This window comes from Ornithorhynchus anatinus, chromosome 7, assembly GCF_004115215.2.
Source record: "Ornithorhynchus anatinus isolate Pmale09 chromosome 7, mOrnAna1.pri.v4, whole genome shotgun sequence".
In the NCBI taxonomy this organism is placed as follows: domain Eukaryota; kingdom Metazoa; phylum Chordata; class Mammalia; order Monotremata; family Ornithorhynchidae; genus Ornithorhynchus; species Ornithorhynchus anatinus.
The window spans coordinates 39,075,526-39,219,704 of record NC_041734.1 but is presented as its reverse complement, the minus strand read 5'-3'; the positions used below and the strand labels follow the sequence as shown (position 1 = coordinate 39,219,704).

The 144,179-nt window shown below is 44.2% G+C and overlaps 3 protein-coding genes and 1 non-coding gene across 5 annotated transcripts; 1 reads left to right on the top strand and 3 right to left on the bottom strand.

Annotated features, from left to right (window-relative positions):
- Nucleotides 1–8,008: 8,008 nt before the first annotated feature.
- On the bottom strand, nt 8,009–8,146 carry LOC114813380. Its single transcript, XR_003761102.1, has one exon. It is a non-coding gene; the product is annotated as a small nucleolar RNA SNORA7 (small nucleolar RNA).
- A 44,230-nt stretch (nt 8,147–52,376) lies between these two features.
- On the top strand, nt 52,377–102,870 carry COL6A2 (collagen type VI alpha 2 chain). 2 transcript variants are annotated; one of them, XM_001514168.6, is made up of 28 exons: nt 52,377–52,609; nt 60,909–61,070; nt 62,958–63,544; nt 64,666–64,686; nt 66,099–66,164; nt 68,352–68,405; nt 68,516–68,560; nt 69,119–69,145; nt 69,353–69,379; nt 69,517–69,561; nt 70,911–70,964; nt 72,750–72,812; nt 73,559–73,621; nt 74,810–74,899; nt 75,547–75,609; nt 76,585–76,647; nt 79,142–79,204; nt 80,184–80,246; nt 80,603–80,653; nt 83,687–83,722; nt 85,699–85,761; nt 87,415–87,477; nt 87,954–87,989; nt 89,060–89,105; nt 90,195–90,347; nt 91,177–91,629; nt 92,708–92,746; nt 101,049–102,870. In XM_001514168.6, the coding sequence occupies exons 2-28, from the start codon at nt 60,920–60,922 to the stop codon at nt 101,654–101,656; spliced, it is 3,093 nt and encodes a 1,030-aa protein (XP_001514218.2). In that variant the 5' UTR covers nt 52,377–52,609; nt 60,909–60,919; the 3' UTR covers nt 101,657–102,870. The 2 variants fall into 2 exon arrangements, with proteins under 2 accessions (XP_001514218.2, XP_007659182.1); XM_007660992.4 differs by lacking the exon at nt 101,049–102,870 and adding an exon at nt 95,561–96,207.
- A 362-nt stretch (nt 102,871–103,232) lies between these two features.
- LOC103167422 (glycine-rich protein A3-like) lies at nt 103,233–113,612 on the bottom strand. Its single transcript, XM_039912651.1, has 4 exons — nt 113,356–113,612; nt 108,404–108,446; nt 105,451–105,797; nt 103,233–103,846 (listed from the first exon to the last, which is right to left on the bottom strand). The coding sequence occupies exons 2-4, from the start codon at nt 108,420–108,422 to the stop codon at nt 103,811–103,813; spliced, it is 402 nt and encodes a 133-aa protein (XP_039768585.1). The 5' UTR covers nt 108,423–108,446; nt 113,356–113,612; the 3' UTR covers nt 103,233–103,810.
- Nucleotides 113,613–119,325: 5,713 nt separating this feature from the next.
- On the bottom strand, nt 119,326–143,745 carry FTCD (formimidoyltransferase cyclodeaminase). Its single transcript, XM_029069541.2, has 14 exons — nt 143,563–143,745; nt 141,766–141,949; nt 135,523–135,651; nt 133,965–134,053; nt 133,439–133,618; nt 132,659–132,796; nt 132,445–132,576; nt 130,599–130,660; nt 129,653–129,782; nt 125,952–126,113; nt 125,423–125,466; nt 125,104–125,242; nt 123,773–123,868; nt 119,326–120,739 (listed from the first exon to the last, which is right to left on the bottom strand). The coding sequence occupies exons 1-14, from the start codon at nt 143,614–143,616 to the stop codon at nt 120,653–120,655; spliced, it is 1,626 nt and encodes a 541-aa protein (XP_028925374.1). The 5' UTR covers nt 143,617–143,745; the 3' UTR covers nt 119,326–120,652.
- Between the last annotated feature and the right edge of the window lie 434 nt (nt 143,746–144,179).

The window sequence follows — 144,179 nt, the reverse complement described above, 5'->3', positions numbered from 1 at the left end:
TCATGCTCGTGCTCTTTCCACTAGGCCATCATGCTTTCCTCCTTATCTATTTGCATTTGGCATCTACCTGTTTTTCCTGACCTCTTAACACTATTGCATATTCATCATTTTTTGTCTGTTTGAAGGCAAGGATAGCATCTTATACTTCTTTTATAGGCTCCCAAAGCACTTATTACAGGATTCTGCACACAGTAGGCAAGTAATAAACAGAGCTGCTGCTGAATTAAAATAGCAAAGTTTTACATTTATTTAAAAATAGTGCTTCAGCTGGCATTTCTTTCACATGTCCACTCTGAAACAAGAAGAATTATGGGAAAGTTTGTTTTTTCAAAAGGAAATTTAAATTAAAAACTCAGTGTATTTAAGAAATTTCCAAAAGTGGTTACCTAAGAAAATGATGGCTAAATTTCTTGGTGTTTCTTTCTAGTAAAGCCTTGATTAAACAAATAAAATAGGTGTAATCCCACTTAATGCTAATTTAAAATGGGATTTAAAGGAAGGATTTGGATCATCTGGCCATCAAACCTTGCTGGGTGGGGGAGAGGAGGAACAAAGTACTTTCTATGAACTTATGTTACACCAGCCGCACCAAACATTGATCAATCAATCATATTTACTGAGTGCTTACTGTGTGAAGTGCACTGTACTAAGCTTTGGGAAGAGTACGATATAACACAGTCAGAAGACATGTTCCCTGTAGCTTAAACACCGTAGCTTAAATGCCTTATCGCCATGATGTCCATTTTGATGGATGAAATGAGTTAGCTTGTAGATCTCTTTTTCAACCGCCATTTCTTTGTCGCTTCAGATAAACCAGAAGCTTGGATAATTAAGGGTTTTATAGGGTTCCAGGAAATGAGTAAGTGAATGTAGTAATCAATCAATCAATGGTTTTTATTGAGTACTTACCCTGCAGAGCGCTGTACGAAGTGCTTAGGAAAGTACAAAGCAATAATATTGGTAGACATGATCTCTGGTCACTGAGCTTACAGTCTAGAAGCTCAGTTTGCGCAGGAAACGTGTCTGCTAATTCTATTGTATTGTAGTCTCTCAAGTGCTTAGTACAGTACTCTGCATAGAGTAAGCACTCAATAAATACCATCTATGATGATGATGATGGTAGGAAGGAGCTGACAGTCTAATGCTTGTAAATGAGTTGTAAATGCTACGGCTTCTCTAATGCTCTTTTTTCCCATATCAACTCCAGGTGACCCAGCTTCAGGGCCTTCGTTTAGGTGCAGTTCACTCCTGACGCTGCTCCTCCCAGTGAACAGGCCCAGGTCTAATCTGCACTGAGCAATTTGTATCAGCCTCAGATGGAGTGTTCTGCTCTGCTCTGCTCTGAATTCTAGAAATGCAGTCTACTTGACAGTGGAGAATGCTCTGGGTTGCTAAAAATGTGCTGAGGAAATAACAGTAAGCTAAAAGCTACGATTCCCGCATGGTTCACAAGCGGCGCTGCCGAGGGGTCAGTGCTGTGCTTGCAAGTGGATTCTGAGGCTGAACTCTGCAGGCTTCCCCAAAGAATCCCAACTGAATGCACACTGACAAGCGGAGATCAATAATAATAATGTTGGTATTTGTTAAGCACTTACTATGTGCAAAGCACTGTTCTAAGCGCTGGGGGGATACAAGGTGATCAGGTTGTTCCACATAGGGCTCACAGTTTTAATCCCCATTTTACAGATGAGGGGACCGAGGCACAGAGAAGTGAAGTGACTTGCCCAAAGTCACACAGCTGGCAAGCGGCAGAGCCGGGATTAGAACCCATGGCCTCTGACTCCCAAGCCCAGGCTCTTTCCACTGAGCAACACTGCTTCCTTGAGTTGCCTGTGCTTACCTCCTAGGCTTGGCGGTGGAAAGGACATGGGTCTGGGTATCAGAAGACATGGGTTCTAATCCCCAATTTGATGTTTGCCTGCTGTGTGCCCTTGGGCAAGTCATTTAACTGATCTGAGCCTCACTTTCCTCATCTGTAAAACGGGGATTCGATGCCTGTTCTCCAGCTCTCTTAGGCTCCGATCCCCCTCCCCAACCCCCGGCTGGGGGACAGGGACTGTGTCTGTTCTGACTGTCTTGCATCCACTCTTGTCGGCTCCTCCACTTGTCTGCTGTGTGACCTTGGGCAAGTCACTTCACTTCTCTGTGCCTCAGTTTCCTCATCCATAAAATGGGGAATAAGATTGTGAGCCTCACATGGGATAGAGACTGTAACCAACCTGATTACCTTGTATCTGCTCCAGTGCTTAGAACAGTGCTTGGCCCATAGAAAGCACTTAACATATGCCACCGTCATCATTATTATCATTATTATTATTACTCTGTGTTCAGTACAGGTCTCGGTTCAGGAAAGGGCTTAACCAATACCACTATTATTATTTTTATTTTGGTGGAGGCAGGGGCAAAGGGGTGGGGTAAACAGGCTTGGTAGAAAGAGAGCTCTAACTAGAATTCATCTGTCCTGCCCAGCTCTCCGGGGTTAGAATGCAGGGTGGTCTGTACAGTTGAAATTATTTTGACCAGACTCACTAGGAACTCACCGCATTTCCAAATATTTAGACGAGGATTTGCCACTGTTCTTTAGAGCAGTATTTCCACTGCGCCCAAATCCCAAGGCCTCAGAGTTCCTAGGGCAGTGCAGAACACTGTGGCCTACTGGAAAGAGCACGGGCCTGGAAGTCAGAAGACCTGGGTTCTAATCCCGGTTCTGCCATTTACTTGTTAGGTGAACTCAGGCAAGCCGTTTAAGTTCTCTACATCACAGTTCCCATGTGGATTCAAAACCTGTTCTCCCTTCTACCTGGACTGTGAGCTCCATGTAGAACTTGTTTGCCTTTTATCTATCCCAGCGCTCATTACAGTGCTTGGCATAGAGTAAGCGCACGGGCCGGGAAATCAAAACGACCTGGGCTCTACTCCTGGTTCTGCCATTTGCCTTCTGTGTGACCCTGGGCAAGTCACTTAGCTTCTTTGTGCCTCGGTTACCTCATCCGTGAAATGGGGATTAAAACTGGGAGTCCCATGTTGAACATGGATTGTGTCCAACCTGATTATCTTTTATCTACCCCAGCAATCAGAGCAGTGCCTGCATACAGTAAGCGCTTAACAAATACCATAAAATACTATTGTTATAAACATTAGAATATGTTATAATGATCATATTAGAACTGCCCACAGCAGGTGGCCCTACGGAGAAGTAGCCCAGCCCGGAAGGTTTCCTAGATGATGCTTCTCAGGCAGGGTGAGAAGTTTTCAGGAATGTTGTCAATGCTCTCCCTTCCTTCCTACTTCACTGGGGTCGGGGATGGGGAAAAGATGGTGGGAGGTGGTTAGTGCTCTGAATGTAGGAACCAGTATAAGGCCTAACTGAGCAGAGAGCAAGATATTCACTCCAACCTGGTTTGCACTGCCCTCCTAAAGTGTCCCATCAAACCAGAAAGGAGCAAGGATTCATTATTAGCAAAAAAGCTTCTTAAAAGAAGTATTGAAAACAATCAAAAGTGTTATGGAGTACTTATTGTGTGCAGAGCAGCATGGCGTGGTGGATAGAGGATGGGTCTGGGAGTCAGAAGGTCATGGGTTCTAATCCCAGCTCTTCTACTTGTCTGCTGTGTGACCTTGGGCAAGTCACTTCACTTCTTTGTGCCTCAGTTTACTCATCTGTAAAATGGGGATTGAGACTGTGAGCCCTACATGGGACAAGGGACCGTATCCAATCCGATTTGCTTGTTTCCACCTCACTATTTAGTACAGTGCCTGGCACATAATAAGCGCTTAAGAAATACCGTAACTATTATGATTATTTTACCAAGAACTTGAAAGAGTATAATAGAGTTAAAAGACATGAACCTTGACCTCAGAAAGCTTACAATATATCAGGGAAGATGGAAACAAAATCATTTCAAAGTAGCGTGGCTCAGTGGAAAGAGCACGGGCTTTGGAGTCAGAGGTCATGAGTTCGAATCCCAGCTCTGCCACTTGTCAGCTGTGTGATTGTGATTCTCTGTGCCTCAGTTACCTCATCTGTAAAATGGGGATTAAGACTGTGAGCCCCACGTGGGACAACCTGATTCCCCTGTGTCTACCCCAGTGCCTAGAACAGTGCTCTGCCCATAGTAAGCGCTTAACAAATACCAACATTATTATTATTATTATGGATAAGAGTAATTTGTTAAGCACTTACTATTTGCCAAGCACTGTATTAAGTGCTGGTGGATACAAGATAATCAGGTCAGTCACAGTCCTTGTCTCACATAGGGCGTGCAGTCTAAGTAGGAGGGAGAATGAGTATTTAATCTTCATTTATAGGTGAGGAAGACAAGTAGATGCTTAACTAATTGGGTATGACATAGGGTTTACAGTAGAGCTACAGGTGATTGGGAATAGACAAGGGGTGTAGTTGGTGGAGAAAGACTCCAATTGTAATTAAGGGTAGATAAACTCCAGAGAAGAGAAAATTAATTGGGGAAGGTTTCTTGGCAATGCCATTTCAGAAGAGTTCGGGAAAATGGGAGAGCTGGGGTGTGGCAGATATGAAGGAGGAAGAGAGAAGGGGCCAAAGGAAGGGATTGAGCAAAGACCCGGTGTGGCAAAGTTGAGATCAAGGCACTCTGAGTAGGTGAGCATGAAAGGAATAAATAAAGAGTGTGAATGGGGTGTTGTGGAAGAAGAAAGTGGATAAAAGGGAGAGAGCTGATAGTCATTTAAAGCTAACGGTCAAGAGTTTCAGCTTGTTGTGGGGAGGAGTGGCTAGTCAGTGCAGTTTTATGAGCGGGAGAAGATGTGTGCAGAACATTTGAGAAAAATGAACCAAGCAAGAGTGAAGTATGGACTGAAGAGGAAAGAGGCTCTTGGCAGAGAGATCAGTGAGGAGGTTGATGCAGAAACACTTACCTCATATGTGAACCTCAATTGTTAAGATGAAAAATGAGACATGATTTTTCAGCTTTCTAAAACCAAACAAGGTAATTGCTCTTAAAGTACTAATAAGAGGTGAGAAAAATGAGCAGCATTCTTAGCTTGCCAGGACTCAGAGTCAGACAAAAGAGGCCTTGCTGGGTAAACTCTAATGGGAAAAGCTTTCAAAGGAAGAATTTCCAAGGAAGAAGTGACATCACAGCAAGGACTGGAATAGAAGGGGAACTCACACTCTACACAAACTTCCATCTTCCCTAAAAGGAGCAGCAATGACCACTTGGTTTTACCTCCTTTTTTTTTTCAGCAGTATTTATGAATTCCCCCCTCACGCTTCAAAGGCCCATCTCCTCCAAGAGGCCTTCCCTGACTAAGCCCTCCTTTCTTCTCCCACTCCCTTCTGTGTCACCCTGACTTGCTCTTTTTATTTATCCTCCCTCCCAGCACCTCAGCACTTATTTTCATAGTTGTAATTTATTTATTTATATTAATGTCTGTCTTCCTCTCTAGACTGGAAGCTCACTGTGGGGCGGAAGTATGTCTGTTTATTGTTATATTGTACTCTGTCAAGTGCTTACTACAGTGTTCTGCACACAGTAAGTGCTCAATAAATACGAATGAATGAATGAATGAATGAATGAGTTAAGCACTTACTATGTGCTAGGCATTTAGGCACAAGATAGGTTGGTTGCAGTGCCTGTCCCACATGGGGCTCACAGTCTTAACCCCCATTTTACAAATGAAGGAACTGAGGCACAGAGAAGTATAGTGACTTGCCTAAGGTCTCACAGCAGATAAGTGGCAGAGTCAGGATTAGAACCCAGGTGCTCTGACTCCCAACCCCATGCTCTTTCCACTAAAAATAATAATAATAATGTTGGTATTTGTTAAGCACTTACTATGTGCAGAGCACTGTTCTAAGAGCTGGGGTATATACAGGGTAATCAGCTTGTCCCACACGAGGCTCACAGTCTTAATCCCCATTTTACAGATAAGGTAACTGAGGCACAGAGAAGTTAAGTGACTTGCCTACAGTCAAGGGACTAGGCAACGCTGCTTCTAATTAACTTCTTATAGGCTGTGCATGAATTTATGGATGGTTGGCAATTCTGGTGAAAAGGTAGTTGAAATTGCTGCTTTGTATTTAGGTCTAAATAAAAATTCACTTTCGTTGTACTTTGAGTTTGAATTTCCGAACGTCTGTATGTTAGCTTTAAATAAATGAATGGATGATCTATACTAGAATGGCTTCTTCCTTTAAATTGAAACTGCTCTGGAGGATGCCAGATCTGAGATTTAGATTTCCTTACTGCGAGTCTTTCATTTAGTCTTCTGTCGAGAGGCCCTTTTAGAGGATTCCTGGAACATGTATTATTGCTGCCTATTTTATTTCCATTGAACAGAACAAGTTTTATAATAAATCATTCAATATTCCACCTCTGATTCAGTCCTGCTCTCTCAGAAAACTAATTCTCATATTTTAGTGTTTTTGCTTAGCAATCTCCTAAGTAACTTGGCTATTGTTTATGACCCTTCAAAATACTTCCATTTAAGGCTAGAGTTTTGTCTTCTCTTTTCTGCAAGCTGTCACACAGATGGAAAAGCTTAAATGCACAGGCAGCATTGTGGAATTTCTCTAGCAGAAGAGCCAAAATCAGAGAATGGAGGGATTGCATTGGAAAGGGCTGGAAATGTATGCTTATTGCAGCCCTGAGAACATCAAAACTCAGAAATGGGGTGATGAGGGTTAGAGTAACAAAATCCTTCTTTTTGACTGATTTGGACTGAACAAGATCTTAAGATTTTGTCTACAGCTGTGTTTATTTTTACTTCAATACAGTAGCAATAGTTCAACTTCAAGGCTCTCCACCAACAGTGACCATCTTACGTTTCTATTCTCTTCACCTACTGCTTCCCAGTTTGTTCTATTAGCTCCTCCTGAGCTACTCTTTCACAGTACCTCTCTCCAGACTGGAGAATCTCCAGATTCTCCCACCTCCCTCCCTTCCCTCACATGTTTCTCCCCAGCCTGGAACTTTCTCTTGTCCTCAATGTGCTGAACCACAGCTCTCCCCGTAGGGAAAACCCCCCTAAAATTCCATATAAAAATATTCACAAGCAGTGGAATCAGGATAAATGAAATTGAATGTTCAATTAAGCATATGTAGCTATATGTACAAAAGGTTGCAGCGTGGCTCAGTGGAAAGAGCACGGGCTTTGGAGTCAGAGGTCATGGGTTCAAATCCCAGCTCCGCCACTTGTCAGCTGTGTGACTTTGGGCAAGTCACTTAACTTCTCGGTGCCTCAGTTACCTCATCTGTAAAATGGGGATGAAGACTGTGAGCCCCACGTGGGACAACCTGATTCCCCTGTGTCTACCCCAGCGCTTAGAACAGTGCTCGGCACATAGTAAGCGCTTAACAAATACCAACATTATTATTAAAAGGCTGGGGATCGGAATAAATAACTAAATACTTAAAGTGTGAGGAGGCTGAAGAGTGAATAGCCACCCCTGTAATGATGTTGGTATTTGTTAAGCGCTTACTACGTGCCAAGCACTGTTCTAAGCGCTGGGGTAGACACAGGGGAATCAGGTTGTCCCACTTGGGGCTCACAGTCTTCATCCCCATTTTACAGATGAGGTAACTGAGGCACCGAGACGTTAAGTGACGCCCACGGTCACACGGCTGACAAGTGGCCGAGCCAGGATTCGAACCCGTGACCTCCGACTCCAAAGCCCGGGCTCTTCCAACTGAGCCACGCTGCTTCTGTAGGTGAATGCTTCACCTCTGCCATTGAAAGTTTTGTTTTAGCTCCACTTTGAAACCCGGGAGAAATGGTGCGAACTGGTGGCAGGCTGATTATGGAGCCAAATCATTCCTTGTCTTATGCTGTCGAGTCGTCTCCGACCCGTGACACATTTTTCCCAGAACGCCCTACTCTCCATCTGCAATCATTCTGGTAGGGTATCCCCTAGAGTTTTCTTGGTAAAAATACAGAAGTGGTTTACCTTTGCCTTCTTCGGGCAAGTAAGCTTGAGTCTCTGCCTTGGTCTCTCTCCCATGCCGCTGCTGCCCAGCACAGGTGAGTTTTGACTTGTTACAGATTGCCTTCCACTTGCTAGCCACTGCCCAAGCTAGGAATGGAATAGGTAGGTCTCTGCTTGACTCTCCCTCCCATAGCCAAGACAGGCAGAGTACTGGAAACTCTCCAGGTGTGATCCTGAGAAGGGCATCTCCCTCCTAGCATAGGAAAAGTCATTAATGTGACTCCATATTGATTCATGTTCACTCAATTTAGGCTTCAGTTGCCCCCTCCCTGTATTCTCTACCCGAAACCAGTTAGTTGCTAGAACTTGTGATTTTTGTGTAGCGTATAAGCTCCTTGTGGGCAGGGATCATGTTTACCATTTTTTTTGAAATGGTATTTGTTGAATACTTACTATGTGTCAGGCACTGTACTAAGCCCTGGAGTAGATGCAAGATAATCACACTGGAAGCAGTGCCTGTCCCACATGAGGCTCCCGGTTTTAATTGCCATTTTACAGATGAGGTAACTGAGGGCCAGAGAAGTGAAGTGACTTGCCCAAGGACACACAGCAGATAAGTGGTGGAGTCGGAATTAGAACCCAGGTCCTTCTGACTCCCAGGCCTGTGCTCTATCCAGTAGACCAAACTGCTTCTCACTGTTATATGGCACTTTCTTAAGTGCTTAGTACAGTGGTCTGCACATGGAAAGAGCTCAATGAATACCACTGATTGATTGTGTCGGCAGTAATAGAGCCAGCCCTTTTGAAAAATTATTACCTCTTTGCCCTTACTCACGTTTGTCCATGTTACCAAACTGACGACTGAGAAATTCTTCCTGGAGCTGATGAGTCACTTAATACTTAACTGTTAGGTCAACACAGAAAAAATTATGAAGGGTTATGGAAATGAAAAATTGAAATAAAATCTATTAGTGTATTAAAAGAAAAAATTGAATATAAGAATGATAATATTTTGACTTTTTAATTTGTCTTTAAATGGCCCACATTTAAATGAAAAGGGCACTGAATGGTCATCCTGGTCGATCATCTGCAAGAGAAAGGCTTTTCATAGTCAAACTCCTCGTAAGGAGGTAGGATAAGCACCAAAGCACTATTCTACATAACTACACATATAACATTCATTTTTAAAACTCCTTGAGACTCCTTCTACCTAATTATATTTGTTTTGCAGTTTCCTGAAAGTTAGTTTGCACTTAGATCTATAACCTTTAAGCACTTTAAGCATTCCCCCCACCCCAACACTGATGTACATATCCAATCAATCCATCACATTTACTGAGCACTTACTGTGTGCAGAGCACTGTACTAAGAACTTGGGAGAGTACGATATAAGAGTTGGTATTCACTTTCGCTGCCCACAACAAGTCTACAGTCTAGACAGAGAGACAGACACTAATATAAATTAAAAAAATACAGATAGGTACATAAGTGCTGTGGGCCTGAGGGAGGGGTGAATATAGGGAGCAAATCATTCATTTTGAAGTCTGCTTCATCTTCTAGCCAGTGAGTGTCTCAGGACAGGGAATATGTCTATCAACTCTGTGGCATCGTACTTTTCCAAGCACTTGGGACAGTAAGTGCTCAGTAAATACCTCTGATGGATTGATTGATTGATTAGGAGGGACTCCCTGCTTTCCCCCTCACCGTCCCCTTCCAGGGAGGGAGGGGCAATCAGGAGAGCTAGCCATGGAAAAAAGCCAGCTTGGCAGCCTACAGAAATTTTCCACAAGTTTGTCACACCAGGTTACCAAGTTACCTTGGAAAATGACTAGATTCAGGTTCACATTTCAGAGGTCCCTTAAAATGGAATATTTTAGTTTGAATCTGAATGGAAGCACTTGTTTCTACCATGTCCACCAGGCAGCCATCAAGACTGTGGGCACTGTTGACCTGCACCACCAGGACTAGTTAAACAAGAATGACTCAGAGATCAAAAAGTTACTGGCAGTAAACCAACCGACGCATCAACACTTTCTAGCTACACAACCCTCCGGCAAAAGAGATGCCGGTCAAAGCCTGCTTAGTGTTACACGGGACAAATGATTAAAGTGTGACAAGCAGTGGGACATTGAGAATGAAGAGAGCCACAAAGAGTGGAATCAGAATAGTGATTGCAAAATTAAACTTTGCCTCATGGCAAACACAATCATTGCTACATTTCAGATACAGAAGAAATCCCCTAATAATGTTGGTATTTGTTAAGCACTTACTATGTGCTGAGCACTGTTCTAAGCACTGGGGTAGATACAAGGGTAATCAGGTTGTCCCACTTGAGGCTCACAGTCTTCATTCCCATTTCACAGATGAGGAAACTGAGGCACAGAGAATTTGTGACTTGCCCACAGTCACACAGCTGCCAAGTGACAGAGCCAGAATTCAAAGCCATGACCTCTGACTCCAAAGCCCGGGCTCTTTCCACTGAGCCATGCTGCTTCTCGACTCACTCACATGTTATAAAAGCTGTTTAGGTACCCTGCTATCATCAATTCACCACACATACTAACCCCAGGGAAGTTCGAAGTCATCAGAATTTCTAGAATTTTGATGGATAGATTGTAGTCCAAGATTACATGGTCTGTCATCTTTTCTTGCCATTTGGTGTTAAAGAAGGCACATAATTTCCTCAAGATGTTGCACATCATTAATGTATAGCGATCCTGGTTCTCCTCTTTCCCTTCTAGCTGATCTTTCTCAGTCTCTTACACCAGGTCTTTTTTCTCTCTCCCAGGTCCTGCTGGTGACTGATGCTCAAGGCTGTATTCTGGGTCCCCTTTTCTTTTCAAGCCCCATTAACTCCCTTGGGAAATTCATCCACATCCACTGCTTCAATTGCCATCTGTATGTGGATGACTCCCAAACTGACCTCGCTAGCCTTATCTCTCTCTAATTCCCTGCAATTTCACATTTCCCCCCGCTTCCAGGAAATCTCTACATGAATGCCTTGCCAGCACCCCAAGCTCAGAATGATCTGAACTCCTCATCTTCCCTCCCAAATCCTCTCCCCTAACCTACTGTCCCAATCACAGTTTCACAACACCACCAACCTCTCCATCCCTCAAGCAGCATGGCTTAGTGGAAATATCATGGTCTTGGGAATCAGAGATCCTGGGCACTAATCCTGGATCTGTCTGCTGGGTGCTATGAGCAAGTCAATTAACTTCTCAGTGCCTCAGTTACTTCATCTATCAAAAGACGATTAAGACTGCGAGCCCCATGAGGGACATGGACTGTGTCTGACCTGATTAGTTTGTATCTATCCCAGTGCTTAGAACAGTGCCTGGCACATGGTAAGCACTTCACAGATACCATTTTAAAAACAGCCCATAACTTTTGCATTATCCTTGACCCCTCCCTATCTTTCAACCCCTTTATTAAGTCTGCCTGTAAATCCTTCTTCCTCCACAACATTTCCCAAATCCTCCCCTACCTTTCCATCCAAATGACCACCATACTGGCCCTGTTTTGGTAATATCTCAGATTAACTACTACATCAGCCTTCTCTTTCCCTCCAGTCTCTCCTTGCTCTAGTCCTTGTGGCAAAGATTCCAGGATATTTGAAGGAAAACCCCATCTAGCTTTGCTTTGCTTTGGATGTGCTGTCTGAGTCATCTTTCTAAAATATCATTCCATATAAGTCTCTCCACTTCTTACAAACCTCCTCTGGTTCCCCATCCCTATCCACATCATACGGAAGCACTTGACCATTGGCCTTAAGACAATCAATTCTCACCCTCCTATTTATCCTCCTTCTTGTCCCACTCCATCCCAGCTTACCCGTTTCCTTCTTCACAAGCCAACCTACCCGCTGGGCCCTGCTCTCATATCTCCCATTTCCAACCTCAAGCTCACACCTTACTTCTTCCCTGCAATTCCCTCCTCCTCATTAAACAATCACAGCTCTTCTCCATCTTCAAAGCCCTTCTGAAATCACAGCTCCTCCAAGAGGCCTTCCCCGATTAATTTCTAATCTCCCCAGTCTACATCCCTTACTTCCACATCCACAGAATGACCCAGAGAAGCAGCATGGTCCAGTGGAAAGCGCACGGGCCTGGGGGTAAGAAGACCTGGGATCTAATCCCAGATCCACCCACAGCTTGCTCTGTGATCTTGGACAAATCATTAACTTATTTGTGGCTCAGTTTCATTGACTGTAAAATGGAGAGTAAATATCTGTTCTCCCTCCTACTTAGACTGTGAGCCTCATGTGAGACAAGGACGTGTCCAACCTGTGTCCAGTCTGATTAACTTATATCTCCCCTAGCACTTAGAACAGTGCTTGGCACAATGTAAGCACTTAACAATTACAATAATAATAATAATCCACATTTCCATGTCACCTGAGCCCTTGGATGCTCACAAACTCCCTGTAACACTGCAGCATCTACTTTTATGAGCTTCCTGAGAAGTTTGGCTGAAATAAAAGCCTGCTTTGTCAGACTACCATTTCCTAGGCAACTAAATAGACAACTACATTAATAGCTACAAGAACTGCAACAAAGAGGCAGTTTGCCTTTACATTTCCCAATAGTGCTTGTTAATGTACATTTCTTGGGAAATTATGGGGAATTTTGCAATAACTGCTGAAAGTTTTAGATGCAGTCTTATTCTTTTGATTGTTCTGTTCTTGCTTATTTAGTAATATGTTTAGTAACAGCAAGAGTTGCCTCCCGTGTCTCTCTATTGAATATAGGATTCCCAAGGGCAGGGATTGCTACTTTTGTTCCTTGTGTAGGGTCCACAAATGTTTACCACAAAAGCATACAAAACGCTTGTCCTTGGTGTTGACTGACGAAGGAGATATGCAGTTGGAATAAATTTTTGAAGTCAAGAAGCTATTTGGAAGCTGACAGCTTCCAAATGGTCGATGTGCCATATTTTTAATGAGTGCTTTTAGGGAATAAAATAAAATGTTATTGCTGCTCCATTATGCTGAAGCATGAGAGAGATTATGTTTTTATTAGACTTTCATTAGGAGGCCACCATAATCAGCTATCCAGCTCTTTGTGGACAGGGACTGTGTCTTTACTGTTATACTGTACTCTCCCAAGTGCTTAGTACAGTGTTCTGCCCACAGTAAGTGTTCAATAAATACAATTCACTCACTGACTAAAAAGTCAAAAAAGGACAATTTTTTACTTTCCTCACTATGAGTGGGATTTCATACAATCTAGGAAAAGAAGACATTGATAAGAAAGAGACAAAAATAGTGTGGGCTCCTCAATCTTCCAGAATAACTCATTCATTCATAACTGAGTGCTTACTGGGTACAGAGCACTGTACTAAATGCTTGGGAGAGTACAAGATAACAGAGTTGGCAAACACATTCCCTGTCCACAATGAATTTACAATCTAGAAGGGGAGACAGATACTAATATAAATAAATAAATTACAGATATGTACATAGTGCTGTGGGGCTGAGGGAGGGGTTAATGAAGAGTGCAAATCTAAGTGCAAGGGTGATAGAGAAGGGAGTGGGAGGAGAGAAAATGAGGTCTTAGTTGAGGATGGTCTCTTGGAGGAGATATGTTTTTAATAAGGGTTTGAAGGTGGGGAGAGTGATTGTCTGCCAGTTATGAAGAGGGAGGGATTTCATTCCACAGAAACCGCCCTTTCGAAGGTCACCAGTGATCTCCTTCTTGCCAAATCCAACAAGGTCACCGGTGATCTCCTTGCCAAATCCAACAGCCTCTACTCCATCCTAATCGTCCTCAACCCCTCAGCTGCCTTCGACACTGTAGATCACCCCCTTCTCCTGGAAACATTACCCAACCTTGGCTTCACTGACACTGTCCTCTTCTGGTTCTACTCATCTCTCTGGCCATTTGTTCTCAGTCTCCTTCGCGGGCTCCTCCTCTGCCTCCCACCCCCTAACTGTGGGGATCCCTCAAGGTTTCAGTCCGGGTGGCTCCGTGGAAAGAGCCCGGGCTTGGGAGTCAGGGGTCATGGGTTCGAATCCCAGTTCTGCCACTTGTCAGCTGTGTGACTGTGGGCAAGTCACTTCACTTCTCTGTGCCTCAGTTATCTCATCTGTAAAATGGGGATTAAGTGTGAGCCTCACGTGGAACAACCTGATTACCCTGTATCTACTCTAGCGCTTAGGACAGTGCTCTGAACATGGCAAGCGCTTAACAAATACCAACATTATTATTATTCTATTCTCCATCGACACCCACTCCCTCGGAGAACTCATTCACTCTCATGGCTTCAACTACCACCTCCCCATAGATGATACTCAAATCTACATCTCCAACCCTGATCTCTCTCCCTCTCTACAGTCTCACATTTCCTCCTTCCTTCAAGACTTCCCTACTTGGTTGACCTCCCGTTACCTCAAGCTTAACATGTCCAAAAGAGAACTCCTTATCATCCCACCCAAACTCTGTCTTCCCTCTGACTTTCCCTTCACTAGAGAAGTCACCACCATCCTTCCTGTCTCACAAGCCTGTAACCTTGGTGTTATCCTTGATCCTTCTCTCAATCACCAGTATTCAAACCATCAGTAAATGCTGCCAGTCCCACCTTCACAACATCACTAAAATCCACCCTTTCCTCTTCATCCAAACTGCTACCCATTAATACAGTCACTCATCCTATCCCACCTGGATTACTGTATCAGTCTCCTTGCTAACCTCCCAGTCTCCTGTCTCTCCCCACTCTGGTATTTACTTCACTCTGCTGCCCGGATCATTTTTCCTCAAAAACATTCAGGCCATGTTTCCCCACTCCTCAAAAAACTCCAGTGGTTGCCCATCCACCTCTGCATCCAAGAAAATGTCCTCTCCATTGGCTTTAAAGCCCTCCATCACCTTGTCCCCTCATAACTCACCTTGCTACTCTCCTACTATTACCCAGCCCACACACTTCACTCCTCCAATGCTAACCTTCTCTCTGGGCCTCGATGTCCTCTCTCTCACCGCTGACCTCTCACTTATATCCTGCCTATGGCCTGGAATGCTTCACTCCTCAAATCTGACAGACAATTACCATCCCCACTTCAAAGCCTTATGAAGTCACATCTCCTCCAAGAGGCCTTCCCTAAGCCCCCCATTCCTCTTCTCCCATTTCCTTCTGCATTGCTCTGACTTGCTCCCTTTGTTCATCCCCTGTTCCAGCCCTGCAGCACTTATGTACTTAGCTGTACTTTATATCAATGTCGTTCTTCCCACCTCTAGACTGAAAGCTCCATGTGAGCAGGGAATGTAATTGTTGCATTATGCTATCCCAAGCACTTAATACAATCCTCTGAACACATTAAATGTTCGGTAAATCCGATTGAATGAATGAATGAATGAATGTGTGTCAGAGATGGGCAGCGACTTAGACAAGATCAAGGTACAATGAATAGATTGGAATTAGAGGATTGAAGTGTGCTGGCTGGTTTGTAGTATGAAATCAGGAAATCAGGAGGGGCAAGGGGATTGAATGCTTTAAAGCCTATAACAAGGAGTTTCTGTTAGGTGTGGAAGTGAATGGGCAACCACTGAAGGTTATTTATGCATATGAATATTTATGTCAGTGTAATGAATATTAATATCACTAGCACTAGCATGACCTAGTAGATAGAGCATGGGCCTAGGAGTCAGAAGGACCTGGGTTCTAATTCTGGCTCCACCACTTGTCTGCTGTGTGACCCTGGGCAAGAGATTTAGCTTCTCTGTGCCTCAGTTATCTCAAATGTAAAATGAGGATTAAGACTGTGAGCCCCGTGTGGGACGGGGACTGTGTCCAACCTGACTGGCTTGTATTTACAACAGTGGTTGACACATAGTAAGTGTTTAACAAATACGATCGTCATTATTATCATTTGTTTCTCTAATATTTTTATGTATTCCTTTTGGGCTTAATTTTGTCATTAAGTTGAATCTATGTTTTCCCTTGTATTTTCATTGAATGTGCAATCTGTGCCAGCCTATCTCCCCCAATAGATTAAAAGTTTCTTGAGGGCAATGACCATGTATATCTTCTATTTTTATTGTATAATCTTAATCACGTCATACAGTGTTCTGCACACAGCATGATAATGAGGAGGAGGAGAAGGAAGTTGAGAGGAGATGCTCCACCTATCTCAGTTTTTCCTTTTTTTTACCGATAACCTGAATCATCCTGGCTCTGCCACTTGTCTGCTGAATGACCTTGAGCATGTCACTTAACTTCTCTGTTCCTCAGTTTTCTCCTATGTAAAATGGGGATTAGATACCTGCTCCCTCACTTACTTAGACTGCGAGCCCCATGTGGAACAGGGTCTCTATCTGACCTGATTTTCTTGCATCTACTCCAGCACTTAGTGCAGTGTGTAGTATATGGTAAACACTCAACAGATACAATCGTCACCATCATCATCATGATGTAACTGTTACAGGAAAGATTTAGCTACTCCAGTGGGAGAGGAAGAAGAAAGGGACGACCCCAGAACCAGCCTTTTAGAACCCACATAGGCTTGGGGCAGGGAAAACAATGGAAACATATGGCCTGGCTTTCTATGCTTCTTGGTGGCTGATAGAATGGGATTCACGAGCAGGGAGAGAGAGGTCACTGCCTCCAGACCTCTTCTGTTCCTGGGAAAAAGAGTGAAGGGTGTCTAATAGGTCCATTTCCCTTTGGGATTTGGGCCACACAGAGGGTTGTCAAGCACTCTTTGAAGTCAATAGAAATTCCAAGCTTGGGTGTTTCCTCAGAGCAAGAAGACAGAAAAGAACAACAGGCAAGAACATTTAACAGAAAATAAGTAGGTTACTGGCACTGAAAAACATGAAACAGCTTTTACTGTATAATTCTGAATAAATGACTGAGAAACAGCATGGCCTAGCGGAAAGAGCCTGGCCCTGAAAATCAGAGGAACTGGGATCTTACCTCAGCTCTGTCGCTTGCCTACTGTGTGACCTTGGGCAAGTCAATTCACTTCTCTTTTACCTCAGTTACCTCATCTGTAAATGGGGATTGAGACTGTGAGCCCCGTACAGGACAGTACACTGTATCCAACCCGATTGGCATGTATCTTCCCCAGTGCTTAACACAGTGCATGGCATAAAGTGATTAACAAACACCATTTTCAAAAAAGCTGATGCTAGCTAAGCAAAAGGGATGTCAGAATTGCAGGACTTCAACCCCCTTAAGAATTTATATTTTAAATCAGCAAAAATGGCAGATTGCAATTCCCCTCCTCATTAAAATTAAGATTGAATGGCCTATCTCATGGGGTGGGGTGGGGGGGATCAAGGCCAAAGGACACTTTCTCAGCTTTCAGTGGAAAATCTGTCAAGTGGTCCTATAAGCCCCTCTTCTTAGGCAAGTAAGGGATTCCCTTTGAGCATTGAGCTCCTAGGGAATTTCCTGTGGTTATTTGCTCTCATTTATACTGTGATTCCCATGTGCTACATGGACTGTATCCAACCTGATTATCTCGTATGTACCCCAGCACTGAGTAGAGTGCTTGGCACGTAGCAAATGCTTAACAAATACCATAATTAATTAATTAAGGTAGCCTCAAACAATTCAAGCCAAAGGCAGTAAAGGCCTCCTAAGCAGGAAATAACCAAAGTAATCAACTCATCAAAATGAAATCTTTTATGGCCTAAGATGAAGATCTTATTTTTCAGCGAAAAATATTTCTCCTGGGAGCAAGAAAGAGTCGTCTATGAGATTTTCTCAAACATTCCCGGGGAAGTTTAAGCACAGCCTGCTGAATGGCCTGGGTTGTCTGAATCACAACTCACTTTTTGTTATGGATTCTGAAATTGAGAGGGACATCTTTGCTGGTGTAATTGCTGTTGTTCTTTAACAATTGTATTCAAGCAATCAATTAATCATATTTGTTGAGTGCTTACTGTATACAGAGCACTATACAAAGCACTTGGAAAAGTACAGTGTAACAGAGTTGGTAGCCACATTCCCTGCCCACAACAAGCTTATAGTCTAAAAGGATATTCGAGAATAGGGGTCCAGCTGCAATGCAAGATTAAGTGTTATAAATCATCGGTGCTCAAAGTCAAAGAATTGTTCTTCACTTAGTTGCATCCATGAGTATGAGTGATTTTAAGAAAAAATCTCTTGCAAACTCTCATCCTGGCCATGAAGAGATAGTAGTGTTTTGTTTTTTTTCTGGTCCTTTGACATTCAGGTGACCACTGCTCTAGTTAGAAGAGAAAAAGTGTGTCCTAATCCCAGCAGGTCATGTGATTGATTTGTTTTGGCCATAGTGGTGATGGTTTATGCCAAACCTTCTACACTCTCTCACTCAGTCCCCTGGGTCCTCGGGATCCACTGTTTGAAATGGCTGATAGAGAGAAGAGGTGTAGTCTGCGCACTTAGATTTCCCTGTGCAGCCTCTAGTTGTAGAAGTCGAAGATGGAGGCATCCTGAAATGATCTGAACATTTTAGGGTGCTTCACAAGTGACTTTGTAGGCCTTGGCACCACAGTGGGGAATCAATGCTGTGGAGCACCAAAGTGTATCAATAGAGCTATAACTGGGAAATCTGGTATGGGAAGTCCAAATGCAGCCGAGCGTTTGAGTCTCAGAATGTCACCTTTGCTTTAGACCGGAGATGCTTTAACAGAGAGAGAGAAAGCAATGAGGATTTTCAAATGAACGTTGTTTGAGAAAGGAAATCCTAATGCTTGCCAAATAATTCACCTCCCAGGGGACAGAATGGCTCTGTAAAGTAAGATGATTTATTTTTAACACCAGCTGTCGTATGTGTGTCTGGTGGTGCCCATTGCTTTTTAAGGATAACAATGCCAGCCGGGGGCAACTACAATCCTTTTCTCCACCTTCTCACTCTCCAGGAAAAAGGTCTGAAGACTCCAGAATGAACTGGTTGCAATGTTATTGCTTAAAATTAATTTAAACCCTCCTATATCCAGTTTGGATGAGCCCACACACACTTCTGTAGGTTACAGCCCTCTCTCTTCCCATACTCATTCAGCCTTCCTGATGTCTACTGCAACAATTAAGGTCTCTTCTCAGTTATTTATAGTCTCTGAGTCAATGTGAAACAGTGATTCCCTGTGCATTTATGGTTTTATTTAACCACTGTGCCTCGGAGGATATTATTCATTCAATAAGCTAAATGTTAACAATTAAAACACTGTATTTCTTCTATGAGGCTAGCCAGAAAGTTTTTTTCAAGTGTTGGCATTACTTTTGGCAGCCAGACTGAGAATGGTAACACCCACATGGAAAAAGCAACTTGTCCTTTTATTTCTTTCTGTGGGAGATGTGGGTGGTGTTGTGTTTGAGGGGTGAGGGGAGGCTGGGAGGAGGGTGGCAGGGTACAGAGTTTGAGAAGAGTGTGTGAATGCTTCTATGTATTGGGAGTGGCTCCATTTTGAAATGAACACAGAGTTAATCATGACCACGAAGTTAACCAAGTTTTCCCCCTTTTCTGTGTGTACAGGCACTGTCAAAGTCAGTTTAGATTTTGGGAAAACTTAACTTTAAGCTTCTTTCCCCTCTTGTTTCTCTGGTGACAGCTAAAGCAAACAAACACAGCTGGGTCACCTGGCTCCAACTACATTTCACCAGCAGGCTCTAAAAGCAGGAAAGCATGATTATTTCAACTCAGAGACCAAGTCTATTCCAGCTTAACCCTTTCACCGTCACTTCGCGTCCATGCCACAGGCAAGAAAATTTCAGTAGTCCCCGCGGCAACTGGAGGGTGTTCCTGACTCTTGTTTCCCTGGCTTTCCTTTGACCTCCTGAGCCTGCTTCCCTCATTCGAGAAAATGAGTGAATTGAGTGACATTTGACTACTTAAAAGCAGCAGTAGATATAGTCCCTGAATGCTTCCTTTCAGGGTCTAGTTAAAGTCTCTTTTCTAGCGACTCCTCCTCTTGTTTTGAGTTGTGATGGGTTTATTCTTCAAGTGTGAGTAATCGAAGTTTCCTTTGGGGTAGAGAACATTTTGAGAGAAGTAGCCTACCTAAGGTGACCAGTTGTCCAGAAATGGGCAGAACAGTCATGTTTTTGAGGTTCCGTCCCACCCCATGACTGGCTAAAGGCTGGACCTGTTAGGGTTTTATTTTTGGCTGGGGAGATGGGAGAGGATGCCTCAGCTAAGGTGGCAATACTAATGGCAGGAGTTGCTGTTGCCATCGATGAAGGGGTGGGGGTAGGGTAGGGACGGGGTAGGGACATCACCACCATCTCCGATCTGGCCCTTCTGGGCCATTGATAGGAATTTCCACAGGGACCGGAAGCATGTCCCAAGACAGTCCAGTTCTTATGAGAACAGGCAGCCATGGTTGTCTCTGTCCCCCTCCGCTGTTGCTGCCATGGCCGCAGCAGTCAGAGTCCTTCCGGAGTTAGGACTGGACTGACTCTGAAGGAGAGAGGGCAAATTTCCCTTCCTCCTATTCCCATCTCTCCCCTTCTCCCCCCTTCTCTCTCCCATATTCTTTTTTCCCCTCATATTCTTTGATCCCCTCTCTACATTCCCTTTGTCCTTCTCCATTTCCCCAATTTCTTCTCTCCTTTCCCCAGTCTCTCCTCTATCCTCAGCAGGCGCTTGCAGTGTGCTGCGTTCCTGCCCACCTTCTCACTGGTTACACTCTGTACCTCAGTGGGAAAATAACCAGAAAGAATATGAGTGATGCCGAGCAAGAATAATCAATTTCTGTGCCCAGGTTCTCAGTCCTGAAACCTCAGGTCTAAGTCTTGTCTGTCATTCTTAATCAGAGATTCCATAAACCTCACCATCATCCTCACCATCATCACCATGTCTACCTCTCCCTTTCTCCGTTTCCTTCTCTCCCCTTCTTTCTATCCCAACCTCCAAGAGTCCCGGCCTACATCCTATTGAAGAGTACCAGTTTTAAACTAGCAGGTAAAATACTCCTGTCTGAAAATGTCCACACTTCCCAGAAGAGAAACCCAGCTGCACTGGATCTCAACCAAACATGCTTTTCTGAAGAAAACAGTTTTCAAATTCCTGATATTCCCACGAGTCTTTGAAAAAGCATCATTTTAGGCACAGCAATAATCAAACTTCTCAAAATCTGGTTTTTTTTAAAATGAATGCTGAAAAACAAATTATTCATCAATAAATCATATTTATTGAGCACTTACCATGTGCAGAGCGTTGTATTAAGGGCTTGGGAGAGTAGAATAGTAGGTACATTCAATCACTGACCACAAGGAGCTTACAATAATCAAAAATATTGGCTAAGTGTGAATTTCAGAATGGTCCCTGACAGTTAATATTAATCATCTTTTCCCAAAGTCACCCTATGAGACTTCGACTTTCACTCAGATTCTCAGATCGGCTTTTTGAATGTCCACAAGACTTTGTATCTTTAAAGAAAGATTTAGGAGATAGCTATGTGTTCCCAGGAAAACAATTCCATTTTAAAAATTAGTTTATGCATTGCAAAATAATTCCTATGAAAATTTGAAAATCCCTTTTTTTAAGGTTTCTGACATATAGACATATGGGTAGATGTGCCCCTCCAAGTCTCAAGAAGTATTTTGAGGACAACATGACCCCCAGACTCCTAATGTGGGGACCGGAAAGAGACATATCGACCCCTCTATTTCCTGGGAATGCCATATGAGTGTCGCCTGACTGGTTTTCCACTTCCTAGATTTGGGGGATAGTCACAGTCAGGCCTGGGAGATGAGGGGGCGGTTATGGATGGGTCTACACAAACTGAAACAAACCCTCTCATCCCATTTTTCAAACATCATTTATTTTTTAAAGCATTCCATTTTCAAGGACTTGTCTCCAAGATAAAGAGACTCTAGCATCCTAATTTTGTAACACTGATTTGATTTTAGTCATTTTCCCCAGGACCTCAAGAAATCAAGGGTCAGGATGAAGGTTGGAGTTAGGGGAAAACAAACAAGTTGATGTAAACAACCCAGATGGCTCTCTCATCTCGTTATGACTTTTTTTTTTATTTGTAACTCTGGTCACTCTCTGGCTGACCTGTCTAAACAGTGCCATCCCATGATCCTCAAAGACAAGACTATGGAGAGAAGGTGAGAAGATTTGCCGTCTCCCAAGCATTATGCATGGACACTGAGATTCCAGAGATTAATTTTGGAAAAGCAATTTCACCTTCTGAAAACTTAATTTACTTTACTAGGGAAATGGGAGAAACCAAAGGCTGAACAAGAAATATGATGAGAACAAGTTATAACCAGCTATTGGGAGTTTGGCTCCCAATTCCCGATACAACAGCAAAAGGGGGGAGAAAAGATTAAACAGTAGTTTAGTGATGAAAACATCACTATATGTGGCACATAAAGGAAGAACATAATACTTTTCCAGAGGTTCTGGATTTGATCCCAATTTATGGCAAATATGTCTATGGGAAAATGTACCAATTATCCATTCATAATACAGTCTTGTTTTCAGGTACACACAGCCTCATGCAACTTGGGGTTTACCCCCGATTGATTTCTGTACCAAGAGTGTAAGAAGCTATCATTATCATTGTATTTATTAAGCATTTACCATATGGCAAATACTCTACTAAGCACTGGGGTAGATACAAGTTAATCGGGTCAGACACAGTCCCTATCCTACATAGGGCTTCACCGTCTAAATAGCAGGGAAACAGATGTTGAACCCCCATTTTACAGATGAGGAAACTGAGGTACAGAGAAATTAAGAGACACTATGATCTAGGGGAATGAATGCAGGTCTAGGAGTCAGAGGACTTGAGTTCTAATCCTTCCTCTGCCACTTGCCTGCTATGTAACTCTGGGCAGGTCACTTGGCTTCTCTGTGCTTCAGTTTTCTCATTGGTAAAATGGGGATTACATACCTGTCCTTCCTCTAAATTAGGCTGTCAGCCCCATGTGGAACAGGCATGTGTCCGCTGACCTAATAATCTTGTATCCATACTTGCGCGTAGTATGGTACTCAGCAAATAGGGCTTAACAAATAACACAACCAGTTGGGGTGGGAGTAGGAATGGGAGTAATAGTGAGTAAAGTAAGGTATGTGGAAGAGGCTGGAAAGCATAGCAACACCACAAGCACAAAACCATTTCATCCTAGGCTGAAGTTACTTAAGCCAATGCGTGGATCGATCAGATTTTACTAGCACAGACTCAAGATGTAGGAAGAACAGTTCTTAATTCTTCCATTACATTATACCTGGACCACATAATGAAAACACACATTATAGTAAAACTTACACTCTGCTTGTTTATTCATTTATTTATTCTTATTTAATTTCCCATTTGCTGTCACCCTTAATAAACTAAATTGGGGGAGGACAGCTACTTAATCCCTAATTTAAAGAGGAGGAAACTGAAACACAGAGAAGTTGTGAGTATTTTTATTTTATAATACAATTTGTGTTTGCCTGTCTCTCCCATTAGATAGTAAAATCCTTGAGTCACAACAGTGGGTCACTTTGCCTATTTTACTGCCATTGAAATAAAAGTCACTTACTCTACTGTGGACTCTCTCTGACTCGATGTACATACATTTATGTAGCTATTTCGGTTTTCTAGAATTGATTTAGTACACTATTCTGGGTAACATAATATAATAGGGTATTTGACCTGCAACAATTCTCCATTTATAACACTGCTTGTATGAGATAATTGGTTCCGACTAACAACATTTTTACTTAAGAAATAGTTTCCGGAATCAATTGGGCCGTAAGTCTGTATTCGAGAAGCTTGGATGTGCCTTCTGTGATTGATTTGGGGCTCAGCCCTATTGGAGCTTGGACATTATTCCATCTTTATAAAATTTTAGTTTGGGATGAATAATCCCAAAGGGCCTCCACATTAAGAGGAAAATCTGTTAGCTATTCCCCCAGGAAAATGTTTCCAGAAGTGGATACTCTGTTCTTATTCCATGAGCATTCTTTCCCTGGAATGGATTCAGTGCCCCAGAATTTTTACTGTAGGCGTGAATGCAGAAGTAGAATTCGACTTGGCAAGTTTGTGAGTCTATATACATTGATTTTAGTGTGCTCTCTCTGAGCATCTCCCACCCTCCTCTCCCCACCCTGCCCACCCCACCCTATGATTCATATAGGAAATTAGGTTCATTTCACTTCATATATTTACCTCCAGTCAGGTTTTAAATAGAGCTTTAAAAAGACTGGCATATATTTATGTGCTATGTCATCATTTTTCCTTCCGAACTATGTCACTCTATGACTTGTTTTATTTTTTTTTTTTACTTTATTCAGGAGGGTTCTGATATTTTCTCCAAATTTCTATTTCAATGAGATCTGTATTTCTTTGAATGTTGACTTGTTGGTATTTAGTTTGAGGAGAATTGGTCTAACTCTAAAATAGTGAGAAGAAGCCTATAATACTCAACTGTTGGTCTGAATGGGGCCTGCCGCAAGTAGACTTGCCATATATGGAGTCAGGATCAGAGCACCAAGCAAAACTGGACTCCCTGATGAAAGATGGCTCATGGCAGTGGGTCCTAGATACCAGATATATCAACATCTGGAGAGATTTTTCTATTTTTGGATGAAGTGCCACAGGTGTACACTTCACAATCAAACAATCTTCCATCTTTAAATCTCCAAACCTGCCCAGAGGCACTAGTGAGAATCTAATGACCCAAAGCCTACCTCTGCAATAAAATAATTATGTTTACAATCCTCAGTGCATATGGCTCGACCACTACTGATATCAGTGAAGGGAAAGAAATCAGTAATACTGGTCGCAGCATTTATTGGGCACTCACTGGGTAAAATGCACTGCATGGAGCGCTTTGAAAATATTAAAGTAGTGACACAAGGAACTTATAATATAAGGGGGAAGCTAAACAATGAATGCTTACAAGTCGAGTTAAAAAATTAATCATTGACGGTACCACTGAATAAACGTATATGCATAACTACATGCTAGGAAAAGTCCAAGGAAAACATGGAAGAGACAGACCAGCAGCTCGACGGATAGAAACCATAACAGTGATAATGGAAGAGCCATTAGCAAGATTATGGATTATGGCAGAAGATTAGGTGCTCTGGAGAAAATATATCCATAAAGTTTCTTTGAATCAAAAATGACCTAACGGCATTTGATACATACGAGTACCTATACATGAATATGGGTATAGATAAGTACTAGAGGTGGGTTATATTATGTGAGATGCTGGGAATTAACTGAGGAAAGAAATGGGATTTCAGGAGGGCTCTGAATATCAGGAAGGTTGTGACCTGGTTTTGGAAGGGAGGGAGTCCCAAGCTAGGAAAACAGCATGGACAAGGGGACCAAAGCAGGAGAGTCTAGTTCATTCATTCAGTAGTATTTATTGAGCGCTTACTATGTGCAGAGCACTGTACTAAGCGCTTGGGATGAACAAGTCGGCAACAGATAGAGACAGTCCCTGCCGTCTGACGGGCTTACAGTCTAATCGGGGGAGACGGACAGACGAGAACGATGGCAATAAACAGCGTCGAGGGGAAGAACATCTCGTAAAAAAAAATGGCAACTAAATAGAATCGAGGCGATGTACAATTCATTAACAAAATAAATAGGGTAACGAAAATATATACAGTCGAGCGGACGAGTACGGTGCTGTGGGGATGGGAAGGGAGAGGTGGAGGAGCAGAGGGAAAAGGGGAAAATGAGGCTTTAGCTGCGGAGAGGTAAAGGGGGGATGGCAGAGGGAGTAGAGGGGGAAGAGGAGCTCAGTCTGGGAACGCCTCTCGGAGGAGGTGATTTTTAAGTAGGGTTTTGAAGAGGGAAAGAGAATCAGTTTGGCGGAGGTGAGGAGGGAGGGCGTTCCGGGACCGCGGGAGGACGTGACCCGGGGGTCAACGGCGGGATAGGCGAGACCGAGGGACGGTGAGGAGGTGGGCGGCAGAGGAGCGGAGCGTGCGGGGTGGGCGGTGGAAAGAGAGAAGGGAGGAGAGGTAGGAAGGGGCAAGGTGACGGAGAGCCTCGAAGCCTAGAGTGAGGAGTTTTTGTTTGGAGCGGAGGTCGATGGGCAACCACTGGAATTGTTTAAGAAGGGGAGTGACATGCCCAGATCGTTTCTGCAGGAAGATGAGCCGGGCAGCGGAGTGAAGAATAGACCGGAGCGGGGCGAGAGAGGAGGAAGGGAGGTCAGAGAGAAGGCCGACACAGTAGTCTAGCCGGAATATAACGAGAGCCCGTAATAGTAAGGTAGCCGTTTGGGTGGAGAGGAAAGGGCGGAGCTTGGCGATATTGTAGAGGTGAAACCGGCAGGTCTTGGTAACGGATAGGATGTGTGGGGTGAACGAGAGGGACGAGTCAAGGATGACACCGAGATCGCGGGCCCGAGAGACGGGAAGGATGGTCGTGCCATCCACGGTGATAGAGAAGTCTGGGAGAGGACCGGGTTTGGGAGGGAAGATGAGGAGCTCAGTCTTGCTCATGTTGAGTTTTAGGTGGCGGGCAACAGAGTTAGGTTAGTGTGAGAGGGAAAAAAACCAGGAAATAACAGGGGAAGAGAGCGGGTACCTAAGGTGGGATGAGTTGGTGTAGAAAGGGAAAATGACTATCAACTCTGTTGTATTGTGCTCTCCCATGGGCTTAATTCAGTGCTTCTCACAGAGTAAGTACTCAATAAATACCATTAATTGATATCCATTTTTCCTATATGTAATTTATTCAAGTGCCTCACTACCCTTCTAGACTGAAAGCTCCCTTTTCAAAAAATGTTAATGGCATTTGTTAAGCACTTTACTATGTATCAAGCACTGTCCTAAGCACTGGGGCAGATAAAAGTTAATCAAGCTGGATACAGTCCCTGCCCCACCTGGGGCTCACAGTCTAAGTAGGAGAGAGAACAGGTATTGAATTTCCATTTTGCAGTTGAGAAAACTGAGGCACAGAGAAGTTAAATAAATTTCCCAAGGTCACACAGCAGGCAAAATGCAGAGCTGGGATTAGAACCCAGGTTCTCTGGCTCCCAGACGCTGCCCATTAGGCCACACACTGTACTCTCCCAAAGACCTAATACAGTCTCTGCTTACCATGAGCATCCAAAAAATACCATCAACTGACTGAGTTCACAAGTGATCAGGAGTTGCAGAAATACTGAAGTGGCAGTTGCAGGTTATAACCCTGGGAGAAAAATAAATTTGGAAAGGCCTCTTGTTCCTGATGGCTTTGAAAATCAACCACTGATTGGTTTTCATTGAATGCTTACTGTGTGCAGAGCAGTATACGAAGGACTGGGGAAAGTACATTACCATAGAGGTGATATAGGCAATCCTTGCCCACAAGGAGCTTACAGTCTACAGGAAGATGTGGAGATTTATGGTCTGTAAGATTTGCAGAGGGACAAATTTCCAGGCAGAGGAGGGCATGGACAATGGGGTGATGATGGGAGTTATGAGAACAAGGCACGGGGAGTAGATTAGCTTGGGAATAGCAAAGAATGCTCCAAGGGTTATAATTAGCCTCCTCACTGATTTCCCGGGTACCAGTCTCACCCCTTTCCTATCTAAATTTCACACTGGTACTCGGGAAATCAGTGAGGAGGCTGAAGCGATACTCAAGCTGGGATTATTTCCTCATGAATACAGTGAAAATCACGAAGGGTAAAATGACTTAAATTAAATGCTTAGTGTTGAATGTAAGCTTCTTGAGGGCAGGGAACGTGTCTTCCAACTTTGTTATATTGCACTTTCCCAAGCGCTTAGTACGGTTCTCTGCAATCAGTAAGCATGCAATAAATATGATGGATTGATTGACTGAATTAATCAATTTGCAGTCATAAGGTCTCCAGAAGATTGTTTTGCCACTAACCTCCTCTGACTCCCTAAAATTGGTATCTCTTTCTTCAGTCACAGAAAACTTAGAAAACATTTCAAAGATGTGACATTTACTCACAAATCATATAATACTCTCCCGATACATTTTATGTGACATGTTTAACCAGACCTCATTTTGGGTAGCTTAAGTAAGTCAAATTCCTTAGTTATGGTTATTGTGCCATTTATTAATATCTGGGCAGCTGCCCCACAGTACCAAACCAGGAACTTCTAGAATCCATCTGGCAGTCAATTAGCATAGCCATTCTTCAAATGGGAAGTTTGCTTCCTTGGCAAAATACAGTTTGGCTTCAACCACTGAAATTTCTTTCCCAAACCTGGCCCTCTCAACAAGTATTTATAATGGTGGTATTCAGCAGTTCCCTGACAACCATGAAGAGCTTTCATCAACAAAAGCTACCGTAAATACCTTCAAGAACAAGAATTGTGCTCACTGTCCTTTACCTGAAAGAGACTTTCCTACTCCTGGGCAGTAATACTTCAAATCATTTTTCTTTGGTCTAAATAATTTGGATATCTGAGCTCTCATTATATTACTCAATTCAGTACCTGTGACCTATATTTAGAACATTAGGTATTGTGGATGTTTGTTTTTTTTAATAGTCTCTGTTGAACACTTTACAGTGTGTCAGGCACTGTACCAAACACTAGAGTACTTAGAAGCTAATCAGGTTGGATACTTTCCGATATAGTATGTGCCGCTCACAGTCTTAATCCCCATTATTCAGATGAGGTAACTGGGCCACAGAAAAGTTAAGTAATTTGCTCAAGGTCACACAGTAGGTAAATGACGGAGCCAGGAGTAGAACCCAGGTTCTCTGACTCCCGGGCCCATACTCTTTCCACTACGCCACACTGCCCCTCATTACTTACATCCAGATGCTTTGGAGCACAGATTTGGGGACCCTTTTCAAAGAAAGCCCAGGTCTCTCCTTTCAAGGGATGGAGGAGAGACATGACTGAGATAAAAACCTTTACATGGACAACATTTTTTTTAGCAGAGAGCAGAGCCAGAGTAAGCATCTATGACCAATTGGCTGGATGTTATGAAGGGCCTCATTTGGGTCTCCAGGACTATTAGAAAGGTGCTCTGAGGACCACGATGTGACAGCACAGCTGACCACATCTTAAAGGGCGCAACGTTTTAGAAGTATCGTTAATTCTACCCCTTCAACCCTCCCCCAACCCACTCTTAAGGGGGAAGGTCAGGGGATCTTTGAGCTGCGATGGGAAAGGCACCATTCATTCATTCAATAGTATTTATTGAGCGCTTACTATGTGCAGAGCACTGTACTAAGCGCTTGGAAACTACGATTCGGCCACAGATAGAGACAATCTCTGCCCATTGATGGGCTTACAGTCTAATCGGGGGAGACAGACAGACAAAAACAATAGCAATAAATAGAATCAAGGTTTTCAACCCCGCAGCATCTTTCCCATAAAAATTATCTGTGAAATAGTTTGTGTCTGTGGACTTCAACAGTTTCACAAAACTCAAATAGCTAGCCCTCCAACCCAAATAATTAACAACTTCTCAACTAGAGCCACAAGCAGGTCAACTTTCTCAGACCAAAATTCAATCAATCCATCAATCAATGGTATTTATCGAGGGCTTATTGTGTGCAGAGCATTGTACTGAGCACTTGGGAGAGTTAATAATCCATCAAATATTCAGTTAATCAATCATATTTTTTGAGCACTTACTGTGTCCAGAACACTTTACTAAGTACTTAGGAAAGTGCCATGCAACAGAGCTAGTAGATGCATTCCTGGCACAAAATGACCTTACAGACTAGAGGCGGAAGTAGAAATTAATATAAATAAATAAATTATGGATATGTACATAAACGCTGTGGGGTTGAGGATGGGGTGAATACCAAGTGCCCAAAAGGTACAGATACAAGTGCAAGGGTGAATCAAAAGAGAAAGGGAGTCAGGGAAAAGATATTAATCTGGGAAGGCCTCTTGGAGGAGTTGTGACCTTAATAAAGGCTTTGAAGGTGGGGAGAGTGCTGCTGGAGATGATCCCTGTCTACAAGGAGTTTACAGACTAGATGGAGAGGCAGACATTAAAATAAAATACAGATAGGGGAAATGGCAGAGTATAAGGATAAGTGCTCCAAAGCTGAGGATGGAGTGAATATCAAATGATTAAGGGGTCCAGATCCAAGTGCATAAGTGACACCCAAGGGGGGGGGGGTGAATAGAGGAAAAGAGAGCTTGGTCAGGGAAGGCCTCTTTGAAAAGATCTGAATATTTGAGGGTTTTGAAGGTGGGGAGAGCAGTGGTCTGTCAGATATAATGGGAGAGGGAGTTCCAAGCCCGAAGTTCAAGAATTCCAGAAGCAGATTGGATGAATCTTGAGGCCACTCTTTGGCCGATATCACTGAAATGGAAAGCTCACTAGCATAGTTTGCTATTTCTTAGTGGGGGGTTTTCCATTCTTTGGGTCCATTTCACAGGACAGCATATGGGGTTGTCCTAAATCTGGTCAAAACTTGGTTATCTTGGGATTTGTGAAGAAGACAAACAGCCTAGCCCAGTGGAGAAAGCATGGGCCTGGGAGTTAGAAGGACATAGGCTCTAAATCCAACTCCACCATCTGTGTGTTGTGTGAACTGGGGAAAGTTACTTAACTTCTCTGGGCCTCAGTTACCTCATTTGAAAATGGGGATGAAGACTGTGAGACTGATGTGGGACATGGACTGTGTTCAAACTGATTGGCGTCTATCTATGCCTGGCACATAGTAAGTGTTTAACAAATACCATTTAAAAAAAAAAGGTCTCAGACCCTGGTGATTTACCAGCAATATCATTAGTTCCAGATATTGTGTTTACCACCTCTCTTGCATTATACTCTTCCAAGTGCTTAGTTCAGTGTTCTGCCCACAGTAGGTGCTCAATAAATGCCATTGATTCCCACATTTTATTACATATATATATACCCAAATGTTTGCAAAAAGAGGTCAGTTTTTTCTTCCTTGTGAGGCAGTTGGATTTCATTCTGATCTGTGAAAGAGGATCTGAAAGACTCATGAAATTACACAGTTGTTAGGAAGCAGCACGGCCTAAGGGAACGAGCTTGGATTTGGGAATCAGAGGACCTGGGTTCTAATACTAGTTCCACTATGTACCTGCTGTGTGACACTGGACAAGTCACTTAACTTACCTATGCCTTAGTTTCCTCAACTGCAAAATGAGGATTCAATTCCTGCTCTCTCTGCTATTGTGAACTCCATATGCCACCTGATTCTTTTCTATCTACCCCAGCACTTAGTACAATATTCGGCTTATAGTAAGCACTTCACAAATACTATTTATCATCATTATTATAATTATTATTATTATTGTCATTTGGAGTAGGCTTGTTCCACTGAGATCAAGTTCTTACCTTGACAGTGTTTCAGTAGTTGAGGCTTCATCTCCAATCTTTCCAGAACATTCGTGAGAGTGCTTTGGTGTATCTAGGGTGGAGATGTGTGGGTCCGGGTGGAGTTGGGGAAGGAGTTGTTTTGAAAAGCAAGGGAAACCCAGGGATGTTTCACTCAGTTCAGCTTCTTGAGTTCTTGTTCCATTCACTTGCCTTTTTTCCTCTTTGCTTTGGCTCAAACTCACAGCAACTATTGGGCCAAACTCAACACTGACCACCCCTTAGGAACTCAAAAAAGAGGGTGAGAAGAAAGAAAAATCCCAAATCATGGTGATTGATGCCCACAGGTTCAAAGTGGCCATTCACTGCTTTCCCAGCCCAGTTTTCTATCACTAGTGCTTTGTGATGTAATCGGGACCTACTATATCTTGCCTGCTCCAGATACGTTCTCCCTGGCACTAGGTTGCAATGTCGTCTTAGTGTGATTTTCACCGCTGACCCTCCAGGGTCAGAGTGAGTTTTTCAGGTCAAACAGTAGTCTTTAAAACTGGGACAGATTTAAGGCAAAGCCGCTCTCATAATGTCAGGAGCATCTCTTTACATCTCACTCTGGTGTTGCAATTCTGATATTTTGCTTCATGGATCTGCTGCCAGGAAAGGCCACCTGAACTTTCTTAAGTTTATGTGATCACTCGTGTCCCAAAATCACTCATGAATTGTTTTGCCTCCAAGTCCTGAAGTAGTTGATAATAATAATTATGGTATTTGTTAAGCACTTCTATGTGCCAGGCACTGTACTAAATGCTGGGGTAGATACAAGCAAATCAGTTTGGACACAGTCCCTATGCCAAGGTCACACAGCAAAGTGGCAGAGCTGGGATTAGAACCAATGACCTTCTGACTTCCTGGCCCGTGTTCTATCCACTATGCCAGTTGATCCATTTAGAATGTGGGTATTAGATAAGGAGTGGGTATTTTAGGACTAAAACCCATCTTGAAATGCTTACTTCTGTGTCCAGTCTCCAAATCTAATTCAGATACCAACGGTGCATTTAGTGAGTCAGAGCCGGAGGTCCGTTCAAGCCTAGCGTTCTCTCACCAATAATGCAACAGGATGTCTGGAAGAAAAGCACGAAGGTTGCCCTCCAAGACATCCTTTCTTACGTTTAGGGAGGCATCATCCTCTCTGTCTTAAGTCCTCATCACAACCAAATCAGGTTATTCTCCTGGAGCTTACTGTGGGTGAAGAATGCGTTTGTCATACTGTCCCAAGTGCTTAGTACAGTGCTCTGCACACAGTAATCACTCAGTAAATGTGATTGACTGGCTGATTTGAATCTCAGCAAATCTCAAAAAAGTGAATCTCAGAAGACAGAGACCAGGAAGGTTATGTGACTTTTAGCAAAGCTGGGTTCCTAGGGAATAATCGATCAATTAATGATACTTATTGAGTGCTTACTGCAGGTAGAGCACAGTGTTAAGTGCTTGGGAAAGTGGCATAGCGGATAGACACGGGCCTGGGAATCAGAAGATCATGGGTTCTAATCTCAGCTCCGCCACTTGTCCGCTGTATGACCTTGGGCTAGTCACTTGAGTTTTCTGTGCCTCAGTCACCTCATCTGTAGAATGGGGATTGAGGCTGGGAGCCCTGTGTGGGACAGTGTCCTGTGTCCAACATGATTATCTTGTATCTACCCCAACGCTTGTTACAGTGCCTGGCAAATAGTAAGCACTTAACAAACACTGCAATTATTATTATTATGACTAGAAGTAGCCAAATTTCCACCTGTGGCATCTCCTACCTCTCTCTGAACAGCCACAGATGTCAATTAGCCACCCTCCACCTGCTACAGTCCCTCAGGAGATCCAGAAACTCTGGGAGTCATGCAGAAGAAGCTAATTGCGTCCCTGGATATGAAACAGCAGTCACTCCGCTACCATTCGGTCCAGATGAGCCCTGTGGACTTTAGGGCCGAATCCATCCAGGAGGCTGTATTTTGGCCAGCCTTGGACCAAATGTTCCAGGGGTTATTTCCAGACAGTCCAGGATCACAACCTTATGGGGATTTAATCATTATAATCCATCTGAGGCAGCCGGCTATTTCTTTTGGGGCCTCAGCATCCTCACTAACCCCCAAACTGGTGGAAGAAATGCGCTGAGTCCACTCGGGGTCCTTAATTTCAAACGGCGTCTCTCATACCCGCCTTCCCTCAAGTTCTTGTACCCAGATGGATACTTGATTTGCCAGGTGTCCGTGGAATTGCTATTCATTCATTCATTCATTCAATAGTATTTATTGAGCGCTTACTCTGTGCAGAGCACCGTACTAAGTGCTTGGAATGTACAATGGACTCGACAGCATAAGACAAGACAAGATGTAGCTGCAAATGGGTCATTATTCAATGGTATTTGATATGTGATTACTTATGTCTCAGGCAACATACTAAGTGCTAGGGTAGATACAAAGAAGCAGTGTGGCTCAGTGGAAAGAGCACGGGCTTGGGAGTCAGAGGTCATGGGTTCAAATCCCGGCTCTGCCACTTGTCAGCTATGTGGCTTTGGGCAAGTCACTTCACTTCTCTGTGCGTCAGTTACCTCCTCTGTAAAATGGGGATTAAAACAGTGAGCCCCACGTGGGACAACCTGATCATCCTGTATCTACCCCAGCACTTAGAACAGTGCTCTGCACATAGTAAGCGCTTAACAAATACCAACATTATTATTATACAAGCTAATCGGTCTGGACGTAGTCCCTGTCCCACACAGGGCTCACTTTCTGAATCTCCATTTTACAGGTGAGGGATCTGAGGCACAGAGAAGTTCATTCATTCATTCATTCATTCAATAGTATTTATTGAGCGCTTACTATGTGCAGAACACTGTACTAAGCACTTGGAATGTACACATCGGTAACAGATACAGTCCCTGCCCTCTGACGGGTTTACGGTCTAATCCGGGGAGACGGACAGACAAGAACAATAGCAATAAATAGAATCGAGGGGATGAACATCTCATTAAAACAATAGCAAATAAATACAATCAAGGCGATGTACATTTCATTAACAAGTTAAATAACTTGCCCAAGGTCATACAGCAAACGTGTGCCAGAGCCAAGATTAGAACCCACGTCCTTTTGACCCCCAGGCCCATGCTCTATCCATTAGGTCACACTGCTTCTTGAGGGCCATTGACTCCACAACCCAGAGGCAGCAGAAAGATTCCACTTCTGCTCTCACGTTTCAGTAGGTCGAGGTTGACAAAGAGTTCAGTACCAAAATATGTGATACAAGCCAGGGGAACTCCCTCCAGTTCAGCTCAAATCACCATGGAAATATTTCTCTCCTGGCAGGCTGGTCTTAGGGCAGGATCTTATCAGCTGAATTGTTTATGTAATGCCTTTGTCTTCCTTCTGAGAGGAAGCTGATTCATCCAGCTGCCCCTCAACAGGCAAGGCTGCTAACAGAGATCTCCTCACTAGCAGGCAGAGGTCAGGCCAGCTCCCTGACTGCTTCCCAACTCTTCGTTGGAATCCATTCCTTCTAGCTGCCTCCAGATAGAAGAACAATCTGCCTAATAGTTACAGTGATCCCTCTCCCTGAACTCCCCTTCTTCCCCCTGAAAAGCAGCATGGCATAGTGGATAGAGCACGGGCCTGGGAGAAGGTCATGCGTTCTAATTCCAGCTCCGCCACTTGTCTGCTGTGTGACCTTGGGCCGGTCACTTTACTCCTCTGGGCCTCAGTTCCCTCCTCTGTAAAATAGGGATTGAGACGGTGAGTCCCACGTGGAACAGGGACTGTGTCCAATCTGACTTGCTTGTATCTACTCCAGTGCTTAGTACGGTGCCTGGCACATAGCGAGCACTTAACAAATACCATAATTATTATTATTATTTCTCAGTCATCCTGACCAATTAACTTTAGGGGTTAGCAGTCATATCTCCTCATTTCTACCATTACATGTGTCTTCACTATGTGCTTTGGAACGAAGACTTATTATGAAATTAGGGAATGTTTGTTCACTAACGCACACCTATTTGAATAGAATATGATGTTGAAAGAGATGGTTATATCTACTTGTGCATCGCCAGTCGAGGTGCAGGCATTATAATGTGAGTTTTCCTTAGCGTAGGGTTGGTCGAGAATGTAACCACCACATTTTAGAACTGGGGATTGAATGTAATTTGACATCCTCAAAACACTTGATTGGAGCTCTCATCTGAAGAAAATAAAGTACCTGCTCTTTATATATCCTCTCACTCTTTTTGTTTTCCTTTCCTCTCTCCCTTTTTTCTAGGGTTTTTCCTATTTCCTCCATTCACTTCTTCTAGCCAAGAATTTGCCTATCTCTTTCTTTGTCTGTCTCCTTTACTTAAGTGTGTATGTACCCATGGATTTGTCTGTTTTTCTATGTGTGCTTGTGGCTCTGAGGATGTGGCAGCTATATTCTTTTTTTTGTGTTAACAAGTCTTTGTGTGTGTGTGTGAAAGAGACAGAGACAGAGAGAGAGAGAAAGGTTGTTTCTGTGGTTCCTTAAACGTGCGTGCTTGTTAGGATAAGTGTGTTCATTACTATACGTGGGGGAAAACTATGTCTAGTGTGTATGTTGTGAGGGAGAGAAAGGTTGGAGACTAATAAAGTTTATGTGATACATGGCTTAGCTACAATCCATTTTCTATCACTGGTGGTTGCTCCTTTAGGTTTTTTTCATTCTTGGGGCTGGACTGAATGGACAATTTAGAAAAAAGGGCTTCAAAAAAATCTGAAAAAATAAACAGATACGATTTTCAAATTCACTCATTTCAACTACTACTGGAAGCATTGTGATAAGCCTTAGGGAACTAAGAGTTGCAATTCAGAACAAAGAACTTGATAGTCACTGGCCAGAAGTAGTAAAATCATTCCTTCTAGACTTTGAGTCAGTTGTTGCGTAGGGATTGTCTCTATCTGTTGCCAAATTGTACTTTCCAGGTGCTTAGTACAGTGCTCTGCAAACAGTAAGCACTAAATAAATAGGATTGAATAAGTGAATCAGTGAACCCTCTGCTGTTTTCCTTAACCACTAAGAATTGCACTAAAGGCAGTCTTTAGCTAAATAGAGGACCTTATGCCAAAATGACTTTAGAATAAGCAACAAAGTGAAATAGAGCTCTTTGGGTTTCCTTGGCAACCATCCTCTGAAACTGACCTATTTTGTTCAGGGAGTAGTTTAGAATAACTGGCTCTGTCTGAGTTTCATTCATGAACTAGACTCAGAGCTGATGTCGGGGAATGAGTGTATCATGTGTTTGTACCCAAATCAGTGATTACAGTGACTAACTTAGAGTTCCTGTAGAAGGAAGATCTTGAACAGCTTCTTTTGGGACCAATATCCCATGTGGATATTTTTCCCAGCTAGGCACAAGACTTCCATGGACTACTTGTCCAAACAGTGTTTAATCTACTAGCCCTCTTTTTGGAGCCCATGTGCATTCCCTCCACAGATGATGGTTTGGGGGGTTTTTTTGCCCTAACCACAGTCATTTCCATGATTTGGCTCTGTTCTCATAGTATAAACAGTTCAGTGGGAGGTGTAGGTGTGAGTCAGCTCAAACAGCTCCATGGATACAGCCAAAGTGGACTGCGCTGGATTGAAAAGCACTCCATGTTCCTTTGAAGTTTGGCATCTGGGTTACCTTGGTAACAGTTCCTGCTGTCAGGAGTTCTCCCTGCCTCGTGGCAGGAATTTAATGATGTACCAAAAGGAACCAGATACTTCTCCCTTCTCTACCACAATTTCAAAGGAAAATGAAACCGGAAATTCATTCCCAAGTTTTCCTCCTTCATCGATATTTAAAATGAGAACCTGAATCAAGCAGGTTTTGTGAAAATATGCCGCTTCTCTTCTAACCACAAGAAATTTATTATTCCACAATACAATCTGAACAGCAAAACCACCCAGGCAGTAAAGTAGCCAGTCATAATGTAGATTTGAGAAGACCAGAAATACAATCATTTGATGAGGCTAATTCATCAAAGTCTCACCAAGGACCCGTAAAGGACTCATGTCCCTAAAGAAGGATATCCACCATTTTCCCAAGGTTTGATTTTTCTTCTCTCCTATATTCAGATTTCTTTCCAGTTTGATTGTGCATTAACCAGTCTCCCGAATCCCACCATTATGGTTTTTCTCTGGGGCATGTACTGTGTCAATGACTCAACTGGACTCCCTCAAGTGTTTCATGTAGTGCTTTCCACAGAGTTAGTGCTCAATAAATATCACTGATGGATCCTAAAGTTTCACTACAGAGAAATCTTCTGGTAAATTACTGCTGCCCAGAGCACCAGAGATCTTACAATTCCTGCCGGCTGACGCCAAGGAGACTTTTTCTTTTTGATACCCGTCCTTACCCTTAAGACCTGGGGGCGAGTCTGAGTGGGATCTCCCCAAAGTCACATGTGTGAGAGCAAAGGTTTAAAAGAGAACAGTTAAGTGGGGACTGTGGGTGACAGCAGAGCAGCAGGGAGATTTGGGGTGTCGAGGCCAGTACATCCTTCTGATGTTTAAGTGACCCTTCTCTTATTTTCATTCATTCATTCACTCGTATTTGCTGAGCGCTCACTGTGTGCTAAGTACTGTACTAAGCGCTTGGGAGAGTCTTGTCTTATGCCGAGTCGTTTCCGACCCATAGCGACACCACGGACACATCTCTCCCAGAACGCCCCACTCTCCGTCTGCAATCGTTCTGCTAGCATATTCATTCATTCAATAGTATTTATTGAGTGCTTACTATGTGCAGAGCACTGTGCTAAGCTCTTGGAATGTACAATTCGGCAAGCCCATCGACGGGTTTACAGTCTAATCGGGGGAGACAGACAAAAGCAATAGCAATAAATAGAATCAAAGGGATGTACATCTCATGAACAAAATAAATAGGGTAATAAAAATATATACAAATGAGCGGACTAGCACAGTGCTGAGGGGAGGGGAAAGGAGGGGGGAGGAGCAGAGGGAAAGGGGGGGAAAAGGAGGCTTAGCTGAGGGGAGGTGAAGGGGGGTTAGAGGGGCAGCAGAGGGAGCAGAGGGAAAAGGGGAAGCTCAGTGTGGGAAGGCCTCTTGGAGGAGGTGAGCTCTCAGTAGGGCTTTCAAGAGGGGAAGAGAGTTAGTGTGGCGGAGGTGATGAGGCAGGGCATTCATATGTGTAGAGTTTTCTTGGTAAAAATACCGAAGTGGTTTTCCGTTGCCGCCTTCCATACAGTGAACTTGAGTCTCTGCCCTCGACTCTCTCCCATGCCGTTGCCCAGCACAGGGGTGTTTTGACTCATAGCCGATGGCCTTCCACTCGCTAGCCACTGGCCAAGCCAGGATAGGAATGGATATGCCTCTGCTTGACTCTCCCTCCCATAGCCGAGACTGGTGGAGTACCGAAAACACTCCAGGTGCAACCCTGAGAGGGGCCTGGGAGAGCACAATATAAAAATAAACGGACACATTCCCTGCCCACAGTGAGCGTACGGTCTAGATGGGGAGATAGAAAATATAAATAAGCAAATAACAGATACGTAGGTAAGTGCTGTGGGGCTTTGCTTTCCCTTTTTCTCCCCTTAACACAGCCCAGTTGCTTCCTGTTATCATCAGTCACAGACCTGATCTGTGCTGTGTATATTTGTGTTGCTTAATTTTTTTAACAGTTTTTAAGCGTTTACTATGTGCCAGGTACGGTTCTAAGAACTGGAGTTCATACAAGGTAATCAGATTGGAGACAGTCCCCGTGTCACATAGGGCTCACGGCCTTAATCCCCATTTTACAGATGAGATAACTGAGGCACAGAGAAGTAAAGTGGTTTACCCGAGGTCACACAGCAGACACGTGGCATATATATTCACTTTGTGTTTTGGATCAGTGCTGTTAGGGAATAAGGGGATGTTCTTCCAGTAATACAACTCTGTTCGGCTAGAACACGACGAGATGTCAGAAGAAACAGTGTGAGTTACTCAGTGGCTTTCCTCAAAGACAGCCTTCTACACGGTGTGCATACTTAACACGGAGATGGTCAGGAATGTAACCCCCATTATGGGAGAACTGAGGGTAATTGTAAAAGTTAACGTCGGCCATCCAAGTCAGATTCTCGCAGGCCCACGGAACGGACAAACTCCTTAAATGCCAGACCACCGGGTAGGGTTCCCAGGCACAGGACATGTGGACATTGGTCTTCCATGGAATGTGACGGCATAAATTGTGTCAACAGAGGCAGACGTAGAGGGAATTGGGAGGGCGGGGGGACTGGAGACCATGGGCTGGGACTCCTTGCCCCCCCCCAGTAGAGGGTGAATTATCCCAACGACTTTCCTGACACGGACAGGAATTTTACTGAATGGAGATCCCGATTCTTTCCAACTTCATTTAGACCTGTTTGCTTTCATCCCACCTAGTCACCGTGCCCTGTGTGAAGATTTGTCATCTGCACCAAATCGAATAGATCGGACGGTCTGCGTTAAGGGTAGCTCACCCTATTTAGCAAGAACCACACCGAAGCAGACAGAGAGAACTGCCTGTTCCCCCTTTCTCCTGCTGGGCCTGAGCTGAGGCCCCTGCAGAACTGAAAAGGACCATGCAGTCCCACCCAGGCAGTGCTAATTCATAACACATTTAATAATAATAATAATAATGGTGTTTGTTAAGCGCTTACTATGTGCAGAGCACTGTTCTAAGCGCTGGGGTAGACACATCAGGTTGTCCTACATGGGGCTCACAGTCTTAATCCCCATTTTACAGATGAGGTAACTGAGGCACAGAGAAGTTAAGTGACTTGCCCACAGTCATACAGTTGACAAGTGGCAGAGCTGGGAATCGAACTCATGACCTCTGACTCCAAAGCCCATGCTCTTTCCACTGAGTCACGCTGCTTCTCTAACACATTTCCCCTCCTCGACTCCGGTTTAGTCAACCTATGCCCTTTGTGCAGCGTTTCCCAGTGGAAAGAGCAGCGGCCAGGGAGGCAGAAGGTCATGGGTTCTAATCCAGGCTCTGCCACTTGTCTGCTCTGTGTGACCTTGGGCAAGTCTCTTCACTTCTCTGTGCCTCGGTTACTTCATCTGTAAAACGGGGATTAAGATTGTGGACAGGGACGGTGTCCAACCTGATTACCTTGTGTCCACCCCAGTGTTTAGAACAGTGCCTGGCCCATAGTAAGTGCTTAACAAATACCATAATTTTCATTATTATTATTATTATTGTTGGGTTTCCCCTTCCCACTCTGAGACAGCACCAAAACCACTTTCTCCTAATGGCATTTGATCAGGTAATTTTCTCTTTCATCATGCTTTTTAAAAACTCAATTATCAATCTCCAAACCATGTTTCTCATGCAGATGGTCAATTTATGGGAAGTTTAAACAGATAAACTGTCTCTTCAATCGTTTACTCAAGATCCATTATCCAATCTGCCTGCTTTATTTGCTGATGTGTTTTTTGATTTGTTTTGTTTGATGGTATTTGTTAAGTACTTATGGGTCCAACGACCCTTCTCACGATCACACCTGAAGAGTTTCCAGACCTCTACCAGTTTCGATACGGGAAGGAGAGTCAAATCCATTCCATCCCTACCTTGGCCAGTGGCTAGCGAGGGGAAGGCCATCTGCTACAAGGCAAGACTCACCTGTGCTGGGCACCAGCGGCGTGGGAGAGAGTCCTGGGCGGAGACTCAAGTTCACTGCTCGGAAGACGGCAATGGAAAATCACTTCCGTATTTGTACCAAGAAAACTACGCATATGCTAGCAGAATGATTGCAGTTGGAGGTGGGCATATGAGGAGAGATGTGTCCAAGGAGTCGTTATGGGGCGGAGACGACTCGGCAGCAAAAGAATAGACAAAGATGGGTCAGACAAAGCACTGGGGTAGGTACGAGTTAATTAGGTCCAACACAATCCAAGGAGAATAAGGGGGAGAAGGAGAAGAAGGTGAAGAAGGAGAAGAAGGTGAAAGAAGAGTATTCATTCCATCATTCATTCCTATTTTTTGAGCGCTTACTGTGGGCAGAACACTGTAATAAGCTCTTGGGAAAGTACAATATAACAATAGACACATTCCCTGCCCACAACAAGCTTACAGTCTAGAGGGGGAGACATATATTAATACATTAATATAAATAAATACGTGCAGTGGGGCTGGGAGGTGGGATTGAATGAAGGGAGCAAATCAGCGCGCTGCAAAAGGGAGAGGGAGAAGAGGAAAGGAGGGTTTAATCAGGGAAGACCTCTTGTTAAGTGGCTACTATGTGCCAAACGCTGTATTAAGCACTGGAATAGATGCAAGATAATCAGATTGGATAAAGTCTCTGTCCCAGTCTGCATATAGTAGTTCCCGGATGACTATTGCTACAACTTTTGAAGATAATTATAATTTGCTGACCAGGAAGAGTTTCCCCGTGGTTCAGAAGCATGTTCGAACTCCAGCTTCCTGGATGAATATAGGGAAAAGACCGATAAAGAATAGGCTGAGCAGGATTTGACCTACTACACGGCACTGCTTCACTCCAACAATAATGGCAATAAGGGCAGACAGGATTTTGTCAAAACTGACTTGACTGTTTACGCTATCATGAAGTACGATTTCCGTGAGTTTTCTCGGTATAGTTGTATTGTTAGAATCCTGATCCGTTGACAGTGTCAAATGCAAACTGAATGAAAACAGCCTAGAAGTTTTGTCATTCTCAAAAATCATTCTTTATAAAGAAGAAAGGATGCTTCATTGATTTTGGCTCAGTTTTAGAAAGAAAATGTTTGTAAATGACAATGTATATTTTGCCTCTTCCTGAGTAAACAAAACTATCAGCTAATTAGCTCAGCTACACTAAGGCTCCAAAAATTCCAAATACTGCGACGTCACATTTGTTTTCTCCTCTCTGTATCTAAGAGAAAGTGAATTTCCCCCATAATAAAAGTTGTCACAAACATATTCACTCCAAATAAACTTTGCCATTTTACTGGAACTGTTCAATCGGGGCACACTTCTATGACCAAACCAATTCTCTAATTCATAAAAAGCTACTCGGATAGAAAGAGAGAAAGCAACGATCAGAAGAAAAGCAAAAACATGTCATCCCTACTCCATTATTTAGGTCCTTCAGCCCTTGATACCGTAAATATTTGCCTTTCAGAAGATGCTAAAAGTATAACAATTGCTCAGAGTTTTCCACAGATTCCATTTCCATGACTTAAATTCTACCCTCACCTCTCTTCCTCTGTGCATGAGGCTTTTGTGCCTTTAGCAAGTTCTGCAACCCCATGCAAGACTATCTGACTCATTGAGTGAAATAATGGATTAGGGACTCAGAGGGTTAGACGGCTCTAATTCGAATTGTCTTGAATTGTCGAATTGTCGTTTAGACTGTGAGCTTGTTATTGGGCAGGGATTGTCTCTACCCGTTGCCGAATTGTACATTCCAAGCGTTTAGTACAGTGCTCTGCACATAGTAAGCGCTCGATAAATGCTATTGAATAAATGAATGAATGAATGAAATGCTTAGCTATTTCTTCATCTATAAAATGAGTGTGATCACAGTGAGCTGCTGAGAACTCTACCTGATAAAAATCTGTAGCCAGAAACCCTCACGACCCCTCTCCTTGCTCCCTAACTACATCTGATGCCGTTGATATTCAGGTACTGGTCTGGATGTCAGCAAGCGACATCCGTTTTGCAAATAGAACTGAATAAATTGCGAAGGTCCCCTGCAGACCCTTTCCTCCCAGCAGAAGGCCGCTCTCTGCCAGAAGTCCCGAAGACCAAGAGATAATAATAGTGTTGGTATTTGTTAAGCGCTTACTATGTGCAGAGCACTGTTCTAAGCGCTGGGGTAGACACGGGGGAATCAGGTTGTCCCACGTGGGGCTCACAGTCTTAATCCCCATTTTACAGATGAGGTAACTAAGGCACATAGAAGTGAAGTGACTTGCCCACAGTCACACAGCTGACAAGTGGCGGAGCCGGGATTCGAACCTATGACCTCTGACTCCAAAGCCAGTGCTCTTTCCACTGAGCCACGCTGCTTCTCCAGGATCCCAGCTCCCAGACTCGATGTGCTGACTCCAGCGAGCAAGACTCCAGTGGCAAGAGGGCTCCCTTCTACACTGTGTCCGTCTCCTGATCTAGATTATAAACTCACTGTGGGCAGGGAACTTGTCTACCAACTCGTTTGGTTTTTTTTAATGATATTTGTTCAGCATTTACTATGTGCCAGGGACCATACTAAGCCCTGGGGGTAGATACAAGCTAATCAGGTTGGACACAGCCCATGTTCCACATAGGCCTCACGGTCTTAACCCCCATTTTACAGATGAGGTAACTAAGGCCCAGAGAAATGAAGGGACCTGCCCGAGGTGACACAGAAGGCAGGTGGCAGAATGGGGACTAGAACCCAAGTCTTTGTGATTCCCAGGCCCGCGCTCTATCCAGAGGCCACACTGCTCCTCAGAGTATTATACTGTCCCGGCTCGGCCACTTGTCTGCTGTGTGACCTTGGTCAGTCACTTCACTTCTCTGGGCCTCAATTACCTCATCTGTAAAATGGGGATTGAGACAGTGAGCCCCACGTGGGACAGGGACTGTGTCCAACCCACTCTGCTCGTATCCAACCCAGCGCTTAGTACGGTACCTGGCACATAGTTAAGCCCTGAACAAATACCGTAATCATTATTAGTATAATAAGGGAAGCAGCGTGGCTCAGTGGAAAGAGCCCGGGCTTCGGAGTCAGAGGTCATGGGTTCGACTCCCGGCTCTGCCACTTGTCAGCTGTGTGACTGTGGGCATCACTTCACTTCTCTGTGCCTCAGTTCCCTCATCTGTAAAATGGGGATTAACCGTGAGCCTCACGTGGGATGACCTGATGACCCTGTATCTACCCCAGCGCTTAGAACAGTGCTCTGCACATAGTAAGCGCTTAACAAATACCAACATTATTAACATTATTATTAGTAGTAGTAGTACAGTGCTGGACACAGAATAAGCATGCAACAAACACCACTGATTGATTGGAAAGAGCAAGACCCCCATCCCTCACTGGGGCTCACGATTTATCATCTGCGGTTCAAGAGAGGGCCACCTAAAGGGCATGACGACGTTGGTCTCTTCCTCCTCTGTCCACATTATGCACTCGTGGATTCCGTATGCTTGGCGAGTCTTTCTCGCTATTTGAAAATCGTCATCTTTACCACTGCATCTATCTGGTAGCTGGGTAGGGCATGTCAGGGAAGGCCTCAGGTCAGTTCCCAGGTGGTCAGCTCCCAGAAGGTCAGCTCCACCTTCTACCCAATAGGGTGCCTAGTCAATTTCCCACTGGCACCAGTAAGTCTCTCCCAGTATAGCACCGAGGTCTTCTCTGCTCTTAACACACAATCCTATCATTATACTGGGGAGCTGGCTCCCCTAGAAATGGGGATCTCCCCTAACAGGAGCTTCTCTACATCAACGCTTTCCTTCCCTAACAAAAGTGACTAGAACCTCTCCAATGGGATACAAACATACGACAAGAAGGACAAAGAATCAATTTCACTGGGTCTGAAAATAAGTTCAGTGTAGTGCCAGGAGGAAAACACAAGCTATGAAGCCTCAAAACCAGAGCAAGCAGCTGTGACCACATGAGTTCATTAAGGACTTGGCTCGTATGTTCAAGCGATACACCAAAGGAAAATCCTGGATAAAAGTAAACAGGAAACAACACGATATAGGGTGCATAAAACAATGTAACTGGCCCGTTTTGATGTGTAACCGAACTGCTTGCCAGATGTCTCATGCTGCTTCATCGGTGATAGTGGCTGTCAGTCATCCCAAGATCCTTATCGCTAGGAATTTATTTCTTTGAAAGGCTGTCCCAGGCAATGTAGTTTCCAAAACTCCTGAGGCCCCATCAGCCAAGAGCCCCCCAACCTATACCATGTCTCCTTTTCAATTTCCAAGAACACTTGAGAGCTTCTGCTGGTGGTTACTCTGTAGGTGGCCATCTCTTTTTTTAAATGGTATTTGTTAAGCACTTAATATGTGTCACTAAGCGCCGGGGTAGATAGAAGTTAATTAGCTTGGACAGTCCTTGTCCCACAGGGGTCTCCCAGTCTAAGAAGGAAGAACAGGAGAACTGAGGCACAGAGACGTTAAATGCCTTGCCCAAGGCCACACAGGAACCATTTGGAAGAGCGGGGTTTAGAACCCAGGTTCTTTGACTCCCGGGCCTACCCTCTTTCCTGTAGGCCATCCTTCTAATGGTCCCAAGGCAGAGGACACCTGATCCAAAACCATCATCATCTTCACAAACACTTCAGCTTTTACACTTCTCCATATTTGACTTGTAGCACTGAATCAATCAATCAATCAGTGGGATTCACTGAATGTGTACTCTGTGCAGAGCACTGTTCTGCGTGCTTGGGAGATTGCCATTGTTCTTGTCTGTCCATCTCCCCCGATTAGACTGTAAGCCCATCAAAGGGCAGGGACTGTCTCTATCTGTTACCGATCTGTACATTCCAAGCGCTTAGCAGGGAAGGAAACAGGGAAGGGAGGAAGGGAGGAAGGGAGGGAGGGAGGGAGGGAAGGAGGGAGGGAGGAAGGAAGGAAGTCGCTCAAGGCCACACAGCAGACAAGTGGCAGAGCCAGAATTAGAACCCAATATAGCGTCCTCCTACATAGACTAGGAGCACCAAGTAATAATAATAATAATGTTGGTATTTGTTAAGTGCTTACTATGTGCCGAGCACTGTTCAAAGCGCCGGGGCAGATATAGGGTCATCAGGTTGTCCTACGTGAGGCTCACAGTCTTAATCCCCATTTTACAGATGAGGTCACTGAGGCACAGAGAAGCAAAGTGACTTGCCCACAGTCACACAGTTGACAAGTGGCAGAGCCGGGATTCGAACCAAGCCCGGGCTCTTTCCACTGAGCCACGCTGCCAAGTGGAAGAAGGACTGTGTCTAACCTAATTAATTTGTATATCTACCCCGGCACTTAGAAAGTGCTGGTGAGCGCTTAACAAATACCTTAAAAAAAGAAATAGCACCGCTCGAACCACTGATTCATTTCCACTGAAGGGTGGAGGGGAAAGAGTGGCTCGGCTCTAGCTCCAGGCTGTTCCATCTCCTTCCTCCTGTCTCCACTGTTTCTCCCTGTCTTCATCAAGGGCTCCTTGATAGTGACAGAACCGTGATCGATAGGCCTCCACCACCAGCAGTGTTTGCTCTCCACGGCAGGCAGGATGGGCGTTTTCTGTCAGGGCTTTTTAACCGGTTCCTCCAGAACGGCCCCAGGCTTCGTCTGGTATAAGACTCCATAATGGGCCCCTCGGCCCCCATGGATGGGTAACTCCAGTTTTATTCATCTGTTCGTTTTCTTCATCCCTCTGTTCACTAGAATGATTTATTAATAATCCAGTAGTCATCATACCCGCCATGGATGCTATTTCGAAAATCAAAACCTAAATGCTACGTTTTAAGAAGCAACGTGGCTCAGTGGAAAGAGCCCGGGCTTGGGAGTTGGAGGTCGTGGGTTCTAATCCCGGCTCCGCCACTTGTCAGCTGTGTGACTGTGGGCAAGTCACTTCACTTCTCTGTGCCTCAGTTACCTCATCTGTAAAATAGGGATGAAGACTGTGAGCCCCACGTGGGACAACCTGAACACCTTGTATTCTCCCCAGCGCTTAGAACAGTGCTTTGCACATAGTAAGCACTTAACAAATGCCATCATCATCATCAAACGCTACTTCACTTTCCAGAATGGACTTTTGTAATCCAAGAACAGCGTGAGGCAAATATAAATGTGATTTGGTAGTATCAGGAAGGAATAAGAACCCATCCCTACTTTCACCATCGACATATGAACTCTTGAAGTTCTCATTCATTTTCGTTTGTTGATATTGGATTCATCATTGCTTTCATTTCTCTCAATAAGCATAGCGTAGTGGATAGAGCCTGGAAGTCAGGAGGTCATGGGTTCTAATCCCAGCTCTGCCACTTATCTGTTGTGTGACCTTGGGCAAGTCACTTAACTTCTCTGTGCCTCAGTTCCCTCATCTGTAAAATGGGGATTGAGACTGTGAATCCCACATGGGGGAGGGACTGTGTCCAACACGATTTGCTTGTATCCACCCCAGTGTTTAGTACAGTGCCTGGCACATAGTTAAGCACTTAAAAATCATAATTATTACTATTATTATTATTATTATTAAGAGGATAAAATTGTTGAGGATACATCTTAGGTGAGGGGGATTTCAGGAATGCTTTGAAGCTGGCAATAGTTGTGATCCCAAATCAATAACCATTTCATTCAAGATGAATCTCAGGTGATTTTAATTCTCACTGAGCATATTGAAAAATCCCTTAAAACCAGGAAAAAAACTCTAAAAGGTGCAAAATCACTTACAAACTTCAAAGAAATGATTTGCCTCATTTTACCATCAAAAGCTTCTCCAAGGTAGAGGGAAGGGAGTGGCAGAAGAGAAGTGTAAAATAAATAATATTAAATAATCTGGGGTTACTTGCTGGGCTTGGCCCAAACAGGATTTCATCACTAAAATGGTTTGGGAGCTTATATTATTTTCTATGAATTTATCACCCATGGATTCTATTTCCACCAAGCTTGTATTAACCTTCCAGAATTTATGGCATCTTGGGTTGGGTTCCTGGAGGAAATGGCTTGTTCCAGTAAATCCCGACAGTTTTTTTGGCTGAGTGGATCACAGGGTCCTGGATGGTTATGATTCCGGAAACAAAGGTGGGAGGATATAATCAATGATGATCTTTTCTTTTGCATGGATTTACTGATGGATTACAAGAATAGAAGTAGGTAGACAGATAGCTGAAGCTCGGGGGAATAAGAATGATGCCCTCTGGAAGCACATCTGAGATCTCTTGCTGATGAGGGAATTGGGTTTGGTGTGCAGTGGAGCTAATACAGCTAAGATTCAGAGAACAAATGTAGAAAGAGGTAGTAAGTAGCCTCTTCTCCTGCTTAGATTATCTCTTGCAAGAGTAGAATTAGGTGGACAAGTAGATGAAGGCCTAATTAAGAATAGAAGACCATTGGAGGTTTTGGAGGGACAGGATAACCCGAGCAGAAAGATGTTTTAGAAAAATGATCTGAGCAGCAAAATGAAGTATGAACTGGAGATAGGGGCAGTCTGTGAGTAGGCTGATACAGTATTTATGGGTTACATTATTATATACTAGATTGCATTATTTCAAGCCACAGAATAATTTACAGGATAGGACAAACACAGAATTGCTGTTTTCCCAATTCCAGGACTAGGAGACATCCATTGAATTGAATGAAGTGGATATAAAACACAAAGAAAAGAACTTTCCCATCATAGATGTTATGGCATATGGAATTCATTACCACAGGATGTTGTGCAGAATCCAGAAGACTTTAGATAAAATCACAGAAGGAAAGTTTTAATGGGTTATCAAAGGGAATGTTAGGGATAGCAGAAGAAAAATTAGGGATGTGAGTGTTTCAGGGAAGACTGAGATAGATACAAGGATGATAGAAGGGGCCTTGGTGGATCATTAGAAGTGAAACCTGCAAATGTTTGGTGGTACAGCCGTGTCTGTGAAGATGTTAAAGAGGGCAGCGATTGTATTAAGCCTCCATCCATTCTGCTGCCCCTTTCTGAGACAGAAATGTTTTCCTTCCCTAGCATACAAAGCTCCTTTCTTTTCTCAGAGAACTCCTAAAATGCCAATACGTCCTGAAAGCAGTGTGGCCTGGTGGAAACAGCACAGGTCTGAAGACTTGAGTTCTAATCCCAGCTCTATTACCTGTTTCAATACCTCTTCTCTCTCTTACTTAGATTGTGAACTCTCTGAGGACAGATACTGTGTCCTACCTGTTTGAATTGTATCTACCCCAGCACTTAGAACAGCGCTTGACACATGGTAAACCTTTAAATACCATAAAAAAGATTTCCCCAACCGCCGTAATCACTGAATAGATAATCTATTTTTATACTTTCTTCCTGATTCATTTGCATTCATCTGCTGTTCTCACTACAGTTCAGTTGTTTTATCCTTCTAGGTTCATCTATGTCACTGAAGACCCTTTTAGGTTGTAAGCTCCCGCCTCCACCACTTGTCTGCTGGGTGACCTTGGGCAAGTCACTTTGCTTCCCTGTGCCTCAGTGACCTCATCAGTAAAATGGGGATTGAGACTGTGAGCTCCAGATGGAACAGGGACTGTGTCTGACTAGATTTGCTCATATCCACCCCAGCACTTAGTACAGTGCCTGGCACATAGTAAGCACTTAACAAATACAACAATTATTATTAAGATTCCAGAGAGCTGTCTGGGATCTGTTTAACATACTTTGTACGAGTATAGACGGTAAGATCACTGCGGTCCAGGAACGTGTCCATCAGTGCTGTTTATATTGTTCTCTCCCAAGTACTTAGTACAGTGCTCTGCACGCAGTAAACACATTAAATATCACTGAATGAATGATTGATTGTACAGTGTCTGCAGTAGCACCATGTCTATGGACCTTTTCTGGATATTGATGAAGATGAAAATGTTGGGGACAGTTATTTATCATTTATCATTTGGGAAACAGTTTGGCAGAGGGGGTAAAGCACGGGCCTGGGAGTCAGAAGTCGTGAGTGCTAATCCCAGCTTGGCCACTTGTCTGCTGTGTGATCTTTGGTAATTCACTTCACCTCTCTGGGTCTCAGTAACCTCATCTGTAAAATGGGGACTGAGACTTTGAGCCCCAAGTGGGACGGGGACTGTGTCCAACCCGATTTGCTCGTATCCACCAAGGGCTTAATACAATGCCTGGCACGTAGTTCAAGTCATCAAGAATTCCTCAGTCTGCTCTGAATGCTAATTATAATCATTTAGATTATGTGATAATTATTATTTAGGGTAGATCGAGGAATTCTTGATGACTTGAACTCATGGTTGATAATCAGTCCCCAAGAAGTCACAGCTCCACAAGAGGTATGGCAATATGTCTTTTGAAGGTATTAAGTGCTTACTATGTGCCAGGGACTGTACTAAGAGCCGGCGTTTATATAAGATAATTGGGTTGGACACTGTCCCTGTCCCACATTGGGCTCACAGTCTTAATTCCCATTTTACAGATGAGGGAACTGAAGCACAGAGAAGTGACTTCCCCAAAGTCACGCAGCAGACAAGTGGCAGAGCTGGGATTAGAACCCAGGTCCTCTGATTCCCAGGCCTGTGTTCTATCCACTAGGTCACGCTGCTTCTCTTATTTACCCAGCTGTAAATCTAAAAGTTCTCTTCAAAGTCAAAGGAACACAGTGTTTGTTCACTGTTTCCCACTCCTCAACTACAACACGTCTAACACCAGTTCAGGGCAAAGGAAAAACAAAAATCAAAACATCTTAACCAGGCTTCCACTGAGATGTAACTAAGGTCACTGGAGCCCCAAATCACTAGATGGATAAAAGAGAGGTAAGGCCAGCCAAGATCAATGACCTAAGTATTCATGGGATGTCCCCAGCCCAGGTCAGAAGTAGCCCCTTCTCTACCACTGATGTAACAAACTCGATTTGGCACTTCACATTCTAGCCAGAGGTCAATCCCAGTTTGTCCTTGCCCTTAATTTTCATACTTCCTCAGAAGCAGGAGGTATCCAGATCGGACGTTTGCAAAACCACTAAGTCTGGAATTATAGCCTCCTACTAGCTGGCTGTCCTACTCTCATCAAGGCAGAACAGAATGAACCTCTTTATGAACCCCACCTCCCTGTCCCCAGAGCTCCCGGATCAGCTGTAAGAACAGTTTCTAAAAACCCACTGGTTGAAACTTTCCATTCTGCTTCATTTGGGTTGCTGCCTTAATGCCTAATAAGAAACTAAGTGGGAGGCTCGAAACAGGACAGAGCTTTCTTGAGATTTCTTGAAAGACCTGGCCAGAAGGGAAATATAGAGCGAAACAGTTTTTCTGGCAGAGTTTTTCTGCAATAAACTTCAGTTTCCCCTTCCAAACAACCCATTGACTGAGTCTTGGGCAAATTGTTTTTTTACAACATTCGCCTGTGACAGTTTACCTTTCCCAGTGCTGCCTATAATACAGGTCTAAGGGGATGGTTGCTGAGAAAGTACTTCCATAGGTTGAACCTTTGAGCTAAATATTGATGCCTCTCTTTTATTCCCATCTAGTACAGTCTGTACATTGATGCTTGGGTCAAGTTGTTTAGAAAACAGGAAATCACATCTCCTCCAGGAAGCTCGGAAGCAGCATGGCCTGGTGGAAAGGGCCCAGGTCTGGGAGTCAGAGGACCTCAAATGCTGTTGGCTGTGTGACCTTGGACAATTAACTTAGACTGCAAATCCCATGTGGGACAGGGACCGTGTCTGACGTGATTAATTTGTACCTACCCCAGCATTTAGAACAGTGCTTAACATACAGTAAGCACTTAGATGCCATAAAAAAAACCCTTCTTGATGGAGTTGCTTTAGAGTCTCCGTAGATAGGGGTAATTCAGGGGAGGGCAGAAAATTTGACTAATTGAATTGCTCCACTTGGTTCTGCCAAATATCTACCTCACCCATTGACCCCTGGATTGGGGCATCCTTGATTTCCACCTCAGGTCACAACTGATGTGTTTCAAATGATCGTCTCCTTAAGCAGATGGTTAACCCACCAGCCTGGGTTGGTGGAATCTACGAGCTGTACTTGGTATTATAAAAAAAGAGGGGAAAAGACACGGGGCTCGACGGAGAATTTAGCAAACAGAACCATGCGATTGAGCAGCTCACTGTGAAACTTCAAGCATTTCTGCCATTGGGTAGTAAAAATGTAGGCGACCGTCCAAGTTTATATTTGCAGTTTTCCTTGTAACTGGCTGTTTCATCCCAACTACTTGAGGCGAGTTGAAGCAATGGAGGAAAAATGACGAAAACACAGAGTTAACATTAATGGCAAAGAGTCGACAAAAATGCAGTTCAAATAGAAAAGGGGCCCCTATCGAAGGAAAATCCTTTCCTCTTTTTTTTTTTTATAACTGCTATAGAAAATTTTGCGGGAATATCAGGATTTCACTCCACCCTTTCTTGGCCTCTTCCTTGGAGATATCTGACTCTTCCGCTCCCCTCTCCCCACTAGCCCACATCCTTCAGTCCCTCCCTTTTCCTTTCTCCCTTTCCCGCCACCCAACCTCCACCCTCAAAATATTTGGGGGATTCCTAGTTTCCTGCCCCACTTACTAGCCAACATCTGTGGGTCCACAGTGACGCCCAGTGGGATCCCTCAAGAACGGCAGTCTACGACTTCATGCTAGTGACACACTTGGAGGAGGAGAATTATAAAGTAGGCAGTTACTTTTCTGCCAGAGAACAGAGGCTCTCGGCTGCAAAAGCCTCTGCCACTCCCTACTGATTTCTTCTCTCAAAATCAAAAAGTGATTTGAAAAAAAACCACCTTACTAACCCCGAGGAAAACAAATCAGAACTCTTCTTGTGAAGATGCTGAAACCCTCTTAAAATCCAAAAGTTTTAAAGAAGGCTATTTTTTTCTTCTCCTAGGTATTTTCTGAGGATCCGTTGATGACCAGTTTTTCAGGTAGGCTGTCTTCTGGCTCATGGCATTTTACTTTTCAGAAGGTTTTAGGCTTCTTGCATGTCAGAATTTTGGGTGGTTTGTTAGTGAAATGGTGACGATGCTGCTATCGTGTAGATTTTTGTTAAAATACCGATCCTTTGGGACTTAACAGACAGGTAGATTTTGGTGAGTGACACATTTCACAAGTGCTTCTTATTACTACAAAGCAGGGTCTAGAGTGTCTGGGCTGCAGAATATGGGGAATTTAGAAGGCAAGGTCTTCAGGAAGCTGGGGCATTGTAATTGCTGTTGCTCTCTTTTCCAAGGGAAAATTTTTTAACGTTAAGATTTTGAGCTAGTTGTAAGGAGAAACCGAATAGATAACCTTAGCTTGACTCTAATGTGTTGATGAAAAGGGAAATCAGTCTCTGAAAACAGTTTATTTCATTGTGTTAAGAGTATGGGCAGCTTTTTTTTCCCACTAGAATGAATACTATGCTGTGAGGACTTGGAGTATGTGGATAATTTTCTGAGAAGTAAAGAATGCTCAAGGGAGCGTTACGACTCTCCTCTGTTGAAAATTTGGAGATCGTGGTAATACACCTTCACGATGATCTCCACAGCTTGTATCTTGGTGGTTTTCATATTCAGCCAAAGCTGAAATTAATTTACAGATGGACTGTTTTCTTCTTCCTCTGTTGCTGCACGGTGACCAAGATGGGACAGACACTCCTTTCTATTCAAAGTGCATATCAATCAATTAATCAATCATATTTATTGAGCCCTGGTCTGCAGAACACTGTTCTGAGAGTAAAACAGAGTTGCTAGACACATTAATAATAATGATTTTGGTATTTGTTGAGCACTAACTATTTGCCAGGCACTGTTCTAAGGGCTGAGGTAGATAAAAGAGCATTGATTTCAACCCAGTCCCTGTCCCAGATAACACTCACAGTCTTAATCCCCTTTTTACAGATGAGGGACATTCCCTGCCCACAACAAGCTTACAGTCTAGAGGGGGAGACAGACATTACATCAATAAATCATTTATATTACATAATTTATCCTTGTTCATTTACATAAAAACACAGGGTCTCAAGATTCTACCCCCCCAGCGGTGAAATGGTTTGACCTATTTGATTTGCCATTGACTCAGTGTTACCTTTCTCACTGCAGGTTAGCCTAGAAAAAGATGTTAGATTTGAGCCCCACTCCTGCACGTTGGTCTCTGGCTAAAGGCAGAAAGCTAAACCCGAGTGTTGAGTCACAGGGGTTGGTGGCGAGTGTAACCTCCATGTCATGTAACAGTGGAAGTCCTTTCTACTCCTGGAGTTTCAGTGGCTGGGCTGCTTCTGGAGACTGCTCATGGCTGTAGGCTCCAAACAAGTTATTTAGTGTAACTGGTTTATGTGCAGTGTTTTGCTGAAATGTATCTGGAAGAGGTCCTTCCTAATGTGTTTTCAAAAAGAAGCTAAAATACAAATGACTCACTTGGCTGCAAAAGGAAAAGTGTTCTTCTGAGTCTGTGCCTATGAGTAAGTGATCTTTTAACTTTAAAATGTCAGTTCAGAATTCTGAGCCAGGCTTAGTATTTCATTTTGGCTAAAATAAAATGTTTTTGATCCATCTACAAATATTTTACTCTGACCTACAGTGAAACAATCTTTAATTGTGAAAAGGGGAATTATAAGACTCTAGGGGAATTCACGTATCTATGGCACATGCTCCAATTTGCCATACATCACTAAACATAATGAACTTAAATCATCATCATCAGTAGTCTTTTGAGCAGCTACTGTATTAGGTACTTTGAAAATACGCAAAAAGAGAAGGTCACGGTCTCTGTCCTCGAGAAGCTTGCAATAGTATGAGATATCCAGATGTGGGCGGTTCAATAGTTTATAGATAAAGCTAAACGGGAGGGCCAGAATACTGTCGGTAAAGTATTTTGTTGCCTCAGTGGGCAAGAGAATATCTCAGTCTTGAGAAGAAGGAAAATTGATGTACAGGAGATGGAGCTGCACAAAATGGAATTAAAGTAACTTTGGACATATGAGGTGAAGATTAGAGAGACTTTCATGTGGCGGGTACAAAGAGGCCTCATAGGTGTGAAACAGAAACACATAAGGTACTTATCATTTCATCTTAGTTGAATTAGCCACCTGTTTTACTGGGTTTATTCAACTATTAGGAAAAGCTGGTGGGAAAACCAGATTATTGTGCTGAAATTCAAAGCAAAACTGAGAGAACTATGAAAATAAATCAACTAAAGTGATGGACTCTCTGGTAAAATGATCATTTGGAAGCATTATTAGTTCTCACTTGAGCAGTTGGTTAGAAAGAGGTTGAGAAAAAGGATCGAAGAGAATGGAATTAGAAGATGATTACTGATTACATTGGGAGGAACATCAAACATTCCCATCCCCACTGACATAGAAGTCGCACCAGCCTTGGGTTAAAAGAAGACCGAGTCCCTCTCAAATATAAAGGCTATTCCCCCCATCTTTCCTGGAGGGGACATTAATGTCAAATCTAAATTAATGTACCTGCTAATCCACACCTAAAGTCCCCTACAGTCCAGAACTATTGGTGGGAAAAGAATGGTGCTCCATGGCTTGCCTAGTCATATACCTAAAATGTAAGCTTTCTAGTTCATATGCCTAAAATGTAAGCTTTCTATTTTGGATCAATCTCCCACAATCTGGGGAGGAGATGCAATTTAGAGAAGGGAAGGTAACTCAGATTCCAAAGATGACTCACTGTAAGCACCTTGAGGGTTTGGCTTCTCCTCTTCCAAAATGAGAAGCAGCGTGGCTCAGTGGAAAGAGCCTGGGCTTCGGAGTCAGAGGTCATGAGTTCGACTCCCGGCTCTGCCACTTGTCAGCTGTGTGACTGTGGGCAAGTCACTTTTAACTTCTCTGTGCCTCAGTTCCCTCATCTGTAAAATAGGGATGAAAAGTGGGACAACCTGATTACCCTCCCCCAGCGCTTAGAACAGTGCTCGGCACCTAGTAAGCGCTTAACAAATACCAACATCATCATCATCATCAAAATAAAAAGAATACTAAAATGAAATAAGGCCTAGAAAGAGCCTTTAGAGCCTCAGGTAAATGAAAGAAGCATTTAAATTATACTCTGAACCACTTATCAGCAACAGGACGGGGGGTGCTAAAGGAAGGGTCTGTGGCCTCCATTTTGAATTCCACCAATCCAACAATAAATCATATCACAGTCCTAAAGTTAACTGTTTGTACCATAAAGCCATGTGAGCAATCCATTGACATTTAAAGGAAATTTCTGAATAGCGTAATCCATATGAATCTAGAAGAGGTGAGTCAAGCTTTAATCTATTCTGGCTAGATCATCAAGAAAGAGTTATTTTTACATGGATGAGACAGTGGAGGGCACTATATACTCTGTTTACAGCAGTTAAATGGACCGTTCCTCCCATCATCTGATCCCTACTTTCTCTAGCCTTGACTTCTTTTCAAATTTATGGCAAAATGAACATGATTTGTAAAGAATCAGAATCTTTTTTCAAACCCATAGTGATGTCACTGGGGACCAAAGGTCCTCCTATTAAACTTAATTTTATTAAATTGTGGAATATGAGCCCAGAATTCTAGGTCTGAGGACCAGTAAATCAAACCTCAAATGTGCTTTGATTGAGTGAATGTGTATCTCATTTATTACATGTCAAACATAATTAGACTTAAAGATCTAATCCCTATCCTGAAGTAGATTAGAATTATTATGCCAGTGTAAACCAGACATACACGAAGCAAACATTTTTTTCTGAAACAGGGAGTGGGAGAGGGGGATTTCCATTCCAAGTATTTTACAGGCTTGGAGAGCATTTTCATTTTTACTCTTTAGAGGGAATTAAGAGTTTCAGGAGACATGAGAGTAAATTGCAAAGGGAGAGAGAACTAGAGGCTGCATTGAAGAATATGAGTGAAACAGTAATGAGGAGGTGAGTTAGGAAATGGAAAAAAGAGTAGGAATGAAAATGCAGATCTGTTGTAATAGCTCAAGGCTTGCAGATCCTAACTACTCACTCCTTCATTCAATAGTATTTATTGAGCACTTACTATGTGCAGAGCACTGTACTAAGCGCTTGGGATGTACAAATCAGTAACAGATAGAGACAGTCCCTGCGCTTTGACGGGCTTACAGTCTAATCACTCCTTCTCCAGCTACTCCTTCCCGTTGCTTCCGATCAATAATCATACTAATAATAACCGTGGCACTTGCTAAGTGCTATGTTCCCAACACCGTACGAAGCACTGTACTAAAGTATGTTGGCAGGAGAACAAGTAGTGAATCCTCATTTTACAGGTGAGGAAACTGAGGCACAGAGAATGACTTGACCAAGTTCACATAGTAGGCAAATGACAGAGCCAGGAATAGAACCCAAGTCCTCTGACTCTCGGCCTAGCGCTTTCCACTAGGCTATGCTGCTTCTCAAAAGATCAATAGTATTTATTGAGCACTTACCATGTTTAGAGACTATATTAAGCGCCTGACAGAATACAACAGAGTTGGTAGACCTGTTCCCCTGCCCACCAGGAGTTTACAGTCTAGATGGGGAGAGAGAAATTAAAATAAATTATGGATAAGAACATAAGTGCTGTGGGACTGAGTGTGGGGTGATTATCAAGTGCTTAAAGGGTACTGATCCAAGTGCAAAGGTAACAGAGGAGGGAAAAGAAGCAGAAGCCTGTACTTCAGGCGAGGAGGTCAGTGATACGTCCGAAGGGTTACTTAAAGGCCAATGTTAAAATAATTTTAATCGCAAGGCAAAAACTGAGAAAACAACCCAAATCTTAAAGAGCAAATTTTAGCGTCTTGTAAATCATGCCTCCTACCAGAATCTCACCTAAAAGGTATTCAGGATTGCTGGGATGACATGGTTGGCAACTGGCATTTTAAAGTCTCAAAGAAACCTCTGCATTTTCAGAGTTAAACCGTAGGGGAAGAGTAGGTGAAGGAGGGAAATTGACCTTTAAATTGCAGTAGAGAAGCAGCATGGCTCAGTGGAAAGAGCCCGGGCTTGGGTGTCAGAGGTCATGAGCTTGAATCCCAGCTCCGCCACTTGTCAGCTTTGTGACTGTGAGTAAGTCACTTAACTTCTCTGAGCCTCAGTTACCTCCTCTGTAAAATGGGGATTAAGACTCTGAGCCCCACTTGGGACAACCTGATGACCCTGTATCTCCCCCAGCGCTTAGAACAGTGCTCTGCACATAGTAAGTGCTTAACAAACACCAACATTATAATTATTATTATTATTATCAATCAATGAATTGTATTTGTTGAGCGCTTACATTGTGCCAAGCACTGTACTAAGTGCTTGAGAGAGTACAATACAATAAAGTTAGTAAACATGATCCCTGACTTCAACAATCAGCCTCCTCACAGACCACCCTGTCTCCAGTCTCTCTCTTTCCCAGTCTGCATTTCCCTCTGCTGCCCACATTGTTTCTCTAAAATATCATTTTGACTAATTTGCCCCATTCCTTAAAAAATCTCCAATGGTCACCCATTCCTCTCCCATCAAGCACAAACTCCTGGCCATCGGCTTTAAGATATCAAATCATCCCTCTCCCCACTAGTTATCATCCCTCACCTATTCCTAAACTTACCTAATTCCTTCTCTCGAGCCAACCTACTCACTCTGCCTCATTTTCTTCTCTCTTGAACACCCTCCCGTCTACCTGGAAGTCCCTCCAGCTTCACACACGGCCAATGACTTCTCTCCCCTTCTTCACCGCCCTTCTTTAATCGCATCGCTTCCAGAAAGCCTTCCCTGATTAATTTCTCATTTCCCCTACTGCCATTTCAGCATTTCTGTAACCTCTAGGCACTTGGTTGGATTCCCACTCCTTTCCCCTCTTAGCACTTTCTCCCTATCTGTAATTTAATTTTAGTGTCTGTTTCCCCACTGTATTATAAACTCCTTGAGGTCAGGGCGCATTTCTGCTATGTCTACTATCTCTATTGTCCTCCCCCAAGAGCTTAGCAAAGAGTAAGAACTCATCAATAAATACTATTGATTGATTGACTGATTAACCCCTATATAATAATAATAATAATGTTGGTATTTGTTAAGCACTTACTATGTGCAGAGCACTGTTCTAAGCGCTGGGATAGATACAGGGTAATCAGGTTGTCCCACGTGAGGCTCACGGTAAATCCCCATTTTACAGATGAGGGAACCGAGACCCAGAGAAGTGAAGTGACTTGCCCACAGTCACACAGCTGACAAGTGGCAGAGTCGGGATTAGAACCCATGACCTCTGACTCCTAAACCCGGGCTCTTTCCACTGAGCCACGCTGCTTCTCCAATAATAATAATGATATTTGTTAAGTGCTTACTATGTGCAAAGCACTGTTCTAAGCACTGGCGGGGGGATACGAGGTGATCAGGTTGTCCCACGTGAGGCTCACAGTCTTAATTCCCATTTTACAGATGAGGTAACTGAGACACAGAGACGTTAAGTGATTGGCCAAAGTCACCCAGCTGACAAGCAGTGGAGCCGGGATTAGAACCCGTGACCTCTGACTCCCAAGCCCGGCTCTTTCCACTGAGCCACGCAGCGAGAATGCATGTTTCTTTAACGTGGTAAATTCAGCCAGTCTATGTCCCATTCCAGAGTTGCAGAGGGTATTTTAGTAACCTCAGGTGTCTCATCTGAAACTGCCTTCAAGGATGCTACCTAGCAAGCCCGGTCTCTGATCTACCGGGAAGTCAACAGAAGACACTTGTCTACTCATTTTGAAGTATCACCTGACACAATATTTTAGAGCAGTTCCTTTCTGAAGAGGGTTTGGGTCAAGAGCCCGTATATGGCAACCGATTTTCTAGAGTCTCTTGTCCGGCCCAGCCTAGCTTGAAAAGAAGTTCTGTAGTTGATCTGCTAATCTATTTATTTTCCAAGGGTCTTCTGTCAAGGAGCAGCACTGTGGCTTAATGGAAAGGGCATAAGGGCGTGGCTCAGTGGAAAGAGCCTGGGCTTGGCAGTCAGAAGTCATGGGTTCAAATCCTGGCTCTACCACTTGTCATCTGTGTGACTGTGGGCAAGTCACTTCACTTCTCTGGGCCTCAGTTACCTCATCTGTAAAAATGGGGATGAAGACTGTGAGCCTCACATGGGGCAACCTGATTCCCTGTATCTCCCCCAGCGCTTAGAACAGTGCTCTGCACATAGTAAGTGCTTAACAAATACCAACATTATTAGGAGCCAGAGGACCTAGGTTCTAATCCCCCTCTGCCACTTGTATAATGGGTGACCTTGGCCAAGTCACCCAACTTGTCTTTGACTCGGTTTTGCCAACTGTAAAATGGGAATTCAGTACCTAGAGTTGTGCGCTCCATGTGGGACAGGGATCATCCCTGACCTGATTAACTTGTATCGATCCCAGCACTTAGAACAGTGGTCGCTACATAGTAAGTGCTTAACAAATACCATGAAAAAAACGAACAGAATTTCAAGTATTAAATTCTGAATCTTCCACTAGTTTTATCTCAAAATATGAATTGAAGAGAGTTACTCGACTGGATCGTGAGCTCCTCGAGGGCAGAGATCATGTCTCCCAATTCTATTGTCTAAATTCCATTGATTGCTTGATTGTCTTTCTTCTTCTGTAAAATAGAAGTGTCACTCATTTCTCTCAGACAATTTTTACCAAGAGTCTAAGGAACTTCAGGTGAAAGATGTCCTTTTATAAGTTGCCCAGGAGGAACTGTTTGCAGGGTATCAAATACAGATATTCAATTATCTTCTTTTGCTAGAGGAAAATTTAGCAACGAATAATCCCCAACTTATTTTTTATGGTATTTGTTAAGTGCTTACTATATGACAGGCACTGTACTAAGCGCTGGGGAAGATACAAGTTAATCAGTTTGGACGCAATCCCTGTCCCACATGGGGCTTACAGTTTTAATCCTCATTTTACAGATGAAGTAACTGAGGCACAGAGAAGTGAAGTGAGTCCCCAAGGTCACACAGCGGACAAGTCGCAGAGCCGGGATTAGAACCCAGGTCTTTCTGACTTCCATACCCGGGCTCTATCCATCAGGCCACGCTGCTTCAACGTCCTCATCTACTAACATTTATGAGTGTTCACAAGTAGTAAAAATGACTGATCTGAAATGTGTCTCCCCCCTTCAGCCTCCCTGTCCTGCCCTCTGTCGAGCCAGCTAGAGAGGATGAAATGGCCAACAGACCCAAAGAGACACATGAGAGCATGTGGTATCCAAATGGAAGCCCCAGATGTCAATGAGCCGAGTGATATGATCTGTTTTCTTTTATTTTTCCAGAAGGAAATTAAATGGGACGTGGAGTTGCCGAGATGCTCCACCTCGGTCTTCTGCTCTGGGGGCTCCTGGCACCCCTCCATGCCCAGCAGTATCCTCAATATGTGAACAATATTGGGTTAGAACTTACCGACTCCAGGATTTCCGAAAGACGCAACTGTCCAGGTAATATGTTAATAAGGCGGAACTACATTCTCCAAATTAGGATTTCCCTGCCCATCATTCTTTATCCTCTGCTTTTGCTTCAGCTTTCTCCCCTTCTTCTCCCCTTGCACGACGACCAATCTCTCTCTCTCTTTCAGTTGAGCAAACTTCCAGGTCTGCGGATGTAATTCAACTCACCTAGTTATTAATATTGTGGTGTTTTGGGTATTAAAATGCTATCATTGAAATTGCAAAGGGAAGGTTCGGGAATTTGGTTTTGAAGGAGACTGAAATTTCAAATCATATGCTCAATGTTGTGCAGAGCAAACAACAGGCATTTCCTGTGCCTTCTAGGAATCTGTAGCCTCAGAGCTTATTCGTAAGACTCGAGAGGCAGCAAAAAAAAAAAAAAAATCACCTGGTGATGGAAAATGTACTAAACGGCTTCCACTAGCAGGGCCGATTGTTCCCCATCCAATGCTGAAGGATGAGGAGCTTTAATGGTATAAACGTACTGATATGAGAACCTGCCAGGAGGGAGAACAGTAGGGCAAGACCTGACCTAATTGAAGAGATGGAGTTTGAGAGGAAGCTCCGCAAAGGCTGATTTAAACATTTTTCCTCGTGAACTTCAGTCACCTGATCTTTACCCTCCTCTTCCCTGTGGAAAATGGCCTTAACTTTGAGAAGAAATTTTACCCTGGGAAGAGTGACTTGAACAGACTATTAAAATGAACCATTTAAAATGCTCCTTATAATGACGATTTCACAGTAGTCTTGAATATCTCATCTTGAGTAAACTCTGAAGAGTATTTCTAATTATCTGGGCGTAAATAAATGGAGGGTATGAAAAGAGCTTGTGCAATAACAACAATCCAAAAGCAAATAGAAAAATCCAATCTGATTATCTCACTTGTGTTTCCTTGAGGAGTGAGAAGAAGTAACACTCATGGATTCAAATATCCAGGGAGTGTTTAATAAACTAAAAATGACTGGCTGAATTGGCATAAAATGATGAGCTGGCAACGGTTTACAATGATTGTTGCCTGTCTTTATCCCAAAGGGACATTTTCTAGGGTCATGCTGGTTCTGAAAATGCTGATTCGCCTATTTGCCTGCCCTTTAAATCAAAATAAAAATCACAATAACAAACTCCCAACCCTGCAATAGAGAGCTTATGAAATTATGGATTAGCCTTCATTTTTGATAGATGAAAAAAGAACTGGCCCATGCCCAAAAAAGCAGCAAGAGCAAGCGTAATGAAAATCAGGCCACTAGTCTAAACATTTCCTAGACTCTGTCTCTCCTTTCTGTTTCTTCTGAGATTGCATTTCATGGAAGTTTGTGTTTGAAGGGAAAATCGAGTCTGTGTATTGCACACAGATGCTATGTTCATTCAATAGTATTTATTTATTGAGCGCTTACTATGTGCAGAGCACTGTACTAAGCGCTTGGGATGAACAAGTCGGCAACAGATAGAGACAGTCCCTGCCGTTTGACGGGCTTACGGTCTAATCGGGGGAGACGGACAGACAAGAACAATGGCACTAATGTTCTCTTGAATAGAAATAATAATTAGAACTAAAGGAGAGAAAATGTCTGGAAGATGGAAAAGATAGCACTGTTCTCCCCTTCTAGACTGTAAGTTTGTTTGGGGACAAGGAAAGAAAGTACATACCATCTCTGTCGTATTCTATTCACCTAAGCATTTTGTTCAGTGCTCGGCACAAGCAAGCGCTCAATAATTGCCACAGATTGGTGGATTGATTGTGAAGTAGAAGAGCAGTGCAAATAGCCTGTTTTCAACTGTGAATCTCTTTAAAAACCATTTGCCCGGCTTCTGTAACCTCGTAGACTCTTCCCTAAATTCCAAAACCTCAAGGCTCACTGTTCTCCGTTCCCATGCAGAAAAGACAGACTGCCCCATCAACGTGTACTTCGTCATCGACACGTCCGAAAGCGTCGCCATGCAGCCTCCCATCGAAAGTCTGGTGGATCACATCAAGGACTTTGTGATTCAGTTTACCAGCCAGCTGGAGAACGAGTTCTACCAGAACCAAGTGGCCATCAGCTGGCATTACGGAGGGCTGCACTTCTCCGACCTCGTAGAGATCTTCAGTCCACTGCCCAGCAACAAAGAGGCCTTCAGGAACAAGCTCTCGGGCGTCAAATATTTTGGCCGGGGCACATTCACAGATTGCGCTATCGCCAACATGACCGAGCAGGTGACGCAGAGCCAGGTGGCCGGAGTCAACTTCGCCGTGGTCATCACCGACGGCCACGTCACTGGCAGTCCCTGCGGAGGGATGAAGCTACAAGCCGAGCGGGCCCGAGATGCGGGGATCAAACTCTTCTCCGTGGCCGTCAACGAAAACCTATACGAGTCCGGCCTCCGGGAGATCGCCAACCTCCCTTATGAGCTTTACCGCAACAACTACACCACCCTGAAACGCGGCATTGACTACGACACCATTAACAAAATCATTCAGGTCATGGTAAGGAACCGCTCTTCTCTCTGTGGTTACCTGATCCTAGCTCACTCATCCACTGAGGGACAGTGTCTCTTTCTTGAAGAACTTAATACAGTGTTCTGCACACAGTAAGTCCTCAAAAAGTACGATCGATTGATTGATTGAAAACAAGAGACCTAGGAAAGCTGGAATAAAAGTTTTGTCGGTATTAGAAGTCAGTGAATACTTCACTGCAGGAATGTTCTGGGCAGGGGGTTGATCACCTATATCGTCAAAACTGCCCCCAAATGGGAAAACTCTGTTTCATGGGACCCTTAGCTATTTTGTTTTTGTCCACCAGTTAGATTAGGGGATGTGGGAGTTTTAGGTTTTGGTGAGGGCATCTTCAGGGGAAATATTTTGCCTCAACCAAAATGCTCCGGAAACAGAGAAGATGCTAAGCAGGCTTAGAGAAGTTTTTGTGTTGCTGTTTTTTGGGGTTTTTTTTCCTCCTACCAGCTTTTCCTTGAGAACAGTAGAATGAAGTTCCCCAAAATGGGCTTCTGCTCCTTTCATCAAAATACTCTCTTGGCAATCCTTCCATTCCCTCTCACCACCCTCCCTACTTTGAATGCACAAGATTAAAAAGAATTGAGTTTCCTCATTTCTATTCATTATACGGGTAGGGACTGGACATTTGTTGCCCAAAGCTAGTGGGAAACTAGAAGAGCTCTGAGGATGAGGATGACAGTGCTATGACCTGACAAAGGCAGAAAAGGAAGGAAGGAAAACAGTCACACGGAAAATTCTTTTTAAAGACATTTCCCACTTTCCTCAAGTGGGTTCTCCTCTGTAAGATATCCTGCTACGTTCCATGTTGTACTTGAAAATAGGAATGATCCTTGTCCAAACCCACTGAGGTTCCTACCGGATGCTTCAGAAAGCCAATGCCGCACGCATAGAAATCAGATGCTATCCAGGAAATCTGGGCCATTCAGAAAGGAGTAACTTCCTAGCTGATCAGGAGAGCAGCAATTTGTAACTCCAAGATGGTGGGTAATGCATAGTCTTAAGATGACCCTTTAGCCAAAATGTGATAAATTGCTGTATGAAAACTCGTTATTTTTATCTAACCTATTGTACTCTTTTAATGTCTTTTCCCACAGAAACATGAAGCATACGGAGAGGTGAGTTATTCTTTTCTATGTGCCCTTTGACGGCAACTTACTGTGAAACAAATACAGTTTTACCTTGGTTATCTACATGTCCCAGCTGCTCCTTGCAGTTTCCATATGCCTTTAGGCTCTCTTTAATTATTGTTCAACATCTGTTGACACTACAGTGCTTCAGGGCTATACAAAACTCAACGAGATACAGATTTTACCCTGCAAGATACACATTATAAATTCAAGAGATAGGTAAAGCACAAGCCCTGGGGGAAGGAAAGAAAGTGAGTGCCACCAGAAGTGAAGAAACAATGGGATTCAGTGTGGAAGATTTTTCTACCTTGAATTATTGTGCAGCAATTCTCTGAATTGTGACATAGAATTCTCCTAAGATGTGCAGTTGGAGAGTGCATATGTTTATATCCTCAATTATCTGTGCCCTAGAGTTGGCATGGGATTTAGGAATATTTTAGAATTTTCACAAAGGTCCGGAATACTTCCTTCTCAACCACTTTTCCCCCCTCAAATGCTTTTACCCAGAGCTTAACTGGTAAATGAAAAAGGGGCCAGGACTTAATTGATTCTGTCATTTGGCATTTAAAATTTGTAATGACTTCAAATGCCACACAGATTAAGTGCAGTTAAGAGGGCAACCAACTTGTACAATGTGGTACAAGGGTTAGATGTTGTCAAATGTGAACTGTAGATTTTTATTTCAATTTCAGTTAATGAAATGACATTTCAAAATCTTCCGGGCTAGTTCAGTGGCTAACTCAGTGTAAACACGCCAGCACTATCAAAGTCAGTTCCTGAAGGGCTTTACTCCTGACAAGCACATGTCCACATTAACCGCTGCTTTGACTTCATCAGCAGACAAATAGTCATTTCTTGTGAACCAGAGAATCGGACTCTAGTTAACATCCCAGAGAAAAATAGCTATAAAAGTGTGACCTTAGCTCAACAATAAAACATTATACAATACTTTCACATAAGGTTCCAAGTGCTCTTTAGCTAAAGAATTTGCTAAAAAATGCTTAATACTGCGTCACCAACAGGGTTTAGTGGATAAAGCACGGGCCCGGGAGTCAGAAGGGCCTGGGTTCTAATCCCACTCCACCTGTCTGCTGTGTGATCTTGGGCAAGTCACTCAATTTATCTACACCTTAGTTACCTCATCTGTAAAAATGGGGATTAAGATTGTGATCCCCATAAGGGACATGGACTGTGTCCAACCTGATTATCTTGCATCTACCCCAGTAATCAGTACGGTTCCTGATACATAGTAATCACTTAACAAATACCATTAAAAAAAATCACCGACTGTTTTCTGTAGGAGTAGCTTCTTGAGGAGTCTGGATTATGTTCTGTCATTTGCTGTAATCATTTAGTGCTTCCCCCCAGAGCTGACTCCATGTTAATTTGGTCCGTTTCAGTGTTACAAGCTGAGCTGTCTGGAAATCCCAGGACCCCCTGGACCGAAGGGCTACAGAGGACAGAAGGTAAGATGAATTAGGGTCACCAGAGCTGAAACTGTCATCATCTCTCGCGGAAATGTATACTGTATTCTCCTCGTGGACAGAAACTGCATCTATCAACTCTGTTGTGTGGTGCTTTCTCAGGTGCTTATAGCGTAGTCCTCTGCCCAGAGTGGGCATTCAATAAATTCCATTGATTAATTGATTGGGACTAAATTCAGACCCCTCTTTTGGGACCCCCATGGTCTTTCTTTAGAGTTTTTGCTCTGTGTCCCTGGCAGAAACCAAAATTAAAACTTTTATAATGGCTATTTTTTTCATATGATGTTTTAAAAACGGATGAACCAAGCTTCCATCCATTACTGGATAGAGCTACACAAATACGTTAATATCAGTAGATTAATGGTGTTCTTTCATCTACCAGTCAATTAATGGTATTGATTGAGAATTTAGGGTGTGAAGTGCAGTTGCAGTATATGATATATATTCCAAAATGCTGTAAATTTGGAGCACTGTCTTTTCCTGATAAGAAGTCTAATGAAATAAATACAAATAAATAAAAAATCTGGCTCCTGAGGAATCAGACCCATCAATATTCCATGTTTGTTACACTGTTGGGAAATAATAGAAGGAAAGAAAAAGCCTCTCAGTTAAATAAAAAATATGATATAAAGAATGGAAATTATCAGACAATTATCACATGTAATAATCTCTTTTGATGTCTGTCCCTGAATGCCTTGCCCATTCGTGGGCAGTTGCTAAACACCCAAAGATAGACAAGAAGGAAGCCAAAAGGAAAGAGAAAGTAGACTGAGGTAGAGAGAAGACAGAAGAGAAGCAGAGATAGAGAGAAGGGAGAAGCACCGTGGCTTAGTGGAAAGAGCAAGGGCTCAGGAGTCAGAGGATGTGGGTTCTAATCCTGGCTCTGCCACTTGTCTGCTGTGTTTCCTTGGGCAAGCCGCTTAACTTCACTGTGCCTCAGTTACCTCATCTGTAAAATGGGGATTAAGACTGTGAGCCCCACTTGAGGCAACCTGATTAGTTTGTACCTACCCCAATGCTTAGAACAGTGCTTGGCCCATATTAAGCGCTTAACACATACTATAATTATTGTTATTATTAGAAAGTGGACTAGAGAGGAGTGAGCATGGGAGGAAAAAGAATGAGAGCCCTAAGAGAAGGAGAGGAAATTAGGAGAGAGGGCCTAGAACTGGAGGGAAATGAAGCTGGACAGTGCAAGAAAGCAGAGATTGACAAACGAAGGTGTACTCTCCCAAGCTCTTAGTACAGTGTTCTGTACATAGTAAGTGCTCAAGAAATACCACTGATTGATTAAATAGAAAGTCAAGTCAGATAGTAGATTCAGTTCAATTCCTCGAGGAATGCAGCTAACAAAAAGTAGCAAGTGTTATGGACATGACCTTTTTAAAGTGTTAAAATTCAAGTGAGATTTTTCTCTAAACCAAGTAGCTTTATCCATGCAGCGATTTCAGATGTGTACAGTGCCTGGCACATAGTAAGCACTTAACAAATAAAAAAAAACGCAGGCAGCTTGGAAAATACCAGAAAAAAGGCTCTAAACCAATCCATGTATTTTTAATATATGGCACTAAATGGCTTCCTAGAGTAAACTGTGTCCAGCTTGCAGTTGTGAGTACCTTATGTAAAACTGTCCTTCAAGGTTCGTTCATTCATTCATTCTTCCATTTGTATTTATTGAGCGCTTACTGTGTGCACAGCACCATTCTAAGCACTTGGGAGAGAGTACAGAGAGTAACAATAAAGAGTCATATTCCCTGCCCACAACGAGCTTATAGTGGAAAAACTAGGGAAAGGGGACTTTGGAAAAGGAGGCTGGAACAAAATAAAAGGTAACGTGCTGTGAGGGTAAATGTGATAATATGAAAGTTATCAACTGATTTGAGATGCATTTATGCTCTTTTCTTTTATATGCTGATCTTCCACAATCAAACAAATTGTGGCCTGGATTAGTTCTCATGGAGAGAGAGCTTTCAGAACACATATCTTATCCTTCAAGTGTAGGTTTATTTCTGAACTGACTGGCCCCACCCAGAAACCACAAAACTTTCCCTCTGCTGATTTCCTAAATAGTTTCTGATTCATAGAAAAATTCTAAAAACAGGTCTTGCACTTCTGTTATCGTATCTTCCAAAAATAAGTCATTGTTTTTTCCATTTTCTTTTATTTTAGGGTGCAAAGGGTAACATGGGTGACCCAGGTGAACCTGGACAGAAAGGACGACAGGTGAGTCACTGAACTCCAGTTTTTAATACCCGTTTGCCAAACTAATGTTATCGTCTCTAGTATCTGGAATCTGTTGACTTCCTAAATATTGTCCATTGTTTCTCTTTCAGGGAGACCCAGGTATTGAAGGTCCAATTGGATTCCCAGGTCCAAAAGTAAGTACTGCAGACTTCCATCCACTAAGAAAATGTTAATCCCTAAGGATATTTTTGATCTGGGGTGTTGGCTGCTATTCTGACTGACACCTTTGGTAAAGAACTTCTCTATCCAAGTAACTGTGGAAGTACCAGTGCCTCTAGCCAAATATTGAGAGTTAGCAGATCTGAGATTCATGACCACTGATGTGCCTGGGCCTCAAACTGACATATCCAAAATATGTTAGCTTCAATTACAGTGGAAATTAAACACTCAGGATAACATGGTTTTTTTGGAAATTGATGAAGAAAAGTAGTTACTTTAAGTTACCTACCTGCCCTCCATTTAAAGCTTGTGATTGTCAGTCACTAGACTGTTAATTTGAAAATCCTATTACATGACATTTTTATTTATACTTTACTATTTTTTTCTCTCCCCACTACATGCTTCTGGATATGTTTCCCCTGCCATCTTGATCTTCCCCTTCCTCATCCCCTTGATCTTCCCCTTCCTCATCCCCTTGATCTCCCTCAGGGTAATATTCCGTGGTGTAACATTTTTCTTTAATTCCTTCTCAGGGTGTTCCTGGTTTGAAAGGAGAAAAGGTAAGTGATTCCTGGTTTTCTTTCTAACAACTAGGAATGAGACCATATTTACCCTTGGGGCACCTTCTCCAAATCCCTTATTCCAAAGGGGAGCCTAGTCATTAAAAATCTAACCATCTGTGAGGCTTTGGAGCCTTGTCCCCATGAAATATTTAACATTAGTAAGTGAAAAAGACTCCTAACTATGTCCCTTTTCTCTTTGTACAGGGTGAGTTCGGTGGAGACGGGAGAAAGGTAAGCTGACAAATGGATTTGTCTGGGCTTCTTATTCACCTGGGCCTTAATCTACACACTGATTTTTTTCCACTTTACAATTCCATGTATAGAATCTTATCCCAACTGAGTAACTTTTCTTCTCCTTTCGGTTACAGGGTGCTTATGGACTGGCTGGCAGAAATGGAACCGATGGCCAAAAGGTAAAAGGCATTCGAGTTTCACTGAATAACTGACCTTCTTATAAAAATCACTTTCCCCATTATTATGTTTGGAGGGATATTTTTCAATAAAATGCATCTACAAATTTACCTAGGAAATCTGAGCTTGGAAGAAGCTATTTATTCTTAGTGGAAACAAAAAGCTCCTCAAGGCCACCTCTACTAGGTCCCCTCACAGAGTTGAAAGCCGCTGTTACTTAGAATTTTTTTTTTCTTAATGCTAGAAAGAAACTTCCTATAAACCTCCTCATTTGTTTTCATGCTGTAAAATTCAGCTCTGGGGTCCTCAGCGGGGTGCTCTATTTACATAAGAGGTCTTTGGTTGGTTTACAAATTTCTCGGGGCATCAATCCCGAGGCAGAGGAGTTGAATTATGATCCAACGTGGCGTCTTCTCCCCTTGCCAATTGTATGATGCAATCTGACTCGTGGAGTCCCATGTGTGTCCTGGCTTCTATCCCTCCTTCTGTCCCGGGTATGGCAGTGGTGGCTGCCATGGCAGCATTAGTTCTCTGGACCTGGCCAGGAAAGCTCTGGCTGTGGAGGCCCAAACTGGGGTGTCCCCCCCCAACCCCAGACATAGAGGTCAGCTCTGGGGTCTCACGTCCCCCTTCCCTGATGCTCCCCAGAGTCGGAAAATCTGACGTCTTCATAGTTCGAAGTATGTGGATGTCAGAGCGGGAGGTGCTATAAATCACTCCTTTATGGGTCACTTTGAAGGATTTTACCTAATGACTTGTAGCGCAAAATTCATTCAGTTGTATTTAGTGAGCGCTTACTGTGTGCAATGCACTGTACGAAGCGCTTGGGAGGGTCCAGTACAACAACAAAATGTGCCAATCTGCCATAGAACCCAGCTCTGATCTCATTGTCATCTTTAACACCTCCAGAAGGGAGTTTTACACAGATCCTCAATATAAAAGCACATCAGGTGCTTCTGTATGCATGAAAGTGTTTCTGCAGGCAGGAGCATCATACTTACATAAACTATTTGCATTAACCATAAAGAGTCCATTTCTAATGCTCTAATGAGGAACTCGGGGGCTATGAAAACGTACCACAATATATACTCAGGAGGGCTTCCTTAGTCAGACACAGGCATTCACATAGAATATCTATAATAATTTTTTTTAAAAGAATCTAATTACACAAGGCGTCTGATTCTGTGAATTCACCATTCATCCTAAAATCAAAATGTGCATCCAGAATTATTATTTAAATGGCCCTGTGGTCTGTTGTTAGAGGTTCGCATGGCCGGCTAGCTGTGAGAAGACTGCCTTCAGAATAATAATCTCTCTAACTCGGCTCTCATTTCTTATGCTACTTCTCTAGGGCAAATTGGGACGCATTGGACCTCCTGGATGTAAGGGAGACCCTGGTGATAAGGTAACCCTGTTTTTGATTCTGCGGCCTAGTGCTAAGTCACTATAGATAGCAGTTCAATCCCTTGAAAAGGGATAGTAATTTAATTTATGGTTTTGAGGGAAGTGAATGGACCCACCAGCCGTCATTTCATCTCAGTTCTAAAATGTAATTTCCACACAATGCACGTTTCATGAGAGTATGATTCATTATGCTCATATCAAGTGTAGTTCAGTGCTTTGAGCACAGTAAGGACTCAATAGATATGACTGACTGACAAATTAACTTATTACTCTTACTGTGCTATGTATTTGGAACCCTAAAAATAATAAAATTTGTTTTATGATACCATGTCTATAGGAAATAAAGCTTCCTCCTTCAGGTTTCTGTGTGCTTCCATTTTTGTGAACTCTTTCTATACCATAAGCACTGGACAATTCTGAAAAAGGAAATTATTCCATTGAAATCCATTTCTTTGTTCTTTGCTAATTGTAGTATTCCTTATATAGATGGTTTCTTCCAAATTGGAGACTAAATGAGGAAGCTGGTAGTGTGGAAATGTTCTAGGTGAAGATTTGGGAATCCTGGGTCTAGCTTCAGCATGACCATTGAGCAAGTTACCTATCTCTCTATACCTTAATTTTCCCATTTATAAAATGGGAATAATCGTACTGCCCCTCTCTACATCAGAGTATGCTGGGGAGAAAAAGAGAGATATTATGTGAAAAAACTCTAAAGTTCATAGGAAGAAAGGCAGTGAAGCAATCCAAGGTTTTATTATTATTTATCAGTTTTTCGTGTTTTAAAGTTACTGACATTCTATTTGGTGCTTAGTAAACAGGCAACAGGAAAAATGATTTCCAAAATCGGGAAGCACATAAAGAAGGTTTCATTGGATGAGTGAACTGTATGGCCCTTTTTTACAGGGAGGAAATAATTGATTTTTCAGAAATTCAAGACAAGGAAGCATGGATTCCAAGGGGGAGGGGAGGGCTTACAAAGGAAGCACCCAATAGGATAGATAGATGTCATGAAAGATGTGAAGAGGACATGCCAATCATCAAAGTACATTATCAATTTGGCTGAGAGGTGGAGCTTTCAGCTACCTTCTCGGGCTGAATAAGGGCCAAAATTATAAAAGACTACCCTGAGGAGTTAAAGGTGAAGACTCCTTCAATTCGGGGGGCGGGTGGTTAAACCTCTGGTTACTCCCCCATATTGAGAGAATCCCTCCACCCCCAATTCAGAGCCCAGGAGGATCCTAAGGGAGACTACCTTTTTGGTTGATTTTTGGTTTTTTATGGTATTTGTTCAGCACTTATATGTGCTAGACATTGTAATAAGCCCTGGGGTGGATGCAAGCTAAGCAGATCAGACATAGTCCCTGTCCCACATGGGGCTCAGTCTTAACCCCCATGAGGTAACTGAGGCGCAGAGAAGTTGAGTGACATACCCAAAGTCACACAGGAGACAAGTGGCAGAGCCGGGATTAGAATTGACTTTGAAGAACTGACTCTGCCTACAGCGTGAAACCCCTACAGTTCTTAAACAGTTGGAGACATCCTCCCCAACCAGTTGGGACTGTTAATGACATTCAGGACTTCTCTGGCCAAAGCAGGATGTATGGTAATCCCACCAGGAAGAACTTGCTCTCCTGCTAGCACAGAACTTGATTGTAAAGAAAATGAAAGGGAACTGTGAGTTTGATCGTGTTGCTCACTATAATGAAAACCAGTAGGTAAGGTTATTTACACTAATCGTCAGATTAAAGCTGTGGATTTGATGTCTTTTTGTTCCTCTTCTCCATAGGGCCCTGATGGCTATCCAGGAAATGCAGGAAGTCCAGGAGAACCAGGAGACCCAGGTATTAAGGTATGTGATGCCAACTTAAATAAACAGATTCTGGATTCTTCCCCCACCCTATGGACTTTCGCATCCCTCACGTTCTCTTTGCATTCTCATACAGTGCAACAAGAAATGAAAGCCTTGTCCCAAGGTCCTACCCTGTGCACCAATTAGCCATTGAATTCATTCCAGTATGGCTTAGCAGAAAGAGCATGGGCTTGGGAGTCAGAGGTCATGAGTTCCAATCCTGCCTCTGCCACTTGTCAGCTGTGTGACTTTGGGCAGGTCACTTAACTTCTCTGGTCCTTAGTTACCTCAACTGTATAATGGGGATTAAGACTGTGACCCCCACATGGGATACCCTGACAACCTTGTGTCTACCCCGGCGCTTTGAACAGTGCTCGGCACATAGTAAGCACTTAACAAATACCATCATTATTATCATTATTATTATTATTCCCCAGATGAAAGAAATCATGATAGCAAGAGCTACATGAGGAAATCTAAAAGGTCATAATGAAAGGCTTAAGCTGGGATGCTTCTGAATTATCTTAAATATGTAGCTCCATAGATCATCTATATTGATTATGGCAGAAAATTAGAACCAGTCTCCTCAAGTGAAAATACTCTCTGATTAAGCTCATGCAACACTTACCTGTGACTATCATTTCTAGACAGTTTCAAGCAGCCGCCTCACTGAGCTGAGAGTAAGTTGGTTAAAAACAACTTCCTGAAGGATTAAAAGAGATCAATACTCTTTAAATCTCTTTCAGGGAGATCCGGGCCGTGCGGGACGTAGAGGACCCCCAGGAGAAGTAGGAGAAAAAGGAAACAGGGTAAGGACTTTCCTGGATTTCTTTTTGAATGCAGCCAAAGTAAAAACTAGCTTCGCTCTAGACTGTAAACTCCACGTGGGCAGGGAACCTGTCTACCAACTCTGTTGTACTGTACTCTCCCGTGTGCTTAGTTCAGTGCTCTGCACACAGTAAAAATTCAAGAAATACCACTGATTGATCCATATGCCATCTGAACTGACATGGCACAAACAACCTTTACTAAACTCACTGGCAGGGCTTCAATGCTCAGTCTGGAGAATTAACCCAATGAGCATGACAATGATTAATTGATTAACTGACATAACCAGTAACCAGCGGAAGTGCACATTCAGCACTCTTCCTCATCTATTCATTGAGCATCCAAGTATGCTGGACACTGTATACAAAAAAGAGGAAGCACACATGATTCCTGCCCTTAATTAACTTATGATTCAATGGGGAAGACCCACAATGGCCATGATCTTATATCCCATTTTACACCAGAATAGATACACATTTTTAACTGAAGCTGCTCTCTGTTGTTTGGGAGAAGGGAACAACAGGGAGCTGGTAACGGTAGCTGCTTCAGTTAACATTTATATTTGTTAAAAAACCAAAAACCACTAATCAAGTTAGAGAATAAAAGTTGAACAGTTTTAGCTTGCAGAACTATTTGGAAAAACCCAAGGTTGAAGCTACTTTTCTTGTGTGTGGTTTGTTTGGTAAAACTATTAACGAAATAAACATTCCTTTCAAATTCCTTTTTTTTTTGTGGGAATGCAGGTTTCTGTCTAGTTAAAGAAATGTGTTTATTTTCTGTGAAAACATATTCTTGAAACAATGTTTAAAATTAAATGAGAGGAATATCACACAACGATAAATTAAGAAAAGGGATTAAAAAATAATGCATGGCAACAACCCAGGATCATTGCCCACGAAAGCTGTGAATTCCTCTGATTTATTGGAACACCTGCTGTGCCAATTGAGATAGGGAATGTTCCCCACAGGAAAGGTGGGGTCATTAATCAATGTCCTAGTCTGGGCAAACAGGGCTTCCTGCCTCTGATTTGGGGTTCTACTATCTCATTGGAGGTAACTCAGCACCAGAGCATCTGTAGGTGTTGAGCTGACAAGCTTCAATGCCTTAAGCACATCTTGGACTGCTCTCTGTCAGGCTGGGTCTGATTTTATTTTCTCTCCCCTTCACAGGGATACAAAGGCAATAGTGGAGCTCCGGGAAGTCCTGGCCTCAAAGGAGCCAAAGGAGGCCCTGGGCCCGTTGGACCTAAAGGAGAACCGGTAAATTCATGACCACTTTCTTGAGACCTCTGGGAAGATGAGTATGGTACTAAGCAATATTGATAATATTTTCATCCATCATCTCCATCCTTTCATCCTCCCCATTTTCTGCCCCCAGTAAATACAAAAAGAGTACTTCACTGGGAGTGAGGAAAACAGCATCCCTGTCCTTGGCTCAATTTCTCTCTCACTACCTGATCTTGGACGAGTCTTCCCATGGGTGCTTCAATTTCCTTAGCCAAAAAGTTATAAAGGGCAAATTCTCACTTCAGAGAGAGTGTGGTGAGAATTCATTCACATGTTAACGTCGTCAAACCATTCTGAGCTACTCAGAAGGAGGTGGTTTTGTATGATATTACTTTTGTGGGAAAAAGTGAAACAAGGCATTGAAAAAAATGCCATCTTCTACTTAGTATTCAGACTCTCTTTACCTTTCTCAGATGTAGTAGGAGCACATTGGAAGTCAAAGAATTTTTCTGTCCATTATGCAGGTCTTTGGGACTAAAGAAAAGTTAGCTGGTTAGGGCTACAACATGGAGTTTTCCCAGCCAGGCTCCTACTTTACTTGAGCTGAAGTTATGCCACCTCCTGACGAGTGACTGAAAAGGACACTTGGCTCATCAATCCTATTTTGTTTCTTTATCTAGGGCCGTCGAGGGGATACTGGAGTCAAAGGTAGCCCAGGCAGTGATGGAGCCAAAGGAGAAAAGGTGAGTTAACCTGGGCAACATTTCAGTGAGCAGAAAGAGAAGTAATAGGGCAACTCTGACATTGCCCATTCATGCTGTATTTGCTAAAGCCACTTAATCCCCACTTCTACTACATAGAGGGAAATACTTCCTGTACCTAAGTCTCCACTTGAGCTTAGAAAAAACAGGGAAATAGCATGACCTAGTGGATAGAAAACGAGCCTGGAAGTCAGAGGACATGGATTCCAACCCCAGCTCCTCCGCATGTCCGCTGTGTGTCCTTGGGCGAGTCGTTTAACTTCTCTATGTCTCAGTTACCTCATATGTAAAATGAGAATTAAGACTGTGAGACCCATGTGGGACATGGACTGAGTCCGACCTGATTAGCTGGTATCTACCCCAGTGCTCAATACAGTGCTTGGTACCTAGTAAACGTTTAACACAAATCATTAAAAAACATCACAGACACAATACTGTCAACTGGCATTTGCCCCACCAAAATATAATATCTCCTGCTGTTCCCACCCTCTGGCACAGGTCACCTAGGGCCTTTTGCCAGAAGTAAGCAGGAAATGGAACTGATCAGAAGAAAGGGGAGGGAGTTTGATTATGCCAGGCTGGAGGGAGAGGGGAAGGTTGCTCTTGGGTTATTGCCCATATTAACAACTAACGTAGAAGAAAGGTCAGAGAGAGTAAAAGGATTGCTCTCATCCATGAGGACGGATCTCTAGGTGGAAGACTTCCTGTTGCCACTTGTCTGACCCTGACGTGGCACTGGTTCTTTAGGTGTTCGTTTCTTACATTTTTTCCAAAGCCCTAGAAATCCCATAGCTGCTAATTCCCTTCCTCTGCTCCTCTCACGTGGCAACAGAACGTTAACGTCTAGGCTGACAGCTTCTTTTTACCCCCATAAACTCAAGTCTGGGAAAGAGATCAGGAGCAAGTGTCCTTTACTGAGTCGTCTAATTTGTCGATGGGCTGTTTATTTCCTAACAGGGAGACATCGGCCAAGAGGGGCCAAGAGGACTACCAGGTGAAGTTGGAAACAAAGGAGCAAAGGTAAGCAAGCCCCGAAAGCCTTTGATCCCAAGTCAACCTTAATTTTCTTTTGCAATAGGTGTGATTTCCAGGGTTGTTTTTCCAAATACCTGTTCTCCCTCTTACTTACACTGGGAGCCCCATGTGGGATAGGGACTGTGTCTGATCTGATTTTCTTTTATCTTCCCCAGGGCTTAGCAAAGTGCTTGGCACAAAGTAAGAACTTAACAAATATCACAATCATTATTACTAGTAGTCTGGTGAAGGTGACATTCCCCAGCTGCAGTGCCCAGTGAAGTGGGGAGAGTACGGGGGGCCGTGGCCTGAGCTTCCCTGATCATGGAGGTGGGGTCTCCAGAGAGGAACACCGAGTCCATGTAGACAGGGAATCTCCCACAGCTTTCTGATCACAGCAGGCCCGTCCTTCTCCTTGGAGACAGAAGTAGTGGGACAGAAGCACCAGGCTCTGCCTTTCTGACTCATGACACTGGAGACCAGTGGGGCTTGTTAAGTGGTCTGGGGACGAAGCTTCTCTCCAAGCTTGAGGGTCATTGTAGTACTCTTGCTCACATCCTGCCTTTGTCCTGGAATGCCCTCCTTTTTCATATCTGACAGACAATTACTCTCCCCACCTTCAAAGCTTTATTGAAGGCGCATCTCTTCCAAGGGGCCTTCCCTAACTAAGCCCTCATTTCTTTTCTCCCACTCCCTTCTGCGTCACCCTGACTTGCTCCCTTTATTCACCCCCCCCAGCCCCTCAGCACTTTACGTATCTTCAATTTATTTATATTAATATCTGTCTCCCTTAAGCACTCATTTCCTTTTCTCCCACCCCCATCTGCGTCACCCTGACTTACTCCCTTTATTCACCCCTCCCTCAGCCCCTTAGCTCTTATGTACTCATCTTTAATTTATTTATATTAATATCTGTCTCCCCCTCTAGACCGTAAGCCTGTTGTGAGCAGTTATCTTGTACTCTCCCAAGCACTTAGTAAAGTGCTCTGCACACGGTAAAAATTGAATAAATTGATTGATTGATTGATTGATTGGCTCTGCAGGCTCCACTGGAGCCAGTTTCCTGAATCAGTTGACTGCTCCCTGAGTTTCCACTTGTCATCGGAGCATCAGCCTCACTGACTGGTCTGGCTCATCCGAGTTCTCAGGGCCTTGAAAGGGAACAAAGGGCGAAGTCCAGACCTGAAGCGGTAATGCTTTTCCCGTCAACCAAAGGGGTGAGGGAGTCCACTTTAGGCTCTACCTGTTCATTTTGAGAGTCAGGCCTGACTCCCAGGCCTGGGCTCTACCCACTAGACCACTAGGAAACGTGACTTCTAATTCTAGTGTCTTCTTCTAATTCGCTTCTCCGCCTTTTGGCTAAGATCAAGCGTAGTGTACTTTTCCAAATGCTTAGAGTGGTGCTGCGGCAGCAGCGTGGCTTAGTGGAAAGAGCCCGGGCTTGGGAGGCAGGGGGTCACGAGTGCTAATCCTGGATCCGCCACTTGTCTGCTGTGTGACTTTGGGCAAACCATTTTACTTCTCTGTGCCTCAGTTTCCTCATCTGTAAAATGGGAATGGAGACCGTGAGCCCCACATGGGACACCCTGATTACCGTGTATCTACCCGGCACTTAGAACAGTACTTGGCACATAGTAAGCGCTTAACAAATACCATCATCATCATCATCATCATTTGGATATCATAGTTCTGACCTCTTGATACATACAGAAGCAGCATGGCATAGTGGAAAGAGTACGGACCTGGAGGTCAGAGCACTTAGGTTCTAATCCCAGCTCCACCACTTTTCTTCTGTGTGATCCTGGGAAAATCACTTAACTTCTCTGTGCCTCACTTCCCTCATCTCCAAAATGGAGATTTAATACCTGTTCTACTGCCTACTCAGACTATGAGTCTCATGTGGGACCTGATTATCTTATATCTACCCCAGCTCTTAGTACAATCCTTGGCACATAGTAAGTACCTAAATAACATAACTATCCTCAATATTATTATGTACCTTTCTCCCAGAGCAACCAAGTATTTCTTATTATAAGCTCACTATGGGCAGGGAACCTGTCTGCCAACTCTGTTACAATGTACCTTCCCAAACACTTAGTACAATGCTCTGTATACAGCAAGTGCTCCATAAATATGATTGATTGATTCTTATTCTCTACATCCAGGTTTTCTGCAGAGAATAATTCTTTGACTTCTGCTCAGTTACTCTGGAGTAGGGTCCCCACATGAAATTGAAAATTCATCCTGAAACTTCCAACAAAATCAGTATTTGGAATGAATTCAGATATTGAGGGACTACAAAAAGAAAACTCTGTACCCTCAGGTCAGGATATTGCCTGGGACATTCTCTCTTAACCACTATATTAACCATAATACGGTCCCCAGGGAGCTCCCTGGGAGATTGATTCCTGTTCTCTGAAGTGTAGTGGTCTGAGTAATATCAGGCAGCGCTAATAGGTGACTCTTAAATGGATAAATGTTATTTTTCCTTTATCTCCAGGGAGACAGAGGTCTGCCTGGGCCCAGAGGATCCCCGGGTCTGCCTGGAGAGCCTGGCAAAGAAGTGAGTAACTCGTTAGATTTCACTGGACTGCAGACAGGTTCAACCCAGGATACTACTCTCAAATGAATGACTTTAGTCCTTACCTTAGCTAGTCATTACCTCATCTTCTGTTGAGTTGCATTTGTAGTAAGGGATGGGGACACATTTGGGGAAAGAGTTAGACCATCAGGATCTCCAACCATCAAAACAAAAATCATGCAAGTCTTTAGCAGGAGTGGGTTGTCTTAGCTGCAGAGTGAGCCCAATTGGGCCCTGATGTAGGGAATGGCTGGCTCCTAGAGACCCTCATGCCATAGTCAGAGACAGCAGAATCTCTGTAAGGAGCTGGGGCAGTGATATTTATTACCAGAAATTCTGCTGCTTCTCTTTTGCCTCCACCACTACACAGATGTGGCCCCAATACCAAAGAGATTGTTGAGGAGAAAAATCAGGACTCGGGATGAAAAGAGGGTGTGTGCAAAATTATCTCCTCTCTGCATCACTCTTCCCACTTTACCTCTCTGAACTAAGTTGTGGTAAGGATAGTGGCGAGACATTAGTTCCAAGAAAGGATACCCGTCAGAAAGAACACAGAATATTAAGCAATTATGTGATTTAAGCCTATTGGGTTTTCAATCACTTCCTCGGAAACTAGAGAATCTAGCCTTAAACAAGTCTAACTTTTAACACTGTGGAGCTATAGACGTGAGATCTAAAAGGCTCAAAAAGAACCAAAAAAGACTGATCTTGGATTCAGGGTCTGTGACCTTTCTGAGATCATCACTTCACCTATATGTCCCAGTTCCCTTGGCAGAAAATCATGCCTCGCCATGTTGAGCATGAAAGGGGGATGAATTGGGTTTTGCCTAGTCCCACGAAATGACAGTAGAGTAATCACATCCTCCAACGGGTAAAGACAAAAATCATTATCTTTGTTAGGTGTGAGTCAAGGTATCGTCTCATTTTTCTCTTCAATCTGTGCTTTCTGTCACTCCCTCAGGGATCAAGAGGGGATCCAGGTGATGCAGGACCCAGGGGCCAATCGGGCCCTCGAGGACCAAAGGTATGCATTTTCCGGAGAAGATTCCATGAGATTTTTGTGTTGCCAAAGACCCCTATTCTAAAGGAAGGAAACTTCTGTCCTTAAAACCCATCCTTTCACCCCAACTTGCCAACACTTTTGAAAGACGTGGCTGGAAGGAGGACGTGTGAGCTAACATCTAATTGATGGGAGGCAGTGCCTCTGTCTGAGCAAAACACGGAAGACATTTGAAGCCTGGCACCACAGAAGTATCACTGCTCCCCATTTCCCTTCTGCCATCTCCCTTTTTCTTCATGCCAATCTCTACAAGTGTTACAGCTTCTTTAATTGCGTGACTAAATAAAGGTATAATAAACTATTTATTTCAATCCTTATAGGGAGACAGAGGTCGACCTGGCTTTAGTTATCCTGGTCCTAGAGGAGAACCGGTAAGTAAAAGAATTGAGGAGGGAGAGGGAGAGAGAGAATGTACAGCCCTTTAGGTCAAAAGATAATGTTACACATGCTGAGATTTTATCTTTGTTTGTAGTTATAAATGATAGTGAAGTGGCTTGGCCTAGTGGATAGAGCATGGGCCTGGGAATCAGAAGAACCTGGATTCTAATCCCACCTCCACCACTTGTCGGCTGAGTGACCTCACGCAAGTCACTTAACTTCTCTGTGCCTCAGTTACCTCATTTGTAAAATGGGGATTAAGGCTGTGAGGCCCCTTCAGAACATGGACTGTGTCCTGCCTGATAAGATTGTATCTACCCCAGTGTTTAGAACAGTGCCTGGCACGAAGTAAGTGCTTAACAAATACCAAAAACATAGAGAATAATGCTTAACAAATACCAATAACATAGAGAATAATCACAACTAGAGGCTAGGAAAAGAATATCACAAGAATTTTGAACTTATAAGAAATCATCCAAATATTCTCCCAGGGAAAAGAAAGGTCAGGCCTACAGAATGTAAAAGAGGCTGCTTCCTAGTGGGATCCTAGCAGGCAAGTTACATTATATCAAAGGGCTGTCTTTGTTGCTTGAGAAATTCCTTTAGTTGAAACTGAAACAATTCTAAATGTTTCAGTATTTTCAGTAACAATACATTTCTGTTTTATATGAAGTCAACCCAAGAGGTATCAGAGGTTATATAAGCACTTAAAAAATGCCATCATTATTATGATATGATAGAAGAAAAAGATTTCACATCACCCTTTGTACCACAGAAACTGCCCTCTCAAAGATCACCAATGATCTCCTCCTTGCCCAAATCAACAGTTCCTACTTCATACTAATCGTCCTCAACCTCTCAGCTGCCTTTGACACTGTAACCACCGTCTTCTCCTGGAAACATTATCCAACCTTGGCTTCCCTGACACTATCCTCCCCTGGTTCTCATTCTCAGTACTTTTCATCCCCTAATTGTGGGAGTCCCTAGGCTCAGTTCTGGGTCCCTTCTTACCTCCATCCATCTACACCTATTGTCACTCCTCTAATACTAATCCATTCACTGTACCTCGACCTCATCTATCCCTCGACCTCATCTATCTCACCTTCGACCCCTCACCTCTCACCCTGAATGCCCTCCCTCTTCGTATCCGACAGACGATCACTCTCCCTACCTTTGAGGCCTTATTAAAAGCAGATCTCCTCTAAGAGACCTTCCTCAACTAAACCTCAATTTCTCTTCTCTCACTCCCTTCTGCATCACTCCTGGACTTGGATTTCCTCCTTTTATTCACCCCCTCCTCAGCCCCACAGCAATTATGTAGATATCCATACTTCATTTATATCAATGTCAGTCTCCTCCTCTAGACTGTAAGCTCACTGGGGGAGTAAATACACAGAATTAATAGACAGCTCCCTGCACACAATGATAATGAAAGAACCATTAGAAAGGTTGTGGACTATGGCAGAGGACAGGATGTTCTGGAGAAAGTATATCCATGGAGTCGCTATGAATCGGAAACGACTCAACAACACTTAATAATAATAATAATAATAATAATAATAAAAGTGCTCAGTGTTCTGCACCCAGTAGGTGCTCATTAAATATGTTTGATAATAATAATAATTACGGTATCATGTGCCAAGTACTGTTCTCAGCACTGGAGTAGATACAAGTTAATCAGGTAGGACTCAGTCCCTGCCCCACATGGGGCTCATAGTCCTAATCCTTAATTTACACTTGAGAAAACTGAGGCTAAGTGAAGTTAAGTGACTTGCCCAAGGTCACACAGCAGACTTATGGCAGAGACAGAATTAGAATCCAGGTCCTTCTGACTCCCAGGCCGGGGCTCAAAGTCATGTTGCACAAATAGTATAAAAGCTTTAATAATGCTCCTAAGAAGGCTTTATTCCTCACTGAATATTAGGATCTTTATTCCTGATATTTTGCCGTTTTGAATAACAACTCTTTGATCTTGGAGTTGCAGTAGCTTAAGGATAACACAGTGATACAGAAATGAGCCTTATCAGGTCAGATTCCTTACCCAAGATAGTCCTGAAAATAAGTAAGATGAAGAGATCTGCACCAAGAAGAAATGCTACAGAAAGAAGCAGCATGTCCTAGTGGAAAGAGCACAGGCCTGGGAGTCAGATGATCTGGGTTTAATCTCAGGTCTGCCAATTGCTTCCTGTGGTGACCTTGGGCAAGTCACTTAACTTCACTTAGCCTCATTTTCCTCAACCGTAAATCGAGGATTAAATATCTGTTCTCCCTATTATTCAGACTATGAACCCCCTGCGGGACAGGGACTGTATCCAACCAAATTAATTTGTACCCACCCCAGCACTTAGAACAATGTTTGACACATTGAAGGTGCTTAACAAATACCGTTTAAAAAAATGAAAGATACTTAAGGTCTTGCTCAGACTAAATCACACTGACAATCAGTGTGGCCTAGTGGAAAGATCACAGGCCTGGGAGACAGAGGACCTGAGTTCTAATCCCAGCTCCGCCACTTGCTTGCTGTGTGATTTGGGGCACATCATCTAACTTCTCTGTGCCTCAGTTTCCTCATCTGCAAAATGAATATTAAATGCCCATTCTCCCTCCTCCTTAAACTCTCAGCCCCATCTGGGATTGGGATTGTGTTCAATCTGATTATCTTGTACCTACTCCAGTGCTTAGTACAATGCTTGGTGCATAGTAAGCTCTTGACAAATACATTACTAGTATTAGTATTATTATTGTTATTACTTTATAATTAAATTGAAAGGTCCAGCTTCTGTGCATGAATAGGAACTAAGTTGGAATGTGGCATTTACCATTTAGGTGGTTGTGTAGAAGGTCAAATGAACTGAATTGAAGCAATTAGAGTAGACTGAAGGGGTTGAGACTCCTGGGGGGAAGCATTATGATTTTGCAGAAGATCCAGTTCTGTACAGAATTCTCTGAGTAAAGTCCTTCCCCTGCTAGGACTATTTGACTGTTTTATTTTCTGTGACTAATTTTTTTCTTTACATTTTTCACAGGGCGAAAAGGGAGAACCCGGTCCTCGAGGCCCTGAGGTACAAAATGTTGCTGTTTCCATCGCATGAGACACGGGAGGGAAAAAACTCCAAGGTTTTGTCTAATCTATTTAGAACCTAATTTAGAATCTAATTTAGAATCTATTTATTATAGATTCTATTTAGAATCTAATCTATTTAGAACAGGGAAGCAGCGTGGCTCAGTGGAAAGAGCCTGGGCTTTGGAGTAAGAGCTCCTGAGTTCGAATCCCAGCTCTGCCACCTGTCAGCTGTGTGACTGTGGGCAAGTCACTTAACTTCTCTGTGCCTCAGTTACCTCATCTGTAAAATGAGGATGAAGACTGTGAGCCCCATGTGGGACAACCTGATTCCCCTGTGTCTACCCCATCGCTTAGAACAGTGCTCTGCACATAGTAAGCGCTTTACAAATACCAACATTATTGTTATTAACCCAATGTCAGGCAGGTGAACTGACTCTGATTTCATGCCCGTGCTGTCTGAAGATGCAGCATGGTCAGAAAAGGATCAGCTATTTCTGTTCCTGACATTTTCCCAGTAGCGCCAGACCGCAAAAAGAGCCCTTGGAGAGATAGTTAATGCTGGGACACAATTAGCTACCTCCAGCATCAGTTCACAGAAATAAGGATTTAAATGAGAGCCCAAGTACAAGTTCAACTCTGCTCTGCACGGAAGAGAGCAAAAGCAGTTCTGCTCCCAGCTTAAATTGGCAGCGGGCACCATGGGCCTATCCCTCTGTGGACTTACCACAGCCGAGGCTGGCGAAACAGAGACTCTGGCTCAGAAAATCCTCTCTGGATAACAATGGTTATTTTTATTTGGTGTTGGCAAATTGGCATGCCTAAGAGAAAGTTAACTTAGAGGGCAATTTTCCTTTAAATTCAAGTGAAAATGAAATACACATGAAACACTGAGCATGTGGCCAGCAGGCTGGTTACTAAACACTTCATGCCACACAAACATCTTGGTGAAATCATGGGATTTCCTCCCACCAGTAACTATGAAAACACATGCTCTCTAAATCCTATAAATAGTTGACTAATGCACAATTTATGGGTATTTGGGAGAAGACTAGTCCAGTGCATTGACCAAATGGGCTGGAATCCTAGATTTTTTAGTACTCGTTATACACATGATGGATTACTTTGGGCAAAACAGATTTATCCTTCTTGATTCTTTGTCTGTAAAATGGGGGACTTGCCACGAAACAGGTTTTAAGGTCATTAAATTAAAATTATGTAATAAACAGAAGGGATATATGTGAAAAATGACCTATTATCTCATCGCTTTTAATGATTTGTTCCAGTATTTTTCAAATTTTGGAAAGACATATAAAGACAAGGAAAATCTGTTACCTTTCAGCAAAACTATTTTCCCTACTTACTGCCAAATTAGGACTTACAACTCACAGCTTTCTGAAAAGTGGAAAAGGTTTCGGTTTCCCAGTGCCAAATTCCACCTTGAGTCTGTCTCAAGGATGCATTTTCCATTTGGCAAAATTAAAACTGTCAAACGAACCCTCCTGAATGACTTCCTGTTCGATCTCTAGGCCAGCATCCCCGATAAATAATACGTCTATTAAAGAGATCTATTATTTGTGTGCTATAAGCCCATGAGCACAGAGCCGAGGTGAGCGCATTCCTCCAGGAGTCCACATCTGGCCCTTCAGCAGATTTGGTCCAGGTCTAACAGAGTCAAATATCGATTTAATATTATCCCTGCATAAGGAGAATACTGTTTCAAGGTTCTGGACATGTTTCGAAGTGGCATAACCTTGTAATACGTGGCAATGACAGCAAAGGTATTTTGCACGATAATTGCAGTAACTGCTGATGATAATTACTGGGAACACTACCTATTTTAGAGGGCTGGCCCTCCATAGCTTAATAAGCTCATTATTTGGCCTCTGGACCTCATAACTATTTTCCTAATTTTGCCTAAATGAAAAGTCTATTACCAGTAAATGTCTAAGACACACGTGTTTTCTTGCGTAACAGGGTGGAAGAGGAGACTTTGGTTTGAAAGGAGCTCCCGGAAGCAAAGGAGAGAAAGGTGACCCTGTAAGTATATTCTTGAGGATAGCTGCCGTAATGCGGGAGGTACCTTAGCTCCAGGAATTATGGGAAAACACCTGAAATTTTCAATTCCTTGGGTAGAGATCACCACTTATAGATGAGAAACAACTGAACGTGGGCTTACCAGAGCCCTGGCGTGGTCATCAGAAGCCTTGGTTTCTTCTTCCTGCTCTGCCACAGATTAACAGGCCGACTTCAAAGATGTCTCTCAGTCTTCCTAGCCTTAGTTTCTGCTTTACAGGAATATGACCTGAAATGGAATAAAATGGAAGAAAGCGTTTGGACTTCCTAGGCAAAACAACCTTCCTAAATTCATAAAGGTTGCTGGTCATGCACTCCCCTGAAGGCTAAGGAAGGGAAGGACTTCCCTTTAACCCTTTTCTGGCTCTTCCAAGCAATGGCTGCTCAATATTGCTTCAACCATTCTTTCTTCCTTCTCCTTGCTGGACTCTGACTTGTCTAAGATTCTTTTGTCCTCTTCTGGGAGCCTAGAGAACTGGGGAATATGTCTACAAAAATTTGCAAAGAACCCACATTTCTGCTTCTCCATGCCCTCACCACATCCAAAGTAGAGTTTGTTGTGGGTAAATCGTTCTCCTGGTTTAATCAGTCAGTCAAACAATGGTGTTTATTGAGTGCTTACTACGTGCAGAGCACTGTACAAACCACTTGAGAGAGTACAATGCAACAGAATTAGCAGACACGCTCCCTGCCCGTAACGAGCTTACAGTCCAGAGGGTCACAGACATTAATATGTGTTTTGCCCCTCTTCCAGACTACACAACAGAATTTGTAATACCAAGTTGGCCCCAGGTCAGTGACTCATGAACTTAGTGAGAGGAGGGACCAATTTAAGGAAGGTAACTATGGCCCCAATCAATTAATTATTCGTATTTATTGAGCACTTGCTGAGTGCAGAGCACTGTACTAATAAGAGCTCGGGGTAATAAAATATAACAGAGTTGATAGACACGTTCCCTGCCCATAAGCTTACAGTCTTGCGGGGTAGGGGGAGAGACAGATATTAATATTAATAAAGAGATTATGGATGTGGGGTTGAGGTAGGGGTGAATGAAGGGTGCAAATCCAAATCTGCGACCCAGAAGGGAGTGGGAGAAGAAGAAATGAGGGCCTAGTTGAGGAAGGCCTTTTGGAGGAGATGTGCCTAACCCTAATCTTTCAACACTCCCCGCCCCCTGGGATCAGTGCAATCCCAGTCCACTTGTTACAAGTCTCATACCCCACCAGCAACAGCCCTAATGAGAATAGTTAGGCAGGACATTAAAAGTGCACACGAGAGCACATCAGTGATGGTGAGGAGTCAAACACGTTGGAAGGGGAGGGAATAAACATAAGAAGAAACTGCAGAAAGCAAAACATCACTATCATTAACAAAAATCTACATGGTGTTACTCTTTCCAGTACACTTCTAGCCGCAGTTATCTTGGCAGAAAAGGCTCCACCAGGAGACTAGAGAAAAAAATATCATTTCCACTTTGTACCACTTGGGATGATTCTCCCTCTAAAGGTTACCCTCTCCCTTCCAGATTCCCAATACATCTGACTCCTGTTAGTACAGTTCTTTTTTCACTGTTGCTATTGTTACTAAATTTAGGATGGATTTTTTTTTCTTCCCAGGCCGATCCTGGCCCCCCTGGTGAACCTGGACTTAGAGGACCTCCAGGAAGACCAGGACCAGAGGTACTGAAACTGGTGTTGGTATTCAGATGTGTCTTTTGGAGTGTGTTAGTGTGTGCGTTGGGGAGGGGGGAGGTGTTCGTGTGTGTTTGTATTTGCATAAACTGATCTGTGAACTGGATGTCTTTGGTGGTAGTCCCAGTTTTCACAGCCATGTAGATGTTCAAACACAAAATAGAGCTGCATAAAGTGCTTTAAAATGTTGGTAACACACATCTTCCTTAGGTGGTGGAACAGCAGTTCCACTGAACTCGTGCATTTGGTTTCCAGCTCCCCAAGGTCACATGAGCTAACCAACAAATGTTATAGAGGGCCCAGAAACCTCAGCAGTGTCTCCATGTCTATACAAAGAGACACCTTCACATCAGGGCTGAATCCACTTTATAACATTCTCCACTGCCCCTATCTGAAACTGAATCATTTCTTTGACTTCAGGTACAAGAAACCAATTTGGCCCCATTCTTTTTGTCATTTTACAGGGTGAACCTGGTCCACCTGGAGATCCCGGTCTTACAGTAAGTAGGACTGATTTTTCTGGATTTTAGTGGTAGCATATTGTTGGTTGTGGTAAGTGGAATTGATGGCCTTCTCTCCACCTTCACCAAAAAGAAAGAGGAATCCTTCAGTTCATGAAAAGAAAGGAGTGACAGGGGAGCATCTGCCCTTCTTCGTGCAGTGATGTAGGAAAGAGATCCCCAAGATATTTAAAAGAAATTACTGCAAGCCAACTGTGAAAACATTTACTCCCCAGAACATTATGACATTCTGAAAAGCAGTAAAACGGTAAAGAATGCAAATTTCGTTCATTTTACTACTTGAGAATTGCCTGAGGGAAGGTAAAACTGGTAGAAATATTTGTGAGCTTGTGTATCTCAATGAAGTCAAGGACTTCCAATATTCTGTGTGTTTTTAGAGCAAAGACTACTTATTAGAAGAAGTAGCAGGGAGGGTTTCGCTTAACATCTTTTCAAAACAAGAAGATTCGATCCACTTTCTGGTCCCACCCATTCTGCCTCAGTGCTCTCTAAATTCATAATCTTGCATTCCCTATTAATAGTCATTGTGGTATTTGTTAAACGTTTTCTATGTTTCAAGTGCTGAACCAAATGCTGGGGTTGATAAAATGTATGGAAACTGGATAAAGTCCCTGCCCTAGATGGTGGTAATAATCTTCTAGACTGTGAGCCCATTGTTGGGTAGGCATTGTCTCTGTCTACTGCAGAATTGTACCTAGCAAGTGTTTAGTACAGTGCTCTGCACACAGTAAGAGCTCAAAAAATACAACAATGAATAAAAGGAAGGACAACAAGTATTTAATTCCCATTTTACAGATGAAGTAACTGAGCCACAGAAAAATGTAGTGACTTGCCCAAGGTCATTCAACAGGCCACTGAGAGAGCCAGGACTGTGTCCTTTCTGTTAGGTCATACTACTCCTCTCAGCGTACCAATTACCCTCTCATTAATACTAATACAATTAACCTTGGAAGAAATGTCTCCAAAAGTTCTAGCTTCAAAGGAAGCTGAAACCATATGAAGTTCAAGCTATTTAAATCCGCTTTTCTTGTTTTGTTCTTTTTTAACAGGAATGTGATGTGATGACCTACGTGAGAGAGACATGTGGCTGCTGCGGTGAGTTCCATATATTTCCATTTTGCATAACTCTAATTATGCCAGTCCTTGCTTGACCTCCAGGAAAATCTGGTCGGAAATTGATTATTGATCTGAAAAGGTGGTACGGCATTAGTGAGAGAGTGATTTTGGCAGTACCCTGAGCCTTCATTACCAATACTTATAATTTATCCAAAGCGGGCTGCACATTAGATTCTAGGAAAGATAATTAATCCTTGGGACATTGAAGGATTTCAGAGGGTCTCTTTGAACATGAGGGAGTATTTTCTGCATAATAGCACCTGCCAGCATTCTCTCGGTGGTCTCAATCGATCAATCAATCATTCAATGGAATTTACTGAGCGCTTACTGTTTGCAGAGCTCTGTACTAAATGCGTGGGAGGATACAACATAAAACAGAGTTAGTAGACCTATTTTCTGCCCTAAATGAGCTGGCAGTCTAGATGGGGAGAAATAGCCCGTCTTTGACTTCACTATCAGTCAATGGTATTTATCAATCAGTGGTATTAATGGAGCATTTGCAGTGTGCAGAACACTGTACTAAGTGCTTGAGGAACATGTAATTCAACAGAATAGAGAGACAAGACTCCTGTCTACAAGGAGTTTACGGACTAGAAGGTGCTTAATGGAGAGAGTTCTGCCTCTGTATATAATATGTCACCCATGTAGGGTGAGATGCTTCACTGAGGCCAGGGAGACCGGTTATGAGCATATCATAGAGGTCCACTAGCCTGCCCGGGTGCCACTTTTCTAAAGATGCCCATTTCAATGTCAACACATCCTAGAATCAGAACTACACATTCTCTCCTGGAAAAAAAAGCCAAGAAAATAAACTATTGAAAACTCAGTTGGGCACAATTATTGGTCTTGGCAGTTTTGATTTACAGTGATACTGGTTTTCCAACTCTTGGCCAGAAAACCCCCAAGATTATAAATGTTATCACATTGCCCTGTGCCTACATATGATAGGGGGCTGTGACTGTCGCTATGGCTTGCTGCCTCCAAATTTTACTATTATTTAGTCTCTGTCTCTTCTCTTTTGTAACTTCCTTCCCCTGTCTGCCTTCTTAATTGGCTTTCTTTTTCCAGACTGTGAGAAGCGCTGTGGTGCTGTGGACATCGTGTTTGTCATCGACAGTTCGGAGAGTATCGGTTTTACCAACTTCTCCCTGGAGAAGAATTTTGTCATCAACGTAGTCAGCCGGCTTGGTGCCATCGCCAAAGACCCCAAGTCTGAGACAGGTAAGAGTTCACGAGTGGGCTAGATAGTTCTACTTCTAAGTGCATATTCTAAATCATTGAATCAATCAATAAATCAATCGGTGGAACGTATCGAGTGCTTACTCTGGGCAGAGCACTGTACTGTTTGGGAAAATACAAGACATAAAGAGTAGGCACATGCGATCCCTGCCCACAAGAAGCTTATAGTCTATAGCGGGAACACAGACATTTGAAAAAATGACAGGGGAAATGGAGTGTAACGATAGCTACATAAGTGTTCCGGAGCCAGGTTGAATATCAGAGTGTTTAACAGGTACACAGCCAAGTTCATAATCGATACATAGGGGAGGCGGGGAGGGAAATGGAGTCTTAGTCACGAAAGGCCTCTTGGAAGAGGTGAGGTTTTAGGAGGATTTTGAAGGTGGGTAGAGAGGTGGTCCATCAAATAAGAAGGGGAAAGTAGCTCCGGGCCAAAGGGAAGATCTATATTCCCTTTTGGCATCCCAGGCAGTCGGTCGAAAGGTAAGTTAACTCACAGATACCTGATCAAGAACTGGAATTAAGGGGATGAAGGCAATAAATCCTTAAAAAGGGCAGATTACCTACAGAAAATTGAGGACATTGGTTCTCACCTACAGGAATCATCCTCCTGTGATGCCAGACCATCCTAGAACAGATTTACTATGCCAAAAGATTCAGGAAAGGCAGAAAGATCATAAAGGAGATGCAAGGACATGAGGGTGAGAGTGGGGAGGATCTCACTCGACTCTGGAATCTGGAAGCAATGAGTAGTCCCCTGTGCCCCTGCAGGATGAGTCACTGACCACTTATCTCTTGGCTTTGGTGGCAGGGGCCCGCGTGGGCGTAGTGCAGTACAGCCACGAGGGAACATTCGAGGCAATTCAGCTGGACGACGAGCGGATAGATTCCCTCTCTAGCTTCAAGGAGGCCGTGAAAAACCTAGAGTGGATCGCCGGCGGCACCTGGACTCCCTCCGCCCTGCAGTTTGCCTATAATAAGCTCATAAAAGAGAGCAGGCGGAAGAAGACCAAGGTGTTTGCGGTCGTGATCACGGACGGGCGCCACGATCCCCGGGACAATGATGCCAACCTGCGGGCCCTCTGCCACGTGGACGTGACGGTCAACGCCATCGGCATCGGGGACATGTTCCACAAACGCCAAGAGGATGAGACCCTGAAGTCCATCGCCTGTGGGAACGTATCCCAGGTGCACGGCATGAATCTCTTCTCTGAGTTGGTGGCTGAAGAATTCATCGATAAAATGGAGGATGTGCTCTGCCCAGGTCTGTTGCTGTTGCTTTTGCCTCATTTTCCCAAACCAATCTACTATGTTTCTTCCAGCTCTCTGTTCATTTCACCAAACATACGGTGCTGGGCCTTTATGCAGTGGGAAAGGAACACATCCCCTAGATGTTTAGACTGGTGAACACTGAAATGTAAACTCCGATCTTTCGCTGTTGCCAAGAGTCCTCTGTCCTCCAGCTTGTTATCCTCCAAGAGTGGAATCCCCAAACAAAATTGGATGCCAAGGCCTCAGGGTCAAGAGATAGGAGAGTGAGAGATGGCCTTCCTCCTCCTTGGGTCACAACAGGACCTCATGGGAAATTCCAAGTTGGCAGACTTTCATTTATTCATTCATTCAATCATATTTCTTGAGTGCTTACTATGTGCAAAGCACTGTACTAAGCGCTTGGTAGAGTACAGTACAACAAACACACATTCCCTGCCCACAACAAGCTCACAGTCTAGAGGGGGAAACCGACATTAATATACATCAATAAATACACAAATAAAGCACAGATATATACATATGTTCTGTGGGCCTGGGAGGGAGGATGAATGAAAGCAGCAAGTCAAGGTGATACAGAAGGGAATGGGAAAAGAGGAGTGGAGAGCTGAGTCAGGGAAGGCTTCTTGGAGGAGATGTGCTTTCAATAAGGCTCTGAAGTAGGGAATTTTCTGTCTGATATGAGGAGGGAGGATGTTCCAAGCCAGAGGCAGGTTGTGGGCAAGAGATTGGTGGCGAGATACATTTGTTATGCTGTCCATCCCCTAGTGGTTCTGCTGTTGTCCAGGATCAGAGAAAGAGAGTGAGAGAGAGAGAGCGAGTATGCCTAGGCTGGACCCTGAATATGGTTAGGATTTAGATTATATAAAAGCAGATAGGCACTGGCCCAGCCAAACCAAAGGAAAATGAAAAAGTCATCACAGGGTTCTAGAGGAAGCAGAAGCTAGTGGAGGATTAAGCAGAGTCAAAGATATTCTCATGTTTCTTGATGGGAAGTGGCCAAATGAACCACTCTCCTGCTTTGAGTGTGGGAAAGAGGATGTGTCCTAATCAATTTGTCTTCTCTCCTACAGACCCAGAGATCGTCTGCCCGGAGCTTCCCTGTCAGACAGGTAAAGGATTAAACCCCAACCCCTGAAACCCTATTTCCCTCAGGCTGTCGTGTAATCAGTAATTGTTTTCCAGGCCACTGAAGGGTGAAAAATGCAATCAGAACCCGGACTTCTGTCCGAGAAAGGAAGGGGGAGAGAGGGAAGTGAATCGTTCAAGAGAGAAGGAAAGTCAAAATTGGGATTGCTTTGTGCCAGTCAGTTCTCACAAACATCGCTTCTCTCTTTACCATCTTGGCTGAGTTTTGTCTGTCGGTGTAAACTCTGGAGCATTTACAAACTCATTCCAGGTTGTTGGTTTCTCCCATTTTTATGAACCTAGAATGAGCCTCTGCATGAATAATCTGTGTGAGGGTTTGGGGAATTGGGGTGGGGGTGTGAAAAGCAGGGAAGAGAGCAGTGTCCAGGAGCTCTAAGTCCTTTTGTTGAATGTGCCAGCTATTCTAGTACCGTGTGTACAAAATAATCCAGATAATGGAAGAGTTGGAGTTTCAAGGAATTTTTTTGTTTGGCCCTTTGTTCCTTTCCCTGCTCTCAGTTGGCCATTGAACTCAAGGAGTTGAAAAATAGTTTACTTTAAAGCCTTTGGCCCATTGAGTTGCTTAAGGCAGAAGCAGCCTCGTTGGCTTGGTTAAAATAATTTCTGAAGCTTCTTTTTCGGAAACAGCTGGGCATTGCTTAGAGGAGAAAAAACGGATCTCGAAGTGCTTAAGCAAGGAGGGAACCAATAGGACAATCCCTCTGCGGAGAGATTTGGATTAAGTTTGGGTGATCTGGAAACAGTTAAAGCTTCCATCCAAAGGCTCTGGAACTATAACTAGTCTCAAACTCCTCAGAGAACAACCCCAGCAGCTTCCAATAAATAAATAATGCAGCTATTTCCTGTTGTTTGCCTGCTTGGGCTCTATGTATGCATGACTTTTATGACTGCGTGCTCTTCCTACCTTCTTCCTTTTCTGAGCAGAGATGAATAGTCATCCTATCATACATCAATCTTTGCCTTGTGAGCCAGCTTCAATTAGGGGTAAAGACTCTGAAATTCATTCCGTTCAAGATCAAAGTAAGTACTGGTCCTGTCCTCCTGACGAAAGGCCAAGATGATACTGAGCTGTGCCTCTCACCATCTGGACAAAGACCTCTGTCGCTTGGCAGAGCAACCCAGTGATGGTGAAATGAGGCCGATCATATCTAGAGATCAGAAGTCTGCTGTTCAGGCAACTGGTTGGCAGTTATTTTTTTTCCTATGGTATTTCTAAGCTGTTCTAAGCTCTAGGGGAGATACCAGTTAATCAGGTTGAACACAGTCCCGGTCCTGCATGGGGTTCACAGTCCAAGTAGGAGGGAGGAGAACTGAGATACCAAGAAATTAAGTGACTTGCCCAAAGTCACACAGCCTGCAATTGGCAGAGCGGGGATTAGAACCCAGGTCCTTTGACTCCCAGGCCTGTGCTCTTTCCCCTAGGCCATGTTGGTAGCCTGAAAGACCTCTGAAAGACCTACCAAAGGCCTAGTCCAAGAGAGAAGGAGTATTTATTTGGAAATCATTTTGTTCATTAGTATTCTTAATGCTTTTGTCATTCCCGTTCTGGATGAACTGGAGGGAGGGGGTGAGCAGGATGAGTTTTTCAAGCACAATCTCCCTCAAGCTGATCTGAACACTTGGATGGCCCAAACAGTATATGACTGGGGCAACTGAAGACCTAGGATTCAGGCCAACCTTTGGGAATGGCTCCTGTCCAAAAGCCTCTGGGGAAGGGCTCCAGTTTGAGAACCGGAAGACCGTTCAAGAGAATATTGTGGATCCCTAGCGTTTGGCTGGGCCAACCTTCCCAAAAGTAGTTAGCCGATCCTATCACTGTTCGAAGATTTAGGTCTAGAAAGCAGCAGCTGCAAGATGAGGTGGAGTAATACTTTAAATTTGCATGATTATTGAAATTCTGGAAGACGAGAAGCAGACTAACCTTCCCTAGCTTTTCTGCTTTACTGGCTACCTCCGTTAGGCCCATAATTTAGAAAACTTGTTACAGGAAGCCCTGCGCAGCTCTGTGGCTTTGGTTTCACAAGTTTCGTGAGAAGGTTCAAGCTTCCCATTTAATGAGGTTGATCCTTTTTCCCTTGGATCCTGGCAGAGGTTTGATTGGCACTTCTTTGACTTTCTCTTCAGATTCTGGCAATCTTGAGTCAGCATTGATTCTAGGTCAAAGCAGGAACATTCAATAATCCCCCGTCTTTTTTTGGCCTACTCCTTAGTGAGAAGATTGTGTTTGAGGATTGAGCTCCGCTCTCCTTTCAGGTCACCCCAGGGATTACAGGGACGCCAAATGGATTAGATCCTTTTGAGTGTCCAGTATAGCGATCTTGTGAATCAACCAGGGGTACTTTTTGAACCCTTACCGTGTGGCGTGCACCGTACAAGGTGCTTGGGCGAATACTGTACCACTGAGTTGGTAGATATGATCCCTGTCCCCAAGGAGCTTAAAGTCTAGAATTCCTTCAACCCTCAGGGGGAATGTCTCAGCCTAAATGACTCCAAAACACAGATAACCACAGGAAAATGCAAATCTGGCACCTGGCGGAGCGTGAATTAGCATTTCGCTCTTAACCAATATTTGAAAGCCCTAAGCTCCGCAAATGAAGAGTACAGAATTGGAAAAACATTAGCATCAATCTACTTGCCCTTCCGTGACTTTCATCACAACCTCTCCTCTACCTAGATCTTCCCCTTTTACCGCCCAATACACGTGAGCCACTTCAGGTGGCGAGAACTACAGCAATGCCGGAATGGCCTTAAAATATTCTTTTGACACTCACTTGCAGATGGGCAGCCACCTAGCGGCGAAATCCAAGTTAATTTCCTCCGCACGGAAGAGGGGGCCGACATAGCTTTCCCAAGGACCATCCCCATGATCCAACAGTTGCTAAACTCTACGAAGCACACCCAAGACCCCGCCGCGTACTCCAAGATGGTGGCTGTCTTGGTCTATACCGCCGAGCGAGCCAAGTTCGCCACTGGGGATGAGCGGCAGGACTGGATGGACCTGTTCATTGACACTTTTAAAATGGTGCACAGGGATATTGTGGGAGATCCAGAGTCTGTATTAGCTCTGTGCTGATGCCTTGAAGAAATTGACATCCGTAAGAGATGCTGTTCTGTACATATATATAAAACAAGTAGATATCGTACGCAGTCCAGCCTCATTGGCTCGTTCTCCGGGCTTCTCCCACCAAACCCAGAGAGGTTTGGAGCGCGATGTATATGTGTGTGCTGAAATAGAAGAGGGAAAGAATAAACGAGGGCTTTAGGAAGTCACAGCCTCAAAAAATGAAAACAGTTCAGGGTGAGATAGCAAGTCTAGATTGGATTAAAATTAGAATTACGTGTATACTTTTTTTAATATATATGTACCTTGTGCAGTATAGAAGTGGGCTTGATACCGTGACCGTCATTAAATACCACGTCAACACTTCCGGAGGGAGTTTATTTCCCAGATCCTATTTGCCTTCCAGTTGAGAGCCCACATGGATGATTACTTTTCAATGTTTTCTCCTGGCTGGCACTTTCTGGCATCGAGTCTCGTTTGCCGATGCTGGGTCCATAGATTCTTAGTATGGCTATTTTGTGCTCTAGTCTCATCCTCCTAAGGTTGAAAAGTTTCTGTGTTGTCCCTTTATATCCATTCCATCACTTTGTTTTCCACTGTGAATGTCTGTGAATTTCCTATGTAATGTTTTGTTTTGTAATTTGCTCTGAGTGTATTTTCTCTGAGGCTCGAAAACTGCACTTCCCTGGAAGTAGAAAAAAGCAGATACAATCAGAAGGGGCTCTAACAGCGGCCCTTTCGGTGATAAACTTTGGAAGGAAAAGAAATTGCACTAAGGCAGATGAGGGAAATTGGAGGCTTCAAGAGTAATTCTCCCTCAAAATTCCCTCCGGTCACCTCACTCAGAGCTGACAGAAACGTGCTTCTGATCCCAGGAACGACAACATGTGGTCGAGGGTGCATTCTGCAATGAGATGATTCCAAACCAGCTTTGGGTCATTACTCCTCCCTCGGTGGATCCCTTCAGCCCAAATTAGGGTTCCTGATAATAATAATGATGGTATTTGTTAAGCGCTTACTATATGTCCATCACTGTTCTAAACACTGGTAGGGTAATCAGGTTGTCCCATATGGGGCTCACACTTTTAATCCCCATTTTACAGATGAGATAACTGAGGCACCGAGAAGTCAAGTGACTTGCCCAAGGTCACACAGCAGACAAGTGATTGAAAGCTACATTGTCCTGGGACCAAAGGAAGCTCGCTGTGGGGAGGGAAAGTGCCCGTTTAGTGTTACAGTGTACTATCCCAAGCGCTTAGTACGGTGCTTTGCACACAGTGAGTGCTCAATAAATACGATTGAATGAATGAAAAATGGGCAACGTAGGTGGACGGCTCCGGTCCAGGACACTCCAGTCAGGGTTGGAGTGAGCTCTGGACTCAGAAGCAGGAGTGGTGCTTCGGAGCCAGGGAAGACCACATCCACCATCGACCCCACACCCGGCGTTACGAAGCAGCAGGGCAGGCTGTGGAGCAGAGGGTCTGGGAAGCAGAGGGACAGAGTCCGGCTGCACTCCTGCAACCGCAAACTGGCAACATAGTTACATATTCTACAGCCAAAATAATAATGATGGTATTTGTTAAGCACTTACTATGTGCCGAGCACTAGATTTTCACTGATTAGTCCTCCCCTATCCTTCTCCCCTTCTTCCAAGCCTCACCCCAGTAATACCTCTGCATGTTACTCTTAGATTCGCTGTGCCTGTGTAGGTATCTATTAGACTCTATTTTTCTTCTTTCCTATGTGTCTTCCCATGTGACGTGGAAGTGTGTTCAGAAAGATTGCCGCACAGGAGCTTCTAGCCTTTCCATGTACTGCGAATGGGCCCAAGAAGTTTGAAAACAGCCAAAATGATAAATAGTATATCTTCGGGACAATACCTTCCAAGGTGCTGGGGCAGAGGAAGACTAGGCAGGAATTGCCAAAAACGGATTTCGTTGTAGAGAATTTTAAAAAGTAATAGCTATTCCATTTGCACTATGGTAATCAATAAGCTCATTTCAGAGGCATGATGTCTGAAACAGAATAAATGGCATTTGTAAATCTGCACTTCAGTAGCATTAAGTTATAAGAGGAAAGTAACTTCATACCACCTTTTAAAATGACTTCATATTTACAGGAATTAGCAGGCTATATAACGTCCAACTCTATAAATAATTTGAATTACTTATTTAGTCACGTAATGGCTACTACAACTGCTTTCAAGACTATTGGAGTCGGGGACAGGAGAACAGTTCAACAACAGGAAAGCTCGGATGAGCTTGATGAACCTTTCAAAGTTCATGCCGTTCTAATCAATTCTGCTTCATCACAGGCTTCCCGAAAGGCCAGGGAGCAGTCACTCCTCCTTCTCCTCCTCCTCTTCCCTTGTTACATCTGTAGCATCTCTCTCTAAAGAACCATCAACAAGAGGGAAACCTGGAGGTTTGTGAAGTAGCAGTGGGGGATAGAAAGTTCAATTTGCCTTCGCTTCTAAAGGGATTGAGGTTGGTTCAGATTCAAATCTGGGAAAGAGCTGAGGTAGGCCATCCAGCCTGTCCATCCCCATTCACTCAGAAAATGTGATCTAAAAGTTCATCTCCAGCGTGTTAAGGTGAGTTCTGGGTTTGGGGTTTCACCGCCAGTCGTGGCAGTGACTCAACAAGTGCCCAACCCAGAAGCTTTCTCTGGGCCTGGAAACTTGAGCGCTTCTACCTTGAGGGACTGATATTTCTGAAACAATCAGAAGCAGTGTGGCCTAATGGAAAGAGCAATGGTTTGGGAATCGGAGGACCTGGGTTCTAATCCCAGCTCTGCCAACTGCTTGCTTTGTAACCTTGGGCAAGTCCCTTAACGTCTCTGGGCCTCTGTCTCCCATTTAGACGGTGACCCCCATATGGGACAGGGACTGTGTCCAACCCAGTGGACTTGATTCTACCCTAGTGCTTAAAATAGTGTTTGACATATAGAAAGCACTTATCAAATACCATAAAAAGCTTGGGGTTTTTTTGAAATGGGAATTAAGGGGTAGAAAGCATTGACAGTCCTTTTATCTGGCTTCTTTGAACCACAATCCTGGTGGGTAAACCTGTGCTTGGTCCCAACTAGGTGAGACATTTGAATCTGCTTTTGCCATGTCTAAGACTGTACATTAAAACCAGGTGAGAAATCCAGTTTCTTCTCCTTCCTGGAATCCAAGGCAAAAGGGCAGTCCAAGGAAGTGGCTCTCTCCCTGTCCCATCCCTAAGTGTGATAACCAGTCCAAGAGTAGGAAATGGCCACTGGGACCGAAGGAGAAAGAAGCATGACTGAAACTTCAAATGTTAAAATGGAAGTGACAAAGTTCTCTTTGAAGCATCTTTTGCAATAATTGTTAAAGGTTTTCCTTTGAAGTGAATTTCTTTCCAAATTTAAGATTCAGAGTGTACACTCATCCACTGACAGGACATCCTGTATAGGGAAGTCACCCCTTAAAGGCAACATACATGGAATGAAATCACAGCCCCTAAGGAAAAAGAGTTGAGTCCCACCAGATGACCTTCAGGTTCAATTCTTTTAGTGTGTAGTAAATTGTTTCTTAGGGCAGAGCCCTTATTCCTGGGTAGTGTTGCATGAGCCTTTCATTCTTTGTGGTATTAAGTTTTCATTCTTTCATTCTCTGCATGGATTGTATGGAAAGAGTGTATGTGTTTATGTGTATGTGTGTCTAAGTGTGCGTATGTTTGGAAATAGGATGCTGTGCTTAGGTACATGTATACATATACATGAAATATACATGTACCTAATATATATATACATGTATATATATATATATTTCAATTGGCGGTATTTATTGACACTCGCTGGGTGCAGAGTGCTGTACTAAGTGCTTGGAAAATACTAGGCAACAAAGTTGATAGACACGGTCCCTGCCACAAGGCGCTTGTAGTCCAGATATGAATAATTTACGATTTGTAAAGAAATTAGAGATGGAGTAATACTTTAAATTTGCATGATTATTGAAATTCTGGAAGACGAGAAGCAGACTAACCTTCCCTAGCTTTTCTGCTTTACTGGCTACCTCCGTTAGGCCCATAATTTAGAAAACTTGTTACAGGAAGCCCTGCGCAGCTCTGTGGCTTTGGTTTCACAAGTTTCGTGAGGAGGTACAAGCTTCCCATTTAATGAGGTTGATCCTTTTTCCCTTGGATCCTGGCAGAGGTTTGATTGGCACTTCTTTGACTTTCTCTTCAGATTCTGGCAATCTTGAGTCAGCATTGATTCTAGGTCAAAGCAGGAAAATTCAATAATCCCCCGTCTCCATTTTGTGTCCTTCATTAGACAAAAAGACTAGCTTCCATGTGGAAAATAACTTCAAGGGAATTTTGTTTTAATTGTTTAGGAAGATTCATAAAATGGAGAAAAGATGGAGAAAAATATTTTTGTATGGGAGAGGGATTTTCAGGACCCTTCAAGATCTAGGCCAATGAGACATACTTTTTATGGATGAAAAAGAAAAAGTCTATATCCCAACTCCGCCGCTTGTCAGCTGTGTGACTGTGGGCAAGTCACTTAACTTCTCTGGGCCTCAGTTACCTCATCTGTAAAATGGGGATTAAGACAGTGAGCCTCATGTGGGACAACCTGATTACCCTGTATCTACCCCAGCGCTTAGAACAGTGCTCTGCACATAGTAAGCGCTTAACAAATACCAACATTATTAAATAAGATATTTAATATAAAATCCTACATCGATCCAAAAAATGATGTTTAAGAAAATAATGTCACATGAGTCAGGAGCTGCATAATCCTCTCTGACATGGTCTTTCGGCACCTAGAAGTTATAAAAGGTAACTTTATGCAGGGGAATGGGGTAAGCGCCGAGAACCCTTTCCTGAGGAGAATTAATGAATTTGAGGTTGAAGGGGAAGGTTGAAGAATTTAATCGGAGAAGCAACTGTCACAATATTCCTCTAGCTCAGACAGCATATAAAACCCTCAATCTTGCTATCTTCAAGTCACTAAACACTATTCCTTGACCATAAGGAAGGCACCTGGGGGATCTAAATACAGCAGTAGCCTCTAGTTTCTGGACACAGCCACTGGCCAACCCTCTCCTGAGGTAAAACGCTGGAGATCGCCCAGCTTGGTAATGCTTTTATTTCCAAGCATCCAGGAGAGATAAGGCTTTTCTCCAGCTGCCATTCTCCCCCACTCCATCATCACATCTTTCCTTTCTTCCTCAGAACTCTATGTAGCCCAGTGCACCCAGCGTCCCGTTGACATCGTCTTCCTGCTGGATGGCTCAGAGAGGGTTGGGGAGAACAATTTCCACAAGGCCCAGAGCTTTGTGGAAGAGGTAACCCAGAGGCTCACTCTGGCTAGAAGTGACGATGACAACATGAACGCCCGCGTGGCCCTCCTGCAGTATGGCGGAGAAGCAGAACAGGAAGTCGTCTTCCCCCTCACCTCCAACCTGACCGTCATCTCCAGTGCACTGGCCAATCTCAGGTACCTCGACTCCTCCTCCAACGTCGGCAACGGGATCGTCCACGCCATCAACCATATCGTCATCCCCCCGGTGGACAACCAGAAAAAGGCCCGACCCAACGCGGAGCTCTCCTTCGTCTTCCTCACGGATGGCGTCACGGAGAGCAAAAGCCTGAAGGAAGCCACTGAGGCCATGAAAAAGCAGGATGTGGTTCCCACGGTGGTGGCCCTTGGCAGTGACGTTGACATGGACGTACTGCTGGAGATCAGCCTGGGGGACCGGGCTTCCATCTTCCGGGAGAAGGACTATGACAGCCTCTCCCAGCCCAGTTTCTTTGACAGGTTCATTAGATGGATCTGTTAGTACTCATTTGGAATTTTTAAATGCACAGGTCCCAACCCTAACCCCTAGCCACAGAACACAGATATTCACATACACCTGAAAGATATTGCTTTTTTTTTTTCTGATCTTGTACAATGGTTAAACTCCAAGGATTGGCCTGGGATTGAGGCTAAGAAGCAGGATTTTACTAGAGACCCCTAGAACAGATTATATGTGGATTTTAATTGTTCCACAGTGAACAATAACGACCAGTCCTGAACTCCTTTTTTTACGGTGCTAATAGAAGACAAGAACAGAAAAGGATTCAGAGCCATACATGTAACCTTTACTGCCTTAAAAATCAACAGTTCCTTTCCGTGTGAGTGCATGTGTGGGAGGATGTGTGAATGAGTATGGATATGCACACACATTCAGCTGAATGCCAAGCTGAGAGGAGAAACTCAGCATCCCAGTTTAGTGAAAATGTCCAGTATCCAGTTTTCTCCCCAGATGTTTCCCCTTTCTCATTTCTGATGGAGCCTAGAGTGACCACCCCTACCTAGTTTAGGGATTCCCCGGTTCCAAACAACGGGGTTGGTGGGCATTTGCTAACCTCATGCTTGGTTCAAAGGTAAAAGGGAGCGAAACCCCCAAAATGCTGACTAAGCATTGCCAGGAGCTCCAAAAGCAAATTCCTTCTTTTCTCTTCTTCATCCTCTCCCCAAAAAGATAATTTAGTTGTCTGTTGTTTCAGATACCCTGAGGAAACTCACTCTTTTCCCATAGCCTCCTGTCAGAGTTATTCTTTCCCTACCAGTCAGGAGTAGATTCCTATATTTAAAAAACAACCAAATCTTGCTATTGACCCATCTGGATACTAACCCACGAACCTGGGAAAACACCTCGAAGCCTCTCCCTGTAGAAATATCCTGCATCCTCCACCAGAGCCTGGCTCTGTTCTCCCTCAGTATCCCACTCCCTGCATTGTTTGCTTTTTCTTTGCTTCCCTTGGCTAACACCACTCTTTTCTCATGAGAATCCATCTGCTTAACACTTCTGATACTTCCTCACTCCAAGATCTAGGGCGTACCAAGTTTTGCAGATCCCGCTGGTTGTGTTCAGAGCCATGTAAATTCTAAGCGCCTCCGTGGGTGTGAGGCTATCGTAACAAATTGTAATTTTGGATAATCTTGGTATTGTTTTTCCTTGAAATAAGTGTGCTATTTGATAAATAAACTTTTTTTTCCCTTCCCAGATTATAGTGTGGTTTATCACATTTTAAGCATATTCATGGAAGATGCCTACGCTATTGTCAACTGATATTTTTGTGGCTTTATGAGTTTTTTCTCTGGGTTTCCTTATTGGGACCTCTAATGACTCTGTGACACTTGTAAGGAGGAGAATTCAGAACACAAGTCTTAAGAAAAGTTCCTTTGAGGCAGCATTTCTGCCCAGGATATGTTAATTCTAGATAGAAGAGGCCCCTGGGAGATGCTGTAATGAAAAGGGAGCATAGGAACTTCTTTTTCAAGGGCTAAAACTTGAATTAAAATAGTTGCTGTTGGGACAGACCAATTAGACCTGCACCTTCTGGAAAAAAAAGAAGATATTTTTAAGGTTTGGACAAGAGCTTCATCCTAGTTTTAATTTTCTTTTCTACAAGCTTTAAGAGTAGGTCAATCATTTTCTTCATGTTCCAAACAAAGAGACCGAGGCTTAGAATGGAAGCCGCTGGCACAGGGATAATCCGGGAACCACGGCAGATCTAGGAATAGCCTTTTGCATCCCTGAAGAGGAAACTCGGGACGAATTTAATGAACCAGGCAAGTCTCTCGCCGAGCTATGAGTCCATCGAGATATAACATGAAACGTTTTAATCATTTCCCGAGCATCCAGCCGTTCTGGGGTACAAGCACAATGTGGCAGTATACTAATAATTAGTCCATGTACTATGATCAAATTAATCTGTACTGTTTTTCAGGTGTATGCTATTAAAATTCAACTATCACGACAATCATTGCCCTTTCCTTCATAAAAAAGAAATAATTTTGCAGAAATAGAAAAGGCCAGTGCAGACTAAAGGCTAGGGGTAGGGGAAAGGGAAGCAGGGCTAATTACAATTCTTGAGCTTTGATTTTCTTATGTTTTGATCACTCCCAAAGAGTTTCTTTCCAGGTTGCACTGTCCATCCGTTCCTCAGTCCGAATCTGAACTGCTTGAATCTCGACGTTGCTGAAAGAGACGGATTCCAAATGAGCGTCACTGTGCTTCCGGGTCTGTGTTTAGGAAGAAAAAATGAGCCACGTTCCAGGGGCTCTTTTCTACTTCAGAGTTTCATTCCTGAATCAGCTAATTGGAGGTGACGGTTATGCATTTGTGGTACGTCCATTTCAGTTGGCAGTCAGCGTGGACTAATGGATAGAGCGCTGGCCTGGGAGTCAGAAGGACCTGGGTTCTAATCCCGGCTCCAACACGTCTGCTTTGTGACCTCGAGCAAGTCACTTAATTTCTCTGTGCCTCAGTTACCTTATCTATAGTATGGAGATTAAGACTTTGAGCCCCATGTGGGACATGGTGTGTGTCCAACCTAATTAGCTTGCGTCTACTCCAGCTCTCAGAACAGGCCTGGCACATACTAAGTGCTTAACAACTACCATAAAAAAGGCCACTTGCTCTGACACTTGAGCAAATATTAAACTCTAGGCTTGTTAGAAAAAGGCATGGTCATCAGGTCACCTGAACTGAAAGGAAATTTCAGCCTAGGGAGCTGCATATGCTGTCTTCCTGGTTGTAGCAAAGACCCAAACAAAAGACAAGCAGGACTCAACCCCGAGAGGCCTCTCTCTCGAGCTAAGAGGAAGGACAAGGAGAAGTCTGTTGGGAGTCTTTGAACAAGTAAACTTACTTCTCTGGGGTTCAGTAATCTCTTCTTTAAAATGGGGATTAAATCCTCCTCCCCTCTGTGTTAGACCGTGAGGCCCACATGAGACAGGGACCGGGTTCGACCCGACTATCTTGGATCTACCACAGTACACAGAACAGTACTCGACACATAGTAAGCATTTAATAAATGCCATCAAGAGAGAGAGAGAGAAGTGGCAAGAGCGACTCTTCACCCCAACCAATTTAGCCCTCCATTCACCCAAATTACTAGGCCTCTCCATCTACCGATGGTCTGCTTGGCCGTTGTCTTCAAGTGGATGGGTTAGGTGAGGAGGGGGCACAGAATCACTGGAATCCCCGGGAACCGGCTGTCAATTTGAGTGGTTCCAGGTCAACCAGGAGGTCTGAAGAGGACGCCCTCCCATCTGCGCTAGCTACGCCGAATACACGTAAGTCGATCCGTGGTAAACTTGAATGCTTACTGTGTTCAGAGCACTGTGCGAAGCGCTTGAGAGAGAACGATACAACAGCGTCGGTAGGCATAATCCCTGCCCATAACAAGCTCCTTACTGTTCAAACGAGCGTTTACTGTGTGCGGAGCACTGTCCTAAGTGCTCGGGAGAGTAGAATGTAAGAATAACCAGACGTATTCCCTGACCGCAACGAGCTTACAATCTACAGGGGGGAGAGAGACAGTAATATAAATAAATAAATACGTGACAGATATGTACATAAGTGCTGTGGGGCTGGGAGGGGGGATGAACAAAGGGAGCAAGTCAGGGCGACGCAGAAGAAAGAGAAAGAGGAGAAGAGGGCTTAGTCAGGAAGGCATCTTGGAGGAGGTGGGCTTTCATTAAGGCTTTGAAGGGGAAGAGAGTAACTGTTCTGAATTAAACTGTAATAAGAGTTGCTTTCTCAATCAGAACCCTAGTACATCCAAGTCCGGTACTTACCTTGTGACAGTGATGGCCAGAGCTTTTTTTACAGTGTTTCTGCTTTTTTCCAGAGCAGCAACCAGGCTGCTGAGGTAGATAACCGGGGCCTCCGGGCATCATTCCCGGCTGCCCAGGTGGCATGGGTCCACATGGGGGTTGCCCTTGAGGGTGATATCCGTGGGGGGGGTGCCCACCGTCACCAGGATACCCTCCCGGCAGGTTGCCGGGGTAACCACCAGGTGGGTAAGGAACGGACCCAGGGTAACCCTGAGTAGGGTACGGCTGCCCGTTGGGCCCAGTGGGATACATGTTTGTTCCAGGAATCGGTGCGATGGGGCAGACCTGTGGCCTCTGTGGTGGTATTCCTGTTAAAAAAAAATGAAGAAAAAAGAAAATCATTCACATAGTTCCTTTCTTCCTCCTCTCACATAGGTTCCTTTTCGTTGGTGATAGTGCACGGGTCTGGGAGCCTGAAAGCCCTGGGTTCTAATCCCAGCTCTGCCACTTGTCTGCTGGGTGACTCTGGGCAAGTTACGTCACTACTCTGTGCCTCGGTTGCCTCATCTGTAAAATGGGGATTGACCGTGAGCCCCATGCGGGACAGGGAATGTCTCTAACCTGACTGGCTTATATCTCCCCCAGAACTTAGTACGGTGCCTGGCATTTAGTAAGCGCTTAACAAATAGCATAAAAAATGTGTAATATGGCACAAACTGGAGGATTGGGAGGGGAAGGAGGGGCAAAAAATTGTAATAATCCTGGGCCCTACAATTTTTAATCCTGCCCTGGCTGCCGTTGTGCGTATTCTCATCAGTTCACAAATGGTTCCCAGTAGATTGACTAGGAAGACGTGGCTCAGTGGAAAGATCCCGGGCTTGGGAGTCAGAGGTCATGGGTTTGAATCCCGGCTCTGCCACTTGTCAGCTGTGTGACTCTGGGCGAGTCACTAAACTTCTCTGTGCCTCAGTTACCTCATCTGTAAAATGGGGATTAACTATGAGCCTCACGTGGGACGACCCGATTACCGTGTATCTCCCCCAGCGCTCAGAACGGTGCGCTGCACATAGTGAGCGCTTCACAAATACCAACATTATTATTATTATTACATACCTGGGGTTTAAACAGTCACTCACTCATTCAATCATATTTATTGAGCGCTTACTGTGTGCAAAGCACTGTACTAAGCGCTGCACACACAGATACTCCCCTTCTGCCTGCTGAAGCTTCTTTGAGAGAGGGGGCTGCAGCAAGCAAGGGGAGGCCTTGATACCTCCCCCCTCATTCGTTTAATCATTCAGTCATATTTATTGAGCGCTTACTGTGAGCAGGGCACTGTACTAAGCGCTTGGGAGAATAAAATACAACAAGAAACAGACACATTCCCTGCCCACAAGGAGCATGGCTGCTCTCTACCTTAGCTTTGTCCTAGTGACCACCTGGAAGGGTATAGAGACGGCAGGAAGCAAAGCAGAACATTCAGGTAAGTTCCCCGCTCTCTCCCTGAGTGTGGCTCAGTGGAAAGAGCCCGGGCTCGGGAGTCAGAGATCATGAGTTCGAATCCCAGCTCCGCCGCTCGCCAGCTGTGTGACTTTGGGCAAATCACTTCACTTCTCTGTGCCTCAGTTACCTCGTCTGTAAAATGGGAGGAAAACCACGAGCCTCACGTGGGACAACCTGATCATCTTGCATGCCCCAGCGCTTAGAACAGTGCTTTGCACTTAGTAAGTGCTTACCAAATACCAAAATTATTATTATTGCTTTGCCCTCCCTTTTGTGACTTCCCCTCAGGTGACCAGGAGTCTAGATTGTAAGCACTTTGTGGGCAGGGAATGTGCCCACTTGTTGTTGTATTGTACTCTCCCAGTTGCTTAGTACAGTGCTTTGCACACCATAAACACTCCTAAATACGATTGAAGTCACGCAGCATGTTTTGGGAATCTGTCCTTGTATTCGACCGGCTTAAGGCAGGCTTGTAATAAGGGTATTTCTCTTGCCCAGGTGATAGGTCAAAACCTTTTGGTTGCTAAAAGTCCACCAAATTCTAATCACCTTACTTCATTCACTTCCACCTCACTTCCTTGCCTTCCCTGGATATTCTGTCTTCTCTCTCACCTCCTAGCTCCTCTGTGCCCTTCTTCCCTTCTTTCCCATTCCCTCCTCTCATCTGGTGGATATTGCAGCATGGCTCAGTGGAAAGAGCCTGGGCTTGGGAGCCAGAGGTCATGAGTTCGAATCCCGCCTCCGCCACTTGTCAGCTGTGTGACCTTGGGCAAGTCACTTCACTTCTCTGGGCCTCAGTTACCTCATCTGGAAAATGGGGATTAAGACTGTGGGCCTCACGTGGGACAACCTGATTACCCCGTATCTACCCCAGCGCTTAGACCAGTGCTCTGCACATAGTAAGCGCTTAACAAATACCAATATTATTAACTTCTCTGTGCCTCAGTTACCTCATCTGTAAAATGGGGTTAACTGTGAGCCTCACGTGGGACAACCCGATTACCCAGTATCTACCCCAGTGCTTAGAACAGTGCTCGGCACACAGTAAGCGCTTAACAAATACCAACATTATTATTATTATTATTATTATATTGCACATCTATATTGGCATGTCTAAGTGGTACTTCCCAGCACAAAAATACGTTTTTTTCTAGTCTCAGGAAATATAGCCGTTCCTAAAAACTGTTTCATATTTTCAAACTATTCAAAGCCCAATCACTAAAACTTTTAACGTTTTCCAATTTCTGTTTAGGCAGGAGATTATTTTTTCAAAGGAATCTTTCAGGTGATTTTTACTCCCAATCGTTTTTCACAAGTCATTGAAATGACTGTCAGAGAAAGGTATGTTATTTTTCATGTCACTGCTATGAGACAAGTTCCTCTTTATACTGAGTCCCAGGTCCAAGAAGAAACATGTTATCATTTTCAGGACATCATGCAAACAAAGAGTTGAAATGTTTTGAAATCATACCTGCATTTTGATTCCACATTTCTGCCGCTCCTTCTTTTAACCCCTACAATACAAAGGTATCGCGTAGTTACTAGGATATACGGTAAACACTGAAACGTCGATATTTATAGAGCATGCACTGGAATCTGAACACTGAACTATGGGCTGAGGGGAATTAACAGAAAATTCAAGACAGAGTCCATGGGGCAAAGATATTATAAAAGGAAAATAAAGCCCAAATGACATACAAGCAAATAAAAGATAGATTATAAACAGAAATAACAAAAACATACTATGACCCAAGGTATACGGAAGTAAAGGGTAGCATGGTTTTGAAGTTGAAATGGGCCAAGCTTGGTCAAGAGGTAGAACATTTCAGGTTGGGAGAATGTCATAAGCAAAAGTCTTTTGGGGGGACAACACATTCCCTCTTGCACCGCTGCTTCTCGAAAAGGAGCTTGGCCTCGTGGAAAGACTATGGGGCCTGGGTGTCGGAGGACCTGGGTTCTAATCCCAGCTCTGACAACTTCTTGCTGTGTGACCTTGGGCAAGTCGCTTAACTTCTCTGTGCCTCCGTTTCCTCAACTGTAAAATGGGACAAAATACCTGTCCTCCCTCTTATTTAGACTGTGAGCCCCTTGCGGGACAGGGACTGTATCCAACCTACTTAACTTGTACCTACCCCAGCGCTCAGAACGGTGTTTGACTCATAGTAGGTGCTTAACAAATATCATAGAAAACAATAATATCTTTGGAGAACTTTTCAAAATTGGAAAAATAATAAACTACATTTGGATTGTAAGTTACTTGAGGGTAGTACCACGCATGGCCTAGTGTATAGATCAGAGGCCTGGGAATGAGAAGAACCTGGGTTCTAATCCCAGCTCTGCCACTTGTCTGCTGTGTGACCTTGAGCAAGTCACTTCACTTTCTCTGTGCCTCACTTACCTCAGCTATAAAATGGGCATTAAGACTCTGAGTCCCACGTGGGAAAGGGACTGTGTCCAACCTGATCAGCGTGCATCTACCCTAGCATTTAGAACAGTACTTGACACATAGTAAGTGCTCAACAAATACCATCATCGTCATCATGTGTAGCATTATAGTTGGTAAACTAACATACATCGGCTAATAATGTGGAATTATGAGTTTATTGCAAACTTTCTGCAGAGCCTTCGCATGTAGGCTTCATTCATTCATTCAGCCGTATTTATCGAGCGCTTACTATGTGCAGAGCCGTGCACTAAGCGCTTGGAATGTATAATTCGGCAACAGATAGAGACGATCCCTGCCCAGCAATGGGCTCACAGTCTAAACGACTGCTTCAGAGTTTGATTTCTGAACTTTTATGAGGTTCTTGACTAAAAAGAACCTATTTCTATTTTGCCTAGTTCAAATCTAGCAGATCAGATCAGCACCTCCTTAATCTGTGAAGATGATGCCGATGAAGGTGAAAAACCTAACCACGCCTGTGAGTGTTGCTGTACCTGGATCTATACCCTTTGGGCACTTGGTATTCACCCCATCCTCAGTATTTCTGTATGTATCTGTAATTTATTTATATTAATGTCTGTCTCCCCTTCTATACTGTAAGCTCCTTGCAGTCGGGGAACGTGTCTACCAACTCTCTTATACTGAACTCCCCAAAGCACTTAGCACAGTGCTCTGCACACAGTAAGTGCTCAATAAGCACAGTTTGTTGATTGATTGCTGAAAAGACTAATGTATGACCAACACGCCCTTCTGCTTTGACTCTTAAAAATGGCTCTTTGCTGAACTAAGGAATTTCTCCCACACTGGTTTTGTCCCAAGATGATGACGGTGTTCATTAAGTTCTTACTATGTGCCAGTCACTGTACTAAGCGCTGGCGTAGATACAAGCCAATCAGGTTGGACGCAGTCCCTGTCCCATAGGGGGCTCACGGTCTTAATCCCCTCTTTAAAGATGAGGTAACAGAGGAACAGAGAAGTGAAGTGACTTGCCCAAGGCCACACAGTAGACAAGCGGCAGAGCAAGGATTAGAATCCATGACCTTCTGTCTCCCAGACCCGAGCTCTACCCGCTAGGCCATGCTGAGATTCAAAGAGGTCTCCATTCAGTTCAGATTTTCTAAGGGTGTATGGGTCAGCTGGTAACACCAATTTATCGATCAATCAATGAATCATATTTATTGAAAGCTTGCTATATGCAGAGCACTATACTAAGCGTGGTGCAGTGGAAAGAACACGGGCTTTGGAGTCAGGGCTCATGAGTTCGAATCCCAGCTCTGCCACTTGTCAGCTGTGTGACTGTGGGCGAGTCACTTCACTTCTCTGTGCCTCAGTTCCCTCATCGGTAAAATGGGGATTAAGACAGTGAGCCCCACGTGGGACAACCTGATTCCCCTGTGTCTACCCCAGCGCTTAGAACAGCGCTCTGCACATAGTAAGCGCTTAATAAATACCAACATTATTACTAAGTGCTTGGGAGAGTAATAATAACAACTGTGGCCTTCGTTAAGCACTTGATATGTGCCAAGCACTGTACTAAGCGCCGGGGAGAATACAAGCAAATCGGATTGGACATGGTCCCTGTCCCACATGGGGCTCACAGTCTCAATTCCCATTTTACAAATGAGGTAACCGAGGCCCAGACAAGTGAAGTCGCTTGCCCAAGCCCACATGGGATGCAAGTGGCAGAGCCCAGGATTAGAACCCATGACCTTCTGATTCCCAGGCCCATGCCCTGTCCACTTCGCCATGCTGCTTCCCCACAAGCACGGTACAAAAGAATTGGTGGACATTTTCCTTGCCCGTAATGAGTTTAACCATCCCCGTCTCACTGTGTATATGTAGATATCGTAGAATTTGGATTTTCCTGGAAAGATAGAGCGGTCAGACCGACCAGGTTTGAAAACCTGAAACAAACAATTGTCTAAAAATGATTATCTAAAGCCAATACTGCAAGGCTTCACTCAAAAAGGAGAAGCCTCCTTCAGAAGGTGTTGCCGGTACCTCTATCCATCAGTCACTGCTCGTTACATAGCTTCGTTTCATTTAACGCTACAGAGTTGACTTACCATCAGCTGTGAGGCACTCAATCACCTCTCTCCCTTCTACCTGGCCTACCCATACTCTCTACTCCTTTAAACAGCAACCCACTGTCTGACCCTCGATCTCATCTATCCCACTACCAACCCCTCGCTCGCATTCTCTCTCAGGCCCGGAACTCCCTCCCCCTTCGTATTCAACAATCCACTACTCTCTCCTTCTTCAGAACTCTCCTATCTTCCCTCCCTTCTGCACTGACTACGAACGTGGTTATGATCCTGTAAGCAATTTGATACCCTGTTCTATAATACTGAAGTAAATATTCTTAGAACAGTGCTTGGCACATGGTAAGTGCTTAACAAATACCATTATTATTATTAATAATAAACTCTATTCTCCTACCCCTAATTTATCAAAATATTTGTCTCCCCTCAAGATTGTTAGCTTCTTATGTTATGGTTATCATATCTACCATTCTCTTATATTCAACTTTCCCAAGCATTTAGTTCAGTGCTCTTCCCTCTGCTCCCTCTGCTCCCCCTCTACCCCCCTTCACCTCCCCTCAGCTAAGCCCTTTTCCCCCCTTTCCCTCTGCTCCTCCCCCTCTCCCTTCCCCTCCCCTCAGCACTATGCTCATTTGCTCAGTTGTATATATTTTCATTACCCTATTTATTTTGTAAATGAGATGTACGTCACCTCGATTCTATTTATCGCTATTGTCTTAATGAGATGTTCATCCCCTCGATTCTATTTATCGCTATTGTTTTTGTCCGTCCGTCTCCCCGGATTAGACCGTGAGCCCGTCGATGGGCAGGGACTGTCTCTATCTGTTGCCGATTTGTACATTGCAAGCGCTCAATACAGTGCTCTGCACATAGTAAGAGCTCAATAAATACTATTGAATTGAATGAATAATACCACCTATTGATTAGTGGTACTTACCGAGTGTGAATCTGATATTACCATAGATTTCTGTTATCAATTTGAAAAAAATAAAGAGCTCCTATTTTCCCCCTTTATCAATTTTTTGGAGTTTGCAATTTCACTGTGAGTCACTGTCTTGGTAATTCTGTTTCTTAAATCGGTCTTTCCTTAGATAACCCACAGGAGGACCTATTGCCTCCCCGGTCCGATCCTTGAAAGGGTTAGTTGAAGGACTGGAGCAACCGAGTCAGCAAGTAAATCAGTCCATTCTTTATTCCTCCACCTCCGCTTTCTCCTCGGCCCCTCCATCCACCCTCATCCTGTCAGGCCAGGGCCACGAAAGAGAGCTCTCGGACAGCAACCTCTGACCAGACTGAAGAGTACAATTGAACAGTTGTAATAAACTTTTCACCGGTTGGTCTTTGTTATTTGGTACCAGTTAACTTAGAGAGAGGCATTTTTAAAGACAGGGGATCAGCCAATCATTTGCTAGAAGAGTGTCAGACAGCTGTCCCTGCTCCAGTTGCAATTATCAATTATCAGAGGATTCTGGAGCTTACCCACTATCCAGATAAACTGTTTGTCTTAGAAATAAGTGCATCATAGCCAGAATGAATCATTCTCCCTTGAATAGAATTCCTTCAGAATACAAGTGAAACATCCATCATCCAACTAAGCAAAAGCTGCAGCTTTCTTCGGCTCAAATGCATAAAATTCCTTAGAAGCTACCCCAAGGATGCTTGGTGAACATATATTTGGGGATGTGGTAACATATGGGCATCAGTTTCCCAGTTCAGCTCATATATTTTCTGGAAAAGAAACCTCTATTGCCAGTCTCATTGAGTCCTTTAAAATCTACCCAGTAGCTGACCGGTGGTTGACTAGATGATATAATAATTCTTGTTTTAGGCAGTTAATTTCTTGCTACCTCCAGCCCCTCCACACTTATCAATATCCAAACCTTAACTAAGAAAAAAGAAACCCCTGAAAATATAATAGAGTAAAAAAACATACAGTACCTCAGTAGATCGCTGATGTTAATGGCAGAAACTGTATCTTCTTTCCTGTAGACTGAAACTCTGAATAGTTTTCAGTTCCCTTAAATAGTGGTAGGCAGTCACATCAGCTGTAATCATCCTCAATCAGGAAATTATGCAAAACGGGCCTCACTCCACCTGTAATATTACGTCGAGGGTGATGAATCAGAGGAGACTTGGACAAGGTTGAACAAAGCGCACGGCATTGACTTTTTACCTCTTCTCTCTCTGCCCTTTATCGGGAGCTGCTGTGACTACATATGCAGTAAAAAGTAAACGATCCACACCCAAGTGAAGGTCATAGTCACCTGATAAGAAAGGAGTTTCTCATGATCTGGGTGGAATATATTCCTAAACATATCGTGGCTATTTTCTCATTTTAAAAGTTAAATATATTCTAAGGGGCCTTACGCATTCAACTGAGATAGAGTTCAACAGTAGCGGTGATATGGCTAAATAGTGGGTGGGAAAGATTCTGAATCGAGGTTATGTTACTAAGTCTCTTCCTCTGGACTGTCAGCTCATTGTGGGCAGGTAACTGGTCTACTGTACTGTACTCTCCCAATTGCTTAGAGCAGTGCTCTGCATACAATAGATACTCAATAAATATGATTAATGATGATGACCACGATGGCTCTGCCGCCATTTTATTATGCGGACTAAGGAAAATACTTTAATCTCTCTGTTTCCTTACCTGCAAACTTGGATAATACAAACCTGGATCACAAGTCGTAGGAAAAAATGGCTAGACAAAAAAAAAAGCCCTTTGAAAACAAGGCAAAATAAAAAATGTCACATTCACAGTACTTTAGGAAAAGACAAATCAAAGTTGTATTTCATGGACTAAAATCAGATTTAATAAATCATACAGGAGTCGCTACAGCTTGCATTGTAGTAATAAACGTATGTCAAATCTTTAGCAAGAAGAGTGGTAAGATAATTTTATTAATTTCTGCAGGACATTTTTGTATTCATCTCAAATAACACACCTCCCACTGAACCTTTTGCTTCTTTCTTTATAATACCCAGATTCTCAGACCTTCTGTACTTAGGAAACCGAAATGACTTTATTGGATGCTGAAGAAAGAAAGGTTGGCCCATAAGGAAGGAGTTTAAACTGTGAGTGTTCTATACAAGGTCTGCTTTGATATCATATATAATATGCAATTCAGACTCCAAGTTGTATGTGTTTTTCAATAATGATCAAGTATTTGCAACAGACAGACAAAATCCCGTCACTGGGCAGGGATTGTCTCTATCTGTTGCCGAATTGTCCGTTCCAAGCGCTTAGTACAGTGCTCTGCACATAATAAGTGCTCAATAAATACTATTGAATGAATCGATGGTACTTACTGTTTGCAGAGCACTGTACTAATATCATATTCAGTACACATCATTCAATACTCATTTCCCCACTCCTCCAAAAACTCCAATCATTTCCCATGCCTCTCTGCATCAAACAGAAACTCTTAATCAACGGCATTAAGACCTTCAACCAGCTCTCTCCATCCTGGTTATTCACTCTCTTTCCCTCCCATACAGTAAGTAGCTTAAAATGCTGCACTCCTCTAAAATCTGAACTATTCGCCGTGCCCTGCTCTCATCTCTCCCACTGCCAAACTCATGCTTACACCTCCAACCTTACCTGGATGTTCCTCTTTCTTCCCCTAGACAAGCCCAGCTCTTAGGGAAATCAATGCAGGGAGGACAGAAAAACTAAAAAAAAACTTGTCCAAAGTTACACAGCAGAAAAGTGGCAGAACCAAGACCTGTTTCTAAGTCTCAAGTCTGATCCCTAGAGAGTCTGATAACTCTGGCTAAATAACGTACACTTTCTAAATAAATTCTGAAATCCCTCTATTATCAAACATGTCCACGACTCGTCTCAGAACCACAAAGGAAATCATTTAATTCAAACAGCCTGAAGGGAAACAGTTGGGAATTTTTGTATTTCATTAAATTTATGTCTATGGCAACTACACAAAAACGGATGTCGTCAGAAAAACCCAGGAGAGATATTTTCAGGAAAACTGTAGTAGCGACCTAGGTTACAAAAAGCTTTCCTTGCTTCAAGTTCAAAAATAAAAGATTATGATTGTCTAGACCAGCGTCTGCCAGGAACATAATTGGCCTTAAAGTTTTGCCTAGTCCAATGCTATCGGGGGTAGAAAAACAACAGAGGTTGCCTTTTATTTTAGAAAAAGGAAAATACCCAACCGAAGGGAGGACCTATCACTGTGACTGGGCCTCGGGCTTTGGGGATTCGATCGATACTCGGGGTGAAGGTGATGGACATAATAATAATAATAACAGTGGCATTTGTTAAGCACTGTTCTAAACGCTGGGGTAGATTCCAGGTAATGTGGTTGTCCCACGTGGGGCTCACGGTCCACATCCCCATTTTACAGATGAGGAAACTGAGGCACAGAGAAGTGAAGTGACTTGCCCAAAGTCACCCAGCTGGTAAGTGGCGGAACCAGGATTAGAGTCCATGACCTCTGACTCCCAAGCCCGGGCTCTTTCCCCTGAGCCGCGCTGCTCCTCTAGACAAGGATGATCCTATTCACGTAACTTCAAATATAAGCAGCCGACACAGGACCTGAAAATCCATTATGACACCAGGCATCGTTCAGGGAGGTGAAGTTTCATGCTCGGTTAACAAACACATACAAACCGGAGAGCTATAGAGGTGGCTGGGATTCTGGAAAAGCAAGCACTGGGAGAAGGAAAAAAGAGACACAGGGAGATTGGTAAAATAGCCCAGGGGTTACTCTTAGGAGTCTATCGGAGGCCTCCAGGAAAGTACCAGAGAAGGAGAGAGACCGTAAGCCCGTCAAACGGCAGGGACTGTCTCTATCTGTTGCCGACTTGTTCATTCCAAGCGCTTAGTACAGTGCTCTGCACATAGTAAGCGCTCAATAAATACTATTCAATGAATGAGAGAGAGAGAGTCTGAGGAGAAGATAATGAGGAAGTAGAAAGGGATAGGCGACAGGGAGACCAGGCAACCCCAGTGGGAAAAGGAATTAAGAAGCTGGTTGGAACTCCCCCGGGACCAACCCGGAAACCTGTTGCTGTATTTTCCGAGGACAATGAATCCGATAATAATCTCGATCTCGGGTTAGGAGTTCATGACCCCTGAGGGCTCAGTCCCTTCTATGACTGCCCGTCCCCCCAATCTCCTGGGAGAGGGAAGGGGAGGCTCACTGATCCTCCCGCACAGACCTGGAGAAGCAGCGTGGCTCAGTGAAGAGAGCCCGGGCTTGGGAGTCATCGGTCATGGGTTCGAATCCCAGCCCCACCACTTGCCAGCTGTGTGACTGTGGGCAAGTCACTTAGCTTCTCTGTGCCTCAGTTACCTCATCTGTAAAATGGGGATTAAGACTGTGAGCCTCACGTGGGACAACCTGATTATCCTGTATCTATCCCCAGCGATTAGAACAGTGCTCTGCATATAGTAAGCGCTTAACAAATACCAACATTATTATTATTATTACCTGGAGATTTCCCTCCTTATGGGCTCCATGCCCTCAGAGAGGGCTCTTCCCAGTACCCTAAAGGCCTCCATCTCTATCTCCTTAATAGGCCTGGGAAGAGCTGCGTCTTTCCTCCAGCGAATGAGCTTCCCTGAGCCACAGAGGAAACCTGGTGACCCTGTGACCTTAGAAGCAGAGGTGGCACTTTGAATATGATGTCTCCCTTGACATCCATGGGTGTGAAAGCCTCCTTTTTAGGGATATTTGTTAAGTGTTTACTACACGTCAAACACTGTTCTAAGCGCTGTAGTAGGTATAAATTAGGTCAGACACAATCCCTATCCCACATGGGGTTCACGGTCTAAGTAGGAAGGATTAGGATTTAATCCTCATTTTACAGATGGGGAACATGTGCAGAGAAATGAAGTGACTCACCTTAACGTCTTGTCAAATTTCCTTAAGAATAAACCACTTGTTGAAGATAAATGCAAAGGAAAAATTCCATCTGATTTTGTCAGTCATAGTTATAAAACCTTGAGGTGCAAAACTATACTATACCAGTGCTTTGATGAGGATGCAGAATAAAGGCTTTAATATTATTATTATTCCCAAGAAGAAATCAGATTTTTATATTGGAATGTTTCATAACTAAGTCGAAGGTCAAATGAGCCTCCACTGAAGTCTGAAGATGGTAGCTTCAAAATAAACAAAAGGATAACACTTTTTCAGAGCAGGTGGAATTTATTGAGCTCTTTACTGTGTGCAGTGCACAGTACTAAGCGTTTGGGAGAGCGCAAGAGAGTTGGCAAGACACGACCCTGCCCTCGGGTAGCTTGCGGGTATCAGTTTCTTCCCTCCAGATTTTCTATGGATTCTGTTAGAAACAGAATACTGACAGACCTCTCATAACTGGATTGATTCATTATCTTATGATTAATTCAAAGTGGTCTTTTCCCTTGCCTGAATGTTTATTTCACTGTGGTCAGGTTATATCTGTGGACGCTCTACTATGTGGGTTTGTCTTGGTAAAAATTAACTGTCCTCAATATTTCTTTTTCCAAGCCTATAATGCGGAAGAACAGTAACCACTCCCATTTGAATTGACCTCTTCTCATCTTCTCTAGCCTGCCAGCCCCTTCCTGCTGATGGTGCTCCTTATCCTAGCCTCTTCTAGTACGTGACTAGTCCCCTCAGTGGCCACCAATACTCCAATAATGACCAGCAGCATTACCAATTCTTTCCTCTTAGAGCTGTGCCTTCATGGGAGCAAGCATGATTGCTTGATTCTTTAATTCCTTGATTCTTTTAATTAAGCAATTGGGGCATTCCTCAATATTACCTGATTTAAAGTGGGGATACCAACTAGTCTGCTAGACCACTATATTGAGCACTGCCCAAGAAACAATAATAATAATAATAATGTTGATATTTGTTAAGCGCTTACTATGTGCAGAGCACTGTTCTAAGTGCTGGGGTAGAAACAGGGTCATCAGGTTGTCCCACGTGAGGCTCACAGTTAATCCCCATTTGACAGATGAGGTAACTGAGGCACAGAGAAGTTAAGTGACTTGCCCACAGTCACACAGCTGACAAGTGACGGAGCTAGGATTCGAACCCATGACCTCTCCCTCCCAAGCCCGTGCTCTTTCCACTGAGTCACGCTGCTTCTCTGAACTAGAAACCATCTTCTTCAAGGACCTACAACAGTTGTTTATTTATGGTATTTATTAAGCACTTACTATGTGCCAGGCACTGTACTAAGCGCTGGGGTGGATACAAGCAAATAGGGGTGGACATGGTTCCTGTCCCTCCTAGGACTCACGGTCTCAATCCCCATTTTACAGATGAGGTAACTGAGGCACAGAGAAGTTAAGTGACTTGCCGAAGGTCACACAGCAGACAAGTGGCAGAGCTCAGATTAGAACCCATGACCTTCTGACTCCCAGGCCCAGACTCTAACCACTATAATCCCGGCTCTGCCACTTGTCAGCTGTGTGACTGTGGGTAATTCACTTAACTTCTCTGTGCCTCAGTAACCTCATCTGTAAAATGGGGATTAACTGTGAGCCCCACGAGGGACAACCTGATTACCCTGTATCTACCCCAGCGCTTAACAAATACCAACATCACCCTGATTCTATTTATTTGCTATTGTTTTAATGAGATGTTCTTCCCCTTGATTCTATTTATTGCCATTGTTCTTGTCTGTCTGTCTCCCCGGATTAGACCGTAAGCTCGTCAAAGGGCAGGGACTGTCTCTATCTGTTACCGATTTGTACATTCCAAGCGCTTAGTACAGTGCTCTGCACACAGTGAGTGCTCAATAAATACTATTGAATGAATGAATGAACATTATTATTATTATTATTTCTTTGCACATGATAGCCACTCATATACTCTTTGGAGCAACTGATTCCTGGGACACTGGCCCCTTATCTTAGCCATCGTGAAAGCTGACGAATCCATAATGAGCTTATAGAGTTAATAAAAGAATCAGGAGACCATTTTATTGAGTTTGTTTTAAAATGAACCAAGGAAAACCTGATCAGACCAAGTGAAAGGAACCATCCCAAAATTAGCAAACCAGTGATAATCACCCAACTATGCCTTTTCCACCACCAACATACAAACCGAACCCCCAAAACAATCCATCGATGATATTTATTGAGGGTTTACTGTGAACAGAGGACTGCCCTAAGCATTTGGGAGGGTGTGGTACAATAGATTTGGCAGACACAATTCCTGCCCTTGAGGAGTTTACACCAACCTGCAATCTTCTAACTGAGTCTTTGCCCAAAGACTGTAACTGAAAGAGGGACTCCATGACATCTCTCCTGCGGTCTTAACTGCCAAGTTTTTTCAAACTCAAGCCGATCACGCAAGATCCAAGTTAAAGTCCACAGGAGACGATGAGCCGTGAGACAGGCCTGTGATATCAATTTACTGAAAATTTTATGTTTCAGTGACCCTAGTCCCAAACCACAATTTTGGAAGTGAAATAAAGGTTTGCTGAGGAAGTGATAACACAGCCACGCTGAAGGTCTTGAAGATAAATTTAGGGAAGAGTTGGAAGGAAGCCTAGCATCTGAGTTGCTCAGTCAGAGACTATTTATGCTTAGGAGAGAATAAAAATGGAGCTTATTTTATAGCCCCAAATCAGAGCTCCTCAATAAAATTCAGTCAGAAATTTAACCTATCACAAATCTGAACTCTTTAACAGATTGAATTCTAGCTAGACTGAGCTGGAGGAAAACTTTTTAAGGGAGAAAAACCTCTCCAGTGCCAACTTAATCACTAACACTTCTGTCTCATTTTTACAACTCTATCCCTCTAACTTTCTAGTTGGAAAATGAGACCCTACAGAATACAAGATTTCCAAAGCCAGGTTCCAGGGAGGACTATTTTGTTAACGATCTACAGGGATCCCTCATTAGGACCCCCTGGGTTTGAAAGTGATCGTTTTTCTGGTTGCACAAAAATAAACCAAAAGATCATTTTGTGGAAGTTTTTTTTCATTTTTTAATCCGTTATACCCCACCTGGCCAAATTTCAAGAGATGATTCAGCCACAGGGTTAGAAAGTCCTATCCATCATTTGTGGTTTCTTATGTTTACTATTAAGGCAATCGTTATTTTATTTCGTATTCTCAGCTCATCCTTATTATTTCTATTTTATAACCAAGGAAACTAAGGTTCAAAGAGGTTTGCCAAAGGACCCCTGTCAAGTCCCTGGTGGATGCAGGAATAAAATAATGAACTGCCAGCTCAAAGATGGCGGTGCCTTAGGTGAGCGTGCATTCTCTTTCATTCTCCCCGTTTATCCAGTGAGTCCAGCACCAAAGTCATGCTTTGCTGGGCCTCCTCCAAGAGACTGGAGACTTTTTCTCGTATCTGTGAATAAAAGAAACACGTAGAGATCATTATTGCCTCTGCCTACAAAAGTCAGGGAAAAAAATTCTGGGCTGACAATAGTAACAGTAGTAGACTGTATTAAGCGCTTCCTGTGCGCCGAGCACCGTGAGAGAATACACAGATAGGAGTTAAGCCCGGCCTTGTCCTTCAGGGAGGCTCATAATTTTGTAGAGACTCCAATCTCCTTTATTCTAACTGCGGCCTGTGATCAGACGTACCTTAAAAAGTAATGCCACCTCCTGACCTCCAGTAACTCAGTTTTTACTCTCCAAAGTACTCATGCTTTAAAGTCTGATTGAGAGTTTGCAAGATAATGGAGTTGGCCAAGCTTCATCAATAGCTACCAGTGAGAGTTCCTCACCTACCAATGGCAATCACATAATCAGTCAGGGTTATTTACTGAGCACTTAATGTGTAGAGCACCTTGGAAAAGTGTAATACAACAGAGCTGGGAGACAGGTCCCCTGTCCACAAGGAGCTTACAGTCTTTACAGATAATATATTAGGCCTATTGATCTCTCAGCAAACTAGAAAAATTCAGCCAAACTTGGGTTCGTTTAAAAATCCAGATTCCAGCAGTATAGAATTTGATAATAGAACAAGTAACTGCAAATACTTTTCCTTTTCAGACCTTTTGAGGGAAATTCCATTTTTATCGTTCAAATTTCCCCACAGTTTATCAAAATCTTCCTATTCCTTATAAGATTTCTCATAAAGCTTTTAAAGTCTCTTCTCCTAAAGACAGATTTAGAAGGATTCAACTTGGTTTTACATTCTTTTTTTCCTTTCGGGGGTTCCAATTTTTTAAGTCACATGCGGGGAGGAAGGTGGCTTGTAAGGTTGTTATGGGCAAGGAACGGGACTGCTAATTTTGCAGTATTGTAATGGTGATGACAAGGATTTTAGTATTTGTTAAGCACTGTTCTCGGCTCTGGGGTAGATATTGATTTATTATGGCATTTGTTAAGCGCTTAACTACGTGCCAGGCACTGTACTAAGCGCTGGGGTATATACGAGCGGATCGGGTTGGACACAGTCCCTGTCCCACGTGGGGCTCACAGTCTCAATCCCCATTTTACAGATGAGGTAACTGAGGCCCAGAGAAGTGAAGTGACTTGTCCAAAGTCACGCAGCTGACAAGTGGCAGAGTCAGGATTAGAACCCAAGACCTCTGACTCCCTAGCCGGGGCTCCTTCCACTGAGCCACGCTGCTTCCAAATGCACCCTAAGTGCTTAGTACAGTTCTCCTGCACATAGTAAGCACTCAATAAATACTATCGATTGATTGATCTGTTCTCGTCCAAGAAGACCAATATTTCCCTTTCCAATATTTAAGACATTTTCATTTCACCTACTAGCCAGCTCCTTCTCTCCCACCTTCCGCTTCTCTGAGGGGTCTGAAGCCCTGTCCCAGTGGCTGTCAGGAGGAGAAGCCCAGAGTAAATGGTTCTCGAAACTCCCTTCTTCATGGACCTCCCTCAAGGTTAAGCAAAGCCATGTGGCCTGGGCCTTCTCTCCCACGTCCTGATGACCACCAGAGTCTCATCTGAAGCAGTGTGGCTCAGTGGAAAGAGCGTGGGCTTGGGAGTCAGAGGTCATGGGTTCTAATCCCGGCTCCGCCGCTAGTCAGCTGTGTGACCTTGGGCAAGTCACTTAACTTCTCTATGCCTCAGTTACCTCATCTGTCAAATGGGGATTTAAAAAACTGTGAGCCCCACGTGGGACAAACTGATCACCTTGTATCCCCCAGTGCTTAGAACAGTGCTTTGCACAAAGTAAGCGCTTAACAAACACCACAATTATGAATATTATTATTATTATCCCCCGCAAGCTTGGATGGTACACGGAACTGGCCCCTTGGCATACAGTAAGTACTAATGAAGTCCATAATGATTATTTTTTTTTTTGCTGCTGTTTGGATGGATGAGGACAGGGGTAAATTCTCAAAATAGCGATATTTGTTAAGCGCTTACTATGTGCCAAGCCTGTACTAAGCTCTGGGGTAGATACAAAATAGGTTGGACAGATTCCCCGTCCCATTCACGTTTCACAGTCTATGGAGGCCAGGGGGAGAGAAAGAGGGAATCGAATCCCCATTTTACAGATGAGGAAACAGGCATAGAGAAGTGAAGTAAATTGTCCAAAGTCACACGGCAGGCAAGTGATGGAGCCAGAATTGTAACCCAAGTCCTCTGGCTCCCAGGCCCATACTCTTTCTGCTAGGCCTCACTGCTTCTCTAATCAAGGAGAAGGTTTGAGAGACCTCTTCTGCTCCTAGCTCAGTTCAGGCAGTCGGGTTTTTATGTTTGATGTCATTGCTGGGGTTGATTTCTCACTTGCGTTAATTCAGAATGTTGCCGATCTGAGATGTTACTTTGGTCCAGTGGCAGATTTCCCACCAGGTCAATGGGCATTGGCTTAAAACTGCAAAAGCAGGGATGTAGGGGTGGCTGATGACAATTTTTTAGTGAAAAAAAATCAAAAATGAGAAGCATCGTGGCCTAGTGAAGACAGCACGGGCCTGGCAGTCAGAAGGACCCGGATTCTAATCCCGGCTCCGCCACCTGTCTGATCTGTGACCTTAGGTAAATCACTTAACTGCTCTGTTTCTCAGTTACCTCATCTGTAAAATGAAGAATTAGTCGGTGAGCCCTTTGTGGGACATGGACTGCATCCAACATGATTAGCTTGTATCTACCTCAGTGCTTAGTGCAGTGTCTGGCATATAGTAAGCACTTTTAACAAATATCATAAAAAAAAGAAAAGAAATCACTGTATTTCAATTATTCAAGGTAACTGTACTTTTTTCCAGTTGAAGTCTACACCATACAAGGCAGCGGAGACGTAGATGGCAGTGGACAGATTCCATGAAAAACCTTGAGGTTTAGGGAGGGAACTGGTCGCTCCATAAGGAGGCAAGATTTTTTAAAATACGATAGCCACGTTGTCAGTGATACTGGTACCACGCAAAGTCTCTCCTTAAAACATCAAACATTCTGTTAGAACTCTTGCCTGGGTCTTAAACTGTTCGTCTGTAACATCCTTTAGGTTGATGAGCACATTGCAATAAGCACCGAACACCCCGGTTTCCAAAGCTTTGGCTGCCACCTGCAACAAAGTCAAACAGGGAGAAGTTATATCTTACACGCGGAACCTTATTGGAAAGCAAAGAGGAGCGGGAAGGATGGAGCTAACGGTAATATTGAAATATCGTCTCGATTTTGAGTCTCCGTTGTAGCGTATTAACGTGTAATCCGTGTTTGTGAGGTGGCATTTGGTTGGCTAAAAAACATACCTGATGAATAACTATAAGCTCCCTCTAGACTGTAAGCTCGTTATAGGTAGGGAGTGCATCTGCTAATTCTGTTGTATTATGCTCTCCCAAGAAGTTAGTAAAGTGCTCTACACATAGTAAGCGCTCAATTAATACCGTCGACTGAGAACTGAATCTCCTTCTTCACTCACCATCCCTGCCATTTTGAAGAATTAAGCAGGTGCAAAGGAAAATAAGATAGTGTTCATCGTCATCATAATGATAAGAAAAATACTAATAAGCTAAACAAACTTAGAAAACCCGATGTGCCGACTGGACAATGGACCGCTCCATCCCAAAACTTAAAATTTTCCCTAGTCCTAATTTTTAAATTAATGTAGTGTTGCAGTGATTCAATGGGAGGAAAAGGTAGGATCAAGATAGTTAGGCCTTTTCATATGGAGCTTCCTGCATTTAGATGATGCCATTCAGCCTGTCCCTACTTCAAATTTCCCTTCCTGTTGCCAACCGGACATTTAGTGCCTATTGCCAGAAGTACATCAAAAGCCAGCTTGGCCTTGTGGAAAGAGCATGGGCCCGAGAGGCAGAGAACTTGGGTTCTAATCCTTGCTCCATCTCTTGCCTGCTATACGACCTTGGGCAGGTCACTTCACTTGTCTGTACTTCAGCTTCCTTATGCACAAAATGGAATGGTGATATCTATTCTCCCTCTGATTTAGACTGTGAGTCCCATATGGGAGAGGGACCGTGTGCAACCTGATTATCTTGTGCTTACCCCAGTGCTTAGTCCACTGCCTATTAAGTGCTTAACGAATAACATTAACTAACCAGTCAATCAATCAACCACTATACTAAGCGCTTGGGAGAGTACAGTTTAACAGACACATTCACTGGCCATAACTATCTTACAGTCCAGTTTTATTATTATTACTATTATTGTTGTTGTTGTTGTCGTTATTAAGCGTCTGGAAGAGTAGAGCACGAGGTGAAGAAAGTCACTCCTCTTCCCCTCTGAATCACAGAGCTTGAAGCACCTAAAAAAGCTCCTCTCCCCGACATGGGCCAATACCTGGAGATCCGATTTGCATGCAAGGTTCCCGTAAAGCGCCATCTCCTTTAAAGTTGGCCACAGTGCGTTCACTTTTTCTGCCAGGGACAAGGGAACGCTGACTGCTTTTTTCAGCCCACGTTGTATTGCGGCAGCACGCCTAGAAATGGAAAACAGTCACCTTACTCAACGCAACCAGGACAACTGAACTCTTTGGCAAAGAGAATTAATAACGTGCAGGGCAATCCAACAGTATGGTAGTTCTCGCCCTCGGAGCTGAGAATGGTTTCAAACGGGCCATCTATGTCGATTGCGTCCCAATTTTTTCTGTGGTACGCACTGTTCTTTCTCCTCAGGTGTATATTTAGGCATCTTCATTGCCTCCTGCAGGAACATCAAATAGAAAGGGAAATTCTGTTCAGTTTCATCATTTTATAGTCCAAGACCTGTTTACAGTCACAAACTAGTTTGCTATCATTTCAGTCTGTCTGTCGATCGCATTTATCGAGCGCTTACTATGGACAGAGCACTGTACTAGGTGCTCGGGAGAGTACTGTTTAACAGTATATCAGACACATTCCCTTGCCACGGCGAGCTTAGAGTTAACCAGTGGGATCGGCCCACGATGCCCGTCAACCTCATTCCCCAGTGCGGCAAATGAGTCTCAGTGGTTTGGCCATGAGTGGACAAATGTCCGTCTGCCTCCACCTTTCGACCGAGGTGACAGAGGAGTGGGAACTGTGCAGGGAAGCTACCTCTTCTAAAGTCTCTGCTGCCCCATTAAGCCAATCTCCCACAGGTAAGAGGATATCAAAGGGCTGAGCCCAGAAGGAACACGAAGCTGGTGGGTCAATTCCGATTTCACTTGCCATATAGCTGCCGAAGGCATCGGAGTCGCTGTCCACCATCACAATCAGCTCATTCATGGTCTGATGGAAAGGAGGTATAAGCTTCCTCATGACTGGATCCAAGTCTTCAAACTGGCGCTTTCCGTAGGTCATCAACCCCACCATGGAGCCCAGCGCTGCTCCCTGAGAAATGAAACCGCGATCTTGATAGAAGACCAAGGAATATTCCACATATCTTGGGTGAGTAAATCAATCTATCAATCAATCATATTTATTGAGCGCTTACTATGTGCGGAGCACTGTACTAAGTGCTTGGAAGAGCACATTATGACAGAACTAACAGAGATGCTCCCTGCCCCCAAAGACCTTACAGTCCAGAGGGGGAGAGAGACATAAATATGAATAAATAAATCATTTAGAATATATAATTTAAAGATGTGTAAAGATGGTGAAAATCAGTTGTCCAAAGGTGGCAGATCAAAGTACAACTGTAAGTTTAAACGGTGGAGGAAAAGTAAATGGAGCGGAGATAGAAGGAAAGCGTTAGGTTTGGGTTCATCGGAGGCTTTTTCTGGGCCTCAATCACAATGACGCGTAGCAGAGTCATTTCATCTGTCTCTTACAGGACCACCTGAGGAATGGCGGAACTCCAGCAGTGGCCAGAGCTGGCTCAAGGTAGATCCGTGGCTTCTGGACCCAATGACGCCATGATGTCAGACATCCTCCAATGCAGCTAGGATGACCCTCTGTCTGGTTCTATGCCAAAGCTGAATTTCTATTCAGAACGGGCAAAAGAACCGTAATAAAAAGCAGAAACGAGCAGCTTGCGCGATGTCAGTGTCAGACGCTGAGAAAGAGCAGCTGAGTTAATAATGTATTTGTTAAGCGGTTACTACGTGCAGAGCACTGTTCTAAGCGCTGGGGTAGATACAGGGGAGTGAGGTTGTCCCACGTGAGGCTCACAGTCTTCACCCCCATTTTACAGATGAGGGAACTGAGACACAGAAAAGTGAAGTGACTTGCCCACGGTCACACAGCTGACAAGGGGCAGAGTTGGGATTCGAACCCATGACCTCCGACTCCCAAGCCCGGGCTCTTTCCACTGAGCCACGCTGCTTCTCTGAGTTGGCACTCTTTGTTGGAACGGCATAAATTGAACGGTGGGAGTGTCCCTGGGAGTTAATCACCATACTCTTTTGTAAAAGGAGCTGTCACCTAACAATTGTAGAGGGACTGCTGTTGAATTTTGTAACATCTATCCTGCCACGAAGCATCATCGGATTCGTATTAAGCTCTCAGTACAGTGCTCTGCACACAGTAAGCGCTCAATTAGACTGTAAGCCCTTCATTGGGCAAATATTGTCTCTATCTGTTGCCGAACTGTACATTCCAAGGGCTCAGTACAGTGCTCTGCACATAGTAAGCGCTCAATAAATACTATTGAATGAATGAATAAATACGATTGAATGAATGAATGAATATGCATACTGACTACAGAGTAAAAGTTGATTCCCTTAATCCAGGCACAGTGTTGAGGAAGACAGAGCACTTATGTACATGTCTTGAAATTATATATTATAAATTAGATGTTTATATTTAATTATATTAATGTCTGTCTCCATCTTTAGACTGTCAACTCACTGAGGGCAGTTTACATGTCTGCCAACTCTGTTGTTTTGTTCTCTCCCAAGAGCTTAGTTATAGTGGTCTGCACTTAGTAAATGCTCAATAAATACTGTTGATTGATTGATTGATTGATTAAAATGGTGAAATTTGCTTTTGAATCCATGTGTGGCTGAATAGGCCAATGTAGGATTGAAATTCTTGGCTGCATCGTGCACAGGAATTGTTGCTTGCTGTGTTGTCATACTTAATGTGTGCAGTGCCTACCCCTGTTTACTCTTTTGCCTTTTTATCTCCTTTTTTTGCAGCTTTGCTAAAAGGAAGATACTCTTTTCTCGATAGGAGTGTGTGGCGTGCAGATCTAACTTTAGCAATTGCTTCCAGCTTTCGGCTGGGATGCAAGCACTTTCTGAGTCTTTGTTTTACCTCGTACTAAAAACATTTCCTCTGCCCTACTTGCTTCCAGCTTCCCAACTTCAGCTCTCCACAGAGCGACTTTTTGGCTCTCCTGCTGTGGCTCATTACTGTCCTGTGTCCCAACCACAGTAGCTGTGTTAAGGTAAGAACAGCTTTGATGCTGGGAGAACGACTAATTTCCAGAACTTCATTGTTCATTATTTTGTTTTGACATTCGATATTGAGTATGGCCAGCAAATACTGCTAATGGAATTGTTCAAAGAACCAGACGTTGCGTATTTATGGGATCCAGGTCTCACAGACATAGAGGAGGTAAAATGTCTATATTCTTCTTCTTATTATTATTGTATTTCTAAAGTATTTGCTATGTGTCAGGCACTGTATTAAGCACTAAGCACCGTTCTAAGCCCAGTACAGATACAACACTGCCACCAAACTCTGTTTCACAGTCTTCCAAAAGATGTGCTGACTTTCTTTATTCAGTTTTTTACTTCCTTCTTTATGGTATTTGCTAAACACTTACTACGTGTCAAACACTGTTCTAAGTGCTGGGGTAGGTAAACGTTAATTCGGTCGGACACAGTCCCTGCCCCTCACTGGGCTCACAGTCTAGGTAGGAGGGAAAACAGGCATTTCATCCCCATTTAACAGCTGAGGAAAATGAGGCACAGAGAAATAGAGTGACTTGCCCAAAGTTACACAGCAAGCAACTGGCAGAGCAGGGATTAGAACCCCGGTCCTCCGAATCCCAGGTCCGTACTCTTTCCGGGAGGCCGTGCAGCTTCCTTGTCTGTTATTGTGCCTTCGGTCAGTGTGCTGACCAGGTAGCAGAATGATAGAGAAGCAGCGTGGCTCAGTGGAAAGAGCACAGGCTTGGGAGTCAGAGGTCATGGGTTCTAATCCCGGCTCTGCCACTTGTCAGCTGTGTGACTTTGGGCTAGTCACTTCACTTCTCTGAGCCTCAGTTACCTCATCTGTAAAATGGAGATCAAGACTGTGAGCCCCACGTGGGACAGCCTGATCCCCTTGAATCCCCCCAGCACTTAGAACAGCGCTTTGCACACAGTGAGCGCTTAACAAATGCCTTCATTATTATTATTATTATGTCAAAGCTTTCAACTCTGTGCTGCCAATATAAATTTTCGGTTGTATATATGGAATCCCTGGAGCAGGCTGATATGTCGCCTCAGTTGTTTTTAGACTTATAGGCCCAAAGTGACTGGGTGATTCAGCGAAGCCATTTTACCACTGTTTGTATATTTTTTTGGGTGTGGGTCTCTAGGGTGCAGTCATCTGTGCGCAGTCATTCTTGAATGACGATCTCTAGGACTTTGGATGATGTTCAAAGTACAGCAAAGGTCCGGAAAGTAGAAAGAATTGTCCCAGACCCTGCTTTTAGGGCCTGGTCCTTCCCCAGATCACTCTGCTTGGGACCAAGTCAGCCCCTAAAACAATCAGTGGCTTCGGGGCTCAGTCACAGAGTGAGAGCGAGTGCTAACGAGTTTCAGAAGCCGAACTTATGCCTCCGATAAACAGTCCCACTCCTCTAAATTCCCTCTCCCACGCCGCACCAAGTCTGGAAGAAATAGCCCCTCGCCGGCCACCTTGTCCTGATCCTCACACGGCTCGACAACGGCCCTGAAAATAGAAGGGTTTGGTTTTGGTGGAAATGAAGAGCTTACCATTGCCGAAACTGCTGCAGAGACCGAACCTCCACCTGGAGCAGCTGAACGGGCACCCACTTGACGGACAAAGGCACTGAGCGACTTAGAGATCAGCTCTCCATCTGTCTTCCCATCCTGAACCATATATCTTAGGGCAAACAGAAAACTAATTTGAATCACACCTCCAAGCCAGGGAGAGTGACTTGAACTGGTGAGGCACTAGAGAAACCAAGAACACATTCAAGGAAGCCCAAGTCTTTGCAGTGACTGTGATGCTACAAGACACCTCGGACGAATGGACCTTTCGCCTATGAACTTGAATGATAAGTCTTCTACCTCACGTCTGGGGATACTGTCTAATACCAACACTCCTTTCACTGCTTCTGGGAGAGATCTGGGTTCTTTCAAATAGGCACCAAGATATCCACTTGTGCCATTTGGATCTCTGAGATCAAAAGTGGAACGCTACTTCCGGTAGAAGTGATGGTTGGATCCATATTTTGCCCAGTACAAAGCCAGCTGGATTCACTGAGAGAAGCAGCATGGCCTAGTGGATAGAGCACAGGCCCTAGAGACAGAAGGACCTGGGTTCTAATTCTGGCTCTATGACCTGTCTGCCAGGTGACCTAGGGCAAGTCACTCCATATACAGCAGGGGCCTGGGAGTCGGAAGGACCTGGATTCTAATCCCACCTCTGCCACTTGTCTGCTGTGTGACCTTGGGTGAGTCACTTTACTTCTCTGTGCCCCAGTTACCTCATCTGTAAAAGACTGTGAGCCCCATGTGGGACAGGGACTGCGTCCAACCTGATTAGCTTGTATCTACCCCAGAGCTCAGTATGGTGCCTGGCACATAGTAAGGGCTTAACGAGTATCATTTAAAAAACAAACCAATCCAGACTGGGGGGATCCTGTGACCAGCCCTCCTCCCTCTGCTCCCTAAAGAGTAGGAAATGGGTCCATACTCAATAATGCGCTCTTTGGGGTTAAAGGAAGACAATGAGTCCAGGCCCAGCCGATTCACCACCTGAAATTAAAAAAAGACAGCGTAACTTCTATTCCTTACGGACTGTCTCTATAGCACGGCGTGATCCGAAATCCCTCATTAAGTGAAACAGTTAGGAACCTGAGCCCCTCTCCCTTCCCCAACTTGAAAAAACACAAGTCATCTACAGCATTTATTCAGCAACTACTTTATGCAAAGCACCGTACTGAGCATTTGGGAGAATACCGTAGACTTAACGGACATAAACCCCACCCTAAAGGGTAAGCTTGCTTTGGGCAGGGAATGTGTCGTTTACTGTTATGCTGTACTCTCTCAAGTGCTTAGAACAGTGCTTTGCACACGGTGAGCGCTCAATAAATACTATCGAATGAATGAATCTCAAAGTCTAATGGGTAGGCAAACACTAAAAGAAATTACAGATTGGAACAACTAATAGATGATATAAAGAGATGATACATAAGTGCTATAGGGGGAGTTGTGGATCTGTAAATCCTTAGGTGACCCGGAAGTAAGAAAGTAGCAAGGGAAGGGAGATGATAGATTAATTGTAACTATAGTCTTTGTTAAGTGCTTATTAGATGCCAAGCACTGTACTAAGCGCTGGGGTAGATACCAGATAATCAGGCTTACAGAGTAAGTACTGAACAGGTATTGAATCCTGAGGCAAAGAGAAGTGACTTCCCTAGGATCCCCCAGCAGACAAGTGGGAGAACTGGGATTAGAACCCAGTTCCTGTGACTCCCAGGCCCGTGTTCTTTCCACTGAGCCATGTTGCTTCCCTACTGGGGAAGGCCTCCTGAAGAAAATGTGACTTCTTCGAAAATGGAAAGAGCAGTGGTCTTCCCCATATAAAGAAGGAGAAAATTCCCAGCAGGGAGAGGGGAACAACCAACCAGTCAGCGGGAGGAAGAGATGAGAACCAGGTGACAGAAGCCGGTGGGAGAGCAGCCAGGGAAACTATCTCAACTGTGCTGCTGGGGAGGCAGGGAGCCCAGTACAAAGGAAGGAGAACAGCAAGAGCAGGTGAAAGAGAAAGCAACAGTCAATGCCCTCTGCTGCCATGAAAACGGAGGATCCCTCGGATATTTTCCCTGGAGGGCTAGGACATTTGTTCTGTCTGCCTAAACCACGTCCTCTATGTCTCTCCCCTCGTACATCTCTATTAACCTGTCCTCTATCTGACTTTTGTTATCTCTCTCTTTCCTTATCTGTCTCTCTGTCGGTATCTGTCTGTCTCTGTGTGTCTCTCCATCTCTCTTCTATGTTCTGCAATTCCCTCACAAATTTTTGAGTGTTTAATAAATATTAGATAATAAATAGCAAGCAGTTATCCTGTTCAGATAGATAATTTATGAATGAAGCTGGAAAATCCTTGAATATGTGGGGCAAAACTCAGAGCTTCTATTTCAGCATTTCAGAGAAGATGACAAATATCATTCTTTGATGGGATTTGTTAAGCACTTATTATTTGCCAGGCACTAAACTAAGCACTGGGTAGGTACAAACTAATCAGGTTGGACGTAGTCCATGTCCCAGATGGAGCTCACAGTTTTAATCCTCCTTTTACAGATGAGGTAACTGAGATACAGAGAAAGTAAGTGACTTGCCCAACACCACCCACCAGACAAGTGGCGGAGTCGGGATTAGAACCCAGGTCCTTCTGACTCCCACGCCCGTGCCCTTCCCCCTAGGCCAGACTGGTTCCTTCTCTTGTCATCATAGGATTGGTTACCGTTATTATCATCCTCATTTTCTCCCAGCAAAAAGCATCTTCCACCTTGGACCCCAGTGAACTCCAAGCTTACCAGTCTAATTTTATGTTCCTCCTCCAAAACAAAAAGATTTTCCTTCTTGCTGTAAAACTCTGCTGCATCGAGAATAGCCTTCAGAGGGATGAGACCCACCAGCTGAGATCCCACAACTGGCAGATTTAACTCCTGGCCGCAAGAAGACGAGGGGACGTTAGAAGAATATAACTAGTGTGGCGACTTTGATACCTGCAGAAACTGGGTGGCTCACCTGGGCATCTTTGCAGATTTCCTCATAGACGGTGTGGATGGCAGTGACTTCAAAATCCAGCAGATTTGTAGAAACCTGTGCAATATTCTCCTCATCCAAATACCAGCCGATCCCCTGAACCTTCTTCAAACGCCCAGGCTATGAAAGAAAACACATTTTACAGATTCTAGACTGTAAGCTCCTAAGTCTGTGATCAGAGGAGGGCCAGGAGAACACTAAGTCAGTAAAACTAAGATTGGATAGCTTTTCCAGGAGAATTGTGAGCCCTGCTTTTGCGTGGCAGAATAAAATTTCTACCATTTGACCCCTTGAACTAGCGTACGTCTTGTACCGTGCCTGTTACTGCTCATCCCCCCTACATCGAGGCATATAATTTCCAAAGCGTCTTTTGTTAGACTTCATCTCATTGTACTTTCTCGATGGCTGATGATAGGTTCTTCAGTCGTAATCAACGGACCGGCCTTGGGCCAATAACAGTGACTTCGGGGCTTGGGACCTGCCTGAAGGAAGTAGATTCTCGGGCTAGCGGTTTTCACGATGCCACGCAGACTGTCTCACTCCAGGCATGTTCATACTTGGGCAGTGGGAGCAACAGGCAAATAAGTGGACAGGCGTGCAGCAATTTGATATTATGGTGGCCACGTCTGGGGGCAGAAATATCCACTCGGACATAATCCTCCCCAGTAAACTGTGATTGTTTTGAAAAAATGGAATTACGGAAGGAAACTGACGGAAAGGGGCGTAACCCAAATTAGGCTTCCCTGAGTCGGCAAAGCGCACCTGGTCCTTCCCCCGGCCCTGTTCCCGAACGTTTAGGGCGATCCGGTGGGCCTGCTCCTTGGTGCACAGCAGATTGATGTTGAAGGCGATGAGGAACTTACGGGCACCCGTTGCCGTGGCCCCCCAAGTGGGGATGAAGGAGCCGGGGCCGAAGTCAGGAGCCCACTCAGCCAGTCTGAGCTGAATGAAGGAAACAAAAGGGAAACGTTAAAAGTTACATTACAGAAGGTAGGTCCTCAATGGGGAGGTGGGGTAGCTGGTTGGTCTTAATGGGGCCCACCTAAGAACCTGCCATAGGAAACACCTCGGAAAATCAGGGGCGTGATTAAAAAGGCGACTCCTCTCCGAGTTACCTGAGCGGTACGAAGAATCCCGAGGCGACTGAAGGGTAACCGCACCCCGGCGGAGCGGAGAGGGAAGGAAAACGGAGCAGGGTTCACTCAGAGGCAATGGCATGGAAAGATTCGGTGGTGGCACTGTGGCTCTGAGGCAGCCACCGAAGCAGGCTGGAGGGCAGGGGATTTACCTTCTCCGGGAGGCCTTCGTACTCCCCCGCCCGGATTGTAGGAAGAGCCTTCCGATTGTCCTTCTGGGCTGCCTCCCCGTACAGGTAAACTGAAACAAGAAGGGGCCGTGTGAAAAGAAAGGAGCAAGGTAGCGAGGAGCAGCGATTTCATGTCCCTTGGGGGAAAGGTTCGGGATAATAATAGTGATGAGAATAGAAGTCGGAAGGAGCCGGGTTCTGATCCCAGATCCGCCACTTGTCTTCTGCGTGAACTTGGGCAAATCACTTCACTTCTCTGGACCTCGGTCATTTCATCTGTGAGCCCCATGTGGGACGAGGATTGTGTCCAACCTGATTAGCCTGTACCTACCCCAGGGCTTAAAGCAGTCCTTGTCACATAGTAAGGGCCTAACAAATACCATAAACAGTAATAACAATCATATTTGTTAAGCGTTACTTGTCAAGCACGGTACTAAGCGGTTGGACACAATCTCTGTCCCATGTGGAGCTCACATTCTACGTAGAGGGGAGAACAGGTATCAAAACCCCATTTTACAGATGAGGAAACTCAGGCCAGGAGAAATTAAGTGTGTTATCTAAGGTTACACAGCAGGTAAGTGGTAGAGTGAGGATTAAAGCCCAGGTCCTCTGACTTCCAGGACAGTGCTCTTCCCAATAGGCCATACTCCTTCCCTGCAACCTTATTCCTGTTTTTCAGAACAGAAATGAGAAGGGGGAATTTCAAAATCTATGCATTTCCCTTAAAGGGAAAAGATTGGCAGCTTTCTGCTGACCTGAGCTTTCTGCTGTCCAAGAAAATACGGGCTTGAAATTTTAAAGGCCATTTTTGTTCCCTTGCAAAATTAAAATGAATCTCCTAAGCATATAATAATAATAATAATGTTGGTATTTGTTAAGCACTTACTATGTGCAGAGCACTGTTCTAAGCGCTGGGGTAAACACAGGGGAATCAGGTTGTCCCACGTGGGGCTCACAGCCTTAATCCCCATTTTACAGATGAGGGAACTGAGGCACAGAGAAGTTAAGTGACTTGCCCACAGTCACACAGCTGACAAGTGGTAGAGCTGGGATTCAAACTCATGAGCCCTGACTCCAAAGCCCGTGCTCTTTCCACTGCGCCATATAGTAAGTACAGTGCTCTGCACCGAGTGAACACTCAATAAATACCACTGAGTGGACACGGGTTTTGCGGGGCCACACGCTGTCACCCGGCAGGAGAGGAAAAATGAGTCATCGAAGTGGGGACTTGGGGGTAAATTTCATTTGCCTGTGGTATTTGTTAAGCACTTATTACGTGCCAGGTACCGTTCGAAATGGTGGGGTAGATACAACGCTAATCAACTTGGATACAGTCCATGTGTCACTTGGGGCTCACAGTCTTAATCTCCATTCTACAGATGAGGTAACCGAGTGAGTTAAGTGACTCGCCCAAGGTCGCCCAGCAGACAAGCGGCGGAGCCGGGACTAGAACCCAGGTCCTTCTGACTCCAAGACCTGTGCTCTGTCCACGAGGCCACGCTACTAGGCGGGGAGTGAGTGTCACCTACAGCAAGCTCACCTGGGACACCGAGCTCGGTGGACAACTGGTGACCGAAGAGGTGGGCACAGGTGATGCATTCTTCCATGGTGACATTCTTCACCGGGATGAAAGGGCAAACATCCAGGGCCCCCATCCGGGGATGTTCACCTAGGAAAAAAGGAACGGGAAAGGGGAGAGGAGAGCGAAGGAAAGGGGCGGTGAGATCAGTAATAATAATGATAATTATGTTGGGATTTGTTAAGCGCTTACTATGTGCCGAGCACTGTTCTAAGCGCTGGGGTAGACACAGGGTGATCAGGTTGTCCCACGTGGGGCTCACAGTCTTAATCCCCATTTTACAGATGAGGTAACAGGCACCGAGAAGTTAAGTGACTTGCCCAAAGTCACCCTCAGTGGGGAGAGAAGGGAAGTAGAGGTGGTAGAATCGTGGTTGCTGGCACTGAGGAAAGATAACACTGAGGCAACATGAGACCTTGAAATCACTCTATTTGTTTAGTCATTCATGTTTACCCCCTTATCCTTTCTGGCTTAGTCTGGAGACAACTAGATGGGTAAAATCACTGATTAAGCTTATTACTTAACTAGGCTGTTAGGGCCACCAGGAAGAAAAATAGCAGCAACTTAAAACTTGGGCATAGTATAAAAGTAGCTTAAGCATTACAACGATCGTTTTGCCAGATGAAAATACTTGATTTTGTTCTTCGATTTCTTAGGAAACTCTTCCCGAACTCCCGAAGCATAAAACATAGTCGAACAAGTTCAGTGTCTCTTTATTTAAGGGAGAGAGGAGCTTCAAAAGCAAAGCTCCCAACAGTGAACAAGAAATGTTGAGTCTCATTTGCAAGTCCAGATTGCCAGTGTACAATAATAAAAGAATCACACAGTGGTAAAGACCATGGGAGATGTTCTAATACTGTTAGCTTGTTGTGAGCAGGGAATGTCACTGTTTATTGTTGTATTCTACTTTATCAAGGGCTTAGCACAGTGCTATGCACAAAGTAAGGGCTCGATAAAGACGACTGAATGCGCGAATGACTCTATTCCACCTCCCTGATGTGAGAGAGGACCGTATATAAGCTCGTACAGACAGAAAGATTTCTAGAAAAGACAATTTTAATTTCTAGTAGAGCTAACCTAAATCCTCATTTCTGCGGCTTAAGTCTCTTTCTCCCATTCTCACTCCAGAGAATGTTCGGTAAACTTCTCTGTCCTTGAAGATCATTAATATGAAGTCACCGCACAGCTTTTTTTACCCAGCCTAAATAATACTAGACTGACGATTAATACATTACCCCTTGTTCTGTCTTTTTAACTATCTTTATTGCGTTCCACTGGACCCTCCAAATATCTTTCCCATCCTAAAGTTGTATAGCAAGACCGGGCCCAAAATAGAGCAAGACTCCCAAAATAGAGCACAGACCAGGGAGTTAGAAGGACTTGGGTTCTAATCCAAGGAGCCACTTGTCTGTGGTGTTGTTGTTGTTGTTATGGTATTTGTTAAGCACAAACTACGTGTCAGGAACTGTTCCAAGCGCTGGGGGAGATAATAGCTAATCAAGTTGAACACAGTACACGTCCCTCGTGAGGCTCACGGTCTTAATCCCCACTTTACAGATGAGGTAACTGAGGCTCAGAGAAGTGAAGCGACTTGCCCAAGGTCACACAGCGGACAAGTGGCAGAACCGGGATCAGAACCCAGGTCCTTCCGACTCCCAGGCCTGCGCTCTATCCATTAAGCCACCCCGCTTCTACTGTGAGCATATTCTTCATTCTGTTTTTCATTTCATTGAGGAAATGATTAAACAACACTGGGGAACCAACCTCTGTGACATCCCCATCTCCCCAGGATGATACTGATCCACTGATATCCATCACTGGAATATGACCTTCCAATTAATCACCCTCACCACACCTTGCTCACGGGAGGATCGTGAGTGAGGGAACGTGTTGGGTGGCGACTCTTGGTGTGGCTACACAACGGGGCTCTGGCTTCCCAAGCTGCGCCCGACTGCGGCTTGCTAAACTTCCAGGAGAAACTCTGCCGTCCATAAAGCCTCATTGCTTCATGGATCCCTGGATGTTGGATTGTAGTGAAGAAAAACCAAATACGGTGGAGAAGCACCTCGGCCAGATGGAAGGGCTGGGAGTCAGAGGACCTGGGTTCTAATCCTGGCTCTGCACTGTGTCTGCTGTAGGCCCCTGGGCAAGCCGCTTCACTTTTCTTTGCCTCAGTTGCCTCATCTGTAAAATGGGGATTGAATCCTATTTCCTCTTACTTAGACTGTGAGCTCCAGGTGGCACAGGGACCGTGTCCAACCCGATTAACTGGCATCTTACCCGGTGCTTGGAACGGTGTTTGGCAAATATTAAGCACTTACCAAGTACCGCGATTATTATTATTAGAGGGAGGGGATCAGGAGAATAGAGAGCCATTCCCTGCAGGCCCAGGGGCCCCTAACCTATTTTAGCACGTGTCGATCTCCTGAAGGATAGACCCTCCTCCGGCTCTTTGCAATTTAATGTCTTCCCCCTCTCACAGGTACTAGAATCGTTCCCCCTCTTCAGATAGTCAGGCCTCTAAGGACAGATATACTCACTCTACAACCTCAGAGGAATCCCGCCCTGACCATGAACTACTTAATAATGTTATGTATTAGGTATTTACTCTCGGAATCAGCGAAATCAGGAGCCCAGCATCCAAATATTCCTCTAGACTGTTAAGCTCACTGTGGGCAGGGAAGATGTCTGTTATAATAATAATGTCGGTATCTGTTAAGCACTTACTATGTGCCGAGCACTGTTCTAAGAGCTGGGGGAGATACAGGGTCATCGGGTCGTCCCACGGGAGGCTCACAGTTAATCCCCATTTGACAGATGAGGTAACTGAGGCACAGCGAAGTGAAGTGACTCGCCCACAGTCACACAGCTGACAAGTGGCAGAGCCGGCATTCGAACAAGCTTCTTCTCCTCCCTCATCGACACCCACGCCCGTCACCCCCGCCGATTGTTCCGGACCTTTAACTCTCTCCTCAGGCCCCCTGTTCCTCCCCCTCCCCCATCTCTCACCCCCAGTGATCTGGCCACCTATTTCCTCACGAAAATCGACACGATCAGGTCTGAGCTCCCCATAGTCACCCCTCCGCCTCTCCCCTCCCCCCCACCGACCCCCTCCCCTACTTTCCCATCCTTCCCTGCAGTATCCTCAGAGGAGATCTCCTCCCTCCTCGCAAGCGCCACCCCCTCCACCTGCGCCTCGGACCCCATTCCCTCTCACCTTCTTAAAACCGTCGCCCCTGCCCTCCTACCTTCCTTAACTTCTATTTTTAACCACTCGATCTCCAAGGGCTCCTTCCCCTCTGCCTTCAAACACGCCCACGTCTCCCCCATCCTAAAAAAACCCGCTCTCGACCCCACTTCCCCCTCCAGTTATCGGCCTATCTCCCTACTACCCTTCCTTTCCAAAATCCTAGAACGAGTCGTCTACGATCGATGCTTAGAATTCCTTAACTCCCATTCTCTCCCAGACCCCCTCCGATCTGGCTTCCGTCCCCTCCGCTCTACCGCGACTGCTCTCTCTAAGGTCACCCGTGACCTCCTTCTTGCCAGATCCGATGGCTCCTACTCCATTCTGATCCTCCTTGACCTCTCTGCTGCCTTTGACACCGTCGACCATCCCCTCCTCCTCCATACCTTATCTCACCTCGGCTTCACGGACTCCGTCCTCTCCCGGTTCTCCTCTCACCTCTCTGGCCGGTCATTCTCGGTCTCCTTCGCCGGAGCCTCCTCCCCCTCCCATCCTTTAACTGTCGGAGTTCCTCGAGGGTCAGTTCTCGGCCCTCTTCCGTTCTCCGTTTACACTCACTCCCTCGGTGAACTCATCCGCTCTCACGGCTTCGACTACCATCTCTACGCAGACGACACGCAGATCTACATCTCCGCCCCGTCCTCTCCCCCTCCCTTCGGGCTCGCATCGCCTCCCGCCTCCGGGACGTCTCCACCTGGATGTCGGCCCGTCGCCTAAAACCCAACATGAGCGAGACTGAGCTCCTCATCTTCCCTCCCAAACCCGGTCCTCACCCAGACTTCTCTATCACCGTCGATGGCACGACCGTCCTTCCCGTCTCTCGGGCCCGCGATCTCGGTGTCATCCTTGACTCGTCCCTCTCGTTCACCCCACACATCCTATCCGTCACCGAGACCTGCCGGTTTCACCTCTACGATATCGCCGAGATCCGCCCTTTCCTCTCCACCCGGACGGCTACCTTACTGTTACGGGCTCTCGTTATATCCCGGCTAGACTACCGTGTCGGCCTTCTCTCTGACCGCCCTTCCTCCTCTCTCGCCCCGCTCCGGTCTATTCTTCACTCCGCCGCCCGGCTCATCTTCCCGCAGAAACGATCCGGGCATGTCACTCCCCTTCTTAAACAACTCCAGCGGTTGCCCATCGACCTCCGCTCCAAACAAAAACTCCTCACTCTAGGCTTCGAGGCTCTCCATCACCTTGCCCCTTCCTACCTCTCCTCCCTTCTCTCTTTCTACCGCCCACCCCGCACGCTCCGCTCCTCGGCCGCCCGCCTCCTCGCCGTCCCTCGGTCTCGCCCATCCCGCCGTCGACCCCCGGGTCGCGTCCTCCCGCGGTCCCGGAACGCCCTCCCTCCTCACCTCCGCCAAACTGATTCTCTTTCCCTCTTCAAAACCCTACTTAAAACTCACCTCCTCCAAGAGGCCTTCCCAGACTGAGCTCCTCTTCTCCCTCTACTCCCTCTGCCATCCCCCCTTCACCTCTCCGCAGCTAAACCCTCTTTTTCCCCTTTTCCCTCTGCTCCTCCCCCTCTCCCTTCCCCTCCCCACAGCATCGTACTCGTCCGCTCGACTGTATATATTTCCGTTACCCTATTTATTTTGTTAATGAATTGTACGTCGCCTCGATTCTATTTAGTCGCCATTGTTTTTACGAGACGTTCTTCCCCTCGACTCTATTTATCGCCATCGTTCTCGTCCGTCCGTCTCCCCCGATCAGACCGTAAGCCCGTCAGACGGCGGGGACCGTCTCTATCTGTTGCCGACTTGTTCATCCCAAGCGCTTAGTACAGTGCTCTGCACATAGTAAGCGCTCAATAAATACTATTGAATGAATGAATGAATGAATGACCGCTGACTCCCAAGCCCGGGGTCTTTCCACTGAGCCAAGCTGTTATGTAAGGTTGATTTGTCCTAGTGGAAAGAGCATGGGCCTGGGAGTCAGAGGGCCTGGGTTCTAATCCCGGTTCTGTCACGTGTCTGCTGTGTGACCTCGGGCAAGGCCCTTAACTTTTCTGTGCTTCAGTTACCTCATCTGTAAAAATGGGTAACAAGACCGTGAGTTCCACTGAGGGACATGGACTTTGTCTGACCTGATTACCTTCTATTTACCCCAGCACTCAGAACAGTGCTTAATACATGGTAATAATGACGGCATTTGTTAAGCGTTGACTGTGTGCCAGGCATCGTGCTGAGTGCTGGGCTCAATACCGGCAGATAAGTTTGGACACACTCCCTGTCTGCCCCCAGTCTCACTCCCCGTTTTACAGGTGAGGTAACTGAGGCCCAGAGAAGGGAAGTAGCTTGCCCAAGGTCACACAGCAGACAAATGGCAGAGGTGAGATTAGAACCCATGACCTTCTGACTCCCAGGCCTGCTCTCTATCCCCTACGCCGTGCTGCTTCTCTACTACGTAGTAAGCGCTTCACAAATGCCATGATTATTATTATATTGAACTCTCCCAGGCATTTAACACAGTGCTCTGCACATATGAAGCGCTCGGTAAATATGGTTGACTGACTGTGATATGTCACGGGCATCTCTAGCTTCCCACTGAGTCCTCCATCCCCCTCCCAGCCTTTATTCATTCATTCAATATTCCTTCATTCAATAGTATTTATTGAGCGCTTACTATGTGCAGAGCACTGTACTAAGCGCTTGGAATGAACAAGTCGGCAACAGATAGAGACGGTCCCTGCCCTTTGACGGGCTCACGGTCTAATCGGGGGAGACGGGCAGACGAGAACGATGGCGATAAATAGAGTCGAGGGGAAGAACGTCTCGTAAAAACGATGGCGACTAAATAGAATCGAGGCGATGTGCATTTCATTAACGAAATAAATAGGGTAATGAAAATATATACAGTTGAGCAGACTCAATAGTACTCGATGGTATTTATTGAGCGCTTACTATGTGCAGAGCACTGTACTAAGCGCTTGGAATGTCAAAGTCAGCCTTTACCTCTGTGCTGGGTCATGTCTATGAGCCGGAAGGCTACTCTGGCTGCATTCAGGGCTCCCTGCACAACGTCCTCCGGGGTCCCCACGAAGGTGTAGACGGTCCGGTTGGTGGACGGCCCCGCATCCACGTCCAGTAACGCGCAGCCCTGGGTCTGGGAGATGGCTTTGGCAATGGCATCGATCACCTGTCAGGGAAGAGATCGCAGGCAACCCTTCTCGCTCCTCTGTAATTTGCAATCTCCGTAAGTGGGAAAAAGAGCCGGGAACAAGACCTCTGGATCCCGATTCCAAGCGCAGGAAATGCACGAGTTTAGGCCGCTTGCGTTATGAAAGATGCAAAATAATAAAGCATTTACTTATCAGTTCTAGGGGTCAGTGTGGCCTAGGGGAAAAAAAAAACGTTAAGTCTGAGAGTCAGAATCTACTATGAGCCTGCTGCCTGACCTCAGGTAAATAATAATAATAACGGTATTTTTAAATGCTTACTATGCACCAAGCACTGTTCTAAGCTCTGGGGTAGATGCAAGGTGATGATCAGGTTGACGTGGGGCTCACAGTCTTAATCCCCATTTTACAGATGAGGTAACTGAGGCACAGAGAAGTCAAGTGCCCAAAGTCACACAGCTGATAAGTCCCTTAAGCTCTCTGTGCCTCATCTGTAAAAGAGGAATAATACCTCCTTCTTGGGGTCTCGCAGAGATGTGCCTCGCAGAGATGTTGTCAGAAGCAGGGTGGCCTTGTAGATAGAGCAAGGGCCTGGGAGTCCAAAGGACCTGTGTTCTAATCCCGCCTCCACCATTTGCTGTGTGACCTTGGGCAAGTCATTTCACTTTTCTGTGCCTCAGTTAACTCATCTGTAAAATGGTGATTGAGACTCCGAGCCCCAGGTGGGACGGGGACGTGTCCGTTTCGATTTGTTTGTATCTATTCCAGCACTTAGAAGAGTAACTGCCACGCAGTAAGTGCTTAACAAATACCACAATTATTGTTATTATTCTTCTCTGTGACTTAGTTACCTCATCGGTGAAAGGGGGATTAAATCACTGTCTCCCCAACAGACTGTGAGCCACATGTGGGATAGGGACTGTGTCCTACCTGCTTATCTTGTACCTCCCCCAGGGTTTGGAGTAGTAAGTGCTTAACAAATATCATTTTAAAAAAAAGAATAACTGAGGCAAACTGTGTGAAAAAGCTTTGGTAAACATTTGCACTGAACAAATTCAGGGTGCAGTTACTTTTAACCTTTCCTTCCAAATTCAGCAGTGTGCACTGTCATTTGGAAAGACTCAGGATCCTACCGCCCCCAAACTAGGGAAAAAGTCAAGAATAAAGCGCTTAGGAGCGAGATGAATCGGCAGAACGGCTCAGAACCCCAAATGTTGGGGCTAAAGAAAGCTCAGGCCGGCGGATCAGCAGAGTGGAGGCGGGAAAATCCTCTGAGGAAAAAGTTGAGTCCAAAAGGCTGTTTCACCAAAATCTACTTTAAAAAGATCCCTGATAAAGCAGCTTCAAACACATTTAGGTGTGTGTCGGTAAAAGAACACGGGAAGGGTGCTGCATCACATAGACAAAAGATGTTCCTACAAGGCAATTTTCTCTGAGGTCATACTATCATTATTAAATCCCTGCTGCCTATTCTAATGCGGGAGTCTCTGGATCTCGTATAAAGCAGCAAATAGGTTGTCGATCAGGTACTGTCGGTAGATTTGAAGCCCCTCTTGATTTAGGCAATTGCCTTTGAAACTCTCTCTTTGCCTCAACACGTTCACATTAGGAAACAGAAAATTCATCCACTTACCTCTTTTTTATTCCCTTCAGAAAAATTGGGGACACATTCCACCAGTCTGGACATTCTGTAGGCTTCTCTGTCTGAGTCCCTGGGTTTGGATGTAACTTATCTAATCTTTTAATTAAAAACTTTCTTTTTCTTCTTTTCTGATGGAAAAAAAAACCTGGCTAAACGAATTGAGCAGGCTTCTTTATGCACTCTACCCAGTGAACTTTACCAGTCTCTGGTTTCTTATTAACTATCATAAATCACGGCCAATAGAGAGCCCCTGGATGTTACTTTGTTGAAACGAGTAAACAAAAATTTGGGGAGGCAACACATAGACTTTAACACCTTCTCTGTAATGCCTGAAAACCTAAGTGAATATGTGAGTGTGCTCCTCTCACTTGTGCTACCCACCCCATCCAAAGGGCTTGGGTGATTTCCAAGAGATAGAAGAGGTAAGTCAGTAGGGTCTAATTTCCTGGAGGTGGGGAGAACCACTTCTTGACTGGGAAGAAAGGTAGGGATGGATCAACCTTCCTCCAAAAACTCACTTCCCCAATTTCAGTTTCCAGTGGTTGCCTATCAACCCCCACATGAAACAAAACTTCTCACTCTAGGCTTCGAGGCTGTCCATCCCCTTG

What these genes read in the sequence shown, in the direction of transcription:
- COL6A2 (XM_001514168.6), top strand. Translation starts at nt 60,920, where the DNA reads ATGGGACGTGGAGTTGCCGAGATGCTCCACCTCGGTCTTCTGCTCTGG. An exon ending in CTGGTTTGAAAGGAGAAAAG is followed by an intron (nt 69,146 to 69,352) that starts GTAAGTGATTCC and finishes CTCTTTGTACAG; the next exon opens with GGTGAGTTCGGTGGAGACGG. An exon ending in AGAGACATGTGGCTGCTGCG is followed by an intron (nt 89,106 to 90,194) that starts GTGAGTTCCATA and finishes TTCTTTTTCCAG; the next exon opens with ACTGTGAGAAGCGCTGTGGT.
- LOC103167422 (XM_039912651.1), bottom strand. An exon ending in CTGGCCATCACTGTCACAAG is followed by an intron (nt 103,847 to 105,450) that starts GTAAGTACCGGA and finishes CGTCTCTTTCAG; the next exon opens with CAACGTCGAGATTCAAGCAG.
- FTCD (XM_029069541.2), bottom strand. Translation starts at nt 143,616, where the DNA reads ATGTCCAGACTGGTGGAATGTGTCCCCAATTTTTCTGAAGGGAATAAA. An exon ending in CTGCAGCAGTTTCGGCAATG is followed by an intron (nt 126,114 to 129,652) that starts GTAAGCTCTTCA and finishes TTCATTTCTCAG; the next exon opens with GGAGCAGCGCTGGGCTCCAT. An exon ending in ACGAACAGTTTAAGACCCAG is followed by an intron (nt 120,740 to 123,772) that starts GCAAGAGTTCTA and finishes TTTTATTCACAG; the next exon opens with ATACGAGAAAAAGTCTCCAG.